Genomic DNA, 144,179 nt, shown 5'->3' with positions numbered 1-144,179 from the left:
GGTCATCTACCTTTAATCTAATTAAACAGAACAATATTCAGCCCAGAATTCTGTACCCTGCTAAGCTAAGCTTCAAAATTGATGGAGAAATCAAATCATTTACGGATATACAAACATTGGGGAAATTCGCCACAACAAGACCAGCTCTACAGGAAATACTTCAACCTGTTCTGCACACTGACCACCACAATGGATCAGCAGCAAAGTAAGAACTCAGAAATCAAAGGACAGAAACTAACCTCCACACTGATGCAAAAGATAAAACTAAGCAATGGACTCTCACCAAATAAGACAAATAGAATACTACCACACTTATCAATTATCTCCATAAATGTTAATGGCTTGAGTTCCCACTGAAGAGACATACATTGGCTGACAGGATTAAAAAACACAAGCCATCCATTTGCTGTCTGCAAGAAACACACCTGGCTTCAAAAGACAAATTAAAGCTCCGAGTCAAGGGTTGGAAGACAATTTTTCAGGAAAATGGAATTCAAAAGAAAAGAGGAGGTGCAATCTTATTTTCAGATACATGTGGATTTAAAGCAACTAAAGTCAAAAAAGACAAAGATGGTCACTTTATATTGGTCAAGGGAAAAATACAACAAGAAAACATTTCAATTCTAAATATTTATGCACCCAATTTAAATGCTCCCAGATTCTTGAAGCAGACCTTACTCAGTCTGAACAATATGATATCTGATAATACCATCATAACAGGGGACTTTAACACTCCTCTTACAGAGCTGGACAGATCCTCTAAACAGAAATTAAACAAAAATATAAGAGATTTAAATGAGACCCTAGAACAACTATGCTTGATAGACGCATATAGAACACTCCACCCCAAAGACAAAGAATATACATTCTTCTCATCACCCCATGGAACATTCTCCAAAATTGATCATATCCTGGGACACAAAACAAATATCAGCAGAATCAAAAGAATTGAAATTTTACCTTGTATCTTTTCAGACCATAAGGTACTAAAGGTGGAACTCAACTCTAACAAAAATGCTCGACCCCACCCAAAGGCATGGAAATTAAACAATCTTCTGTTGAATAACGGATGGGTGCAGGAAGAAATAAAACAGGAAATCATTAACTTCCTTGAGCATAACAACAATGAAGACACAAGCTACCAAAACCTGTGGGATAGTGCAAAAGCAGTTTTGAGAGGAAAATTCATCGCTTCAGATGCCTACATTCGAAAAACAGAAAGAGAACACATCAACAATCTCACAAGAGATCTTATGGAATTGGAAAAAGAAGAACAATCTAAGCCTAAACTCAGTAGAAGAAAAAAAATATCCAAAATCAAATCAGAGATCAATGAAATTGAAAACAAAAGAATCATTCAGAAAATTAATGAAACAAGGAGTTGGTTTTTTGAAAAAATAGATAAACCATTGGCCAGACTAACTAGAAATAGAAAAGTAAAATCTCTAGTAACCTCAATCAGAAACGATAAAGGGGAAATAACAACTGATCCCACAGAGATACAAGAGATCATCACTGAGTACTACCAGAAACTCTATGCACAGAAATTTGACAATGTGAAGGAAATAGATCAATATTTGGAATCACACCCTCTCCCTAGACTCAGCCAGGAAGAAATAGAGCTCCTGAACAGACCAATTTCAAGCACTGAGATAAAAGAAACAATAAAAAAGCTTCCAACTAAAAAATGCCCTGGTCCAGATGGCTTCACTCCAGAATTCTATCAAACCTTCAAGGAAGAGCTTATTCCTGTACTGCAGAAATTATTCCAAAAAACTGAGGAAGAAGAAATCTTCCCCAACACATTCCATGAAGCAAACATCACCCTGATACCAAAACCAGAAAAAGACCCAAACCAAAAGGAGAATTTCAGACCAATCTCACTCATGAATATAGATGGAAAAATTCTCAACAAAATCCCAGCCAGTAGATTACAGCTTATCATCAAAAAAGTCATTCATCATGATCAAGTAGGCTTCATCCCAGGGATGCAAGGCTGGTTTAACATACGCAAGTCTATAAACGTTATCCACCATATTAACAGAGGCAAAAATAAAGATCACATGATCCTCTCAATAGATGCAGAAAAAGCATTGGATAAAATCCAGCATCCTTTTCTAATTAGAACACTGAAGAGTATAGGCATAGGTGGCACATTTCTAAAACTGATTGAAGCTATCTATGACAAACCCACAGCCAATATTTTACTGAATGGAGTAAAACTGAAAGCTTTTCCTCTTAGAACTGGAACCAGACAAGGTTGTCCTCTGTCACCTTTACTATTCAACATAGTGCTGGAAGTTCTAGCCAATACAATTAGGCAAGACAAGGAAATAAAGGGAATCCAAATGGGAGCAGAGTAGGTCAAACTCTCCCTCTTTGCTGACGACATGATCTTCTACTTAGAGAACCCCAAAAACTCAACCACAAGACTCCTAGAAGTCATCAAAAAATACTGTAATGTTTCAGGATATAAAATCAATGTCCACAAGTCAGTAGCCTTTGTGAACACCAATAACAGTCAAGATGAGAAGCTAATTAAGGATACAACTCCCTTCACCATAGTTTCAAAAAAATGAAATACCTAGGAATATACCTAACGAAGGAGGTGAAGGACCTCATAAAGAAAACTATGAAATCCTCAGAAAGGAAATAGCAGAGGAGATTAACAAATGGAAGAACATACCATGCTCATGGATTTGAAGAATCAACATTGTTAAAATGTCTATACTTCCCAAAGCAATCTACCTATTCAATGCCATTCCCATCAAAGTACCTACATCGTACTTTCAAGATTTGGAAAAAATGATTCTGCGTTTTGTATTGAACCGAAAAAAACCCCGTATAGCTAAGGCAGTTCTTAGTAACAAAAATAAAGCTGGGGGCATCAGCATACCAGATTTTAGTCTGTACTACAAAGCCACAGTGGTCAAGACAACATGGTACTGGCACAAAAACAGAGACATAGACACTTGGAATCGAATTGAACACCAAGAAATGAAACTAACATCTTACAACCACCTAATCTTCGATAAACCAAACAAGAACTTACCTTGGGGGAAAAACTCCCTATTCAATAAATGGTGTTGGGAGAACTGGATGTCTACATGTAAAAGACTGAAACTGGACCCACACCTTTCCCCACTCACAAAAATTGACTCAAGATGGATAAAGGACTTAAATTTAAGGCATGAAACAAGAAAAATCCTCCAAGAAAGCATAGGAAAAACACTGGAAGATATTGGCCTAGGGGAAGACTTCATTAAGAAGACTGCCATGGCAATTGCAACAACAACAAAAATAAACAAATGGGACTTCATTAAACTGAAAAGCTTCTGTACAGCTAAGGAGACAATAACCAAAGCAGAGAGACAACCCACATAATGGGAAAGGATATTTGCATATTTTCAATCAGACAAAAGCTTGATAACCAGGATCTATAGAGAACTCAAATTAATCCACATGAAAAAAGCCAACAATCCCTTATATCAATGGGCAAGAGACATGAACAGAACTTTCTCTAAAGACGACAGACGAATGGCTAACAAACACATGAAAAAATGTTCATCATCTCTATATATTAGAGAAATTCAAATCAAAACATCCCTGAGATATCATCTAACCCCAGTGAGAATGGCCCACATCACAAAATCTCAAAACTGCAGATGCTGGCGTGGATGTGGAGAGAAGGGAACACTTTTACACTGCTGGTGGGACTGCAAACTAGTACAACCCTTCTGGAAGGAAGTATGGAGAAACCTCAAAGCACTCAACCTAGACCTCCCATTCGATCCTACAATCCCATTACTGGGCATCTACCCAGAAGGAAAAAAATCCTTTTATCATAAGGACACTTGTACTAGACTGTTTATTGCAGCTCAATTTACAATCGCCAAAATGTGGAAACAGCCTAAATGCCCACCAACCCAGGAATGGATTAACAAGCTGTGGTATATGTATACCATGGAATACTATTCAGCCATTAAAAAAAATGGAGACTTTACATCCTTCGTATTAACCTGGATGGACGTGGAAGACATTATTCTTAGTAAAGCATCACAAGAATGGAGAAGCATGAATCCTATGTACTCAATCTTGATATGAGGACAATTAATGACAATTAAGGTTATGGGGGGGAAGCTGAAAGAGGGATGGAGGGAGGGGGTGGGGCCTTGGTGTGTGTCACCCTTTATGGGGGCAAGACATGATTGCAAGAGGGACTTTGCCTAATAATTGTAATCAGTGTAACTGGCTTATTGTACCCTCAATGAATCCCCAACAATAAAAAAAAAAAAGAAAAAGAAAAAAAAACAAAGAGAAATTTCTTTTCTTTTCTTTTCTTTCTTTTTTTTCTGACACAGTCTTACTTTGTCACCCTCAGCAGAGTACCCTGGTATCACAGCTCACAGCAACCTCAAACTCTTGAGCTTAAGTGATTCTCTTGCCTCAGCCTCTCAAGTAGCTGTCACTACAGGCATCTTCCACACTGCATGGCTATTTTTTGGTTGCAGTTGTCATTGTTGTTTAGCAGGCCCAGCCCTGGCTGGGCTTGATCCATGAGACTTGGTTTATGTGGCCAGTGCCCTATGATTGTAATTTCTAATGAAAATGACAAATGATGGTGCCCAAGTCATTTACTTTTGTTTTCTTTCAAACAATACCCATTGATTTGTTTTGAAATTGCCAATCAAAGCCCATTAAATTCCCAGTAATAAAGATAAACCAAAGACTGAATATTAATTCCCTTATAACCTAGTCTTGCTCCTCTCACCACAAGAGTAGGCATGGACTCGCTACCATGTCCTTATTTAAGAAACAAAGCTTCTTCTTAAAATAAAAACAGTTGCTTTATATTATTTTCCTGTTACCTCTTTGTCTTCTGCAGTTAGGAAATTCAACTACTCTTGGAAAAAGGCTTTTTTTCTTCTTTTTTTGAGATAGGGCCTCAAGCTGTGGCCCTGGGTAGAGTGCTGTGGCATCACAGCTCACAGCAACCTCCAACTCCTGGGCTCAAGCAATTCTCCTGCCTCTGTTGTGCCCAGATCCCGAAATCCCCCACAAAGACCACCAGGGAGCCGAGTTCAATGCAAAAGCAAAAGAGCTGTTTTATTGCAAGCTCGAGCTTGGTCTCCCAGGGTCTCTGCTACAACGGATCTGAGTCAGGAGCCCTGAGCTCTGAAACAGGACTGTTTTTGTAGGATAGCACAGCAAAATAGGCGTATACAAGTTAAACAAAGGGATTGCTTGTGGATTGGCTGCCACTGTTCCTGCCATATGGCCCACTCCAGAAGGTAGTTTCTGATTGGGCGCCAATGACTCAAGGTACATAAAGTGGCAACTCATGGTGACTCATCAGTTTTGAACAGAATGGCTAACAGAAGCCAAAATGGCTGAACCCTTAAGATGGCATCGGTGTGGTTCTCTCATTCCCCTCTCCACTTGTAAATTGAAGGGCCCAGTCATGGGCCTTACCCCGACACCTGTGTTTCCACCATTTCTTGTTCTGCTAAGGGCCGGTACTGGCCTTTAAGAACTAACAATTGGGTTATGGGGGGGAGGAAAAGCAGAAAGAGGGATGGAGGGAGGGGTGGGGCCTTGGTGTGTGTCACACTTTGTGGGGGCAAGACATGATTGCAAGAGGGACTTTACCTAACAATTGCAATCAGTGTAACCTGGCTTATTGTACCCTCAATGAATCCCCAACAACAACAACAAAAAAAGAACTAACAATTGTACAGTCCCTACACGTTCTCTCACAAATGTATTGAGCCTGTTGATAATACAGATGGCTATAGTTAGGAGTAACGGTAATATTGCTAGAGGTCCAACCAATGCTGATATAAATATAAACCGGGGGGGACCAATTGAATAGGGACTCATACCAGCTCTGACCATTTTCTCTTTCTATTTTGCATTGGTGCAGGCTTTCTCGGACAAGTGTCATAGATTCTTTCACAACCCCGGAATGATCAGCGTAGAAACAACACTCCTCTCCTAGGGCGGTACATAGCCCACCTTGCTGGAGGAACAACAAGTCTAGTCCCCTCCGGTTCTGTAAGACTACTTCAGAAAGGGAAGTCAAATAGTCTTGGAGAAGAGTAATAGATTTCTCTAATTGCTGAATATTTAGATAAATTGCATCCCAGAGAGCACCATAGTTCTTATCCTGGAGGACTAGGGCCGACACTCCACTTCCAGCCCTTGCTATCCCTATCCCTGATAAAGTAGCAATAGTGAGAGCTGTGATTACCTCCCATTTCCTACGTGGGGATGGGCTCAAAGTACCTGAATATTTCTGAAGTATTTCACTTTCTTTATGATAGTTATCATTGGTATAAGCTGTCCAGGACACAATAATCATTATTCTGATCTAAAATCCACGCATGTATACACAGAGCCAAACCTTTTGAACAAACTCACCAGGTATCACTCGGGGGTATCAGATACCCAGTTCCATCCCATGGGCTAGTAGCATTACATAGATGCTGGTGAGAAATGGGTACCTTTCCAACACACAAGCCCTTTCCCACCACTGTCTGAACAGTGAATCTAGGGTGGTTTTGATGCCATCGGCAGGCTGTGGCATATCCAGAAGTGTATTGCCCTTGGATGGCAACAAGATGGCTGTCAGGAGGTCCAGTATTTCTTGCTTATTCTTTACTGTTTTCCCCTCTGCCATCAGTAATCCCCTCTCTCTGTATATGGCCCCACGGATATGGGCCATGGCAAATGTATAACGGCTGTCTGTATAGATGTTGACCTTCTTCCCGTCTCCAAGTACCAAGGCCTTAGTAAGGGCTATAAGTTCTGCTCGTTGGGCAGCAGTTCTGCTTGGAAAGAGCTCAGCCCACAATGTTTCAGTCTCTGAGAACACTGCCGTCCCTGCATACCTGTGTTTCACAAAGCTGCTGCCACTCATGTACCAGGTTTCCTCGGCATCCGGCAGTGGCTGATGGGTCAAATCTTGGCGGAGGCTGTGGACTTGCACCAGTATATCTTGGCAGTGATGTAGCGGTACCTCTGTATCTGGGTTGGGCAGAAGGGTGGCAGGATTCAAAGCTGTACTGGGCAAGAACTGAATCCTCAGTGGATTCAGAAGAAGACCTTGGTAATGAGTCAGTAGTGCATTGCTCATCCACCAATCTGGGGGCTTCTTCAAAACTCCCTCAATGGTGTGAGGGGTTGTTATTAACAGTTCCTGCCCCAAGGTGAGTTTACCAGCATCTTTCACTAAGAGGGCAGTAGCTGCTATAATACGTAGACAAGGGGGCCACCCCGAGGCAACTGAATCGAGTATTTTGGACAAGTAAGCTACTGGGCGGATCCAGGGTCCCAGAGTCTGGGTTAATACCCCCTTTGCCACTCCTTTATGTTCATCCACATATAGATGGAAAGGTTTGGTGATATCAGGAAGACTTAGAGCAGGGGAGGTTAACAAGGCAGTCTTAAGGTTTCTGAATGCCTGATCTCTTTCTTCTGTCCATTGGAAGGGCTGTCCTTCCTTAGTGGCCTCATAGAGGGGCTTAGCCCTTTCTGCAAACCACAGCACCCACAGTCTACAGAATCCAACCATCCCCCAAAATTCCTGTACTTGCCTGGGAGTAGTGGGAACAGGAATTCCAAGCACAGTGCACTTTCTGGCTTCACTTAGCCATCTCTGGCCATCTTTGAGCACATACCCTAAATAAGTCACATTTTGCTGACAAATTTGGGCTTTCTTCGCTGATGCATGGTATCCCATGTCTTCCAGAGTAGCAAGTAGATCTCGTGTCCCTCGCACACAATCGTGCTCTATGGCGGCTGCTATTCATATATCATCTACTTACTGGAGAAGGGTCAAGCCAGGATGAGATTTATGAAACTCACCTAAATCTGCATGAAAGGCCTCATCAAAGATGGTTGGACAATTCTTAAAGCCTTGGGGTTGGCAGGTCCAGGTCAATTGTCCACTGATGCCCTCCACTGAGTCGCTCCACTCAAAAGCAAATATAGCCTGGCTCTGTAGGGTAAGAGACAGACTAAAAAAAGGCATCCTTTAGATCTAATACTGTGTACCACTTTTGAGTCGGTGACAGAGCACTGAGAAGTGTATACGGGTTAGGTACCGTAGGGTGGATGTCCATTACTGCCGCACCCTCGGCATCAAGCCGCAGCGAGGTGGCGCTGTCCGCGTTGTAAAACGCATGGGTAGGTGGTCTGTGCTCCCCGGAGCGAAGCCCCCAGCACCCCTAGTATGCGACAGCAGCGCAGAAGTTGCCTAGCATACTTTTTGTTGAACGTAATGACTCACGAGGTGCGGCATAAAAGCCTAAGAAACCTTTGCTCTGAAACCTGTTTGTTGAGTTGAATGCCTGCTTGTCTTGAGAAACTAAGAATAAACATAATGACTTACTGATCCATAATTAAACAGAGAAAGAATGCCTGAAGAGACTCAATGTCTCCAGGGGAACGGTGCAATAGCACGTTCCTATCATCAAATGTCAGTGAATTGAGACAGTGCATTGAGACAATGCAGGCACAGCAAACAAGATGTTCCAACATGACATACACTATCACCACCTGCAGTAAAACTTTACTTAGAAAAACATCTTGCTTCACTAATTTTCATATGTAATACAAATCAATAGAGTAGTTTAATGTTTAACAAACAATTAATTTTAAATCAAAGTATAGTTACTGATAAGAGTAAAAATATATAGAAAATATATATAAAAGTAGTCAAGCATTATACGTAAAAGAATATGTTCAGCTATTTTTAAAAGAAATTATAAGAAACTGAGAACAATTACAGAGCTAAGAGAAGTCACAAGCCTTGACATTCCTAGATAAGAGGAAGTAACCAGGTGTTAAAAATAAACCACCTCTCTAGAGCAAAAACCTTGAAAAGATAAACCACCTCCCCAAAACAAAAACCTTGAAAACATGTAATGCATGATAAACCGCATATGCAGACACAAAGATAATTTACAAGCGTAAGCAAAATAACGATTACATTGTTTGAACCTTGGAAAGAAAATGTATAAATACCAACTTCTAAACTCAATAAAATTTACAACTGCTTACTTCACCAAGTGCTGTGTGCAGTCTGTCATTTTTTCCTGCGTCGACCTCTCAACCAACCTGTACCGTTCACCCTGAGCACCCTCGGACTGAGGCCCATCGACCGGCGGTCCGCGGCACATTACCCGCTTATTTACTTCTCGTAAATCTTGTACTGGATGATAGTCATTTGTAAGGGGTTTCTTAACAGGCAACAGGGGGGTATTCCAAGCAGACTGGCAGGGGATCAAAATACCTGCCTGAAGGAGGCGTCTAATGTGTGGGACTATGCCCCTCTTTGCCTCTACAGCCATGGTGTATTGCTTCACTTTCATGGGTTCTGCTCCTGGCTTAAGTTCCACTAAGACAGGAGGCAGATGAAGGGCTAATCCTATCCTTCCTGTCTCCACCCATACCAACGGGTAAGAGTGGAACCAGTCATTCATGTCAGCCAGGGCTCTATGTGGTGTTTGGTGGAGCACATACTCATCTTCTAACTGAACAGTCAGAACTTGTATTAGCCACCCTTGCCCATCTGTAACTTGGGGGCCATCCTGCTTGGAAGATATCTGAGCCCTGGTTTTGGTTAACAAGTCTCTTCCAATTAAGGGGTATGGGCAGTCTGGAATAACCATAAATGCATGGGATACCCAGCTCATGCCCAGGTCTATGGTTCTTCAGGTAGTCCATGAATATTGCTTCATCCCAGTCGCCCCTTGGACCCAAGATTTTCTTGTAGCTAGTTTTCCTTGATCTCTTAAAAGTACCGAATGCTGGGCACCAGTGTCCACAAGTAAATCAATCAGTGTCCCCTCCACTTTGAGGGTTACCCTGGCTTCAGGGAGGGGTGCTGAACCCTGACCACTCTAATCACTTAATTCCCCCATCTCTAAAATGCGGGCTTCACCATGGGGCGTGGGCTTACCGGCTCTCTGTTTAAGGCATTCTCTGGCCCAGTGTCCTATCTCCTTGCAGTAGGCACACTGGTCTCTCTGTAAGCATCTGCGTCCCCCCTCCCAGGGTTTCTCCTCAAATTCAGTGGTCAGTCACTTCAGTCGAGCCTGCTGATCTTTTGGCACAGCAGCTGTGGTGGCCAGCAGGATTTTAGCCAAATCATGAGTTTGTTTGGCCCGAGCATGAGTCTGTTTTTCCTCCGGTGTCTCTCTATTATTATAAACCTTCTTGACCACTGCAAGCAGATCCTGTAAAGTTTTCTCATCCAACCTATCTACTTTCTGAAGTTTCTTTCATATATCAGTGGCAGATTGGTTAACAAAAGCCATAATCACTGCAGCCTTGCTACTATCTTCCTCAGGATTCATGGGAGTATAAGTACAGAATGCTTCCATGATTCTCTCTAAGAAGGCAGGAGACTCATTCTTTTCCTGCTGCACATTCCCTACCTTAGCCAAATTGGTTGGCTTATGGGCCGCTTTCTGGAGACCCCTCATTAGAGTCTGGTGGTAGACTTGGAGACTCGTCTGACCATCCCCTGTATGAAAGTCCCAGTCAGGGTGGGTAAAGGGGAAGACAGCCTTAATCTCAGCAGGGTTAGTAGTCACAACTCCGTTTGCACCCATGACTGACTTCTGAGCCTCCGACAGAATTCTCTCTCTCTCTTCCGTGGTGAAGAGCACCTGTAAAAGCTGCTGACAATCATCCCAAGTAGGCTGATGAGTAAAGAGAATAGAATCTAAGAGATTAATTAGACACTAGGATTTTCAGAGAATGTAGGGTTTTGAATTTTCCAGTTATACAGATCAATTGTGGCAAAGGGCCAATAATAAAGGTCTTGCACCCCATACGCATCTGGGGAGCTTGTGGCCCTCAGAGGAAGGATGGTTGAGTCAGCATTCGCCTCTCATTGGGCCCGCTGCCTCATGTATGGCGGACTCCCATTACCAGGTCTAGCTGTAGTCTCTGCTTCAGCAGCCGGTTCCCCTGCTGCCACCTCTCCAGGAGGTGAGAGGCAACCTGTGGAGGTGCAAGAAGACAATACGGAGGAATATAAAAGAAATTCTGGTCCATACTGTCCTGTAACACAGGGTAAAGTGGTGCAGAGGGTTTGGGTTTGGTGGGTTTCTCAGTGAGGGGCTTCTTGTGTATGGCAAGAACCACCGTGCTATTCAGAGATTATCTGCTGGAGGCAAAACAACCTTTAGCCAAGGAGGGGGATCTTCCACCAGATCCATCCAGGTGGTAATGTACGGAACCTGGTAAGGGTGACCAGTCCATGAGCAGTAGACGATGTCCTTAACCTGGAAAATAATGGGAAGGTGAAAGGTTCCCTCAGGAGGCCATCCTATGTTAAAAGTTGGCCACTCACTGCTGCAAAAAGTAATAAGTTTAGCTTTTTTCACCATAAGTCCTAGGTCCTGTGCCCTGGACTTGAAATCTGAGAAATGGTAAAGGAAAAGGGAGAGGGGGGGTTGTTTGAGTCTGTCCCATGTTACAGTCTAAGTCATAGTCACCCCATCAAGCCCAGCCACAACCACACAAAGACACCGATGAAACACACAGCACACAAAAGGACAAACCAGATAGATGGTCCACAGAAACAAAACCGAAAGTAATCTGACGGTCTCTGATCATATAGCGGGAGTGACCTGCAAAATTGCCCAGGCACAAGAACCACTGCTTCCACACCATGCCCTAGGGTATCCACTTCCCAGTCTGGTGGGATTACCTCTACAACATACACTGAGTTTCGCACTTCAGAAGAGGCTGGGATGTCTCCACGGCTCTCCTGGTCAGCAGTCTCCAGTGCGTCCACCTTGACTTTATGCCGACCACACCATTCACAGACCTTTAATCCCAAAAATAAACACAATAGACAAGACAGACACTTACCACATATTGGCTCTTCAGGTCAGGAGTCCTCAGGGCTCTTGGGGGATTTTCCTGGCCAATGCACCAAAATGTTGTGCCCAGATCTTGAAATCCCCCACAAAGACCACCAGGGAGCCAAGTCTGATGCAAAAGCAAAAGAGCCGTTTTATTGCAAGCACGAGCATGGGCTCCCAGGGTCTCCACTACAATGTATCTGAGCCAGGAGCCCTGAGCTCTGAAACAGGACTGTTTTTATAGGATAACACAGCAAAGTAGGTGTATACAAGTTAAACAAAGGTATTGCTTCTGGATTGGCTGCCCACTGGTCCTGCATATGGCCCACTCCAGAAACTAGACACTGGGTTTCCAGTTTCTGATTAGACGCCAATGACTCAAGGTACAAAAACTGGCTACTCATGGTGACTCATCAGTTTTGAACAAAATGGCTGACAGAAGCCAAAATGGCTGAACCCTTAAGATGGCGTTGGTCTGGTTCTCTCACCTCCACCTCCCAAGTAGCTGGGACTACAGGCACCCACCACAACGACCTGCTCTTTTTTGGTTGCAGCCATCATTGTTGTTTGTCAGGTCAGGCTGTATTCAAACCCATCAGCTCAAGTGTATGTGGCTGGCGCCTTAGCCGCTTGAGCCACAGACGCCAGGCTGGAAAATGGCTTTTTTCTCTACATCATTTCTGCCTGTCAAGTTTATTCAGATCCCTAAAAGAATCATTTACAACATCATTTTATTTCTCCCTGTTCCATTCATTCTCTCTAATTATCTGGTTGTCATGTGTCTCTGTGCAAAGATAGTTCTTGATTTTTCACAGAAGTGTTTCTATGTTCAATTGTCTTTTTATCTGATGAAGCAGTGTATACTACACTTTATTCTTTGGCTGTGTATACTACACAACATGTCTATTTTCCAGATTGGTTTCACCAGGCACTCATATTAGCAGAAATAAAAATAAATTCAAGTTTCTTTATATGATCTAGATGTCGGAATAGCCAGCAATCAGACTGAGTAGTTAGTGTGGCAGGAGTTTGAAAGACTGTTGTAAAGGGGTGCCGGGTCTGTGCCTGAATTGCCGGAAAAACAGTAAGGGCTAGGAAAAGTAAGGCATCCTTTGAAAAAAGAGCTATAGTGGAAGATAAAAGGGAGAATGGAGTAGATTGATGCAATTTTCACTCAGCATCTAATGTGTTTTAATTCTAAAAGAGGGGTGTGCTTGAAGGAAGAAGTGATTAAACATGACTATTGTGGGTTTTAAAAGGTAAGGAATATGGATATAAACAAGGTTACTTTCCTTTTTATTTATTTATTTATTTTTTTCCTGAGACAGAGTCTCACTTTGTCGCTTTCATTAGAGTAGTGACATCACAGCTCACAGCACCTGCAATTAATGGGCTTGGGCAATTCTCTTGCCTCAACCTCCAGAGTAGCTGGGATTACAGGCGCCCGCCACAATGCCTCGCTTTTTTTTTTTTTTTTTTTTTTTTTTTGCAGTTGTCACTGTTTTAGCTGGCTGGGGCCAGGTTCAAACCTGCCACCCTCGGTATTTCAGGGCCAGTGTCCTACTCACTGAGCCACAGACACCGCCTGGTTCCTGAGTTTTTTGTGTGCATGTTTTTACCTAGACATCGCCAAGTGTATTGAAAATACATTCACAGCAGAGTCTAACTCCTATTTAAATAGTAGGTGTCCAAGCCTCGCACAAACTAAACACTCAGTAAACAGCTTCATTCCTTTTATGAAAATTTGTTAAACAGTTACTGTCTGGCAATCTTGATGACCCAGGAATATCAAGATAAATAAAGTCACGATCCCTGCCCTTAATTAAAAAGAAAGAAAAAACAGCTGTGGAGAAGAAACCATTCGCATAGTTTGATTCCTCTTCAAGCCTCTTGTTGGATGGCATTCCTGTCACTCACGGTCAGAGAGGTGGGGTCTTAGGCCCTATCCAATCAGGGATACTCCAGTATGAACTGTCCAATCAGATGCACAGCCAGAAAGAAGAAAGCAATGCCAAGGATTCTGAGAAGCGTTTGTCTCTGGAGTTGGGCTCTGAGCGGCGGCCTCCTCTTCAGCTGTTCCCTTTCCTGGCGATCCCAAGTATCTCTGCAGCAGCCTCCGTCACCCTGTGACCTGCAGGTACCGGAGATCTGTAGGGAGGACACCGGGACCTCCCCGAAGCTGGGAAATGATGAGTATAGGAGACTAGGTGTCCTGAGAGGGGGAGGTTTGTGGTTGGAGCCACAAGTGGCTGTATTGGGACCAGGCAATTTCGCTTCAGTTTTAGAATCTTCAGACTAAAGTTTGCCACTGGCACCCCTTGGCCCACGGACCCCACCTCCCAAAAGGTGGAGTGGGGCAGGGAGTTGGGACCCTGTTGTTCCAAGCGTTCCTGAACCTGTTGCTTCCACCAAAGCCCAGAGCTCTCTGAGCAGCTGTGTGCCTGCAGTGCCCGGCATCCTTCCCTCCTGGTGACAATGGAAAGGTCCTCAGGGAAAAATCCAAAGTGAGTGTGTGGGGTTTGTTCATGGGAGGGGCTGTAGTCTGTGGGGCCTTGAACCCCTCCATTCTTTTGTTAAAAAAACTGAGGTCCTGGGTGGCGCCTGCGGCTCAGTTGGTAAGGCGCCGGCCCCATATACCGAGGGTGGTGGCTTCAAACCCGGCCCCGGCTGAACTGCAACCAAAAAATAGCCAGGCGTTGCAGCAGGTGCCTGTAGTCCCAGCTACTTGGGAGGCTGAGGCAAGAGAATCGCTTAAGCCCAGGAGTTGGAGGTTGCTGTGAGCTGTGTGATGCCATGGCACTCTACCGAGGGCCATAAAGTGAGACTCTGTCTCTACAAAAAAAAACAAAAAAAAAAAACTGAGGTCCTGACCTGGTGGCTCACTCTGTTGTGGAACTGGAAGTGGCTTGCTTGCCTGTCCTTGTATTTAAAAACCAGGACAGGGAGTCGATGTGTAAAAAGTCTTTATTATGGGACAGGCTAGTAATTCCGAAGAACAGCGAGAGTAATTTTTTAAATGCTGTTTTTTCTATGTTACAAATTTTCATAATTTATATATAGAGAATAATTTCACAAGTATACCTGAAATATACTTATGTGTTAACAAAATATAGGCAAGTTGAATACATATAACAAAATCTAATCAAAAAATCATCATCAATAAAACATCATTAAACATGCTATTAACTTTTTCTATAGTGCCTCATTACTTCCTCATTTTTTTTCCCCCCCCAAGATTATTATCTTTATTCCCTATTTCTGGTTTGGCCTGTTTGACTGACTTACTCTTCGTATGTTTTAAAGTGAATTCTCACTTCAGAAGTAGCTAAGAAATGTTGTGGGGGGTGTTCGTGTCTACCACATTCTCTACTTTTATTTATTTTATTTTCACATCTCTGAAATTGATTTAAAATGAAAATAATTTTAAATAATTTTAAATTTGTTATGGTTAGCTAAATTGACATTCGGGCTGTGCTGGTTAATTTTGTTTTTGAAATTTATGAAACATGGCTGAGCCTGGTGGCTCAGGCCTGTAATACTAGCACTCTGGGAGCCCGAGGCAGGTGGATTGCCTGAGCTCATGACTTTGAGACCAGCCTGAGCCAGAGATACACCTCATGTGTTAAAAAGAAAAAAAAAAAAAAAGTCAGCCAGCACCTATTGTCCCAGCTACTTTGGAGTCTGAGGCAATAGAATCACTTAAGGCCAAAAGTTTGAGGTTGCTGTGTGACACCAGACACTGTACAGATGGTGACAAAGTGAGACTCTGTCTAAAATAAAATTAAAAAAACAGAAAAGAAATTTGTGAAACAGCGGGTACATATGAATGGTGTACATTGTATTTTGTAACATATTAAGAGGCTTATAATGTATAACATAAGAATAACTATAAGCTCGGTGCCTGTGGCTCAAGCGGTTAAGGCGTCAGCCACATATACCTGAGCTGGCGGGTGCTAATTCAGACCGGCCGACAAACAGCAATGATGGCAGCAACCAAAAAATAGCTGGGCGTTGTGGTGGGCATCTGTAGTCCCAGTTTCTTGGGAGGCGGAGTCAGGAGAATCACTTGAGCCTAGGAGTCAGAGGATGCTGTGAGCTCTATATCAAGGGCAACAGCTTGAGGCTCTCTCTCAAAAAAAAAGAAAAAAAGAATAACTATAAAGGTACAGGCAGGTAATGATGTTGGGTAATTATGACAATTCTTTAGACAGGAAGTATTGGATATTCTGAAAAATCTTGTTTGTTGTTTATGTGGACTATGTCTTTTATACATCTTTACTTGTTTTAAATGAGTTGGGAACTGTTAGATACATTGAAGTAGTATATAGATTTTAAACTTTTTACATCTATGATTGTGTTTTAATAATCAATATTGGCTGCTTGATGTTTTAGCATAACTTCTTGTACTTGTTTTATTTCAATGCTCAGTGTTTTTGGCTTGAGAAGTTGTATTAAGGACCTTGACATTGGCACAGACCAATGGACTGATATTCAGATTGAGTCCAATAGCTATTGTTGGTATGACAAAAATGACGAAAATGTATTTAGTGAAAAGTTCCAGACCCAAATCATTATGAGCAGTCGAGAAGAAAGGAAAAAGGATATCCAATTAATGCAGTTAACAGTGGCCTTTATTCCATCTCCAGTACAGGTGGGCTAAGATTCCGGACTCAGGAGAAATCCACACGTGGGCTATGCCGGAGGTAATCACAGCAGCTGCCATTTACTTCCCCAGTTAAAGCCACATTTGCCAGCATGATAAGCTGAGTTGTGGCCATCTCAGCTTTGGAGAGGTTGTGTGCATCATACTGGTCATTAAGCAATGCCATGCCAATGCTGCTGATGCCAGTGAACAGCCCTTTTCTTCCAGAAGCCTGCCCTATTACCTGCATGGCCGTAACTGTATTCCTCCTTCCTCAGCAGGCTGGGATGCGCTACCCCGCATCGCAACTCTTTCTCCCACTACTTTTCTTTGTTGCTGGAGTTGCAGGGAAAGGAAGGGGGATGGTGGACATGTTGGGCACAGGGGCCCTGGAGGCCCAGGAAGGCCCAGGAGTGGGACTGCTGCGGGTGCTCAGAACACTGGCCCTCGGCCCTCTCCCAGCTGGCAGAACAGCGGTGGCCAATGCCACAGCTGGTGTCTAGGCCCCAGAGCTTCGCTGGTGCTCAACTTTACCTCCTGGGAGCTGCACATGCCAGCACTTTGTTTTAAATAATATGTCACAACATGGTAACAGTTTATGACATTTTTAATTCAAAAGTTAAGATCCCCAATTATTCAAGATGGGCATCTTTAGGGTGGGATGAGAGACAGGTGGGAAGGTCACATGGGACCTAAAACCACCAGACTATGTCCTCTAGGCTCTAGCCCGGCTGACTCCATCTTCTTCTCACTACATGTGCTTTCAGGAGGTGTGAAAAAGCTCAGTTGCTGAGTGGGTCCTGCTTGTAGAATGACCGAAGAATTTCCTTAGGTCAACATTAGGATAAAAAAGTATAAGGTTATTTTATATTAGGGAGCAGGTGGAAGCCATTAGAAAGAGCAGAGAGCTGGTCGTGAGGACAAGATAAGAATGGAAAAAGAAAGCAAAAGACAAAGTGTAGTATACCAAAGAAAGCAAGGAAGAGAAAGGGGGTGTGGACCTTACCGTGTGTGGATTATTGGTGTGGACGGACAGCTGGAGATGCTCAGCGAATTGGCAAATTGCTATATATGAGGGGTAATTTAAAACCACAGACTCTGTTGCAGAGATTCTTCCCTGCTTGGCGGTGCTGGCCAGCAGGCTCCTCCCTTACAGAGGAAAGCAGCTTGCAAATGCTGACAAAACCCAATTGACGAATATTTATTCCTGAACTGAGGGATGCATCTGAAAGGAGAGCCACTCAAAACCATGGGGAGCTGGGCAGCCTGTTGGAAAATTGAAGGGAATGGATGCCGCCCGGGAAACAGACATTTTGAACTACCCAAAAGGGCAGATGCCTTCCCCCAGACCTGAATAGACCGGAGCATTCCTGGTGAAGAATGTTGCAGGGGGTTGGTGGTTCAGGCTGTGTGGGGAACTGGTGGGTCCTGATCCAAAAGGGAACTCTGAACCATAAAACTCAGAATAAGGTCCCCGAGCGCTCTAGCCAAGGGAACCGGCTATAGCCACGGGATGCTGCAGACCCACTGCAACCGCATGAACCCAGCCGCACCCTATCCCACAGCCAATTGTAGTCGTCATTCTGCAGGAGAACCTGGGAGCAGACTGGAAAGATTTGAGAGACTTGGACTTCTGCACTGAGTGGGAAGGTAGGTCGCGAGAGCTGTCTGGAGCAGAACAGCTGAGGTTACACAAAACTTAGGTGACAAACTTTTACAGAAACTCCAAAATGGCAATTGGCCATGGAAGGTGGTTACCATGGTAAGAGTATAAACTGTGAATCGGGTATGAGCCTGGAAACCACTCACAGCGACACCAGGTGTCCAGAAAGTATATTGCAGTATGAATATATTCCTACGAAAGTTGATTCCTACATCATACATATAGATGTATATTTCTACATACAAGAATAATATTTTTGTGGTTGGTGCCTTTTTTTCTTTTCTCTTTTTCTTTTGTTTTTTTTTTCTTTTGTACTGTTTTTTCCTCACAATTTTCTTGGAGAAGCTTTTGTTAATTTTTTATTATTACTTTTTATATAGATACGTTTTTATTTCTATTTTTAATTTCTCCATTCTTCTCTTTTACCTTTTCTATGAACACCACTTTTTTCTTTTTTTTTTATTTTAAGATTATCACTTTTTTTTTTTTTTTGTAGAGACAGAGTCTCACTTTATGGCCCTCGGTAGAGTGCCATGGCATCACACAGCTCACAGCAACCTCCAACTCCTGGGCTTAAGCGATTCTCTTGCCTCAGCCTCCCGAGTAGCTGGGACTACAGGCGCCCGCCACAACGCCCAGCTATTTTTTGGTTGCAGTTCAGCAGGGGCCGGGTTTGAAGCCGCCACCCTCGGTATATGGGGCTGGCGCCTTACCAATGAGCCACAGGCGCCGCCCGATTATCACTATTTTTATTGCAGTTGTTTTTATGTTGCTGTTGTCGAAGGTGTTGTCTGTAAGTCTATGTGTTTCCATCTTTTTCTATATCTATGGACTCGTGTGTTTGGTAGCCTTTGTTTCTGTTTATTTACTCATTTGCTCTCAATGAGCTTGGTGTTACGACCTGCAACTCTGAGCTCCCAGCACTCCCCTCCACTCTCACTCTGAGGTCTGGAGGCCTGCCCCCCAGGAGTCCAGATTCTTAGGTGATTTCTCAAGAGGTGTAGACAGGACCTGGACTGCAACTGGACAGTGCTGATTCTGCAGCACAAGAGTGAGGAGATGACGGTTGGCTAAGAGAGAATCATGCTGGAGTGGTGGTGCCCAAAAGTGCAGAGTAGCAGCCGTATTTAGCAATAACAAGGCCCACTCCCAGATATACCATAGCTACTCCTACAGTCTCCCTGGGCAACCAGATGAGGCCGGGCATCTTCTCAGATGACAACCACCACGGAATAGACCTGGGACTGAAACACAAGCCCTGTGATTAAAGGGTTTGCCTGAGGTGGCACTGGCCTGGGTGGAAGGCGGGGACTAAAAAAACGCACTCACAGAGCTGGGAAACGCACAGAGTGAGGCAGATCCAGAGAACCACTTTACTGAGCCTAAAATGTACCTGGCCCTCAGGGAATCATCAGCCTATAGACAAAGGAGACCAAGAGGCTACAGATGACAACTAATCGTGCTGCAAATACAAACCTGCAGGAGTAAAGACAGGGCCTGAGGCACAGGTTCTGGGGACTCAAATCAGCCTCTCCTCTGCAGAGGAATTTAGCAGGGTGAGAAACAAACTGCCACAGGGTTGTTCTGTTCAGCCAGTAACATAAACTAAGGGTGGGGCTGGAACTGAGTGAAAACCCCCAGCCTCCATCAAGTGCCTGAGGTTGACAGGCCTGCCCACCCCCTGCTGGATACAGGCACAGAGCTGCAGCCTGGATGAGCAGATACAGACTTCCCTGTGATTTAGGCAGGTACAAACCTCTGGAGTATCAGCTCACTGCAGACAACTGACGGGGTCACTACCCTGCGGGGCTAGCAGTGACTGGGTGTGACAGAGATGCAAGGTGTGGAAGGAGGCATCAACCTTCCCAAACTGAACTATTTGCTGGGTAGCTCCTCCTGACTCCACGCAGCACTGGAGCAAGCCATATCAGAGTAGTAACCAGACCCCTGTGATCCAGTTCACAGAGACCTCTTAAACTCTTCCACGTGAGACAATTGCTGACTGAGACAATTGATTTGGACCTTTTGAACTGAGCCAATCATCTGACGGCTATTAGGGTGGTGCCCTGGGTGTCTGGTTGTAGAAAGGTTTAATTTAACTTTTCCAATTGTTGCCTGTGGTGGGTGGGGTGACTTAATTGCTGGTATTTCTCCACAACTGAGACTTCAACCCAGAGTAACTGTTTCACTAGTGTCGAACAGAAACCAGCTGAAAACAAGACAGAATCACTTAGAACCACCACACCAAACAGGGCGCCAGTTTCTCAGGCCACAGCACTGTACAGGTCCTTGACAAAGCTCCAGGGGAAATATCAAAGGAAGTAAAACAATCATGGGGCAGAATCAGCAGAAAAACTCTGGTAACATGAATAACCAGAATAGATCAAACCCCCCAAGGAAAGATATGGCAGATGTTATTGAAGATCCCATTCACAAACTGGCTGAGATGTCAGAAATCAAATTCAGAATATGGATTGCAAACAAGATTAATAAAATGAAATTAGGAATTCGAGAAGAAATTCAAAAGTTGTCTCAAGAATTTAACGAATTTAAGACAAAACCACAAAAGACTTAGACACACTGAAGCAAGAATTTGCAGCCCTCAAAGATCTTAAAAATACAGTAGAATCCCTCAGTAACAGAGTGAGCAAGCAGAAGAAAGGAGTTCTGACATTGAAGACAAAGCCTTTGAACACTCCCAAACTCTCAAAGAGAAAGAAAAATGGAGAACAAAAATGGATCATTCTCTCAGAGAGCTCTAGGATAATTTGAAGAAGGTTAATATCTGACACATTGGAATCCCTGAAGCCGATGAAGTGTCCTCCTAGGCAGAGGCCCTTCTCCATGAAATTATGAAAGAGAATATTCCAGACATGCCTAGAGATTCCAAAATTCAGATAGCAGACAGCTTCAGAACCCCAGCACAACTCAACGCCAATAAGACATCCCCCAGGCATATCATAATTAACTTCACTAACGTTAATATGAAGGAGAAGATTATCAAAGCAGCCAGACGTAAGAAAGCCATTACCTACAAAGAGAATATTAGAATGACTGCAGATCTCTCTGCTGAAAATTTTCAAGTCAGAAGAGGGTGGTCATTGACTTTTAATCTCCTAAAGCAAAATAACTTTCAACCACAGATTCTGTATCCAGCTAAACTGAGTTTCATTTATGATGGAGAAATTAAATACTTTAATGACATTCATATGTTGAAGAAATTTGCCATAACCAAACCAGCTCTTCAGAATATTCTCAGACCTATCCTCCATAATGACCAACCCAATCCTCTACCACAAAAGAAAACTCACCCAGAAATTTTTGATCAAACTCCAACTTCCACACTGGCAAAAGTATTAAAAATGTCCACTGGACTTTTGAAAAACTCAATACCCAAAATTTTACTGGACTTATCAATATTCTCCATTAATGTGAATGACTTAAACTGTCCTCTAAAGAGGCACAGGTTAGCTGACTGGATACAAAAAATCAGGCCAGATATTTGTTGCATACAAGAATCACATCTTAACTTAAAAGATAAATATACACTTAGGGTCAAAGAATGGTCATCCATATTTCAGGCAAATGGTAATCAGAAAAAAGCAGGTGTTGCAATTTTATTTGCAGATACAATAGGCTTTAAACCAACAAAAGTAAGGAAGGATAAGAATGGTCACTTCATTTTCGTTAAGGGTAATAATCAATATGGTGAGATTTCAATTATTAATATCTGTGCACCCAACCAGAATGCACCTGAATTTATAAGAGAAAGTCTAACAGACATGAGGCACTTGATTTCCTCCAGCTCCATAATAGTCAGAGATTTCAATCCTCCTTTGGCAGTGTTGGATTGATCCTCCAATAAGAAGCTGAGCAAAGAAATTTTAGATTTAAACCTAAAGATCAAACATTTTGGTTTAACAGACATCTACAGAACATTAAATCCCAACAAAAGTGAATACACATACATCTCATCAGCACACGAAACTTACTCCAAAATTGATCACATCTTAGGTCACAAGTCTAACCTCAGTAAATTTAAAGGAATTGAAATTATTCCTTGCATCTTCTCGAACCACCATGGAATAAAAGTTGAGCTCAGTAACAAAAAGAATCTGCATACTCATACAAAAACATAGAAGTTAAGTAACCTTATACTTCTTACTGGGTCAAGAGATAGATCAATGATAGCTGGGTGAATGATAGCTGGGTCAGAGATGAGATCAAGAAGGAAATTGCCAAATTTTTGGAACAAAATGACAATGAAGACACGAATTATCAGAACCTCTGGGATACCGCAAATGCACTCCTAAGAGGGAAATTTACAGCACTGGAAGCCTTCCTCTAGAGAACGAAAAGAAAGGAAGTTAACAACTTAATGGGACATCTCAAGCAATTGGAAAAAGAAGAACATTCCAACCCCAAACCGAGTAGAAGAAAAGAAATAACCAAAATCAGAGCACAATTAAATGAAATCGAAAACTAAAGAATTATACAACAGATCAATACATCAAAAAGTTGGTTTTTTGAAAAGGTCAATAGAATAGATAAACCTTTGGCCAACCTAATCAGGAAAAAAAGAGTAAAATCTCTACTCCCTTCAATCAGAAACTACAAAGACGAAATAACAACAGACTCCTCAGAAATTCAAAAAACTTTTAATGAATATTACAAGAAACTTTATTATCAGAAACATGAAAATCTGAAGGAAATTGACCAATACTTGGAAGCATGCACCTTCTAAGAATTAACTAGAATCAAGTGGAAATGTTGAACAGGCCCATATCAAGTTCTGAAATAGCATCAACCATACAAAATCTCCCTAAAAAGAAAAGCCCGGGAAAAAATGATTTCACGTCAGAATTCTACAAAAACTGTCAAGAGAAATTAGTACCTCTATTACTCAACCTATTCCAAAAGGTAGAAAAAGAAGGAAGACTACCCAACACGTTTTATGAAGCCAACATCACCCTGATCCCCAAACGAGGAAAAGACCCAACAAGAAAAGAAAATTATACACCAATATCACTAATAAATATAGATGCAAAAATATTCAACAAGATATTAACAAACAGAATCTAGCAACACATCAAACAACTTATACATCATGACCAAGTTAGTTTTATCTCAGGGTCTCAAGGCTGGTTCAATATCCGTAAATCTATAAGTATAATTCAGCACATAAACAAATTAAAACACATAAACCATATGATTCTCTCAATCGATGCAGAAAAAGCTTTTGATAATATCCAGCATCCCTTCATGATCAGAACACTTAAGAAAATTGGTATAGAAGGGACATTTCATAAACTGATAGAGGCCATCTACAGCAAACCCACAGCCAATATCATATTGAATGGAGTTAAATTGAAATCATTTCCACTCAGATCAGGAACCAGACAAGGCTGCCCATTGTCTCCATTGCTCCTTAACATTGTAATGGAAGTTTTAGCCACTGCAATTTGGGAAGAAAAGGAGAACAAGGATATCCATATCAGGTCAGAAGACATCAAACTTTCGCTCTTCACAGATGATATGATTGTATACGTGGAAAACACCAGAGATTCTACTACAAAACTCTTAGAAGTGATCAAGGAATACAGCAGTGTCTCAGGTTACAAAATCAACATTCATAAATCGGTAGCCTTTATATATACCAACAACAGTCAAGTTGAAAAATCAGTTAAGGACTCTATTCCATTCACAGTAGTGTGAAAGAAAATGAAATATTTGGGAGTTTATCTAACAAAGGACGTGAAAGATCTCTATAAAGAGAACTATGAAACTCTAAGGAAAGAAATAGCTGAAAATGTTAAAAAATGGAAAAACATACCATGCTCATGCTGGGAAGAATCAACATTGTTAAAATGTCCATACTACCCAAAGCAATATATAATTATAACACAATCCCTATTAAAGCTCCACTGTCATACTTTAAAGATCTTGAAAAAACAATCCTTCGTTTTATATGGATACAGAAAAAACCTCGAATAGTCAAGACATTACTTAGAAATAAAAACAAAACAAGAGGAATCATGGTACCAGACCTCAGACCATACTACAAATTGATAGTGATCAAAACAGCATGGTACTGGCACAAAAACAGAGAAGTAGAAGTCTGGAACAGAATAGAGAACCAAGAGATGAACCCAGCTACTTACCGTTATTTGATCTTTGACAAGCCAATTAAAAACATTCTGTGGGGAAAAGGTTCCCTATTTAACAAATGGTGCTGGGTGAACTGGCTGGCAACCTGTAGAAGACTAAAACTGGACCCAAACCTTCCAGCATTAACTAAGATAGACTCTCACTGGATTAAAGATTTAAACTTAAGACATGAAACTATGAAAATACTAGAAGAAAGTGAAGAGAAAGCCCTTGAAGAAATCGGTCTGGGTGAGTATTTTATGAGGAGGACTCCCCGGGCAATTGAAGCAACTTAAAAAATACACTACTGGGACCTGATCAAACTAAAAAGCTTCTGCACAGCCAAGAACACAGTAAGTAAAGCAAGCAGACAGCCCTCAGAATGGGAGAAGATACTTGCAGGTTATGTTTCTGACAAAGGTTTAATAACAAGAATCCACAGAGAACTGAAACGTATAAGCAAGAAAAGAACAAGTGATTCCATTGCAAGCTGGGCAAGGGATTTGAAGAGAAACTTCTCTGAAGAAGACAGGCATGCGGCCTACAGACATATGAAAAAATGCTCACCATCTTTAATCATCAGAGAAATGCAAATCAAAACTACTTTGAGATATCATCTAACTCCATTAAGATTAGCCTATCTCACAAAATCCCAAGACCAGAGATGTTGGCATGGATGGGGAGAAAAGGGAACACTTCTACACTGCTGCTGGGAATGCAAATTAATACATTTTTCTTTAGAAATATATATGGAGAACACTGAGAGATCCAAAAATTGATCTGCCGTTCAATCCTATAATTCCTTACTAGGCATATACCCAGAAGACCAAAAATCACATCATAACAAAGATATCTGTACCAAAATGTTTATTGCAGCCCTATTCATAATTGCTAAATCATGGAAAAAGCCCAAGTGCCCATTGATCCACGAATGGGTTAATAAATTGTGGTATATGTACACCATGGAATATTATGCAGCCTTAAAGAAAGATGGAGACTTTACCTCTTTCATGTTTACGTAGACGGAACTGGAACATATTCTTCTTAGTAAAGTATCTCAAGAATGGAAGAAAAAGTATCCAATGTACTCAGCCCTACTATGAAACTAATTTATGGCTTTCATATGAAAGCTATAACCCAGATAGAACCTAAGAATAGGGGGAAGGGGGAAAGGTGGGGAGGGAGGGAGGAGGTGGACAGAGGGAGGGGGATTGGTGGGATTACACCTGCGGTGCATCTTACAAGGGTATATGTGAAACTTAGCGAATGTGTAATGTAAATGTCTTAGCACAATAAGTAAGAAAATGCCAGAAAGGCTATGTTAACCAGTGTGATGAAAATGTGTCAAACGGTCTATGAAACTAGTGTATGGTGCCGCATGATCACATTAATGTCCACAGCTATGATTTAATAAAAAAAAAAAAAAATGAAAAGAAAGCAAGGAAGAATGCCCAGGCTGAAGTCAGATGGGTGTCTGGATTTAAGCAGAGGGGGAAGTTAATGCAGCTGATTTCACAACGTGTTGTGAATGTGAATGGTGTTTCCATTTTTCCTCAGCAAAGGTTGAAGAATAACATTTTTCAAGGTATTTTCCATCTTTAGCGGTGATTATTTATAGTTCCACGTGGGACACTCAGGAATCACTGGAGGCATAAAGAAACAAATACTGAAAGACAAAACAGCTCAGTAAAAGTATAGAAAAAGAATTTCCATTTTTTTTTTTTTTGCTTGATTTGTTGGGTTTATTAATGGTTTGTGAAAACAGAAATCCATTTAGGTGAGAGAGCTGGAGGTAAGAGAAAGGAGGCAGGCTGAGAGATTTTACTCTTTCCTGAAAACCTATGAATTTGTGTGTTTGTGTTTCTGTGTACATATCTATATACAGATACGTGTATATACTTTTTGAGAAATGAAAATGATGTTTTTATATATTCAAAGAGGCCATGTGCCAAGGCTCAGGTCTACCATCCTGTCTCTCCTGAAGGATGAGGTGAGTGGATTGCTTTGGCTCAGGAGTTGGAGATCAGAATGAGCAAGAGCAACACTCTGTCTCTACTAAGAATATAAAAAGTAGCCAGTGTTGTTGGGGTGGGGCTGTAGTCCCAGCTACTTGGGAAACTGAGGCATGAGAATTGCTTGACCCAGGAGTTTGGGGTTGCTGTGAGCTATGACATTCCTGCATTCTAGTCTTGGGCAATAGAGTGAGACACTGGCTCCAAAATAGGTATTTAAACAATGAAAATACTTACCAGTTGTTTTAGTTTTGAATCTCCTCTCTCTTTGTAAATTTTAGATTAAAATGAGGGTAGAAATTATTAGGTTACACAGTTTGTGTTTGTGTGGTCAAGTCCGTGCTGTAGATGTGCCTCTCACCTTGAAGGTGTGCCATATACTTTTTTTTTTTTTGAGACAGAGCCTCAAGCTGTTGCCCTAGGTAGAGTGCCATGGCGTCACAACTCACAGCAACCTACAACTCCTGGGCTCAAGAGATTCTCCTGCCTCAGCCTCCCAAGTAGCTGGGACTACAGGTGCCCGCCACAATGCCTGGCTATTTTTTTTTCTTTTTTTGGTTGCAGCTGTCATTATTATTTCACAGGCCCAGGCTGGATTCGAACCCGCCAGCTCAGGTGTATGTGGCTGGTACCCAGCCACTTTAGCCACAGGCGCTGAGCCTTTTTTTTTTTTTTTTAAGACAGAGTCTCAATTGGCAGAGTGCTGTGGCGTCACAGCTGACACCAACCTCCAACTCTTGGGCTTAGGTGATTCTCTTACCTCAGCCTCACAAGTAGTTGGGACTACAGGTGCCCGCCACAATGCCCCTCTAGGTTTCGTTGCGGTTGTCTTTGCTGTTTTAGCTGGCAAAGGTCAGGTTCAAACCGACCACCCTCGGTATATGAGGCCGGCGCCCTACCTACTGAGCCACAAGCACTGCCCTGCTGTATACTTTTATACTGTGCCTCTTAGGTGAGAGCACACCAATCATCCTCCCACCTCCCCTCTAATTTTTGTATGATTTCACTCTAAAGACAAACGATTCTTGGAATTTATAAGAATAAATTGGAGTTGGATTTTGCTTTCGTAACCCAGGAATGCAAGACTCTGGATCCCTTTCAGCCTAATTCCCTCCCATATATTTTTTATTAAGTATTTTTCTTTCTTTTTTTTTGTTTTTTTTTGTGGTTTTTGGCCAGGGCTGGGTTTGGACCCATCACCTTGGGTATATGGGGCCGGCGCCCTACTCCTTGAGCCACTGGCGCCGCCCCCCTCCCATATATTTTAACATTCTACAGGAGCACTGGTTTTCTCCTGCATTTTCTAAAAGTACAGTAGGCTGAGTGTAAATGTTCCTCATTTGTTTCCTCAGCCTAACTCTTCTAGGTCTTGCAGTCAAATCTTAAATTTTCAATTGCTTTTTCATTTTTCCAAATGCTAACTTTCCATCCAATTTACATTATTGATAGACTCAAACTCCGCCCAAATAGGTTGGACCCACCTAAAACAACGAACACCTTGCCCTGTACCACTGGATGACCCACCTAAGAAAGGTGAATGGGTCAACCCCCTATCCTACTTCACTGAATGTCACACCTGGGAAAGTAAGTAGGCCAACCCCCACCCTTACAACAGATGTCCGACCCAGGGAAAGGAATATCCAGATCTCCACCTTCCTGACCTTTAAACACCTCCAACCTGCCACCTCCATTAGCCATTATCAAATTGTAGATTTATTCCCTGCAAGTTGGAAATCTTACCCCACCTGCACCCAAGTGGAATTAAGGCATTTTAATTGCACAAACCGGGCATCCTTTTTCCTTTTATCTTGTGCCTCGTAATAATCTTTCATCTTTGGCTCCGTAACCTTTCAATTATCAATTGTTTTTCTCTTTATTTCTCAGTTCAAACAGATGCAGTATTTTTGTTATTTATCGTTTCTTTACATAACAGTGGGTGATTGTTTTCTAAATTGTTGGTTTTTATAAGTTCTGTACATGACTCATAAGAAGAAAATAATCCTGTGACATTCTGGTCAAAATCTTTGTGCCTTTACTCCTTATATTTTGCCGAGGCACACACTTTTTTGCCAGAATGTCTTTGCATTGAGACTCCACATGGGTAACTGTACAGGATGATGTGTCCTCAGTCACCCTTCTGTCCTTTATCATTCCAGACCTTCACACTTGTCTGAGGATGACCCAAGGTACCCATATCATCCATGTTTACTGGCATGCTCCACAAATATTAATTACTGGGACATACCTGTCCAATGGATAGCTTGAAATATGGAGATAGAGCCTCTTAGGGGAGTAAATGAATGCCTTTCAGCTTGAGAGTAGTCTCTTAGTATACCCTTCCTGGAAACAGGTAACCCATTGGGACATTAACTGTTTTGTTTGTTTGTTTTGAGACAGTTTCAAGCTGTTGCACTGGGTAGAGTGCCTTGGTGTCACAGCTTACAGCAACCTCAAACTCTTCGGTTAGAGAAAAGTTTTAATTGTAACAGGTATGGGAAAGCCTCTAACTTCTGCTCACATGTTACAGAACATAAGATAACTCATATCAGGAAAAAACAGTTGAAATGCAAAGAAGGTAGCCAAATTTTTCAGTCCAGAAAAAGTAGCAGCAGCAATAGGGGAAATGGTTAAAGAAGCCACTTCCTAGACTCACTCAAAACCTGCAAATTTTTAACCAAAGCCAAGATTGACTTTTCCCTCCTGAAACATCAAAGTCCCACTGTAAAAGTTGGTGGAAAAACAAGCAGTTTATTCTAGAGCAATGTGAGGAGATGGCTGACTAATGTTGCAAATAGCACCTCATGTTCCTGGGGTGACCAGAAGGTGGTGAAAGGGGAAAGGAGCTTGGGAAAACATGTCTCATTGAAATGGTTTCTTGCCATCTGGCAGTCTAACTGACATCAGCTAGACCAAAACAGAAATGGGGGTTAACTGCTCACTATTTTCCTTCATGGGGAGTTGTGCAATGTTGATGCTATAATGATCTTTTATGAGGAAAAGTGAATGGCTCAAAACCCTTCACGCAATTTATTGTTTTATGAGGCAGAGTCTCACTTAGTCACACTCCATAGAGTAATGTGGCAGCACCGGTCACAGCAACCTCAAACTCCTGGGCTAAAGTTATCCTTTTGCCTCATCCTCCCAAGGAGCTGGGACTATAGGCACCTGCCTCAATGCCCAGCAATTATAGAGAAGGGGTCTCACTCTTGCTCAGGCTGATCTGGCATTCCTACCTCAGAGAAGCCACCTGCCTTAGGCACACAAGAGTGCTGGGACTACAGGCTTGAATCATCTGGCTTGCCTTTCTGAAATTCTTAAGAAAGGACATAAATACGCATTGTGAAATAAAACTGATTATTTGTTTGAAGATAGAGTAACTGCTGCTGTTATTGAATCAGATACTTAGAGGGGGCATACTGAGAAATACCTTGTATGCATACTAAAGTCTGAGAGGCAATGCTTAGCTAAGTGTTTCTCAGCCCAGGCTTCCAGGTAGGATTCCATGGACAGTTTGAAAAAGTACCATCATCTGTGATTCTGCCTGCCAATAGATTCTGTTAGTGTGGCTGGTGTCATCCTTGTGACCCCGCGGTGATGCTAAAGGAAGGCCAATGTCAAGCATGAGGTTTTCCAGATACATTTAAGACAGTCGAGTTTATTTATTTTTTTTCCAGAGGACCCATATTCCCATGTCCATAGCAGAAATTGCTAGCAGGGGAGGGCACTGGAGGCCAAGAAATTAGAAACTCACACTTTGGTCTTTATATGGAACCTCCTTCTTTCTGACTCTCTCCTGTCATAAAGAATAGGAAAGGGTAAAATTTTCTCTGTACTTCGAAGTCCCTGTGCCTGTCGATGTGGTGGTAGCAGGTGAAGAGTTTGTGCTGATGCCTTTAAAGACATATTATCAAGGTGCAGGAGTAATGTGTCCAGATGATCTCACCTGAGAAGGAAATCATGGGAAGGAGGACAAAGAGAAAGAAGTGATTGCTTTTCAGGTAACTGAGTCCAAGGCTGAGGGCCGTTCACACATTTTCTCCTGCAATATCATGTTCTTCGACTTTGCAAAAGTTTAAGTCTCTACTTGTGATGTTCCTACCTAATAAGTTTGTGTTAAATACTCTTTTTCCCTTGTCTTTTAATACTCATGAGGCTCCAAAACTCCTTCTCTTTTACATATGGCAGAGTCTTCTTTCCATTCTCTCTCCATTCTGGCTCCTCATATGCCCTAAAAAATTCTCACTTTAAGTTTGTTTCCTGAAATAGTGATAATGTTCCATTTCTCTCTGTTGAAAATCAGAAAATGTGGATGCCCAATATTCCCACTGTGGATGAGGTTGGGTCATTGGATAGTAACAAAGAAGGGGAATATGTACTATTTAGCTTCCATCTGGAAGCTCCACTGTTTCTATGTAAAATAGGATGATGTCCATGCACTTTTACAGAAGATGGCATTGACTGCCTACAGCGGGCATCCTCAAACTTGTTAAACAGGAGGCCAATTCACTGTCCCTTAGACCGTTGGAGGGCCGGACTATAGTTTAAAAAAAAAAAAAACTATGAACAAATTTCTATGCACACTGCACATATCTTATTTTGAAGTAAAAAACAAAATGGGAACAAATACAATCACACAGCTTCATGTAGCCTGTGGGCCGCAGTTTGAGGACGCCTGGTCGAGTAATTAAAAGCTCTCACAAACAGAATATTTAGAAAAGAGTTGCTTTCTGGGATGGTAAAGAAGGCTATTTAAAGACACGATTAGAGATTAGAAGATATGTCAGATATCCGTAACTGGAAATTTCCTGAAACCACGTTTTTCTCAACTAGTTTCTAATCATATTATGATTGACTTTTTCTGGCCAGTACGATCCCAGCAGTGATGTGCTTGCATTTGTGAATCAGCACCTGATACCAATTTGTCCTGTTACAGTTGATGTTAATTTTATTCACTCAGTTATGGTGCTCTTGGACACCTATTCCATTGTGGAGTTCAGTATATCTTCTGTATTGTTAATAAGTACTTGGGGAGAGTATGAACTAATGTGAGCAAATCAAAACATTTATTGAGGAAGCACCACTTTCTTCTTAGTTTCTCTTCCATGTACCTTTCTTGAGAAAGTAAAGATTGTCAACTTTGTTTACTGGTTCAAGAATCAACTAGGGTAAATCCAGTGTCTGCAGTTCACTGCATGTTTGACAAAATATCATCATGGGACTGAAGTACTCTCACTCCTGTTGAGCTGGTAGGAAATTTAGAAATGGAATCTTCACCCCATATCATCTGAATAATAATCTATATGTTTTTCAAGATCTCCAATTCTTGTACACATTCAAACTTTAAAGTTACCATTTATTTCACCATGACATTGTCATATAAAAAATATACAGAGATTATAACATATGATGTAAATAAGGCACAAAATTATACATGCCTGTATTGGTGGCCTTTTATTTCTACTGTGTCAACCAAAAATGTATGATGTGTACACTGGTTCTGTGGTTGCCATTCCAACCCCTTTCTTCAGTTTTTGACAACACATGAAGGAATATATCTCATCTATACCTATTAGGTAATTGAATTTACTCTTATAAGTCAGCAAGAGTTCTCTTCACTCATTTAACTAAAAGTGAAGTTTATGGCTTGGTGCCTATAGCACAGTGGTTATGGCACCAGCTACAAACAGCTAGGCTGGTGGGTTCAAACCCAGCCCAGGCCAGCTAAACAACAATACAACAAAACAATAGCCAGACATTGTGGTGGGCGCCTATACTGCCAGCTAGGAGACTGAGACAAGCGAATCGCTTAAGCCCAAGAGTTTGAGGTTGCAGTGAGCTGTGACACCATAGCATTTTACCCAGGGTGACAGCTTGAGACTCTGTCTAAAAAAAAAAAAAAAAAACAAAGTGAAATTCCATATCCCTATCTTTTCTTGGTAACTATGTTTGTTTTTCAGGAGTGTTGACATTCAAGGATGTGTCTATTGAATTCTCTATGGATGAGTGGGCCTGCCTGGACCCTGCTCAGCAGCATTTGTATCCGGATGTCATGTTAGAGACCTACAGAAACCTGGTCTTCCTGGGTGAGGACAAATTATATACATAGTTCTGGTTCTACACTAAACAATTCATATTCTCTCTGTGTAGAAGGTTTTTATTAAGTTTATTCATTGACTGAGTATCAGGTTCTTGTTTCTATGGAAAACTTAAAGATATCTTGGTATAGAAAAGAAAAAATTGGAGTTGTTTCATTTTGGCATTAATCTTACCCATTTTTTGAGCTGATTTATATCTTTCACTAGATTAATGAAAATTTCAGAAATTTCATATCCTAGATTGTTACTCACACCTTTAAGTCTGATTTCTAGCACCAAATTTTATTTCAGTAGTTTTGGTAGTAGAGAAGTTAGGAATGTTTCAACTTTAAATACTTTTTAAAAATTCTGAAGATTCGGTGGCACCTGTTGCTCAGTGTGTAGGACGCTGGCCCCATATACAGAGAGTGGCGGGTTCAAAACTGGCCCCTGTGAAACTGCAACAAAAAAATAGCCAGACGAGTGGCGGGCACCTTTAGTTCCAGCTACTCGGGAGGCTGAGGCAAGAGAATCACCTAAGCCCAGGAGTTGGATGTTCCTGTGAGCTGTCTGATGCACCCAGCACTCTATCGAGGGCAATAATGTGAGGCTCCGTCTTTACCCAAAAAAAAGATTCTGAAGTTTCTGCAAGGAAATTTGTTTGGAGCACTATTTCAGAATCTTCTAAAATGTCCTTTTCTCTACTTCACCAAGGCATTAGATTGTCAATTAAAGAATCCCAATTTTTTTTCTACTAAAACAGGTCTTGTTGTCTCTAAGCCAGAACTCATAACCTGCCTGGAGCAAAGCAAAGAACCCTGGAACATGAAGAAACACCAGACACTAGTAAAGCACCCAGGTAGGTTGGAGTGAGTAAATCAGGTAACACAGGTCAGAGATTCAAGTTCAATGAGGAAATCAAACAATGTAATTGGATTAGGGAAGTTCAGCTTCATTGGAAATTGTTTCTGAGAAGCCTGGGTTTCTTTTCCTTGTTCTTACATAAAGGCATCTCTGTTATCATTTTTATTTTTATTGTTTTCTTATTAATACAGAGTCTCACTCTCTTGCCTTACACTAGAGTGCCATGACATCAGTCTAGCTCAGAGCAACCTTAAACTACTGGTGTCAGTATTTTTTTTTATTATTAAATCTAGCTGTGTACATTAATGCGATCATGGGGCACCATACACTGGTTTAATAGACCGTTTGACACATTTTCATCACACTGGTTAACATAGCCTTCCTGGCATTTTCTTAGTTATTGTGCTAAGACATTTACATTCCACATTTACTAAGTTTCACATATATCCTTGTAAGATACACCGCAGGTGTAATCCCAACAATCACCCTCCCTCGGCCCATCTTCCCTCCCTCCCTACCCTCCCTCTCCCCCTTCCCCATATTCTTAGGTTATAACTGGGTTATAACTTTCATATGAAAGCCATAAATTAGTTTCGTAGTAGGGCTGAGAACATTGGATACTTTTTCTTCCATTCTTGAGATACTTTACTAAGAAGAATATGTTCCAGCTCCATCCCTGGTAAATATGAAATAGAATATGTTCCAGCTCCATCCATGTAAACATCTTTCTTTAAGGCTGCATAATATTTCATGATGTACATATACCACAATTTATTTTTTTTGTTTGTTTTTTTTTTCTTTTTTTTTCACAGTTTATTAATTCATTCATGGATCAATGGGCACTTTGGCTTTTTCCACGACTTAGCAATGAGAATTGGGCTGTAATAAACATTCTAAAAATATGGAACGCTTCACAAATTTGCATGTCATTCTTGAACAGGGGCCATGCTAATCTTCTCAGTATCATTCCAGTTTTAGTATATGTGCTGCCAAAGTTAACACATCAGTGATTTTTTTATATCAATCTCCCAATAGCCAGGACTACAGGTTTCTCCACATTGGCTGTCTTACGTTCTTTCTATTTTTTTGGTACAGGGGTGTTCTCTTCCTTACTCAGGCTAGTCTGGAACTTGTGAACTGAACTTGGCTCCCAGAGTGCTAGGCATGTAGTTGTGAGCCACTATGCCTGTTCATGTTTTTAACTTCCAGAAGGACCTTACTTTTCACTGATATTTCTTCTAGGGTACAGTGAGAATGAAAGAACTTTCTATGTCTTACATATGTGTGCAGGATCTGACTGTTCTTCTTTTGCTTTCAAGGACATGAAATATGTGTGTATTTTTTAGTAAACCTATGAAATTATTTTTAATATTCTTTAGGCTGTGTATGGTGCTCATACCTCTAATCCTAGCACTGTGGAACCCAGGTTGGGAGGATAGCTTGAGCTCAGGAGTGTGAGACCAACCTAAACAAGAGTGAGACCCTGTCTCTACTAAAATAGAAAATTATCCAGGTATTGTAGCGGTTGTATTTTGTCCCACCTACTGGAGGCTGGTGGTGGGGATAAGGCTAGAGAACTACTTGCACCCAGGAGTTTAAGGTTGCTATGAGTTAGGCTGATTTTATGACAGTGTAGCCTGAACAACAGAATGAGACTGTGTCTGAACAAAAGGTCTTTTTTTTTTTTTTTTTTGCAGTTGTTCACCTAGGCCAAGTTTGAACCCACCCCCTCCGGTATATGGGGCTGGCACCCCACTCCTTTGAGCCACAGGTGCTGACTTTTTCTTTTTATTTTAATTTGAGACAAAGTCTCAAGCTATCTCCCTGGTTAAAGTGCCGTGGAATCACAGCTCAGAGCAACCTCCACTCTTGGGCCTAAGCGATTCTCTTGCCTCAGCCTCCCAAGTAGCTGGGACTACAGGCTCCTGTCACAACACCCGGCTATTTTTTGGTTGTAGTTTTCATTGCTGTCTGGCAGGCCCGGGCTGGATTCAAACTCGACAGCTCTGGTGTATGTGGCTGGTGCCTGAGCCACTTGAGGTACAGGTGCCAATCCTCACCAACTCTTTTTGGATATGGAAGGTTCATGTTGATTAATCCACTAGTAATCTGACGGAGCATCCTTAGCGATAACACATCTATTTTCTCTTGCTGCTTTCAAGATTCTCTTCTTGTGTGTGACTTTCAAATTCTTGATCTTCATCTGTCTTTTTATGGGACTCTTTGTTTCTCCTAGCTGAAGTATGATGAGTTTTCTTCATTCTTTATACCTTTTTCCTTACATTTGAGACTGCTTGGTCATTTTCATTGTGTTTGATGCCCTCATTTTTCTGATTTTGCTCCGTTGTCTGTATCATTCCTATTTCATGCATTTAGCATTATTCAGTTAAAAGTGTAGGGTAATTTAGACATCTCTATTTTGGGGTGGCACCTGTGGCTCAAAGGAGTAGGGTGCCTGCCCCATATGCTGGAGGTGGCAGGTTCAAATGCAGCCCTGGCCAGTAACTGCCAAAAAAAAAAAAAAAAAAAAGACATCTCTATTTTTCATGGTTAATTCCAAATCTTTTTTTTTTTTTCTTTTTGAGTTCTTTGGGTTATATCTAACATTTTGTATGTTATAAGCTTTCATTAATTTTTGAGGATTAGAAAAGCCACCTTTAACAAACTTTGTGATATGGCTGTATCCTGCAGGACTCTGACACACATAGTACAAAAAAGGGAGAACTGTACATTTAGATAGTGTATTGCCTGTAGAAATGTGTGGTTATTTTTTTCATGGAAGCATTTTTCTGCATGTTCTCTTACATGTTTCTCATCACATGCTAGACCTCAATCTGTCTGTTACATTGGAGTCTCTCTGCAGCTATAATAATATTATTCCTTTGAATTCAGCACCTCCAGTCTGTCTTACAAACTATAGCACCATTCATTTCAGCACAACCACTGATGAGAGTCAGCAACCTTTCTTTGGAAACACCCTTAAAAGCAAGAAAGTTTAACACAGGTGTCAGTCTTTTCCTTTTGAGGACAAAGCTGGGATTTGAAAGTTTACTTCCATTTTCACCATTCTGTATTAAGAAGGCATAAATTCTGTGATGGGGTAAATATGAAAAACTTTACTTTTTGTTTTGGCTCTTTTATTATTATTATTATTGATGATTTTTTTCCTTCTTTATTTCCTATTATTATTGATGATATTTTTCTACATATTATATATATATACACACACACACACAAGTTTATGAATGTATGCATTTATTTATTTCAGGCTGAGTAATTGTCACCCTGGAATGAGTGGTCTGTTGTCAGGGCTCACAGGCTCAATCTTCTGGGTGCAAGAGATCTTCTTGCCTCAGGCTCATGAGTTGCTGGGACTAGAGGCATGTGCCACAGTGCTGAACTAATTTTCTATTTGTGGTAGAGATGGGGTCTCACTCTTGCCAGGTTGATCTCAAACACCTGTGTTCAAGTGATCCATTCACCTCAGTCTCCCAGAGTTCTAAGATTAAAAACATGAGCCAATGCTCAGCCTATACTTTACCTCTACACCTTCTGCTTACCTGTTGTGCTGCAAATTTGTACCTGATTTTGAGAATTCCCCAAAATGTAGTATATACATACAACATTTATTTACCTTTCAGATAATTAGTCCCTCTCTACTAAATTATGGCATGTCCTTAATATTCTTGACCTGATTTTGCAGATCAAATGTGAAATGTATATTTACTGGATTCTAGTAAAAAGCCAGTGCCTAAAATTGTTATTGCTTAACTTTCTTTCAGCTCTATATAATCATTCTACTGAAGACCATTTTCAAGAGTGGGGCACAAATATTTTATTTCCAGAGATGATCCTCAGCAGATATCAAAGCCATGGCTCGGAGAATTTATACTTAACAAAAAATTGGGAAAATGTGTGTAAGTGTGATGAACAGAAAGTATGTTACAGTGGACTTGACCAATGTTTAACAGCTACCTATGATAACGTGTTCCAATGTAGTAATTCTTTGAATACCTTCAGATAATTGCCAACTCTCAATAGACAAACAATGACATATACCTTAGAGAAAAGTTTTAATTGTAAAGGTATGGGAAAGCCTCTAACTTCTGCTCACATGTTACAGAACATAAGATAACTCATATTGGAAAAAAAAAAGTCGAAATGCAAAGAAGGTAGACAAATTTTTCAGTCCAGAAAAAGTAGCAGCAGCAATAGGGGAAATTGTTAAAGAAGCCACTTTCTAGACTCACCCAAAACCTGCAAATTTTTAACCAAAGCCAAGATCGACTATTCCCTCCTGAAACGTCAAAGTCCCAATGCAAGAATTGGTGGAAGAACAGTTTATTCAAGAGCAACATGAGGAGATGGCTGACTAATGTTGCAAAGAGCACCTCATGTTCCTGAGCTGACCAGTATGTGGTGAAAGGGGAAAGGAGGTTGTGAAACCATGTATCATCGAAATGGTTTCTTGCCATCTGGGTTTCTGGCTGACATCAGCTAGACCAACACAGAAATGGGGGTTAACTGTGTTAACTATTTTCCTTCATGGGGGGTTGTTCAGTGTTGATGCTTTAGTGAATGGCTCAAAACCCTTCCTGCAATTCTTTTATGAGGAAGACTTAGTCACCCTCCATAGAGTAACATGGCATTACCGCTCACAGCAAACTAAAACTCCTAAACTCAAGCCATTCTCTTGTCTTCCTCCCAAGGAGCTGGGACTATAGACACCTGCCTCAATGCCCAGCAATTATTGAGAAGGGGTCTCACTCTTGCTCAGGCTGATGTGGTACTCCTGAGCTCAGACAAGCTGCCTGCCTTGGGCCCACAAGAGTTCTGGGACTACAGGCTTGAATCATCTCCCTGGCCTTTCTGAAATTCTTAAGGAAGAACATAAATACGCATTGTGAAATGAAACTGATTATTTCTTTGACGATAGAGTAACTGCTGCTGTTATTGAATCAGATACTTAGAGGGGACATGCCAAGAAATACCTTGTATGCATACTAAAGCCTGAGAGGCAATACTTAGCTAAGTGTTTCTCAGCCCAGGCTTCCAGGTAGGATTCCATGGCCAGTTTGAAGAAGTACCATCATCTGTGATTCTGCCTGCCAACAGATTCTGTTAGTGTGGCTGATGTCATCCTTCTGGCCCCTGTGATGCTAACAAAAGGCCAATGTCAAGCATGAGGCTTTCCAGATACATTTAAGATAGTTGAATTTATTTATTTATTTTATTTTTTTGAGAAAAAGGTCAGAGGGCATACATTCCCATTTCCATAGCAGAAATTGCTGGCAACAGAGGGCACTGGAGGCCAAGAAATTAGAAACTCACACTTTGGTTCTTATGTGGAACCTCCTTCTTCCTGACTTTTGTGTTGAAGAGTGGGAAAGGGTCAAAATTTCTCTGTACTTCGAGGTCCCTTTACCTGTGGATGTGGTGGTAGCAGGTGAAGAGTTTGTGCTGATGCCTTTAAAGGCATATTGTCAAGGTGCAGAGTAGTAATGTGTCCAAATAATCTCACCTGAGAAGGAAATCAATTGAAGCAGGTAACCGAGTCCAAGGTCCAGGGCAGTGTGCACTTTTTCTCCTGCATTATCATGTTCTTAGACTTTGCAAACCTTTAAGTCTCTACTTGTGATGTCCCTAACTAATGAGTTTATTTCAAATACTCTTTCCCCCTTTTCTTTTAATAGTCAAGAGGCTCCAAAACTGCTTCTCCACTACATATGGCAGAGTTTTCTTTCCAGTCTCTCTCTATCCAGGCTCTCCATATGCCCTAAAAAATTCTTTCTTTAAGTTTGTTTCCTGAAATAGTGAAAATGTTCCATTACTCTCTGTTGAAATTTGGAAAATGTGGATGCCTAAGATACCCATTGTGGATGAGGTTTGGTCATTGCATGGTAGTAAAGATGAGGAATATGTACTGTTTAGCTTCCATCTGGAAACTCCATCGGTTCTACATAAAATAGGATGACGTCCCTTCACTTATACAGAAGATGGCATTAACTGCCTGGAGTAATTCAAAGTTCTCAAAAACAGAATAATTAGAAAAGACTTGCTTTCTGGCATGGTAAAGAAAGCTATTTAGAGACAGAATTAGAGATTAGAAGACATGCCAGGTATCTATAACTGGAACTTTGCCAAAACTGGGTTTTTCTCAACTAGTTTTTATCTTATTATGGTTGACTTTTTCTCCCCAGTACTACCCTGTTTCCCCCAAAATAAGACAGTGTCTTATTTTAAGGTGTGCTCCCAAAGATGCGCTAGGTCTTATTTTCAGGGGACATCTTATCTTTCCTGTAAGTAGGTCTTATTTTCGGAGGATGTCTTATTTTGGGGAAAACGGGTATCATAGCAGTGATGTTGGGGTTGCACGTGTGAATCAGCACCTGATGCTAAATCTTCCTGTTATGATTAATGTTAATTCTATTCACTCAGTTACGGTGCTCTTGGACACATATTCCATTGTGGGGTTCAGTATATCTTCTGTATTCTTAATAAGAACTTGGGGAGATTACCAACTAATTTGAGCAAATCAAAACATTTATTGAGGATGAACCCCTTTCTTCTTAGATTCTCTTCCATATACCTTTCTTTGGAAAGTAAAGGTTGTCATCTTTGTTGACTGATTCAAGAATCAACTGGGGTAAATTCAGTGTCTGCCATTCTTTGCATATTTGACAATATATCATTATGGGACTGAAGCATTCTCACTCCTTTTGAACTGGTTGGAAACTTAGAAATGGAATCTTCACCCCATATCGTCTGAATAATAATCTGCATTTTTCCAAGATCTCCAGTTTTTGTACACATACAAACTTTAAAGTTACCATTTATCTCACCATAATATTCTAATATAAAAAACATACATGGATTATAACATATGATGTAAATAAGGCACAAAATTATACATGCTTTCCTTTTATTTCTCCTGTGTCAATCAAAAGTGTCAGATGTGTACACTTCTTTTGTGGATGCCATTCCATCCCCTGTCTTCAGTGTTAGATAATACATGAGGGACTATATCTCATCTTTACCTATTAGGTAATCACATTTACTCTTATAAGTCAGCAAGAGTTCTCTTCACTCACTTAACTAAAAATAAAATTCATGGCTTGGTGCCTGTAGCACAGTGGTTAAGGTGCCGGCCACATACACCCAGGCTGGTGGGTTGAAACCCAGCCCTGGCCAGCTAAACAACAATGACAACTGCAAATACATATATGGAGAGAAAAAGTCAACCATAATAAGATAAAAACTAGTTGAGAAAAACCCAGTTTTGGCAAACTTCCAGTTATAGATACCTGGCATGTCTTCTAATCTCTAATTCTGTCTCTAAATAGCTTTCTTTACCATATTTATATATATATAGCTGGGCATTGTGGAGGGTGCCTGTAGTCCCAGCTAGGAGACTGAGGAAAGAAAATTGCTTAAGCCCAAGAGTTTAAGGTTGCTGTGAGCTGTGAAGCCACAGCACTTTACCCAGGGTGACAGCTTGAGACTCTGTCTCACAGAAAAAAAAAAAAAAAAAGGTGAAATTCTATATGCCCATATTTTCTTGGTAAATATGTTTGTTTTTCAGGGAGTGTTAACATTCAAGGACATGTCTATTGAATTCTCAATGGAGGAGTGGGCCTTCCTGGACACTGCTCAGACGCATTTTCATTGGGAATTTATGTTAGAGACCTACAGAATCCTGGTCTTCCTGGGTGAGGACAACTCATATACACAGTTGAAGGTCTACACTAAACAATTCATATTCTCTCTTTGTAGAAGGTTTTTATTCAGTTTATTCATTGACTGAGTATCAGGTTCTTGTTTTGATAGAAAAGTTTAGGATATTTTGGTATAGAAAAGTTAAAAATGGAGTTGTTTTATTTTGGCATTAATCTTGCCTTTTTTGAGCTGATTTATATCCTTCACTAGATTAATGGAAGTTTCATGGCCTTAAAGGTATGTTACTCATACCTTTAAGTCTGATTTGTAGCACCAAATTTTATTTCAGTAGTTTTGGTAATGGAGAAGTTAGGAATGTTCCAACTTTAAATACTTTTTGAAGATTATGAAGTTTCTTCAAGGAAATCTGCTTGGAATTGTTATTTCAGGATCTTCTAAAATGTCATTTTGTCTACTTCAGCAAGGCATTAGATTGCCAATTGAAGAATTCCAATTTTTTTTCTAATGAAACAGATCTTGCTGTCTCTAAGCCAGACCTCATCACCTGTCTGGAGCAAAGCAAAGAACCCTGGAAGGTGAAGACACAGTCAACACTAGTCAAGCACCAAGGTAGGTTGAAGTGAGTGTAGCAGGTAACACTGGTCAGAAATCCAAGTTCTAAGAGGAAACCACACACTACAGTGTGCTTAGGGAAGCTCAGCTTCATTGGAAATGATTTCTAAAAAGCCTGGGTTTCTTTCTCTTGTACTTACATCAAGGCATATCTCTTCTTGTTTTTATTATTTTTTAATTTTTATTTTCTTGTTGAGAAAGAGTCTCACTCTCTCGCCTCACACTAGAGTGCCATGACATCAGCCTAGCTCAGAGCAACCTTAAACTACTGGTGTCAAGTGATTTTTCTATCTCAGCTCCCAAATAGCCAGGACTACAGGTTTCTTCTGTACATTGCCTGGTTAATGTTGTTTTTACTTTTGTAGTACAGGGGAGTTCTCATACTTACTCAGGCTAGTCTCGAACTTGTGAGCTGAAGCATTCCTCCCTCCTTGGCTTCCAGAGTGCTAGGCATATAGTTGTGAGCCACTATGCCTATTCTTGGTTTTAATTTCCAGAAGAACCTTACGTTTCACTGCTATTTCTTCTAGGTTACAGTGAGAAGGAAAGAACTTCCTATGGCTTACATCCGAGTGTAGGATGTGACTGCTCTTCCATTGCTTTCATGAAATATGTGTGCATTTTTTAGTATACCTGTGAGATTTTTTTTTAATATTCTTTAGGTTGGGTGTGGTGGCTCACACCTCTAATCCTGGCTCTCTGGGACCCAAGGTGGGACTATTGCTTGAGCTCAGGAGTGTGAGACCAACCTAAACAAGGTTGACACCCCATCTCTAATAAAAAGAGAAAAAATATCCAGCCATTGTAGTGGTTGCATGTTGTCCCACCTACTGGGGGCTGGTGGTGGAGATGAGGCTGGAGAATTGCTTGAACCCAGGAGTTGGAGGTTGCTATGAGTTAGGCTGATTTTATAACATTGTAGCCCGAACAACAGAATGAGACTGTGTCTGAATAAAAGTTTTTCTTTTTTTTCTTTTTTTCGCAGTTTTTGGCCAGGGCTGAGTTTGAACCTGCCGCCTCTGACATATGTGACCGTTCCCCTACCCCTTTGAGCCACAGGCCCCACATTATTTTCTTTTTTTTGAGGCAGAGTCTCAAGTTGTATACCTGGATAAAGTGCATGTCATCACAGCTCACAGCAACATCACATCCTTAGGCTTAAGCGATTCTCTTGCCTCAGCCTCCCAAGTAGCTGGGACTATAGGCACCCACAATGCCTATTTCTTTGTTGCAGTTTGGCTGGGGCTGGGTTTGAACACGACACCCTTGGTACATGGGGCAGGCACCCTACTTACTGAGCCACAGACACCGCCCCAAAGTTTCCTTTTCTTTAGCATCATATCCAAAATATGTGAGTGAGGTAGTGATGTTTCAGAAATCCCAGGAACACCACAAATAGACTTTGTATGTTTTATGCTTTATATTTTTTTATGCTATGAAGATTTCAAATAAGTTTCTGAAGAAATTATAGTCATTTTAGCAGAACACTAAGAATCTCCCCAAGTGTAAGAAAGTCTAATTTTTTTTTTTTTTTTTTTAGACAGACCCTCAAGCTGTTCCCCCTGGGTAGAGGCCGATGGCAGTATACCTCACGGCAACCTCAAACTCCTGGGCTTAAAGAATTCTCTTCCCTCAGCCTCCCAAGTAGCAGGGACCACAGATGCCCCCCACAATGCTGGGCTATTTTTTGTGGCAGTTATCATTGTTATTGGCAGGCCTGGGATAGATTCAAACCCTCCAGCTCTGGTGTACGTTGCTGGTGCCTTAGCCCCTTGAGACACAGGCACTGAGCCAAGTCTAATGTTCTTAAGCTTGAAAATTCTGTTTTTATATGGACTGTGAAAAATAATTTAATTTCTATCAGCAGTAATTTGCCAACCATTTTATTGGAGACAGAGTCTCAAGCTTTCACCCTGGTTATAGTGCAGTGGCATCATATCTCACAGCAGGCTCCACCTCAGGCTCAAGCAATGCTCTTGCCTTAGTTTATCTATTTTTAGTAGAGACAGGATTTTGCTTTTGCTCAGGCTGGTCTCAAACTTGTGAGTTCAAGCAATCCACCCACCTCGACCTCCACAGTGCTAGGATTATAGGCCTGATCCACAGTGCCCAGCCTTTGCCAACCTTAGTATGTTTAAAGATATCTACACCCTACAATTCATTTTTGGGGTTTTCTTTCTGAGACAACATAATGTGTCATGGCATTATAGCTCACAACCTTAAACACTTCAGGTCAAGGGATCCCCTTAGCTCATCCTCCTGAATATCTGAGAACAGGCACCCTCCACCACATTTGGCTAGTTTTGCAATTTTTAGTTGGTGTCTCCCTCTTGCTCAGGGTGGTCCTGAGCTCTTGAGCTCAAGCAGTGTATTTGCCTTGGCCTCCCCAAATGTTAGTATTAGAGGTATGATTCCCCACATCTAACAGCTACACTTTTTTTTTTTTTTTTGAGACAGACTCTCAAGCTGTCACCCTTGGTAGAGTGCTGTGGAATCACAGCTTATACCAACCTCCAACTGCTAGGCTTAAGCAATTCACTTGCATCAGCCTCCCAAGAAGCTGGGACGACAGGCACCCATCATAATGCCTGAATATTTTTCAGTTGTAGTTGTCATTGTTGTTTGGCAGGCCCAGACTGGATTCAAACCCACCAGCTCTGGTGTATGTGCCTGGTGACTTAGCTGCTTGAGCTACAGGCACTGAGCCTACGTTTCTTAATAATATTATGTCATTCAGGAGTTTAGAGTATTCCTGAGGATATATTAGTGTCTCTATTGTTACAATATAATTCTTATTTTATAACTGTCTCTGGCTTAGGATATGCTTATTCATACACACACACAGACATGCAAGCAGCAGAACCTCTGCAAGTTGACCACCCAAGGGACTATAACAAACTTGTCAAGAGGTGATTAGCATAAGGAACCAGGCCTGCCGTACCAATACACACATGTGGTGCATGTCTGCTCTATGAAAATCAGGTCAAGTTGAGGAGATGGTCAATGTAGGGAGATGGCCCACTATGGAGTTTCTAATGTGTGTGTATGTATAAATATATACTATTTGTGTGTGTGTGTATATCTGCGTATATGTATACACACACAAATATTTTGTATATATACACACACAAATACATATGCACACAAAAAATAGTCCATACATAAATATGTACACACAAATAGTATGTATACACACACACATGCATGCATATGCACACATATATACATACACACAGATAGTACACATATATATACCTACACACAAATAATGCACATGTGTACACACACACAAATAATATAAACAAACATACACAAAACACCAAGTCTGCAGGCCTGTCTCCATGGTCATGAGTGAACATTTCCCTCCAGGTCTCTGGAAGGGTAGGACCACTCCCACATCATGGCTGGGAGAAGTTGGAGAGGCCCACATTGTCCCTTCAGAATTCTTAATGGGACAAAGGTGAGCAGGCCATTCTCCACTCTGTAACCCAGACCAGGGATCCTCTAGTTTGCTAAGTGAATGAGGGTCTGCCTTCTCTGAGTGACCTTTCTTAAGGGCATTAGGAGGCAATACAGTGAGTTGCCATCTCACAATAAGTAATGTTATGAGAGCTTTAGAATCCAGGGAGGAGGTTGATGATAAATCACACTATCATAAATACAATATGATTTATGATAGTATGATAGTATGATTTATCATATTTTATAATGATTTATGATAGTAAGATTTATCATATTTTACAAAGTTAATATTTTTATTTTATTTATAAATGTTTTCTGATTGTTTCTAAAGGGTGAGTTAAACATTTTCAGTTTTTGTAAAATAAGAATATATTAATAATATAATAAAAATTATCTTTACAGTTTTCAAATGTTTATTAATATTTCCTCATAAGTATCTCATATTAATAAATCATACATTTTCCATGAAATTTTATTGAAAGATGGTGCATAAAATATTCAATATACGTGCTCTCATCCAACAAAATGTTAACTAATATTAACAAATAATATCCGGGCTCAGTGCCTGTTGATGAATGGTTAGGGCAACAAAAAATACCCGGGCTCAGTGACTGTTGTTCAATGGTTAGCGCCCTGGGGAGTGGCGGGTTCGAACTTAGCCAGGGTCTGCTAAACAACAATGATAACTGCAAAGACAACAAGAAAAATAACAGCCTGGCGTTGTGACAGGCACCTGTAGTCCCAGCCACTTGGGAGGCTGAGGCAAAAAAATCGCTTAAGCCCATGAATTTGAGGTTGCTGTGAGCTGTGACATGGCATTCTACAGAGGGTGACAAAAGTGAAACTTTGTTTCAAAATAAAGGAAAAAGTACCTGCTTTGTTTCAGTGCACAGTCATAATGGAACATTGTAGTTATCTACAAAAGAGAACTTTTGTGTGAGATGGAGCCGAACTCTGTTGCCAGGGGTAGAATGCTACAACATCCATCATCTCAGCTTAGAACAACTTCCAACACGTGGGTTCAAGCAATCTTGCTTCAGCCTTCCAAAGTCCTGGGTATACTACCGTTCTTTTAGTAGAGATGGGGTCTCACTATTGCTTAGCCTGGTCTTGAACTCCTGTGGTCCAGCTATCCTCCAGTCTGATCCTCCTAAAATGCTAGGATTGGATGTGTGAGTGACTGCACCCAGCCACATCTTGGCTTTTATGAATAATGCTGTGATGAATGTGAGTGAGGACGTGTATCTTCCCTGATCTGCAGTGCAGAGTTAGGATATATACCCAGACGAGAGATTGCTGGCTGAAATCTTATTTATTAATTTTTGGGACAGTCTCTCACTATATCCCCCTCGGTAGAGTGCCGTGGAGTCACAGCTCATAGCAACCTCCAACTCTTGGGCTTAAGCAATTCTTTTGCCTCAGCCTCCCGAGTACAGGGTCCCACCATAATGCCAGGTTATTTTTTTGTTGTAGTTGTCATTGCTCTTTGCCAGTCCTGGTGCATGTGGCCAGTGTCCCAGCCACTGAAATAAAGGTGCAGCCCCAAATATTAACTTTGAATTTTAGTTTTCTGAGAACCTTCAAGCATTTTAATAGAGTCTATAACATTTTTCTTCATCAACTTTGCTAAAAGTTTCTAATTACTTTTCTTTTTTTTTTTTTTTTTTTGAGAAGAGCCTCAAGCTTTCACCCTGGGTAGAGTGCCATGGCATCACAGCTCACAACAACCTCCAACTCCTGGGCTTAAGCGATTCTCTTGCCTCAGCCTTCTAAGTAGCTGGGACTACAGGTACCCGCCACAACGCCTGGCCATTCTTTGGTTGTAGCTATCATTGTTGTTTGGTAGGCCCAGGCTGGATTTGAACCTGCCAGCTCTGGTGTATGTGGCTGTTGCCTTAGCCGCTTGAGCTACAGGTGCTGAGCCAAAATTTTCTAATTTCTACATATCCTTGACACACATATTTTAGGGTTCACTGTGAATATGATGTAACATTTCATTGTGATTCTGCTTCACATTTCCCTAAGAATTAGGACTTTAGGCATCCTTTGAAATGCTCATTGGCTATTTATAGTTCTTTGAAAAGTGTTAGTGGAAAAAAAAAGAAAAGTGTTAGTGAGCTCCTGCCATCTATCTTTTTCTGCCCCCTAGAATGTCAGGATTACAGACATGAGCCACTGGTCCAGGCCTCTTTTTAATTTTTCTTTTTTTTTTCTTTAGAGACAGAGTCTCACTCTATCACCCTCAATAGAGTGCCATGGTGTCACAGCTTACAACAACCTCCAACTCCTCGGCTAAGATGATTCTCTTGCCTCACCCTCCAGAGTAGCTGAGAATACAGCCCCCACCACAACACCCGGCTATTTCTTGTTGCACTTTGCCGGGGCCAGGTTTGAACCTGCCATCCTCAGTACATGGGGCCGGTGTAACTACTCACTGAGCCACACAAACCACCCTTCTTTTTAAATTTTTAAAGTCGGTCACTTTACCTTAGTCAGTTTTGTTTGTACCTTTTACCTATACATGGCATACCAAAATTTGCTAGACATACATGGATAAGGAATATGGCAATTTGTAGCTAAATTTACCATTATATATAAAACATTCATTACAAGATTTTCCATCATATTTTTCTGTGTGAAAATAAAGAGATTCATATTCTAAAATATAATATCACTTTTTTATCTCTGAGTCACGTTGGGACACTTTTAATTATAATTTTGCATGACATTATTCAACTCTGTATACTTTAAGACATTGAGAACACAAATTAAATATAAATCAACCACATGTCTAGTGGGAATTTCATTTTCTTTGTGTTCATTTGCCTATATGTTTCTTATATTTGGTTTAGGAATAGTACATTTTCTCTTGGTTGCTGGACAATGCTTATTTTATTCTGTAGGTGAATATGTATGATAACTCTTTATTGGGTGGAGGGAACAGAGTCTCACTTTTCCACCCTCGGTAGAGTGGTGTGGTATTATAGCTCACAGCAACCTCAAACTCTTGGGTTCAAATGATTCTTTTCCCTGCCTCCCCTGTCGCTAGGACTACAGGTATTCACCACAATGCCAATGTATTTTTTTTTTTTAAGATGAATCTTGCTCTGGCTTAGACTGGTCTTAAACTCCTGAGCTCAGGCAATGTACCTGCCTGGTCTCCCAGAGGTGCTAAGATTATAGCCATGAGCTACTGCCAACAGCCTACTAAAACTGTCTTCAGTTTAATTCATATTTACTGATGAATAGATATTATGTTTGTGTCAATTATTTGTGTAATTTAAAGATAATTTTTGAAAGGCCATTTTATTTACCATAAAGTTAACATTTATCTTTATTAGAGATGTTAGAAGATTTCCTGATTTTTAGAAGCTGAGTAATACTCTGTCATTTTTATATCCTAAATTATATTTCACCATTTGTTTCTTGAGGCTGATGTGGATTTCTTTCACCAAATGGATTATGTGAATAATGCTGCCATAAGTATGTGTGCAGATAGCTCTTTATTAGAGCATGTATGTGACGGTTGTATATGTGTCCTACATTTTTTTCAGTATATATTTTATATATTCAAGATAATAATAATGAAGTATAGTTTTCTAACAAATAAGCCAATATATTATTATTTCATACTCTTTACCTTTTGTAACCACTTTGACTTAAAGCATATTTCATGAAATAAGACATGTTTTGCCCCGAAATATACTGTCTCTGGGCACTCCCGCCGTATGTCTATAATGCTATCAATCTGGGAGGCTGAGACGAGAGGATGTCTTGAGCTCAGAAGTTGAAGACCAGCCAGCACCGTATGTCTACTAGAAATAGAAGACAAAATTACCTGAATATCATTGCAAGCACCTGTAGTGCCAGCTGGTCAGAAGGCTGATTCAGGAGGATTGCTTCTACCTAGAAGTTTCAGGATGCTGTGAGCTAGGCTTATGCCGCGGCCTGGAGTGAGGCTCTGTTTTAACACGTGTGTGTGTATATATATACAGACACACACGTACACACATTCATGTACATATCTCCTTATGATAATCTCCCTTGCTCTCATTTGATTAATGTTTGAATTAAATATCTTTCTTGTTGTTTTATTTTCTTTTTTTGAGACAGAGTGTGAAGCTGTCACTCTGGGGAGAGCGCCATGGCATCATACCTCATAGCGGCTTCCAAATTTGGGCTCAATTGATCCTCTTGCCTCAGTTTTTCTATTCTTAGTAGAGACAGGGTCTTTCTTTTTGCCAAAGCTGTTCTCGAACCAATGAGCTCAAGCTATCCACCTGCCGTGGCCTTTCAGAGTGCTGGGATTACAGCTTTGAGCCACTGCACCTGGCCAAATACCTTCCTTCCTGTCATTTTTTATTCCATGTTTGTCATTACATGTAAGATGAGTATCAAATATAAAGTTAGATTTTGATTTTTTGGTTTTTAAATCCCTGTCTTTATTCATTTTATTTTTTTCAGACAGAGTCTCACTTTATTGCCCCCATTATAGTGCTATGGCATCATAGCTCAAAGAAACCTCAACTTCTTGGGCTGAAGTGATCCTTTTGCCTCAACCTCTGGAATTGTTTTTACTAGAGGTGCTAGCCAGAACACCCACATATTTTCTTATAGAGAGAGTCTTTCTTACTTGTTCAGGCCAGCCTCAAACCCAGAAGCTCAATAAATCCACCCAACTTGGACCCCAAGAGTCCTGGGTTTGAAGGTGTGAGCCACCGTGCCTGCCCTCCCTATCTTTATTTAATGTCTGTCATTTCATTGTGAAGTCTAGTCCATAAATTTGTATGTAATTTTTTTTTTTTTGAGAAACAGAGTCTCAAGCTGTCACTCTGAGTAGAATGCCGTGGTATCATCATAGCTCATGGCAACCTTCAACTGTTAGTTTCAAGCAATCTTCTCACCTCGATTTTTCTATTTTTAGTAGAAGACAGGGTCTCAATTTTGCTCAGGCTGATTTGAAACTCAGAGGCTCAAGCAATCCACCCGCCTCAGCCTGTAAGAGTGGTAGAATGACATGCATGAGCCAGTTGTGTACATAGTTTTTCAAAGAGAAGAAATTACTGTGAATTATTTATAGAACTTTAGAAAAGAGAAGGACTTACTGTTGACAATTTCTTTTAACACGTATATTGGATTTTGTTATTGATGTCAACAATTACATCTTGCTATATTGTAAATATAGACACATTACCAGAGGTTTACTGCAAACTTTCTCTTTTTTATTTTTATTTATTTATTTATATTTTTGAGACAGAGTCTTACTATGTTGCCTTGTGTAGTGTGCTTTGATGTCATAGCTCACAGCAACCTCAAACTCTTGGGCTCAAGCAATCCTCTTGCCTCAGATTTTCTATTTTTTGTACTGATGGTGTCTTGCTCTTGCTCAGGCTGGTCTCAAACCTGTGACCTCAAGCAATCCACCCCCCTCAGCCTTCCTGGGTGCTAGGATTACAAATGTGAGGCACCTCACCCTGCCAGGATCTATATACCTGATAAATATTTCTTTTTTCTTTATTTAGAAAAACAGTTTTGGTGGATATTGTGTATGTGTTTCCAAGTTTTTCTTTTTTCAGCACTTTCACTACATCACCAACTCTTTTTTGATGTGGAAGGTTCATGTTGATTAATCCACTAGTAATCTTGACAAGAGCATCCTTAGCAATAACACATTTATTTTTTCTTGCTGCTTACAAGATTCTCTTCTTGTGTGTGACTTTCTTTTTTTTTATAAACAGAGTCTCACTTTATCACCCTCAGGGGAGTGCTGTGGCATCGTAAATCACAGCACCCTCCAACTCCTAGGCTTAGGAGATTCACTTGTCTCAGCCTCCCAAGTGGCTGGGACTACAGGTGCCCACCATAACGCCCGGCTATTTTTGTGTTGCAGTTTGACTGGGGCCAGGTTTGAACCTGCCACCCTTGGTATATGGAGCCAGCATTCTACTCACTGAGCCACAGGCGCCGCCCTTCATCTGTCTTTTTATGGGACTCTTTGTTCCTCCTAGCTGAAGTATGGTGAGATTTCTCCATACTTTATACCTTTTTTTACACCTTTTTTTCTTTTTTTGGTTCTTTGGATTATGTCCTCCTAATATTCTGTATATGTTATATAAGCTTTTCTTGATTTTTGAGGATTAGAAAAGCCACCTTTCACAAACTTTGTGATATGGCTGTATCCTGCAACACTTTGACACACATTGTACTAAGAAAGGGAGAAACTGTATATTTGGTCAGTGTTTTTCCTGCGGAATTGTATGGTTGTTTTTTAGTGGAAGCATTTTTTCACATGTCCTCCTAAGAGTTTCTCATCACTTGCTAGACCTTAATTTCTCTGTTATGTTGGAGTCTCTCTGCTACTATAATATTTTGCCTTTGGATTTGGCACCCCCGTCGGTCTTACAAACTAAAGCACAATTTCATTCAGCACTCTCACTTATGGGAGGCAACAACCTTTCTTTGCAAACACCTTCAAAAGCAAGAAGGTTTAACACAGGTGTCACTCTTTTCCTTTTGAGGACAAAGCTGGGATTTAGAAGATTGCTTCCATTTTCACCATTCTCTATTAAGATAGCATAAATTCTGTGGTGGGGGTAAATATGAGAAACTTTTCTTATTGTTCTCCTTGGCTCTTTTATTATTATTGTTATTGAAGATTCTTCCTTTTATTTTACAAATATATATGTCTATATGCACATACACACTGTGTCAATGTATCTATTTATTCATTCATTTATTTCAGCCTAAGTAATTGTCACCCTGGGAAGAGTGCTGTGTTCTCATAGCGCACAACATCCAGAATCTTGTGGCCACAAGATCTTCTTGCCTCAGCCTCATGAGTTCCTGGGACTAGAGGAACTAGTCCATGCGCCACTATGCCGGACTAATTTTTCTATTTGTGATAGAGTTGGGAGGGGGTGGTCTAACTATATTTTGTTGTTGTTGTTGTTGTTTGTTTGTTTGTTTTGAGACAGACTCTCAATCTGTCACCCTGGGTTTAGTACCTAGGCATCACAGGTTACAGCAACCTCTGACTCCTGGTTTAAACGATTCTCTTTCCATAGCCAGGAGTAGCTGGGTTTACATTCGTCCACCACAACGCCTGGCTATTTTTTGTTTGTCATTGTTGTTTGGCAGGCTGGGGCTGGATTCGAACCTTACATTTCCAGTGTATGTGGCAGGGACCTTAGTCGCTTGAGATACAGGCGCCGATCCAAATGGGGTCTCAGTATTGTTCAGGTTGATCTCAAATGCCTGTGTTCAAGTGATCCATTCACCTCAGTGTCCCTGAGTTCTAGGATTAAAAACATGATCCAGTGCCCTGCCTCTACATTATTTCTACAACTTTTGCTTACCTGTTTTTCTGCATATTCTTACCTGGTTTTCAGAATTCCCAAAATGCAGTGTATACATGCAACATTTATTTATCTTTAAGATAATTGGTGTCTCTCTACTGTATTATGGCATCTTCCTAATGTTCTTGACATGATTTTGCAGATAAAATGTATAATGTTTATTTACTGGATTCTGATAAGAAGTGAGTGGCTAAAATTGTTATTGTTTAAATTTCTTTCAGCTCTATGTAATCATTCAACTGAAGACTATTTGTAAGAGCTTGGCACAAATATTTTATTTCCAGAAATGGTCCTGAGCAGATATCAAAGCTGTGGCCCTGAGAATTTAAACTTGACAAAAGACTGGAAAGGTGTGCATGAGTGTAAGCAGCAGAAAGTATGTTACAGTGCACGTGACCAATGTTTAACAGCTACCCATGGCAAAGTCTTCCAATGTACTAAGTGTTTGAATGTCTTCCGACAGATGTCAAATTTAAATAGACATAAGATGATATATACCTTATGGAAAACTTTTAAGTGTAAAAAGTATGGGAAAGCCTCTAAGCTCTGCTCACACATCACATAACATAAGCTAACTCATACTGGAGAGAAACAATACAAATGCAAATAAGGTAGCCAAGTCTTCCAATCTTGTTCAAAACTCTATACTGGACAGAAACTCAACAAGTATGAAAATGATGGCAAATGTTTTAGCCATAGATCAAAGTATTGTAACCATAATATTTTAAATACTGGAGAAAAACCCTACAAATATGAGGAAAGTCGCAAACTTACCAAGCAGTACTCACACATTTATGGCCATAAAAGAATTCATTCTGGAGAGAAACGCTACAAATGTCAACACTGTGTCAAAGCCTTTAAACATTACTCAAGCCTTTCTGTACATAAAGTACTTCATTCTGGAGGGAAACCATACAAATGTCAAGAATGTGGCAAAACCTTTATTAGGCACTCACTCCTCTCTAGACATCAAAGAATTCATTCTGGAGAGAAACCTTACAAATATCAAGAGGGTGGCAAAGTCTTTAACCAGTACTCAAGCCTCTCTATACATCAAAGAATTCACTATGGAAAGAAACCTTACAAATATCAAGAATGTGGCAAAGCCTTTAACTATCACTCATACCTTTCTATACATCAAAGAATTCATTCTGAAGACACACCCTACAAATGTCAAGAATGTGGCAAAGCCTTTAACCAGTGCCCAGGCCTTTCTGCACATCAAATAATTTACTCCCAGGAGAAACCCTACAAATGTCAAAAATGTGGCAAAGCCTTTAACTACCAGTCATACCTTTCTGTACTTCAAAGAATGCATTCTGGAGAGAAACCCTACAAATGTCAAGAATGTGGCAAAGCCTTTAACCAGTACTCAATCCTCTCTGCACATCAAAAAATTCACTCTACAGAGAAACCCTACAAATGTGAAGAATGTGGCAAAGCCTTTAAACATTGCACAAGCTTTTCTACACATCAAATAATTTACTCTGGAGAGAAGCTCTACAAATGTCAAGAATGTGGCAAAGTCTTTAACTGGACCTCAAGCCTTTCTGTGCATCAAAGAATTCACTCTGGGGAGAAACCCTACAAATGTCAAGAATGTGGCAAAGCCTTTACATTCAGTTCATCTCTTAATAAACATAAAAGAATTCATGCTAGAGCAGTGGTTCTCAACCTACATGTTCAGAACCTCTGCCCTAGAGAGAAAACCTACAAATGTGAAGAATGTGGCAAAGCCTTTAACAGCTCTCACACCTTTCTGAACAGCAAAGAATTCACTATGGGGAGAAACCATACAAGTGTCAAGAATATGGCAATGCCTTTAATTAGTAGTCACACTTTCTGAACATCAAAGAATTTACTCTGGACATAAACCTTACAAGTTTAAAAAATTGCTTAAAGCCTTTTAACGTAGGTCAACTAGTAGTACCCATGAAAGAATTTGTTGTGGAGAGAAACTTCTAGAAAGATAAAAAATATGGCAAAGCCTTTAATTTGTTTGTGAACCTTTCTAGACATTTATAAATTTATTCTGAAAAGAAACCTTATAAATATGGATGTGGGCAAACTCTCACATTCAATCCTCAGTGTACATAGAAGAAATCACACAGGAGAGAAACCCTCCATATGGAGACTTTGGCACATCCTTTACCTGGTGTTCATAGCATGCTAAGCACAGCAGAATTCAAACTGGAGAGAAATCCTGCAAATGTGAACAGTGTCTTTACATATATCTCATGCTTTTCCAAGCATAATTCTTATAAAAGAAATATTCTACAGGGCAGCGCCTGTGGCTCAGTGAGCAGAGCGCCAGCCCCATATACCAAGGGTGGCGGGTTCAAACCTGGACCCGGCCAAACCGCAACAACAACAAAAAAAAATAGTCGGGCGTTGTGGCAGACGCCTGTAGTCCCAGCTACTCGGGAGGCTGAGGCAGGAGAATCGCCTAAACCCAGGAGTTGGAGGTTGCTGTGAGCTGTGTGACACCATGGCACTCTACCGAGGGCGATAAAGTGAAACTCTGTCTCTACAAAAAAAAAGAAATACTCTACAAATGTCAGTCATGTCTCAGAGCCTTAAAGTTGTATTTATCCTGTTAGGTAGGGCTAAGGAGAGACAGGGGCAGATATACTAGATCCTTTGTCCATAATGTAAGAAGAACAAATCAAGCAGAAGGGACTTCCAGGAAACAAAAGCTGACATTTCAAGAAGGCGTCCCAAAACTGAACTGATGTTTGTTCTACAAAAATGAGTCTCAGAGGTAGAGAGGCCACAATGTGGAGATAGAGCCAAGGCTACAAAAAAGGTGTCTTTGGAGTGGGCATACAAGTAAGATGACAGTAGACTCAAGTGACATATTTTCATTAACATAGTATAATTTAAACCAGTTCTATCATACTTTACAATTACAATGACAAATAGTGTTCGATGATGACAGGCATAGAAATGGGAGGACTCTGAATTCTGGAAGGTTTCCCCGTTACCAAGAAATATCACGAATATTTTAGCCCACAACATTTAACCTGGGATTGGAAAATCCATTTAAGGGGAAACATCTTGCTTATCCTAGGTTCTTCTTCACTTGAAAATGTAGATGTGCTCCTTCTCTGGAGTGTACTGTCCTTTATAAACTTTGCCCTTTTGCACATTTGTATCTGCTTATTCTGCTCATTTGTTTCACTGTCTTGGTTTTAATAACTGTTCTTTGGCAACCGGAACAAAAAAATGGAACACATACCCCACATTTGGTCCCCTAATATTTGACATTTTGGTATTACTATCTGGGAAAAAAATATACATCCTCAACAAGATAAGCTAATGGAACAATAGAGATTCTGAATTCCCTCTGCCTGTTGGATATTACCTATTACTCCTCCATCTCTCTGGCTGTCTTCACTTCCAGGTAATGTAGCTCCTTACATACCCCTGCTTCATCTGCTTTTTTCTTCCTCACCTTGACAATGAACTTCATCTCCTACTTAGTGCTCATATTCAAAAGCTTAAAAGGGGGTCTCAGGCCCCACATGCAGAATGTTAGACCAGATTTTAAAGTATTGATAACCAGAATGGGGATGAGTAGACAGTGAGAGAAAGCCAAGCCATGAGCAGATCTTTTGGGTTTTTGTTTTTGTTTGAGACAGAATGTCAAGCTGTTACCCTGGGTAGAGTGCTGTGGTATCACAGCTCACAGAACTCTTGGACTTAAGCTAATCTCTTGCCTTAGCATCCAAAGTAGCTGGAACTACTGGTGCCCCCAACAACACCCAGCTCTTTTTATTTTGTTTTTATTTTTGTTTTTTTAGGGAGAGGGGGTTGTAATTTTCCTTGTTGTTTGGCAGGCTGAGGCTGGATTCGAACTCTTCAGCTCTGGTCTATACCACTTGAGCTACATGCACTGAGCCCCATTAGCAGATCTTAAGAGCAGAAGGAAACTTTTGAAATGGTAACTATCACTAAGGGAGAAGGTTATCGGGCACTGAGTTCACCTAGAGGCAAAGATGACACCAGGCCTGAGCCCTTCCCTCTATGTCTTAGTTCCTGGAGTAAGAAATGGCTCAGGAAGAAGCCTATGCTGGGGCTATGCCCTCTCTATTAGAGCAGTGCAGTGGAAGTGACATTGCCCTCTCCTGGAGACAGGCAATCACATTCACCCTCCCAGTGGTTCTCAACCTCTGGGTTATGCCCCTTTGTAACAAAGAAAATACATCCCAGCATTAGGAAGGTTGAGAACAATTTACACCCTGTGAAATCCCTGAACCAGCACTGATCCTCTGAAACTCTCAGTCTGATGGACAAACTGCAACTTCAGAATAAGCTCAGCTAGGAAGGCTGAGTGTTGGCAAGCTGTCTCTCTCTGTCATAGTAAACAAATTGGTGTGCATAACATTAAAGACTCACGTCTGCTCCGCCTGGACATTCAGAGCCTCTGTTTTTCTCTCCTATATCTCTCTTCAAAATGGAAGGTAAAATGCAAACCCTTGTGATCACTAAAGTCCCTCTGCTCATTGGTTGATGAGGTCTTTGTTTAACCCTTTTGATGCTTTTCAGCTGCCCTAATGCATTGTTTGGATGAAGGCTCCTCTTCAGTCTAGAGATTTAAATCCTTTAAATCCACAGGCCTCCTTTCTCATATCTTTATGAAGAAAAGACTTAACTAGGATGCAATTTTATTTCAAAGTAGAAAAAAAAGAAGCAAGAAGGATCCAAAAGGTAGAAGTGAAATGTGAAGAAAGTCACTACTATGAAAAACAATGGGTCATAAGGAAGTTTAAAGGGTAAGGGAATAATTTTGTTTAGGACAAAAACTGATATAGCAATATTTGTCCTAAAATAAGTCGTGGTTTAATAGGAAAAATTTGGAATAAACACAGGGCTTCAGCATGTCAAAAATAGTCTATGTAAGGCATGATATTTGCAAATGTGGATTTATCAACATTTTGTATGTCAACATGTTGGTCTAATTGAAAAGGAATCTCTTATTAAAACAACAAAGTGGGCTGGAAGCCATGACTCAGGCCTGTAATTCTGCCACCCTGGGAGTCAAAGTTGGCTGGATTGCTTGAATTTATGAGTTCTAGATCAGCCTGAACACAGTCAAGACCCCATCTTTAACAAAAATAGAAACCCTGAAACAAGAGGGTCTATTGAGCTTAGGAGTTGGACGTGCTATGAACTATGATGCCACAGCACTCTACCCAGGATGATAGCTTGAGATTCTGTCTCAAAGAAATAAAAATAAAAAAATAAGACCAATAAGTATTCTTTTTGTTTTAAGACCTTGTTTAAAACCTCCTCGGATTTCTTTGTATATAATGAAACTGGCAAATAAATGCAATTATTTTTGCATTTTTGCAACCCACCTATTCTGGCTACACTGCACTGTTTCTGGTTGTGGGACAAACTGGGGACTCCATGCCCTTATTGCTGCCCTTTTTGAGTTGTGACATTCTCAATTACATGAGGTGTTTGGACTAAATTTTTCACCTACTGCATCACTGTGGTCTTTTATAAACCTACAGTCTTGTTTTCTCTTGGCTTTATGAAAGCTCTCATTTACCACCCCTCAACTGGAGGCAAATGGTCTGGGATAAACCTCTTCACAGACTCCCTGAAAAAGATCCAGGAAGAGAATCCAGACTCCTCTCAGGGTGAATCAATGGGCAGGTCTTTCACTGTAGTCACTAGTGAAAATCAGGGCAGACAGAGAAGTCATCTGAGCAAGAGAACTGGGCCAGGCAACAGCTAAAAAGAGGTGCCCAATCACGAGTACATATGAAACTCAGGTATTGAGGGTACAAATTATTCAGATAATTGGTAACAGATGCCTCCTTCACCTGGAATCTGATGTTGTGATTCCAGGTGGGAAAACACAGGGCCTAGAGAATGCTGGCCACCTGAGATGGGCACAGCATTGTCCACAGGTGTTACCTGGTCCATAACAATGATGCCTTCCTGTACAGTGACTGCCTAAATGTCTGTAGAGATGCCTTGTCTACCTATGGAAAGCTGTGGGTCAAGACATTCTAACAATGGTAGAGCTGCATGTTTAGTGCTTCATACTGCACTCTCTTCTATAAGTAAACAACCTGACTCTGTAGCAGGACTGACAGGACAGCTGGAACACAAATTCTTTCTTAAACTTCTTACATGCTGGATTGGAGAAAAAGATGCCTCACTGGTTCTTTCAGATGCTTGATATTCTTCCAGTCTTGCTGGGGAGAGTCTTGTCTAAATTATGTACTCAGATTACCTTTTGTCCAGAAAACAATAGCCTTTCAATGAAGGTACAGCATGAACATGTCTGGGAGGAGCTACTCCAGCTTCTAAAGGCTGAGGACAAATGGTCAGAAGAAATCAACATCCAGGTAAACTTCTCTAACTGGGAAGAGGATACCCCTAGGAAAGCCCTCAGGATCACCCCAGTTGAGGCCCACTTAAAATCAGAGGCTCAATCACCACAAAAACATCCATACATTTTGAAGCATGAAACATGATTGACAACTTCATGAGATGTGGACCTATCAGGCTCTGTTAATCTTTATATAAAGCCCCATTTTTTTATTTTTTGGGAAGGACAGAGTCTCACTTGGTAACCCTCAGTAGAGTGCCATGGCATCACAGCTCACATCAACATCAAACTATTGGGCTCAATCAATTTTCTTACCTCAGCCTCTCAAGTAGCTTGAACTACTGGTACTGGCCACAAGCCTGGCCATTTTTTAGAGATGATGTCTACTCTGGCTGCTGATCTTGAACCTATGAGTTCCGACAATCCACCTTGGCCTTCTAAGTGCTGGGATGACAGGTGTGAGCCACCACACCAGATGAACACCCCTATTCTTTCCATTGAAAAACCTGGAGGGTGGCGCCTGTATCAGTGGGTAGGGAGCTGGCCCCAAATACTGAGGGTGGCAGGTTCAAACCTGGCCCTGGCCAGCTGAAACATCACTGACAACAACAACAAGAAATAGTTGGGTATTGTGGTGGGTTCCTGTAGTCCCACCTACTCAGGAGGCTGAGGCAAGAGAAAGGCTTAAGCCCAGGAGTTTGAGGTTGCTGTGAGCTATGATGCTACGGCACTCTACTAAGGGTGACAAAGTGAGACTCTGTCCCAAAACAAAAATTAAAAATTTGCAGGGGCACATGACAACTGGATATGTGAAACTGCCAGTGAGAAGGAGAAGACACAGCAAACTGCATGATGGCAAAGCACAGGTTTTAACTTCACTCTGCCTATAAATACCACTGGTGTTTTTCATCTTCTGTAGTAGTAACATATACAAATGGTTTCCACCTGAATGGTCAGGACACTGTAGGCTTTGTTATCTGACCCCCTCTGTTACCAAGTACTCCACTATAAATACCAGTCCAATTACAAACTTGTCCTCTTTTTTTCTTAATGTGGTACTTTACAAGCATACAAAACATGACATTATAAGAAATCCCCTTGTATATGTAGTGGTCATGGCAAAACTATCCTTTTTCCCTTGGTTGCTTCATTAAAAGATTAACTCACAATTGTGGTAGTTTTTTGTTGTTTTTTAATTTTTCTTTTGTGTGTGTTTGTAATTGTGGTAGATTAATAAAAGGAAGGTTGGGCGGCGCCAATAGAACAGTGGGTGGAGCACCAGCCACATACACGGAGGCTGGCAAGTTTGAACCCAGACTGGGCCAGCTAAAACAATGGCAAAAAAAAAAAACTGGGCATTATGGGAGGTGCCTGTAGTCCCCACTACTTGGAAGGCTGAGGGAAGAGAATCGCTTCAGCCCAAGGGTTGGAGGTGACTGTGAGCTGTAACGTCATGGCACTCCACCCAGGGAGAAAGCTTGAGACTTTGTCTAAAAATAAGTCAATAAATAAATAAGAAAAAGGTTTAATTCTAAATACCATGTGTATGGGAGGAAGCACATGAATGATTACACATAGATTGGGTGATGATCAGAGACTTTTATAGATGCCTTTTGGAAGGGAGGGAGAATGTGGAAAGTGTAGGTGCAACAAGTAGTTGCTAGGGGAGAGTGTGTGTAGATGGGTGGAAACAAATTTATCTGTAGATTAAACTCAGAGACAGGTATCCTGCTTCAAATGACATTGGGGCTAGAACTATTAGCATGTAACAAAGAAGTCAAAAACCCCTTTTGATTCCCAATGAGGTTACTCAGGTTTTATGTAGATATTAAAAAGGCCTCTTCCAATGCTTCCTGATCATGACTGGCCTTTATTGTTTTTCTTTTTTGTTTGTTTGTTTGTTTTAGAGACAGAGTGTTACTTTATCACCCTTGGTAGAGTGCAGAAGCATCACAGCTCACAGAAACCTCCAACTCCTGGGCTTAGACAATTCTTTTGCCTCAGCCTCCTGAGGAGCTGGGACTGCAGGCGCCAGCCATCAGGCTCACCTATTTTTGATTGCAGTTTTGCTGGTGCAGGGTTTGAACCAGCCACCCTTGGTATATGGGGCTGGAGCCCTACCCACTGAGCTACAGGTGCCCCACACTTAACGGGCCTTTAATTAAAAATATTCTTTAAACCAAGTGTTAGGCCTAAGTGGGCCTAGGCTAAAGCAGATAAGTGTCAGGCATAGGCTATAATGGAAAAATACCAGTTAACTCCTGGCAAATTTCCAGACTGCAAGTTTTCAGAAAAGAAATGAAATAAGTCTAGTTCAGCCCCAAGATAAATGAGAAAGTACTAATTGTTTTCTTACTTGTAGTTCACTCCCATTTTTTTGCTTGGATAACTCCCTGGGAAACAAACCAACTGTCCTGGGAACGACCTTTAAACAATACCAGGTGGAGAAAATACTGAGACAGAGATGTATGAAACTGATATGTATACGTGGTGTATGAAGTATAACTAACTAACCCCCAAATTCTGCTTCTGTACAATGTTGTTTGCTATCCTACCCAGATGCACCTGGACAGCCTGCATACCAACCAGGATGCAGACCAAGCCTTAAAATCCCAACTCCTTAAACATTCAGGGCTGCTCTCAGAAACACCATGTTGGGACACTGAGGTAGTTGCCAAGAAGCTCTTCAATAAGGGACTCTGGTATGAGTTCAAGCTATTTGGCAGTGTGGTCTTTGTGGAACTCCTGGACACAACACAAGGAGTCATATTTTGGGGTGAAATTTTCTTAGCTCCTTCATTTCCCTCACCTGGAATTTCCCTAGAAGTTTCACATGTTAAGAGCTGAGTTGGCACCTAGGGAGAGAGCTAGTGGGTTAGTAATCTAGTCATAAGATGTTTGAGAAGAGATACAAGAACAGAATTTAGGATGAGAATAAATAAGCAGAAAAGAACAGATCTGAGCACATTTACCCACAGACCATTAAACTAGTCTCTCACTCCTGGGAATAGTTCAGTTCAATAGAATGGTTTCATTAATTTGGTGAAGAATATTTATCTTGTCTTTTAAGAGATGTAGATGAGTCTTTATTTGCCCTGACAGATTTAAGTAAACACAACATTTTTCTCCAATAACAGCATAAGCTCTTCCCTGTTGAGTAGTCAAAGCATTTAGGTCTCATTGGTTTTGAATTACAATAGGTGCTAGGCTATTAAGCTCTTGTTGAAGTGTTCCCAATGTTTGCATGGTGATGTTGAGCTCTTGTTCTATTACCATGTTGAGAGTCATGACTGCTCTTTCAATTTTGTAAGTTTCAAATGTTGGGAAAAGGATTTTGAGCATTCAAAAGAACTTTGAATTATTGTATACAAGGGGATTTCTCATAATGGTGTGTTTTGTATGTTTATACGTACTACCTTATGAACAAAAATAGCCCAAGTTTGTCATTTGACTGGCATTTAAAGTGGAGTACTTGGTAACAGAGGGTGTCAGATAACAAAATTTATAGATCTTGACCTTTGGAGTGGGAACCATTTGTTTATTACCTCACAAGATAAAAAGAGCAGAGTTATAGACAGAGTCAGGTTAGAACTTGTGACCTTCCAGCCTGGAGTTTGCTGTGTCCCCTCTTCACTGGCACTTTCACATATTTGGTTGTCATGTGTCTCTGAGCAAAGGTGGTTCTTGATTTTTCTTTTTTTTTTTTGCTGTTTTTGGCTGGGGCTGGGTTTGAATCCGCCACCTCCAGCATAGTGGGGCCGGTGCCTTACCCCTTTGAGCCACAGGCGCCTCCCCGGTTCTTGATTTTTCACAGAAGTTTTTCTATGTTCAGTTTTCTTTACATCTGGTGAAGGAGATGTTTTTTATTTTTTTGCTGTGGATAATACATGACACGTCTATTTTCCAGATTGGTTTCAACAGACACTCATATTAGCAGAAATAAAAATAAATTCAAGTTCCTTTATATGATATAGATGTTGGAATAACCAGCAATCAGACTGAGTAGTTAGTGTAGTCGGAGTTTGAAAGACTGGTGTAAAGGGTTGCCAGGTCGGGTGGCACCTGTGGCTCAGTGATTAGGGAGGGTGCCAGCCCCAGGTACCGAGGGTGGTGAGTTGAAACTCGGCCTGGTCACACTGCAAAAAAAAAAAAAAAAAAAACACACACACATATATATAGATATAGATATAGATATAGATAGATATAGATATAGATATAGATATAGATATCTCCATGTATTGTGATGAGTGAGTGCCTGTAGTCTGAGCTACTCAGGAGGCTGAGGCAAGAGAATCGCCTAAGCCCAAGAGCTGGAGGTTGCTGTGAGCTGTGATGCTATGGCATTCTACCAAGGGTGAGAAAATGAGACTCTGTCTCTAAAAAAAAAAAAAAAGAAAAAAGAGGGTGCCGGGTCTGTGCCTGAACTGCTGGAAAAAACAGTAAGGTCTAGTACGAGTAAGGTATCATTTGAATGAAGAGCTATGGAAGATAAAGGGGAGAATGGATGAGACTGAGGTAAAAATTGAGTGAAAATCACTTGGCATCTAATGTGTTTTATTTCTAAAAGTGGGGTGTGCTTAAATGAAGAAGTGAGTAAATGAGATTATTGTGTTTTTTTAAAGGTAAGGATTACAGATATAAATGAGGTAACTCTCTTTTCTTTTTCTTTTTTTTTTTTGAGACAGAGTCTCACTATGTTGCCCGTGGTAGTATGCTGTGTCATCGTAACTCACAGCAAACTTAAACTCTTGGGCTGAAGCAATTTTACGGCCTCAGACTCCCAAGTAGCTGGTACTACAGGCATCAGTCACAAAGCCTGGCTAATTTGTTCTTGTTGTCGCAGTTGTCATTGTTGTTTAATAGGCTCGGGCCAGGTTCAAACCCACCTGCCTTGGTGTATGTGGCTGGTGCCCTAACCACTGATCTACAGGCGCCAGGCCATATATTAGGTTTCTTGATCTGTGATCTTGACAAAAGCTGTCTACTTCATGCAGGGGCTACTTCAGGGGTCTGGGGTCTTTACTTTCAGTTCACCTCCTGTATGGGTCATCCTTTAATTCTCATTGTAGTTTGCCATGGCTGACAGGAATCCAGGATTTCTTTTTCATTTTCATGACAGCACAGATGATTGCTTAAGAATATTATATAAAGGCATTCTAAATGACATGGCAGCACATGACTTCTAAGATTGTTGATGTCCATGTGATCTCTTGATCAAACAGACTGACAAGACCTGTCAGTTGGTGGAGGCCATGTTCTAGTCACCTGCTGATAATATACTTCAAGCATATTTGTATCTCTATGTAGCTAGTCACCATGCAGAACTGTTCATTTAAATCCCCATGTTGTGGCTTGGCGCCTATAGCTCAAGCGGCGAAGGTGCCAGCCACGTATACCAGAGCTGGTTCGTTTGAATCCAGCCCAGGCCTGCCAAACAACAATGACAACTACAACCATAAAATAGCCAGGCATTGTGGTGGGCACCTGTAGTCTCAGCTACTTGGGGGGCCGAGGCAAGAGAATCGCTTAAGCCCAGGAGTTGGAGGTTTCTGTGAGCTGTGATGCCACATTACTCTACCCAGGGCAACAGCTTGAGGTTCTGTCTCAAAAAATAAAATAAAATAAATAAAAATAAATTCCCATGGTGGGCTCAGAACCTGTAGCTCAGCGGCTATGGCGCCAGCCACATACACCAGAGCTGGCAGTTTGCAACCCAGCCTGGGTCTGCCAAACAACGACAACTAAAACAAACAAACAAACAAAATAGCCGGGTGTTGTGGCAGGCGCCTGTAGTCCCAGCTACTTGAGAGGCTGAAGCAACAGAATCGCTTAAGCCCACAATTAAGAGGTTCGTATGAGCTGTGATGCCAGGGCATTCTACCGAGAGCTACATAGTGAAACTCCATCTCAAATAAATAAATAAAAAATAAATCCCCATGGTGTTCAGTAAGTACACAAATAGGTTTATATGTGCCAGGTAGGCATGGGATGACAGAACACTGTTTATAAAGGGGTTAATCTATGTCTTTTTATGTGTGTGACAGAGTTTCACTTTGTCACCCTGAGTAGAGTGCTGTGGTGTCATAGCTCACAGCAACCTCAGAGTCTTGGGTTCAAATGAGCCTCTAGTTTCAGGCTCCTGAGTAGCTGGGACTACCATGACACCCAGCTAATTATTTCTAGTTTTAGTAAAGATGGGGTCTGCTCTTGGCCATGCTGGTCTCAAACTCTTGAGCTCCAGCAATCCACCTGCCTCAGCCTCACTGAGTGCTAGGATTACCGGGGTGAGCCACCATGCCTGGCCCCTAAACTACGTCTTTTAATTGGAGTATTCCAGATTTCATAAGGGCCAAAGGTAATGCTTCTGGCTATTTAAGTCCAGTATTTTGACAGAATTTTTTCAAAATCCTTTTTATTTTTAGATTTTTACATTTTATTTGTCCTGAGAATTGGTGATGACATGGGGTATAAAATTTAAATAAATACCCTAGAGTCATGGTAAACAAGTGGTTTAAAATGAGTCCCCTGATTTGATTCAATGCATAAAAAAATATTGAAACATGAGATAATCTCAGTTACTAGTTTTTTTAACCACTCTTGTAGTATCAGGACATCTAATTAAACAACATTTAGTCTATTCATTGAACAATAAAGAGTAAGAAAAGGGCGGCCCTGTGGCCTAGTGGGTAGGACACCGGCTCCATATACTGAGGATGGCGGATTCAAACCTGGCCCCAGCCAAACTGCAACAAAAAAATAGCCAGGTGTGTGGCGGGCACCTGTAGACCCAGCCACTTGGGAGGCTGAGGCAAAAGTATCACATAAGTCCAGGAGTTGAAAGCTGCTGTGAGCTGTGGCACCACATCACTCTACTGAGGGTGACAGAAAGACTCTGTATCAAAAAAAAAAAATCCACAAAGAAAGGCATTACTAGTCATGAATAAGAGTTAAATTATAATTTTGTTCACTCATATTTTTTAGGGTCCCAGCTCGTCAATTAATCATTTATATATAAATATTTAAAAGTCTCATATATCTCTATAGAATATAGAAAAGTCAAACTTGTTCATAGAAGGGAAAAGAACTAATAAATATTGTAAGTTATAAAAATAATTTTTTTTTTTAGACAGAGTTTCAAAATTTACATGTCTTTTTAAATCCACTTTTGGTCATTAATCCCAATATTACATTTATTCCAAAAGCAACTCAATGTAATGCCTCTTTATAAGTGCCAATGTCTTTTCACAGAAAAGGCCATTTCTAAGATTCCTAAAAATTGACTTTCAGAAATAGACTTCTGATACAATAGACTATGAGAAAAGACTTAACTCTTCAGAGCTTAACATGTTTTTTACAAAGTATGCTGCTTAGAATTTTGTGTCCTGGACCCCCAGTCTTTCCAGATCAGCCCTGCGGATGTGTTACTGACAAAACACACCTCCCAGATGGAGAAGCCTGAGGAGAGAACTCCCTCTCAGTCACAAAGTGAAGCTCAGTGACATAAAACATGACTAGAGGAAAACCTCAAATGCCTTTGTTTTCTGGCACCTGAAACAAAGTTTGTCTTAAAAGACACTGGATTAGGCCCCACAACCATAGGTCAGCGGTTAGGGCACCAGCCACATACAGCGTGGCTGGCAGGTTTGAACCCGGCACAGGCATGCGGAAAGCAACAATGGCAACTACGATGACAGCAAAACAAATAGCCAGGCACTGTGATGGGTACCTGTAGTCCCAGCTTCTTGGGAGGCAGAGGCAAGAGAATCACTTGAGCCCAAGAGTTTGAGGTTGCTGTGAGCTCTAACACCATGGCCCTCACCCGAGGGCTACGTAAGACTCTGTCTCAAAAAAAACAAAACAAAACTGGGAGACCAAGATGGCCACTAGGCTCGCCGCCTTCCTGAAGAATGCTTGGGCCAACGAGCAAGTGCTGGTGGTGTCCTTCACTATTGGGGGGCCTCGCTGTAATTAAGCCGGTGCTCAGTCCCTACACCAAGTATTCTAGCATGATCAACAAGGCCACGCCCTACAACTATCCAGTGCCCGTCCGAGATGATGGGAACATGCCCGATGTGCCCAGCCATCCACAGGACCCCAGGGCCCAAGCTTGGAGTGGCTGAAGAAACTATGAGTATCTCCATCCACAGGGAAGAGTCTCCCCCTTCCTCATGGCCCCCAATAAAAATGTGAAAACCAAAAAAAAAAAAAACTGACTGGTTACCTGACTAGTCAGGACCATGTAACTGGCTAGTATGCAGTGTTGAACATCAGGCTAATAGGGAGGTAGGCCAGAGTTCCACTCAATGGAAACCCTCTTTAGACAAAATGACAAAGAAAGATAAGTGACAAAACAAAAACAAGCCAAAGTAATAACAGTGATTAGAATCTATTTCTGAGAGGAGAGGGAATCAAACTACCTGAATATTCATACACCACAAAGTACCTAAAAATATGCCAACACCAGAGTTGCTTACAAGAGTAGTTACCAACAAAAATGTTTATCTCATTAAACTTTAATATGAAAAGGACAAACATATTTTACCATCTGTTCAATGAGAGCCAACATAAAGAAAAAGGAATAGTCTGACTGGTAAGTAAACCATCTCACCACGTGCAGGCTGGACAGAGTTCAAATCTTCCTGCTTCAACTTTTGGCTTTCAGGAGAGCAGACTGGCTGTGAGAGGCTGCCAACTATGTGAAACTATAGGGATAATGGTGAAACCTGCCTTTTCCCCTTGGTTGGTTCACTGAAAGATCAACTCACAATTATGGAAGATTATTAAGAGAAAGGTTTATTTCTAAATATCTTGCCAATGGGGGAAACAGAAGAATGATTACCTGAAGTCTCAGTGATGGTCAGAGACTTTTACAGATGCTTTTCAGAAGGGAGGGGCAAGAATGTGGAAAGTATAGGTGCAGGAATTGGTTGCTAGTGGGGAGTGTGTGTACATGCACAGAAACAGATTGGTTTGTAGATTAACCTGAGAGACAGGTATCAGTGTTCCAAATGAACTTGAGGTCAGGTCTAATATCAGTAGCCCCTTTAGATTTCCAATCAGGTTACTCACATTTTATGTAGATAGAGGAAAGGAATTTTCCAGTACTTCCTGATCATGAATGCCTTTAATTCAAAATATCCTTTATATCAAGGAGTCATATTTTGGGGACAAATTACTTAGCTCCTTCATTCATCATATTTCAAAACTCTTTTCAATGTTCAGGATCCTTTCTCTAACATTTAGAATTTATTAAATTGAAAGAGAAATCATGAATTTCTCCAGGGTAATAGAACAAGATTTTGACATCACCATGCTGACATTGGGAACACTTCAAACAGAGGTTAATTATCTAACATCTGTCATAATTCAAAATCGCAGCATGCTGGGTGCTTCAATAGCTCAACAAGGAGAAGGTAATGCTGTTATTGGCAAGAAACATTGTTTTCATGTAACTCACTCAGCGCAAGTAGAGACTGAGCTACATCTTCTAGAAGACAAAATATTCATCAGATTAACAAAGTGAAACCATTCTATTACACTGATCAATTCCCAAGAATATACTGGTTTAATGGGGAGTGAGGAAATGAGATTATCTGTTCTTTTTGGCTTATTCATTCCTATCCTAATTGATGTTCTTGTATCTCTTTTCAAACATCATATTATTAGATTACAAACCCATGCTCTCTCTCTCCACAAGAGCCAATTCAGCTCTTAGTGTTTGAAACTTCTAAGGAAGTTCCAGAAGAAGGTAATGAAGGAGCTAAGCAAATGTCACCTCAAAATATGACTCCTTGGTATAAAGAATATTCTGAATTAAAGGCCATTCATAATGAGGAAGCATTGGAAGAGGCTTTGCTCTATCTACATAAAACCTGAATAACCTGATTGGGAATCAAAAGGGGGTACTCACTTTCTTTTCTGAATACTAACAGACCTGGGCCCAAATCATTTAGAACACAATACCTGGGCCAGGACTGGTGGCTCACGTGTGTATTCCTAGCACTCTAGGAGGCCAAAGCCGGTGTATTGGTTGAGCTCAGGAGTTTGACACTGAGCAAGAGCAAGAACCCTGTCTCTGCTAAAAATAGAAAAACTGAGGCAAGAGGATCACTTGAGCCCCAGTTGGAGGTTGCTATGAATTATGATGCCATGGCATTCTACTCCAACCAACAACGTCTCTGTCACAAAAAAAAAGTAACAATACCTGCCTCTCAGGTATTTAATAAATTCATAAATCAATCTGTTTCCCTCCCTCTACACATCCTTCCTAGCAACAGTGTGGTACACCTGTACTTTCCACATTCTCCCCCCTCCCTTCTAAAAAGCATCCATAAAAGTCTCTGACCATCACTTAGACATTGGGCAATCATTTTTCTGATTCCCAGGATGCTCATAGTAATCGGGTGAGTTTTGCCATGATCCCTATAATGAGTTAAGAGTTCCCATACTTGTGAAAAAATGTAGGGAGGAAACCAGTACTCCTGTAGAGTGTTAAAATATACAGGAGGGAATTAGGCTGAAAGGGATCTAAAGCCTTGCACTCCTAGGTTAGAAAAACAAAATCCAACTCCAATTTATTCTTAAAAGGTACCCATTGTGTTAGGGCTGAATGAAGGACAAACCCAAATACAACCATTCTATCCAGGAAGGAGTGAGTCCACCCAGGAAGGAATGAGTCTACCAATCCTCACCCTGCCAACTCATATTTCCACCCTTCCTTAGCCCACTTCTGACTTCCTTTTCAAACTCAGCCCGCTCACACCCCACTGATCAAAGGCTGCTTTGCCCACACAGAATCTGGACTCTGTATCCTTTCATTCATGCCTCAGAATAACCTTTAATTTCCAGTCCCAAACCTCTCAGAGTGTTAGAATGGTTGGTCTTATAGCAAAACAATACAAAATTAGAGGGGAAAAGGTAGAGAGATTGGTGTGCTCTCACTTAACGGACACAATGTAAGGGTGTATGGCAGATGTACCCTGGGTGAGGGGCACATCTCCAACAGGGACTTGACCACACAAACACAATGTCACCTAATCATTTCTACACTTTTATTATTCTGAAATTTACCCAAAGAGTGGAGATGCAAGAATAAAACCATTGACAAGTATGTGCATTGGTTAAATAACTATTTTGGGGACAGTGTCTCATTCTATTGCCCCAGACTACAGTGCAGGAACGTCATAGCTCACAGCAACCTCTAACTCCTAGCCTCAAGCAATCCTCCCACCTCAGTCTCCCAAGTAGCTGGGACTACAGACTCCCGCCACAACCCCCAGTTAATTTTTTAGAGGCGGTGCTCATCTTCTTTCTCAAGCTGATCTCTAATTCCTGAGCTCAAGCGATCCAACTGCCTCAGCCTCCTAGAGTGCTAGGATTGTGGGCATGAGGCCTGGTACTCGGCCTCTTTGAAAGTACTAAACTATCATTTTCACTGGGCTCCCATGGTTCAATGGTTACAGAGCTGGCGGGATCAAAACTGGCCTGGGTTTGCTAAGCAAAAAAAAGAAAGAAAGAAAAAAGAAACCAACAGTACCCGGCTGATTTTAGAGATGGGGTCTCGCTCTAGCTCAGGCTGATCTCAAACTCCTGAGCTCAGGTGATCCACCCACTATGGTTTCCCAAAGTGCTGGGATTGCAGGTGTGAGCCACCAGGCTTGGCTCCAAGAGAACTAACCTTTTAATTGGAAATGTTATAGTTTGTCCGAGTAGTGCTGTTTTTCCTCTTTTTTTTCTTTGCAGTTTTTGCCCGTGGCCGGGTTTGAGGCCATCACCTCTGGTATGTGGGGCCAGCGTCCTACTCCTTTGAGCCACAGGTGCCTCCCTGAGTAGTGCTGTTTTTTATTTAAAGTTAATGTGGTATTTGCTATGAACCATTAAATATAAAGGTGTGATTTTGGAAATGGAGGAACAGACAGTGTGGACAGGCTACTCTCACTATTCTCCAGAAATGCTGGCTTTCTGACAATGTTTGATGAACCTATCCCTGCACATTGGCTGATGGTGACAGGCAGCTGGACCCTCTCCATCAATAACACTCTCACTAATTCAGAGTACAAAAGAAAACCTCCCTCTTAATTTTTTTATTGTTCCCTGAATACCAACACACACATGGAAAATTTATAAGACTAAAGACATGCAAATTTATTAATGTACCACCTGTGGAGGAAATTTCTTAAAGATTACACCAACCTCCCACTAGGGTAAAGATGTTTAAACACTCTTCTTCATTAAAGAAGAAAGACGTGAGAATTTAGAACATTTTCTTGGAGAACAAAAACTGGTTAGAGAGAATGAATTGACCGCGGAGGAAAAAAAGGATCTTCTAAATGACTGCTTTAGAAATCTGAATGAATCCAAGAGGCAAAATGTAGGTTGAGGGAGAAAAACCATCCCCCAAGAGTGGCTGAATATTCTATGTGCTGCAGGTAAGGAGCTAAAAGGAAAGCAAGATAAAGCAATTGTTTTTGTTTTGGAAAGAAGCTTTGTTTGTTACATAGGACAATTTATTTTATTTTACTTATTTATTTACTTAATGTTTCTTTTTTTTTGAGACAGGGTCTTACTATGTCACCCGAGGTAGAGTGTCATGCCATTAGAGCTCACCTTATATATCCCTAATTATTGTTTTCATAACTGATGAATAAAAAGATGTTAATGAATTACTTTGGTTACATTTTGTTCCAATTCATCCTATGCATTAAGTGTAGAGCACAGCTTTCGATTCAGAACAGCATGTAGCCAGTTGCTGCCACATTTTTTTTTTGATACAAGAGTCTCACTTGTCACCTTTGGTAGAGTGCCATGGTGTCATACTGCACAGCAACCTCAGACTCCTGGACATAAGTGATTCTCTTGCCTCAGCCTCCCAAGTAGCTGGGACTACATGTTTCTACAGAATGCCCTGCTATTTTTAGAGATGAGTTCTCACTCTGGCTCAGGCTCGTCTGGAACCTGTGAGCATAGGCAATCCACCCACTTCAGCCTCCCAAGTGCAGTGATTACAGGTGTGAGCCACCACACTGGGCTCGCATCAGTTTTTCTTTTTTTATTATTTATTTATTTATTTAGAGACATAAATTCAATATGTCACCCTGGGTAGACTGCCACGGCGTTACAGTTCACAGCAACCTCAAATTAATGGGCTTACACAGTTCTCTTGCCTCAGCTTCCCAAGTAGCTGGGACTTTAGGAGCCCCTCGCAACACCCAACTATTTTTTTGTTTGAAGTTGTCATAGTTTGGCAGGCCTGGACTGGGTTTGAACCCGCCAACTCCAGTATATGTGGCTGGTGTCTTAGCTGCTGAGCTACAGGCACTGTGCCATATTTTTATTTTTATTTTATTATTATTATTTTCCTAGACTCTCGCTATGTCACCCTTGGTAGAGAGCTCACATCTCACAGAAAACTCAGCCTTTTGGGCCCAATTGATTCTATTGCCTCAGCCTCCCCAGTAGCCATCACAACACCCAGCCATATTTTTTTGCAGTTGTCAGTGTTGCTCAGCTGGCCAGGGCTGGGTTTGAACCAACCAGCAAGGTGTATGTGGCTGATGCCTTAACCACTGTGCTATGGGAGTTGAATCAGTTTTTCTATTATTAATGGAGACTGGGTCTCACTTTTGCTCAGGCTGGTCTCCAACCTGTGAGCTTAGGCAATCCACCTGCTTTGGCCTCCCAAGTGCTAGGATTACAGGTGTGATTCACCACGCCTGGCCCTAAGCTACAACTTCTTTCTTTCTTTTGCTTTCTTTTCTTTCCTTTTCTTTTTCTTTTTTTTGAGACAGAGCCTCAAGTTGTCACCCTGGGTAGAGTGCCCTGGCATCACACTTCATAGCAAACTCCAACTTCTGGGCTCAAGCGATTCTCCTGCTTCAACCTCCCAAGTAGCTGCGAATATAAGCACCCAGCACCATGTCTGGCTATTTTTTGGATGTAGTTGTCATTGTTGGTTGTCATGTCCGGATTGGAATAGAACCTGCCAGCCCTGGTGTATGTGGCTGACACCATAACTGGTGAGGGCCAGTTTTTCTTTTTCTTTGTGCAGGTTTTGTCCGGGGCTGGGTTTGAACCAACCACCTCCAGCGTATGGGGCCAGTGCCCTACTCCTTTGAGCCACATGTGCCGCCCAGTTTTTCTATTCTTAATAGCGACTGGGTCTTGTTCTTGCTCAGGCTGGTCTCTAATCTGTGAGCTCAGGCAATCCACCAGCTTTGGCCTCTCAAGTGCTAGGATTACAGGCACGATTCACCAAGCCTGGCCCTAAGCTACAATTTCTTTAAGAATTACTTTTTGAAAAAAAAAAAAAAGAATTACTTTTTGCTCCCCAGCACAAACTTAGCAGGAACCAATTTAAGTTTAAACAATCCAAAATAACAATTCTTCTCTGAGTACATGATGATTACTTGAGCCCGAGAGTGTGAAGTTGCTATGAGATATGACGCTAGGGCACTCTAAGTAGGGCATCTAAGTGAGACTATGTCTCAAAAAACGAACAAAAAGCTTGGGGTTGGGCAGATGTCTGTCATCCCAGCTACTCAGAAGGCTTTGACAAGAGAATTGCTGAGCCTAGGAGTCTGAAGTTTCCGTGAGCTATGGCACCATAGCACTTTGGGTGGGTGGAGGGGTTGTCAACAAAGTAAGACTCTGTTTTTAAAAAAAAAAAAAAGAGGAAGAAGTAGAACTAGCCCTGGGATGTGCCTGGCTCCTACCCAGGTGCTAAGGTCCTACCCTGGTGCAGGGCCAGCCCAGCCATTACCTGCCACTTCTCTCTCCCTTTTTTTTTAGACAGAGTCTCACTATGTTGCCCTCAGTAGATTGCCATAGCATCACAGCAACATCAAAATCCTGGGCTTAAGAAATTTTCTTGCCTCAGGCTCTCAAGTAGCTGGGACTAAAGGTGTCCGCCACAACAACCATCTATTTTTCATTGCATTTGTCATTGTTTTTTAGCTGGCTCGGGCCAGGCCTGAACATGCCAGCCTCAGTGTATATGGCCAATGCCCTACCCACTGAGGTATGGGCACCAGTGACATGCCACTTCTCCTGGCTCTACATCCCTGCTTACCCAGCTCAGCCCCAGGGTCTCTTCTCTTTGGTTCAGAACATAGGCAAAGGAGAAGAGCCTGATGTTGTGCTCACCTGTGTTCAATTTGGAGACTCAAAGCCTGGAAGGTTGGATTAATTAGTGGGGGTCACTAATCCCTGGAGGTGGTGGATGTACTTATCAGACTTCAGGTACTTCTCAGAAAACTAGATCTTACACCCACCTTGCCCTGTTCAGTCACAGTAATCACATTGCTTATGTGTAGATCCCATCCTCTGCAGAGTTATGTAACCAAAGTATTGAGGTTCCTTCCTGGAGGTCCATTAATTTTTGTTCAGTGTATGATTTCTGGAAGATAGATAGGCATCTACCAAGCAGTGTGTGAAGTGTGTGTCTACAGGTAGACCCTTTGTACACACTGTCCTGTGCTCCTATCTGGGGCACTGTCTTTCCCACCCTTGGACCTGAGGAGAGATAATGCTAGGGAGTAGAATGTTCCCTTGTGTGACAACAAAAAGATTGTGGTTTAGGCCAGTTACCTCGCTGAGGTTAGTAGAATCAGAGCCCTCAGAGCTGCAATTCAACGTGGCAGCAACTATGGCAGGGTGTAGTGGCTCATGCTTGTAATGCCTGCACTTGGGAGGCCCAGGAGGTGGGTGGATTGCCTGAGTTCACAGGGTCAAGAGCAGCCTGAGCCAGAGTGAGACCTCATCTCTAAAAATAGCCAGGCATTGTGTCAGGCACCTGTAGTCCCAGCTACTTGGGAGGCTGAGACAAAAGAATGGCTTAAGCCCAGAAATTTGAGGTTGCTGTGCAATATGACACAATGGCACTCTACCAAAGGTGACAAGTGGGTCTCTGTCTCAAAAAAAAAAAAAAAAGTGGCAGCAACTGGCCACATGCTGTTCTAAATCAAGAGCTGTGCCCTACACTTAATGCATAGGATGAATTATAACAATATGTAACCAAAGTAATTTATTAACATCTTTTTATTCATCAGTTATAAAAACAATATTTTGGGATACATAAGGTTAAATAAGCAATAACAATAAATTGAACCTATTTTGGTATCTTTTTAAATTTTATTTTAGTGATTATCTTGAAACACTAAAGTATCCTCAGCTGCCAAAAGAAGTGTCATTTTCATGTACTTGAATTACGAACAAAATATGTTGTAACAAGGGTTAAAATGTAAAAGTATTTTTGTTAAAACTCAATTTATCTTTTCATATTCCTATTGATATTATTATATCATTGTATTTGGAGTTGTTGGTATATTAATAATATATGTAATATGTATACAAACTCATAATTTACTTGTTCTATTTTTCTCTCAGAGAGATAATAGTAGTCTCTGTTGCCAGTAATTAGGGCATCTGGGGAAGCTCAGTCTCCTCAGAAACATTCTGAGGTGAGTATATTCTGAAAGTGAATATTTAAATCCAAGGCTTAATAGAGCAGAAATCTGCATTCATTTTAAATTGTAAGGGTTAAAGAGACAGAATGGCTTTCAGACTTATTCTCAAATGGCAGAAGAAAGTAGCATGTATTAGATTTGTGTGTGAGGTGATGAGGGCAACTTTTTAAAATGTATATAGACCTACCCTTTTCAAATTCTGATCCATGTCACTCTAGCTTCTATTTGGGGAAATCACTAACTAGAAGGGTGATGGAAGGGTGTCCTATTCTTCAAGTATGTGGGGGTAAAAGGGTTTAAAACATTTGATTGAATATATAGTACATAAAAAGAAAGAACATGTCAATCTGAAGAAGGTTTGGTCAGAATTAGGCCAAGAATTTAGGACTTAGTCCAGTAAAGTAGCATCACAGAGGTAGACTCTGATCTGTAGAGAAGTATATGGAGATGGGACAGAGAGGAATGATCATGTTTCACCAAGGTCACAGTAAACTCTCACTTAAGCTGTCTACCTTTGCTCCGATTTTATGCTTATCGTGCAACCTTCTGATTTCTAATCTGACTGGTATTCAGGTGTTGTGGGTAGTGGAGTAAAAGATATCTCATCACGGGTGGCGCCTGTGGCTCAGTGAGTAGGGCTCCGGCCCCATATACAGAGTGTGGCGGGTTCAAACCCAGCCCCGGCTGAACTGCAACCAAAAAATTGCCAGGCATTGTGGCAGGCGCCTGTAATCCCAGCTGCTCGGAAGGCTGAGGCAGGAGAATCGCGGAAGCCCAGGAGCTAGAGGTTGCTGTGAGTCCTGTGACATCATGTCACTCTACTGAAGGTGGTAAAGTGAGACTCTGTCTCTATAAAAAAAAAAAAAAAAGATTTCTCATCACTAGAAAGGAATATTACCCACTGTACATTAGCGTATTTCCAACTGAGTGAGTATGTGCAGTTTATGGTTATAGGTTTTTTATGTCAATCTCTCTGAGTCCAAGTCTAGGACAGTGACAAGGCTGAGGCCACTCCGAAAATAGTAGTAAGTTTACAAAGCTAATGTAAACTGAAACCTTTTAAAAGAGTGTCATCAAGCCTTCTCCTAAAGACTGCTTAACCTTATCAAATCTCTTTTTTCTCCCTTATGCCACTCTCCAAAAATCAAGGCTTTTTCAGGTACTTGGGGAATTCTACAAGTTCTGTAGTAGTGTAGTACTATATATCTAATAAATGCCACATTCAGACCTGTGTGGAAGAAGTAAATGTGAAATTGTTAACTATATCAGTCACATTTGCTATATAATAGCTTGGCAGTGTAGAGGTGTTTACAATTTTATATTGTTTCTTTTTGACCTTTTTGATCAGCAGAACTCCTCTGCTTATTTTCCCTTGGTCAGTGCCCCACACTATCTCCTACCCAGTCACCTAAGCTAGACACTGGGACCCTTCCTGTTTCTTAACTCTTTGCTAACTATTGTCACCGAGGCCTTTCTCGTGTCTAGTTTGAACCTTTTAATAGTCTCCTAACCATCTCTTTAAACACCCTACTCTGTTCTGCAGATTGTTACCAAGTAGTAGTAGTAGCTTTTAAAACCACAATTGTGAATTTGTTATTTTTATATGTAAAGCCACTGGGTGTGGCTTATTATATTTTAACAGTCCTTTAGCATGGCACACAAGCCTCTTCATGACCTGGCTGCATCCTCTTACCTGCCGACTGCCTCCTGTCTCCTGCCTCCAACACACACCCTCAAGTCATGGTGAACTGGCCTGCCAGGCTGCTTCACTCTTCAGGTGCGTGCATTTGCCATGCGTGTACTCAGCATGTGCGCATCTTACCTGATCTTTTATCATCATTTGACACATTGTACCCTTCCTGCATTCCCAGTGTCTGCCCTTGACTTCCATAACATCATTCTTTCTGGACTCTCCTCCTACCTCTCTGGTGTTTCCCTCAATATTTTTTACTTGCCACTGCTCTACTTACCCTTTGCATATAGGGCTTTCTTGGGGCCTCAGTTTAGGTTCTGTTTTCCCTTAAGCCTACTGAATTGACCTCTGATCAAAATGACCATAGCATTCATTTTGTATAAGAATTTTTACATTTTGCAAAAAAAAGTAAATATTAATTACAATACAGTTAATGTTTTTTTTTTTTAATTTATTTATTTATTTTTTTAATTTGGCCGGGGCTGGGTTTGAACCCGCCACCTCCGGCATATGGGACCGGCGCCCTACCCGCTGAGCCACAGGCACTGCCCTGTTTATTTTTCTTATAGCTATCTGTCACCATAGTAGATAGGTATCAATATGTACATTTTCAGTCAGTGAAAACTACCATAATATGCTAAATACACTAGTTTGTAGACAGTGGGAACTAGCTCCACAGTGTGCTTTCTTCATTTGGATTAATGGTGTTATTCCCTAGTGTCACCCTGCTCTCTCATCTGCCATTCAATAAAATTATTAGATTTTAGCAATCCCTCAAAAGGGTTGATTCTTATTGTTCATGAAAGAGCATTTGACCTGTCTATGTATTTTACTAAAGTAAATGGAACAACTAGGTAGAATAGGGGAGTTTTGATTCTTTGTTTAAAAGAAACCTTTTCACTGAGAAATAAATAGAAATTGGTAGATGAGACTCTCTGTAGTGTTTATTATAGTTCAGGTCCCTGCCAGGAAATTCTTCTTTTTTTTTTTTTGAGACAGTCTCACTTTGTCATCCTTGGTAGTGTCCTGGCATCACAGCTCACAACAAGCTCCAACTCTTGGGTTTAAGTGATTCTCCAGCCTCAGCCTCTTGAGTAGCTGGGACTACAGGTGCCTGCCACAATGCCTAGCTATTTTTATTGGAGTTGTCACTGCTGTTTTAGCTGGCCTGGGTCTGGTTCGAACCCACCACCCTCAGTATATGGTGCCGGCGCCCTACCCACTGAGCCACAGGCACCGTCTCCAGGAAATCATTCTGATCAAACTAAAGTCAGAAATATTTTCTTTTTTCTTTTTTTGTAGAGACAGAGTTTCACTTTATTGCCCTTGGTAGAGTGCTGTGGTGTCACACAGCTCACAGCAACCTCCAACTCCTGGGCTTAGGCGATTCTCCTGCCTCAGCCTCCCGAGTAGCTGGGACTACAGGCGCCCGCCACAACACCCGGCTATTTTTTTGTTGCAGTTTGGCTGGCGGGTGCTGGGTTTGAACCCGCCACCCTCGGTATATGGGGCCGGCACCCTGCTCACTGAGCCACAGGCGCCACCCGTCAGAAATATTTTCAAAAGCAACAATTTTGGGGTAATCATAATATTACCAGCTTAAGCTTTTCCCTGATGAAAAATTTGCCTAGTGTTTGTTGGAATTGTTTTACCTGAACATCTGGCTCTTCCTACTGTTCCCTGCTGTTCCATCTACACAAAGAGAATCCTTGGTGGTCAGTGCAAGAGTCTGAGGGGAGTGCTGCATCAGTATTAGGGAAGTGGCATGTAAAAAAGTAGAAATGACATTGCCAGAACCGAATAGAAAGTACTGGCAAAGAGAAGATAATTTAACCCTTAATCCAGTTTATTTGAAAAAGAAGATTAAAACAATATTGCAACAGGTGTTTCACATTAACAGAGCATAAGTAAGGCATCTTCATTTTCATTTTGTTGTTTCTAATCTGTGTGTAGAACAGTAAAAATTGAGAACTGTCCCTTTAAGAAAATGCTGTTTACCTGTCCTCCTCTTGTAGGAGTGGCTTAGAAACCTGTAGAGTGAAGTACGACTTCCAATTCTGGATTCCGACCTGCAACCTTGGGAAGAGTGCTGATACTACAGACCAGGAAGTGACAAATAATCTGCTGTAAACTACCTTAGAACTTGTCTTTTATAAGGTGCAAATTTTTCATAACAAAATTGAGAGACTGAAGCAGTGATTTTACATAGTTGTCATTACACATTTGGGGCTCTGCTTCAAATAAAGACTTTGAAGCATACTTGGAATACAAAGCTTTCTGGGACAGAAACTGATCTTCTGACTTTTGAGCCGTATCTGATTACCACTTGGTTCATCTTTATTTTGTTAAACTACTCTGTAGGCTGAAATGAGGACACTTTTTCTTCTCCGGTAGGTGTTTAGGTTTTGTTTTTAAAAAATAGGTTGTTTTTTAAATGTATTCAGACAGATTGGTTGTGGTGCTAATTATTGAAAGAATTATGAACCTCAGGCTGGGCATATGTTTTAATGTTTGAATATTCAGCATGGGTGTATATTTCATTATCTTTTTTGTGATGTGACCACTAGAAAAGTGGAAGTGATACATGTAGCTCTCATTTTATTTGTATTGAACAAGCTGACTCAGAGGACTGCTTCCCATTTTAAAGCTCAGGTTGACCCCTCAAATAAAAGTACGAAGTCCAGCTGGCTAATTGTAAATGTAGCGTGGATATAAAGTATGCTTGCAATAGAAATAGTAAAGTATTTTAATTAAAATAGAAATAATGAAGTTTCAGGTTTATTTATTTATTTATTGGAGACAGAGCCTCACTTTGTCACACTCAGTTCTGTGCTGTGGTGTCACAGTGATACCGGAATTTCCTTCTTTAGTAGGTCCTTGGTCTCAGGGATTCTAAGAATGAACCCACGGACCACAGATCAGTGGTAAGATATGACTTTTATTAGAAGTTAGAAAGGAATACAGAAAAGCACCTGAGCTTCTGGAAGGGCAAAAGAACTGAAGAACTCTCTCAGGAGTCTCCACGTGGGCTCTTTCATCTAGGAGTCTTAAGTCTAGAGGATTACATATACATGGCTGGCAGTTGGTCCTTTACTGTCTTTGTCCCTCAGAAGGGATTAGGGTGTGCTCTTACCCAAGGTGGAACCACCAAAAAACCATCACAGGCTGCTTTGTCCATAATCTTATCAGAGCCCAGAGTGTACATCCCAAAAAAGGCAGTCTGCTTGTGCATGGAAATAGGGGGTCTGACTTCTGAGCTCACCTGGGACTAGAGAATGGGGGGCTCTCTCTCTAGCCCTGACTGATGGAATCCTGTATCAACAGCTCACAGGAACATCAGTCTCTTGGGCTCAAGAGATTCTCTTGCCTCAGCCTAGTTAGTAGCTGGGATTATAGCCTCCCCCACCCTCCCAACCCTCCATCCTCCCACAACACTGGGCTATTTTTTTGTTTGCTTTGTTTAGCAGGCCCTGTTCCAGTTGGAACCCAGGAGCCTCAGTGCACGTGGCCGGCACCCTAACCACTGACCTATGGGTTCCCAGCCCACCCTGAAATTTTAAGTTTAAATAGAAAACTATAGTAAATTGTACACGAGCTTTACGTCTACCCTTTATATAACTTTTCACCATAATATATATGTAATTGTTAACATGTTATTTCCCTGAGTGGAAAACATGTATTTACTTTCTGTTTATACATAAACACATATGTATGCATCTATAACTGAGGTTAATAAAAGGATGTAATTTCTATTCAGCACTAAATACAAATATCCCTCAGGCAGAGCTGCATGCCAGGGAAGGCACCAAGCCCTGTGTTGAAAGAGCTACAGAGTTTATTAGGAAAAGTCCATGTTGTAACTTAGCCCTTCCCCCAGAGAGTTGTTCCACATAGTCCTATGTAGTTGCTGTTAGTTGGGAGCTTAAACATCACCTCCTGCATGCAGCTTCCTGCCATGCGAGCTCCCTGGAGATGGCAGGTAATTTCACCCTTCTCTGAACTGGCATAAACAGCCTTTGCTTTAATTCCCAATGGCGTTCATCTGTCTGTAAGGTTACTGAGTTCTTTTTTTTTTTTTTTTTTTGAGACAGAATCTCACTTTGTCACCCTCCATAGAGTGCAATAACGTCGCAGCTCACAGAACCCTCCAACTCTTGGCTTAGGCAAAACCCTGGGCCATTTTTTGTTGCAGTTGTCACTGCTGTTTTAGCTGGCCTCCGAATTCAAACCCACCACTTTAGGCATATGGGCCCCTACCCACTGAGCCACAGGCGCCACTGGGTTCCTGAGTTCTTTACCTGCATGTTTTTACCTAGACATCAGCATGTATACTGAAAACACCTTTACAGCAGTATCTAACTTCTCTTTAATAATAAGTTCCCAAGCCTTGCACAGAAAAAACACTCAGGAAATAGAGTTTCATTCCTTTTGTGGAAATTTGTTTGTTTTTCTTTTGGAGAGATAGAGTTTCACTCTATGGCCCTCGTAGAGTGCCGTGGCCTCACACAGCTCACAGCAACCTCCAACTCCTGGGCTTAAGTGATTCTCTTGCCTCAGCCTCCCGAGTGGCTGGGACTACAGGCCCCTGCCACAACGCCCGGCTATTTTTGGTTGCAGTTTGGCCGGGGCCGGCCGGGGTGGGTTTAAACCCGCCACCCTCGGTATATGGGGCCGGCGCCTTCCCGACTGAGCCACAGGCGCCGCCCTTGTCGAAATTTGTTAAACGGTTATTGTCTGGTAAGCACGGTGGCCCTGGAATATCAAGATAAAGTCATGATCTCTGCCCTTATATTAAAAAAAAAAGAAAAAGTACTGTGGGGAAGCAACTATTAGACTTCTGGCCTCTTACAGCCTCTTGTTGGATGGCATTCCTGTCACTCAAAGTCAGAGAGGTGGGCTCTTAGGCGTATCCAATCCGAGATTCTCCAACATGAACTGTCCAATCAGATGCACAGCCAGAAAGAAGAAGGCGGCACCCGGGTTTCTGCGCAGCTTTCATCTCTTGAGTTGGACTCTGATATGAGGCCTCCTCTTCAGCTGTGCCATTTCCTGGAGATCCCAAGTGTCTGTGCAGCAGCCTCTGTCACCCTATGACCTGCAGGTACTGGGAGATCTGTAGGGAGGACACCGGGACATCCCGGGAGCTGGGAAATGGTGAGTACAGGAGACTGGGTCTCCTGAGAGGGGGAGGGGCGTGATTGGAGCCAGAAGTGGCTGTGGCGGGACCGGCATTTTCCCTTCAGTTTTAGAGTCTTCATACTAAAGTTTGCCACCTGTACGCCTTGGCCCACGGAGCCCACTTGGCAAATAAAGGAGTGGGGCAGTGAGTTGGGACCCTGTTGTTCCAAGTGTTTGTGAAGCTATTACTTGCACCACAGCCCAGAGTGCTCTCTGAGTAGCTGTGTGTCTGCAGGGCCATGCAGCGTCCCTCCCTTGTGGTGACATTAGGAGGGTCCTCAGGGAAGAATCCCAACTGAGTGTGTGGTGTTTGTTCATGGGAGGGGCTGTAGTCTGTGGGGCCCTCCAATTTTTTGTTAAACAAACTGAGGTCCGGACGCGGTGGCACACGCTGTTGCGGAACTGCAAGTGGCTGGGTTGTTTGTCCTTGTAGTTAAACAACAGGGACAGGGAGTTGATGCACAAAAAGACTTCATTATAAGACAGGCTAGTAATTCTGGAGAACATAGAGAGTAATTTTTTAAATGCTGTTTTTTCTGTGTAACAGATTTTAATTTATATAGGGAATAATTTCACAGGTATAATAGAAATATAATTATGTGATTAACAACATGTAGGCAAGTTAAATACATTTGACAATTTAAAACTAATCAAAATCATCATCAGTAATACATCAGTAAACATGCTATTAACTTGTTCTATAGTGCCTCATTATTTTCTCAGGTTTTTTTTTTTTTCAAGATTATTATCTTTATTCCCTATTTCTGGTTTGGCCTGTTTGACTGACTTCCTCTTCCTATGTTTTAAAGTGAATTCTCACTTCAGAAATAGCTAAGAAAGGTTGTGAGGTTGTCTCTGTCACATTCTCTACTTTTATTTTATTTTCACATCTATAAAATTGATTTAAAATGAAAATAATTTTAAATAATTTTAAATTTATTATGGTTAGTTTAAATTGACATGCGGGCTGTGTGTGTTTCTGAAATTTGTGAAACATGGCTGAGCACCATGGCTGAGGCCTGTAATCCTAGCACTCTGGGAAGCCAAGGCAAGTGGACTGCCTGAGCTCATGAGTTTGAGACCAGCCTGAGTCAGAGGGACACCTAATCTCTAAAGAAAAAAAAAAAAAAAGAATGTGTTCTGGTGTTCTATCCAGCACCTGTAGTACCAAACCAACTGCTTGGGAGTCCTACTCAAGAGAATCGCATAAGCCCAAGAGTTTGAGATTGCTGTGAGCTGTGACATCAGACACTCTACAGATGATGACAAAGTGAGACTCTGTTTAAAAAAAAGAAAGAAAAACAAATTTGTGAAACAGCAGGTACATATGAATGGTATACATTGCATTTCGTAACATATTAAGAAGCTTATAATAAATAATATAAGAATAAGTATAAAGATACAGACTTAGGTAATGTTGAGTAATTATGGCAATTCTTTAGATAGGAAGTATTGGATATTCTGAAAAATCTTGTTTGCTATTTATTTTGACTATGACTTTTATACAACTTTACTTGCTTTTAATGAGTTGGGAACTGTTAGATAAATTGAAGCAGTATATAGATTTTAAAGTTTTTACATCTATGATTGTGTTTTAATAATTAATAATGGCTGCTTGATTTTTTATTATAGCTTCTCATACTTGTTTTAATTCAATGCTCAGAGTGTTTTTGCCTGGAGAAGTTGTATTAAGGGCCTTGAGATGGCACATGCCAATGGACTAATTTTCAGATTGAGTCCAATAGCTATTGTTGGTATGACAAAAAATGGCTAAAGTGGTGTGTTTAGCGAAAGGTTCCAGACCCAAGAATAAAATCACTTTGAGACGGGAGACGAAAGGAAAAGGGAGATCCAATTTTTCCAGTTAATGTAGCCTTCATTCCACCTGAGTACAGGTGGCCTAAGATTCCTGACTGGGGAGAATCCACACCTGCGCTATGGCGGACCAGGATTTAAAGGGTTAGGGCAGTCAAGATTGATGGCATTCCTATTTCCTGGGAAGGACATGAGTTTGACCTTCTCTGGGTGAGCCGTGAACCTGAGCCTGTCTGGGTGGGGCAAATTTATTTGGGCAGTTGATCTATCAGACTAGCCTCTTTAGTTTATTATAAGGAGGTAGGGTGATGGCTTTGGCTTATTTTTGACTGCTTCTTGCGGTGGGGAGGGGCTGTGTGGGCCGCCTGTAAAAAAGAATTGGAGGGGGAGAGGAATGGTGTTTACAGAAATTTGTTTGGTTTTCTTCAGTTTCAAGTGTTTGGTATTTAGTAGGGTTATGCAATGACAGTTTTCAGATGATTGTTCAATAAATCGAGAGATGAAGCAAGGAATTGCAGATCTGTAACTGAGAATGAGAAGGATTATAATTAGTGATTTTATCATCAGTTGAGATTGATGGGTAGGGGAGAAAAACCAGAATTGGTAGGAGGGGTAGCCAGAATTAGAAAAAGAAAGAATAAGAAAATTGTGTTTAGCCGGGCGTTGTGGCGGACGCCTGTAGTCCCAGCTGCTCGGGAGGCTGAGGCAAGAGAATCGCGTAAGCAAAAGAGTTAGAGGTTGCTGTGAGCCGTGTGACGCCACGGTACTCTACCCGAGGGGGGTACAGTGAGACTCTGTCTGTACAAAAACAAAAAAAAGAAAGAAAAAAAGAAAATTGTGTTTCTTGAGAGCTGGCGGGTTTGAATCCAGCTGGGACCCACAAACAACAATGACGGCTGGAACCAAAAAATAGCCAGACGTTATGGTGGGCGCCTGTGGTCCCAGCTACTTGGGAGGCATAGGCAGAAGAATCCCTTGAGCCCAGGTGTTGGAGGTTGCTGTGAGCTGTGATGCCCCGGAACTCTACCCAGGGTGACAGCTTGAGGCTCTGTCTCAAAAACAAAACAAAACAAAACAAAAAACCCAGGTGTCTTCAGGATTCTTTAAGGGAAAAAGAAATTTGGAAAAGGGTGTAGTGTTACAATAGGATCTACAGGGAGGTCAGATCGAGAGAATGGAGGGGTTGTTGGGAAGGGGTTGGAGAGGAGCAGGATGGGTAGTGAGAGGTGGGAACCAGTGAAAATCATCAAGGTTGCTTGCAATTTTGAGATAGTATCTCTACCTGGTAGGGGAACATTACATGAGGGAATAATAAGTAATGAATGCGAGAAAGTGTCCAGGGTGACTCCTGTGGATCAAAGGAGTAGGGCACTGGCACCATATGTGGGAGGTGACGGGTTCAAACCCAGCCCGGGCCAAAAACTGCAAAAAAGAAAAAAAAAGTGTCTAGAAAGTGTGCACCATAAATGTGGAGTAACATGGGGGTAGATTATGTTACCATCAATACCCATCATCAAGATCTCGGTTCTAAAGGACCTTTATAACATGCCGCATGGCACATGGAAGAGGTTGCTCCCATGTCTATTAAAAAAGAAATTGGCTTATCTTCCACTAGTAAATTCCTCTGGAGTTTAGACTTTGTAATTATTCAGGGGATACTATGATGCTCCGAGAACTGTGAATCTTTAACAGCTGGGTCCAGAAGTTTTGGAAATCTTTTTGGGTGCATCCGCCAACCAGGTCCCTAGGACTTGGGCAGAATTTTGCCTTATTCTGGGAATGACTGCAAACCACATTTTCAGAAGAACTTGGTTTGTTAAACTTCCAGTGAGGCCTTTTGCAGGTTGGACACAGTTTGAGGACAGAGTTTTGCTTTGGGCATAGTTTTGTGCCTGGCCTGCTGCATTTAAAACACAGTCCTGGGGAAAATCTCATTTTTTTAGAGTACCCTTGGGGAATTCTGAGAAACTGTTGGGTTTTGCTCAGAATTAAGTCTTTTCTGGTGTCCTGGGCAGTGCATGACTGGCACCTTGCCAGAAGACAATATAGCTTCTGATAGTTTTGAAACTTCTAAATTTTTTTTTTTTGGTGTTTGTTTGTTTTGTGACAGCATATTCCTATGCTTCCCTCAGTAGAGTTCTATTGAGTCACAGCTCACAGCTACCTCAAACTGTTGGGCTTAAGCAATTCTCTTGCCTCAGCCTCCCAGGAAGCTGGGACTAGGCGCCCAGCACAACGCCCAGCTATTTTTTTTTTTTTTGTTATAGTTATCATTGCTGTTTGGCAGACATGGGCCAGGTTCAAACCCCACAGCCCATTGATTATTCAACTTTTTTTTTTTTTTTCAGAAAGAGTTTCATTATGTACCCTGCAGTAGAGTGCCAATGTGTCATAGTTGACAGAAAACTCAAACACTAGGGCTTCAGTGATTTGCTTGCCTCAGCCTTCCAGGTCCCAGGAATTTAAGTCTACAAATTCCTAAGAGCTTAGTCACCATAGAGAGGACCCTGAAGGTGTATCCTTGAGGTCTCCTTGAGAAGATCTCTGTTCTCTTAGACCTCATCCATCCTGGGTATCCTCTCTCACTCTTCCCTCAGTCTCTCAAGTGTCTGGGAATATAGTTGCTCGCCACAACACCCAGCTATTTTTAGAAATAGAGGTCTTGTGCCTCAGGCTGGTCTTGAAGCTGTGAGCTCAGGCAATTCCACCTACCTTGGCCTTCCAAGTGCTGGGATTATAGGCATGAGCCTAGCTCACTAAAAAGTCTTGAGATCTTCCCATCCTACCTGCAGGAACTAGAAGTTTCTTTTTTTGCTGAAGTAGGAACAAAATTTGATGAGGGACATGAACCTAGTCGCTTGTCCCAAGGTGAATTTTTTGTATCAGTATTGGAAGGCTAAACCCCAGTTCTCTGTCTTTCATACACATGTAGAAAGAAAAATTTTGTTAACTTACGCAGACCAAGAGGAGAGGATTTAGAGAGACTTAAGTTTCTGCAAGGCTTTGTCACACTCTTTAGTTTAATACAAGGGTGTGTTTCTTGTCTTTTCAAATCCTCATACAAGAGTTTAAGAATTAAGCCATAGTTAGGAATCCATACCTGGCAGAACCTTGTAATAGGTAGAAATCCCCAAAGCTGTTTCAGGGGTTGGAATATATAATATTAAATTATTTCACAAGCTGCCTTATCAAGGTCGTGAGTGAGAATCAATAAATTTCACTTTCTGCCTTCACCTTTGAGGTTTTTACTTTGATATCCAGTAGCCCCATTCAGCTCACTGGTTCAGTGTTAATGTTGTGTTGTTTAGGCATTCCTGAAAGTTCTGAGCAGTGATTAGCAATTCATTTATATGTTTTCAAGTGCATTCTAAGTTCACAAATAGGTAAAAAAGATTGTGGGGGTGTCTGTCTCTCCCACAATGCCTGTAATCCTAGCACTCAGAGGCCATGGTGGGTGGGTTGCTTAAGCTCAGAAATTCCAGACCAGCCAGAGCAAGAGGGAAACCTATTCTAGTTAAAAAAAAAAAAAGAAAAATAGTTTGAGGTGATGGTGGGCACCTGTAATCCCAGCTACTTTGGAGGCTAAAAGAGAAGAACTGCTTAAACTCAGGAGTTTGAAATTTTGGGGGGCTATGACACCATGGCACTCTAGCCTGGGGTAACAGAGTGAGACTCTGTTTGTAAACAAATAAACAAACAATATTAGGTAGTATTAAAATGCTAAAGTTTTTGATTTGCTGGGAATAATTGTAAAAATTAATAATTCTAAAACAATTTAATCGGGTGCTGACCATATGCACCGAGGCTGGCGGGTTTGAACCCAGCCTGGGTCAGCTAAACAACAATGACAACTGCAAGAAAAAAATAGCAGGGCATTGTGGGAGGCGCCTGAAATCTCAGCTACTTGGGAGGCTAAGGCAAGAGAATACTTAAGCCTGAGAGTTTGAGGTTGTGGTGAGCTGTGACATCATGGCACTCTAACGAGGGTGACATAGTGAGACTGTCTCTAAAAAAAAAAAAACAAAAATCGGACAAACAAAAATCAAATTATAAATTAGGCATGCTGAGAACTTTTGAAAATAGAAAGCTTTTTGGAAATAATAGTGCAGAAGAAACTGCAATTAAACCAGAAATCTTTTTTTTTGTTTGTTTTTTGAGACAAGAGTCTCATTTTGTCATTTTGTCACCCATAGTAGAGTGCCTCAGGGACATAGCTCACAGCAACCTCAAACTCTTGGCCTTAAGGGATCCTCTTGCCTCAGCTGGCCAAGGAGGTGGGACTACATGCACCCACCACAACACCCAACTACTTTTTGTTGCAGTTCTCATTGTTGTCTTAGCTGGCCAGGGCAGGGTTCGAACCCACCAGCCTCAGTGCTTGTGGCTAGCACCTTAACCGCTGTGCTATGGGCTCCAAGCCCAGAAATCTTTTCAGAGCTCTCAGAATGTGCTGATGAAAATCATGATTTCTTTTCTCGTAGTAGATTTTTATGTATTATGGGAAATGTTGAAGACACAAATGATTATGATTGAAATTTTTTTTTCTTTTTTCTTTTTTTTTTTTGTGACAGAGTTTCACATTGTCACCCTCAGCAGAGTGGGATTAAGCAATTCTCTTTTCTCAGCCTCCCAAGTAGCTGCCACTACAGGCATCAGCTACAGTGCCTGGCTATTTTTTGGTTGCAGTTGTCATTGTCGTTTAGCAGGCCCGGGCTGGGCTTGATCCACAAGCCTTGGTTTATGTGGCCGGTTCCCAATGATTGTAATTTCTAATGAAAATGAGAAATGATGGTGCCCAAGTCTTTTACTTTTCTTTTCTTTCAAACAGTACTCATTGACTTGTTTTGAAATTGCCATTCAAAGTCCATCCAATTCTGGGCAATAAAGATGAACTAAAGAATGAATATTAAGTCCCTTATAACTTTGTCTTGCTCCCCTCACCACAAGAGTGGCATGGACTCTACAATGTCCTTATGTAAGAAACAAAGCTTCTCCTCAAAAGAAAATCAGTTGCCTTCAATTGTTTTCCTGTTACCTCTTTGTCTTCTGCAGTTAGGAAATTCAACTACTCTTTGAGAATGCCTTTTCCTCTACGTCATTTCTGCCTGTCAGGTTTATTCAGATCCCTAAAAGAATCACTTACAACATCATTTTATTTCTCCCTGTTCCAGTCATTCTCTCTAATTATTTTCTGTCTTAGAAGAGAATGGTCTAAGGGTGGTGCCTGTGGTTCAGAGAGTAGGGCGCCAGCCCCATATAACGAGGGTGGTGGGTTCAAACCCAGCCCCGGCCAAACTGCAACAAAAAAATAGCCGGGCGTTGTGGTGGCGCCTGTAGTCCCAGCTGCTCCGGAGGCTGAGGCAGGAGAATCGCGGAAGCCTAAGAGCTAGAGGTTGCTGTGAGTCCTGTGACTTCATGGCACTCTACCGAGGGCGGGAAAGTGAGACTCTGTCTCTACAAAAAAAAAAAAAAAGAGAATGGTCTACATTTCCATGTCATTGCTCTTTAGCTTCTTTACCCAAGTGGGAGTTTGGGATAATTGCTCTATGATTTCCCCACATATGTAGTACATTAATAGGTTTCTATGCCTTTTCTCTTATGAATTTTTCAGGTGTGAGTTTGTATCCACTTGGTAATCCCCTTCAAAGAATTAAGGGGAAGGATTTCCCGTGGCCTGTGCATTAGTCAGAGTTTTACTAGAGTAAGAAGATCTGGCTGCCTGTCACTGTCAGGCAGTATGCAGACACAGGAATAGGATCCTTAAACTTTGTCACAAGAAGGCCAGCGATACTGGAGAACAGTGAGAGTAGCCTCACCAAGACTGTTGTGTTCTTCCATTTCTAAAATCACAGTTTTACACATAATGGTTCACAGCGAAGACCACATTAACTTTAAATAATAAACAACAGAATTTAGTAGCTAGGACTACAGGCACCCACAACAACACCCAGCTATTTTCGAGATGAGGACTCGCTATAGCTCAGGCTGGTCTCAAACCTTTGAGCTCAATTGCTGTGCTGCTCAACCTGCCTCGACCAACCAAATGGTGGGATTGCAGGCTGAGCCACCAAACCAGCCCCCATCCATGCATCATTAACCCCTTTTCTAATCTTTCTTATTCTACCTACGTCAAAGGAATCACCAGATTGAAAAAAAACAGTAAGTAAAACATAAAGTGGTTATGTTTCTATGGTTATATCTACATAGAAAACGGGATGTCAGAATTCAAGATTCCCTATTGGGATTATACTTAATTTTACTGCAGTGATTATCTACTAACTAACTGCAATAAATAACTATCATTGGTAAGAAAAATCCTGGGTTGGATTCTTTCATACTCTGTGGCAACTCACCAAAGAATGTAGAAACAAAGTTTTGGAGTACACCCCGTTTTTCATACAAAGTAGTACCCCATAGAGCACCAGAATAGCTAGAATTCATTAGAGGCCTCACCTGTAGAAAGAGGCTATCACAAGGACAGCCATGACACCCAGAAGTTTGTGCAGATCCCTGAGAAAGTATTTTTATTTTTTTTAAATCCGGACTGTACTTCAGTTTCACCTGCCTTTTGTTTTTTTTTTTTTGTTTTTTTTTGAGACAAAGTCTCCCTATGTCGCCCCCGGTGGAGTGCTTTGGCATCACAGCTCACAGCAACCTCAAACTCTTGGGCTTAAGTGATTATCTTGTCTCAGCCTCCCAAGTAGCAGAGACTACAGGTGCCCGACACAACACTAGGCTATTTGTTGTTGTTGCAGTTGTTTAGCTGGCCTGGGCTAGGTTTCAACCAGCCACCCTCGGTATATGTGGCTGGCAGTGTAACTACTGTTCTATAGGCACTGTGCCATTTCACCAGCCTTTTCACTGTACTTACAGGAAGCTGCTGCTTGTCTGCCAGTGCTCTTACTACCTATAGGTTTCCTGTATAATAGTAATAATCTCTCCAGGGATAGTCTGTAAAAACTTGAAGGAATAATTATGTATCCTGATTCCAGGTTTGCAATTTTCACTACTTAACTCTTCCTTATTCAGTTTAAGAAGCTGTAATGGACACCACCAAGTATGAGAAAAGGTTTTCTTCCAAGATGTGATCTAACACTCTACAGTTGGTGTTTGAGATAAACATTTGGTCAATATGGAGCCTCGTGGTTAATTTGCTACAAAATCAAAACTGAGAGCTATACATTTACTACATCCATTCAAAATAAATAACTTATATGAAATAAAGATTCTGAAATCAAAATCAAAGGATTGAAGCTGCATGTTACTTGTTTCATTTGCTCACAAACTTGCACATTATTGTTCTGCAAAAAAGACACATGCAGAGAAGAAAAAAAAACTGCCCATTTGCAAACAAGCCTAAAAGCATCCCTCCACTGAGGCCAAAATAAACATGTAGCATGCATAAAGTGTTACTGTTCAACACAAATTCTATTTCTAGAAAATATTTAACTCCTTAGGTTAAAAAAAAAAGCAACATGCAACATCTTAAGCCATTAAACCACCCCAAAAAGAAAAAACACACACACACACCAAAATGACTGTTTTTTTTATATTATTTATTTATTTTTTTATTGTTGGGGATTCATTGAGGGTATAATAAGCCAGGTTACACTGATTGCAATTGTTAGGTAAAGTCCCTCTTGCAATCATGTCTTGCCCCCATAAAGGGTGACACACACCAAGGCCCGACCCCCCTCCCTCCTTCCCTTTTTCTGTTTTCCCCCCCATAACCATAATTGTCATTAATTGTCCTCATATCAAAATTGAGTACATAGGATTCATGCTTCTCCATTCTTGTGATGCTTTACTAAGAATAATGTCCTCCACGTCCATCCAGGTTAATACGAAGGATGTAAAGTCTCCATTTTCTTTAATGGCTGAATAGTATTTCATGGTATACATATACCACAGCTTGTTAATCCATTCCTGGGTTGGTAGGCATTTAGGCTGTTTCCACATTTTGGCGATTGTAAATTGAGCTGCAGTAAACAGTCTAGTACAAGTGTCCTTATGATAAAAGGATTTCTTTCCTTCTGGGTAGATGCCCAGTAATGGGATTGCAGGATCAAATGGGAGGTCTAGCTTGAGTGCTTTGAGGTTTCTCCATACTTCCTTCCAGAAAGGTTGTACTAGTTTGCAGTCCCACCAGCAGTGTAAAAGTGTTCCCTTCTCTCCACATCCACGCCAGCATCTGCAGTTTTGAGATTTTGTGATGTGGGCCATTCTCACTGGGGTTAGATGATATCTCAGGGATGTTTTGATTTGCATTTCTCTAATATATAGAGATGATGAACATTTTTTCATGTGTTTGTTAGCCATTCGTCTGTCATCTTTAGAGAAAGTTCTATTCATGTCTCTTGCCCATTGATATATGGGATTCTTGGCTTTTTTCATGTGGATTAATTTGAGTTCTCTACGGATCCTAGATATCAAGGTTTTGTCTGATTGAAAATATGCAAATATCCTTTCCCATTGTGTAGGTTGTCTCTTTGCTTTGGTTATTATCTCCTTAGCTGTACAGAAGCTTTTCAGTTTAATGAAGTCCCATTTGTTTATTTTTGTTGTTGTTGCAATTGCCATGGCAGTCTTCTTCATGAAGTCTTCCCCTAGGCCAATATCTTCCAGTGTTTTTCCTATGCTTTCTTTGAGGATTTTTATTGTTTCATGCCTTAAATTTAAGTCCTTTATCCATCTTGAGTCAATTTTTGTGAGTGGGGAAAGGTGTGGGTCCAGTTTCAGTCTTTTACATGTAGACATCCAGTTCTCCCAACACCATTTATTGAATAGGGAGTCTTTCCCCCAAGGTATGTTCTTGTTTGGTTTATCGAAGATTAGGTGGTTGTAAGATGTTAGTTTCATTTCTTGGTTTTCAATTCGATTCCAAGTGTCTATGTCTCTGTTTTTGTGCCAGTACCATGCTGTCTTGAGCACTATGGCTTTGTAGTACAGACTAAAATCTGGTATGCTGATGCCCCCAGCTTTATTTTTGTTACTAAGAACTGCCTTAGCTATACGGGGTTTTTTCCGGTTCCATACAAAACGCAGAATCATTTTTTCCAAATCTTGAAAGTACGATGTTGGTATTTTTATAGGAATGGCATTGAATAGGTAGATTGCTTTGGGAAGTATAGACATTTTAACAATGTTGATTCTTCCCATCCATGAGCATGGTATGTTCTTCCATTTGTTAATATCATCTGCTATTTCCTTTCTGAGAATTTCATAGTTTTCTTTATAGATGTCCTTCACCTCCTTCGTTAGGTATATTCCTAGGTATTTCATTTTCTGTGAGACTATGGTGAAGGGAGTTGTGTCCTTAATTAGCTTCTCATCTTGACTGTTATTGGTGTACACAAAGGCTACTGACTTGTGGACATTGATTTTATATCCTGAAGCATGACTGTATTTTTTGATGACTTCTAGGAGTCTTGTGGTTGAGTCTTTGGGGTTCTCTAAGTATAAGATCATGTCGTCAGCAAAGAGGGAGATTTTGACCTCCTCTGCTCCCATTTGGATTCCCTTTATTTCCTTGTCTTGCCTAATTGTATTGGCTAGAACTTCCAGCACTACGTTGAATAGTAAAGGTGACAGAGGACAACCTTGTCTGGTTCCAGTTCTAAGAGGAAAAGCTTTCGGTTTTACTCCATTCAGTAAAATATTGGCTGTGGGTTTGTCATAAATACCTTCAATCAGTTTTAGAAATGTGCCACCTATGCCTATACTCTTCAGTGTTCTAATTAGAAAAGGATGCTGGATTTTATCAAATGCTTTTTCTGCATCTTTTGAGAGGATCATGTGATCTTTATTTTTGCCTCTGTTAATATGGTGGATAACGTTTATGGACTTGCGTATGTTAAACTAGGCTTGCATCCCTGGGATGAATCCTGCTTGATCATGATGAATGACTTTTTTGATGATAAGCTGTAATCTATTGGCTAGGATTTCGTTGAGAATTTTTGCATCTATATTCATGAGTGAGATTGGTCTGAAATTCTCATTTTTGTTTGGGTCTTTTCCTGGTTTTGGTATCAGGTTGATGCTTGCTTCATAGAATGTGTTGAGGAAGATTCCTTCTTCCTCAATTTTTTGGAATAATTTCTGCAGTACAGGAATAAGCTCTTCCTTGAAGGTTTGATAGAATTCTGCTGTGAAGCCATCTGGACCAGGGCATTTTTTGGTTGGAAGATTTTTTATTGTTTCTTTGATCTCAGTGCTTGAAATTGGTCTGTTCAGGAGCTGTATTTCTTGCTGGCTAAGTCTAGGGAGAGGGTGTGATTCCAAATATTGATCCATTTCTTTCACATTGTCAAATTTCTGGGCATAGACTTTCTGGTAGTATTCAGAGATGATCTCTTGTATCTCTGTGGGATCAGTTGTTTTTTCCCCTTTATAATTTCTGATTGAGGTTACTAGAGATTTTACTTTTCTATTCCTCGTTACTCTGGCCAATGGCTTATCTATTTTATTTATTTTTTCAAAAAATGAACTCCTTGTTTCATTAATTTTCTGAATGATTCTTTTGTTTTCAATTTCATTGATCTCTGATTTGATTTTGGATATTTCTTTTCTTCTACTGAGTTTAGGCTTAGATTGTTCTTCTTTTTCCAATTCCATAAGATCTCTTGTGAGATTGTTGATGTGCTCTCTTTCTGTTTTTCGAATGTAGGCATCTAAAGCGATGAATTTTCCTCTCAAAACTGCTTTTGCACTATCCCACAGGTTTTGGTAGCTTGTGTCTTCATTGTTGTTATGCTCAAGGAAGTTAATGATTTCCTGTTTTATTCCTTCCTGCACCCATCTGTTATTCAACAGAAGATTGTTTAATTTCCATGCCTTTGTTTGGGGTTGAACATTTTTGTTAGAGTTGAGTTCCACCTTTAGTGCATTATGGTCTGAGAAGATACAAGGTAAAATTTCAATTCTTTGATTCTGTTGAGATTTGTTTTGTGTCCCAGGATATGATCAATTTTGGAGAATGTTCCATGGGGTGATGAGACGAATGTATATTCTTTACCTTTGGGGTGGAGTGTTCTATATGCGTCTATCAAGCACAGTTGTTCTAGGGTCTCATTTAAATCTCTTATATCCTTGTTTAATTTCTGTTTAGAGGATCTGTCCAGCTCTGTAAGAGGAGTGTTAAGGTCCCCTGTTATTATGGTATTATCAGATATCATATTGCTCATACTGAGTAAGGTGTGTTTCAAGAATCTGGGAGCATTTAAATTGGGTGCATAAATATTTAGAATTGAAATGTCTTCTTGTTGTATTTTTCCCTTGACCAATATAAAGTGACCATCTTTTTCTTTTTTTACTTTAGTTGCTTTAAATCCACATGTATCTGAAAATAAGATTGCAACTCCTCTTTTCTTCTGAATTACATTTGCCTGAAAAAATGTCTTCCAACCCTTGACTTGGAGCTTTAATCTGTCTTTTGAAGCCAGGTGTGTTTCTTGCAGACAGCAAATGGATGGCTTGTGTTTTTTAACCCAGTCAACCAATCTATGTCTCTTCAGAGGGGAATTCAAGCCATTAACATTTATTGAGATAATTGATAAGTGTGGTAATATTCTATTTGTCTTATTTTGTGAGAGTCCATTGCTTAGTTTTATCTTTTGCATCAGTGTGGAGGTTAGGTTCTGTCCTTTAATTTCTGAGTTCTTACATTGCTGCTGATCCATTGTGGTGGTCAGTGTGCAGAACAAGTTGAAGTATTTCCTGTAGAGCTGGTCTTGTTGTGGCGAATTTCCTCACTGTTTGTATATGCGTAAATGATTTGATTTCTCCGTCAATTTTGAAGCTTAGCTTAGCAGGGTACAGAATTCTGGGCTGGAAATTGTTCTGTTTAAGTAGATTAAAGGTAGATGACCATTGTCTTCTTGCTTGGAAAGTTTCATTAGAGAAGTCTGCCGTCACTCTGATGGATTTGCCCCTGTAGGTCAACTGGCGCTTACTCCTGGAAGCTTCCAGAATCTTTTCCTTTGTCTTGACTTTGGACATTGGTTCATCACAATGTGTCTTGGAGAAGCTCGGTTAGAGTTGAGGCGACCTGGGGTCCGATAGCCCTCTGAAAGCAGTGTGTCAGAATCTTTGGTGATATTTGGGAAATTTTCTTTTATAATCTTCTCTAGTATGGCTTCCATTCCTCTGGGGCATTCTTCCTCCCCTTCTGGAATTCCTATAACTCGTATGTTGGAACGCTTCATAAAGTCCCAAAATTCTGACAGTGAACGTTCTGCTTTCTCTCTCTTCTTTTCTGCCTCTTTTACTATCTGAGTTGTCTCAAAGACTTTGTCTTCTACCTCTGAAATTCTATCTTCTGCATTGTCTAACCTGTTGCTGATACTTTCCATTGCATCTTTAAGTTCCCTGATTGACTGTTTCATTTCCTTCAGCTCTGCTATATCCTTTTTATATTCTTCATATCGTTCATCTCTTATTTGATTCTGTTTTTGAAATTCTTTTTGCTTCTTTTCCACTTTATTAGCAGTTTCCTTCATTGTTTCCATCATTTATTTCATTGTTTTCAACATGTGTATTCTAAATTCCCTTTCTGTCATTCCTAACATTTTTTTGTAGGTGGAATCCTCTGCAGTAGCTACCTCATGGTCCTTTGGCGGGGTTTTTCTGGACTTGTTCTTCATGTTGCCTGGAGTTTTCTGCTGATTCTTCCTCATGAGTGATTTCTTTTATCTGTTTTCTTGCCCTAATTTTCCTTTCACTTCCTCTTGCTCTTTAAGTTCTCGTGCCTGTGGACTAAGGGTTACAGGACCAGAAGTGTGAGAAGGTTGAAGAACAAAAAAGGGATGAAAGAAAGGAGGACCGAGTGATAATAAAAACAAAGAAAAACAGAGGAAGGAGAGAGGGTGGGTGAAAGGAATATTGACAAAAAGAAGAGAGGCACAGAAAGAGGGGGACAGAGCAATATAGGTGTACAGTAAGGTACTATGATACAACCTTAAAAAGAAACCACCTTCTGGGGGTGCCCAGTTGGGTGGTTCCCTTCAGGTCAGCAGCTCTTTACTAACCTGATCAGACACAGTACCCCACCTCAACCAAGTAGAGAGGAAAGACAAAAATGCTATAAATCAAACCAAAACAAGAAAACAGAAAACTTTACGGGATAAAATTGGGTGAAAAACCAAATAATAGAGGTAGAAACACTAACAAATATGAAGTTCTAATTATTGAAATAGGCAGCAATGGGAAATTATAATTAAACTAGAAAAATTGAGAAAGAAAAAGGATCTGTATGGAAAAGGTTGAACTTAAAAAAACAAAACAACAATCAACAACATCAAAATAAACAAAAACAACCAAACCACAAAAAAAAAAAAACACAACCAAAAACAAAGCAGTATGTATATGTTATTGAATATTGTCTGGGCAACACCTGGTCTTCTGGGGTATGAGATGTTAATCACAGTTCTGATACAACTGGAGGCTGCTAGTTTCTCAAACCCCAGCAGGTACACACCCTAAATCTCTCTTCAGCCCACTTAAAAGGCACTTTGAACTTGTTCACTTACTGAGCAGAAGCTTTCTCAGGGAAGTGCTTGTCACTGCTGAAGTGGCTATCCATTTTCCCTGTCTGTCAAAACTGGTCTCCCTCTGCCCCCGAGGGTTAGGGCTGCAACGCGACTCAGACCCCGCCCTTAGGCTACTTGGTCCCTGGGTTATCAGCTTCCACCCAATTCCAGCTCTGCGACCCTGAGGGCAGAGCTTGCCAGGGCAGATCGCTCACAGTGTCTGCCTGTGACCCAGAGCCAAACACTATTAGCTCCGTCTGGCTCAGCGGCTCAGACTGGGGCCCTAGACAAAGGCCAAAGTTCTCCGCACTCCCGCTCAGGCTCTCCCCAAGGCAGTTCAGCTGAGTGCCAAGTCCAAAGGCACCAAAACAGTTCACAGGTAAGGCCTTTCTGGTTTGCAGTCTCACTGCTACTGAACTTACAGTTGCGGGCGGGTTTAGATGGATTGAACACACGCGACCACTTGCCAGTTTTCCACTGTTTTTGTCCTCTTGGGGTCCAGAAGTCTCTCCCTGACTCCCTGTATCGTCCCAGGTGTGATGATAGGCAGATCCCACCAGCCAGAGATGCCTGGAGTCCTATCTCCCCAGACTCAGGGTGCCCAGACGCAAAGAAGCTGTTACTCAGCTGCCATCTTTCTCCGCCTCCTCCAAAATTACTGTTTTTTATAACAATAAACATACGCAAATTAGAAATATTGATCAAAAGTCAATAAGTAAATAACCTGATGGATAGAGTGTCCATTGTTGGGAGAATTTCTCTTTAATTTAAATGTCCTCTTAAAAAAAAGTTTAAAATGCTAACTTTATATAAAGCAGACAAATCCTTTAAGTATTTTGCTGTTAAGTAAGCCAATTTTTTTTTTTTTTTTTTGTAGAGACAGAGTCTCACTTTATCACCCTTGGTAGAGTGCCGTGGCATCACACAGCTCACAGCAACCTCCAACTCCTAGGCTTAGGTGATTCTCCTGCCTCAGCCTCCCAAGCAGCTGGGACTACTGGCGCCCGCCACAACTCCCGGCTATTTTTTTGTTGCAGTTTGGCCGGGGCCAGGTTTGAACCCACCACCCTCGGCATGTGGGGCCAGCGCCCTACCCGCTGAGCCACAGGCGCCACCCAGTAAGCCAATTTTTATAGAGTTAAACTAGGTACTAAAAGTAAAATTGGAAGGTAGACATTGAGAAAAAACTGACAAGCTGTAGCTGGATGAAGCAACATAATGCTATTAGACCAGGTTGGCCATTTTGTATCAATTAAACACATAAGCTAACAGCTTTAGGCATCTGCTGGTTTAGTACCCTAACTCCCTTGGATTTACTTAAATGTATACAGCAATCAACAGGTATACATAAAGTCCTAAGGGAAAGAATGCCATGTAAAAATCAACATTGGAGGCTCAGCTCCTACTTGTAGTTCAAGTGACTAGGGCGCCAGCCACATACACCAGAGCTACCAGGATCGAATCCAGCCCAGGCCTGCTAAACAATGACAAGTACAACTTAAAAATGTCCAGGCATTGTGACAGATACCTGTAGTTCCAGCTATTTGGGAGACGAAGACAAGAGAACTGCTTAAGACCAAGAGTTTGAGGTTGCTCTGACCTTTGATGCCACATCACTCTACCCAGGGTGACAGCTTGAAACTCTGTCTGAGAAAAAGAAAAAAAATGAATATTGGAGGCTCGGCGCCTGTAGCTCAGCAGCTAGGGTGCCAGCCACAAACACCGGAGCTTGTGGGTTTGAATCTAGCCTGGGCAAACTACAATTAAAATAAATCCAGGCATCGTGGCAGGTGCCTGTAATCCAAGCAACAGTTTGAGATTGCTGTGAGCTGTGATGACATGTCACTGTACCAATTGTAACAAAGTGTGACTGTCTCAAAAATAAAAAATATCAACATTGTATACTAATTAAAACAATCTTAAAAGGCTATCTGATATTATAAATGGACATAAAAAATGTAATAGGCCTTCCAAATGGTCATTACTCCTGTCCTTGAGCTGCTTTTTCCAGATAGTGCACATTAACCAAAATGGCTGTGAGGTGCTTTCTGAAATCTTTGTCCTGTCTCAAACAATGATCTTAGAAGATACAAACAAAATCTACCTTTGATGCTTCAACTGCCAAAGCTTCCTTTGCATTTTTTCTACTACTTTCTTATGGAGCTGGCTGAGTCCCATGCAATCTTGAATCATCACTACCCTCTAACATGTTGTTACTTAGGTGGCTTCCATCATGACTGTGTATGCCTTCATCTTTATCAACTTCCTGAGACTCATTTACTGCTGTGGTAATAGGAGGTGATGTAAGAGTAGTTTTGGACACTGCTTCACTTTCTTTCATTGGTGGGGCAGGGAGAAATGTTGAAACTGGGTCTTCAACTGCTGAGTGTTTGTCAGGGAGATTCTCTGTTGTGTTCTGATCAGTGTCTGTTTCCATTTCACAAGGAATATCGTCAGTCTGATATTTATCATCTAAAGTTTCACCCTCTATTATATTCAGGTTTTGTCCAGAGGATGAAATTGTGGTGGATTCCATGGTATAAGCGCCAAGAACAGCTGGGCTGACATCTACCTCTTCTGCTCCTGTTCTCTGAAGAGAGGCTTCTCCCTTAACCTTCAGAGAGTGATTTTTGGTCTTTTGATGCCTCTTTTTTTAGTGTGTGTGTGTGTTTTTGAGGCAGAGTCTCACTATATTCCCCGCGGTAGAGTATGGTGGCATCCCAGCTCACAGCAACCTCAAACTATTAAGCTCAAGCGATTCTGCCTCAGCCTCCTGAGCAGCTGGGATTGCAAGCACCCACCACAATGCCCATCTACTTTTCTTTCTTTCTGTTATAGTAGTCATTGTTCTTTAGCAGGCCCAGTCAGGACTCAAACTCTCCAGCTTCGGTGTATGTGGCTGATACCCCACTCACTGAGCTATGGACACTGAGCCAAATTACTTTTTTTTCTTTTGAGACAGAATCTCACTATGTCCCCCTGGGTAGAGTGCTGTGACATCACAGCTCACAACAACCTCAAACTCTTGGGCTTAAGTGATTCTCTTGCCTCAGTCCCCCAAGTAGCTAGAACTACAGGAACCCACCACAAAGCCCAGCTACTTTTTTGTTGTAGTTGCCATTGTTGTTTGGCAGACCCAGGCTGGGTTCAAACCTCACAGCCCAGGTGTATGTGGCCAACACTCTAGCCACTAAGCTGCAGTCGCTGAGTCTACTTTTATTCATGGTTTTCTTTTGTTTTGTTTTTTTGAGACAAAGTCTCACTATATAGCTCTCGGTAGAGTACCATGGTGTCGCATCTCACAGTAACCTCCAACTCTTTGGCTTAAGGGATTCTTCTGCCTCAGCCTCCAATTAACTAGGACTACAGGCGCCCACCAGAACACCTGGCTATGGTTTTTTAAAAATTATCGCAGTTGTCATTGTTTAGCTGGCCGGGACTGGGTTCAAACCCACCAGCCTAGGTGTATGTGGCTGGCAGCATAACCACTGTCCTAGGGGCGCTGAGCCTGCTGCGTCTTCTTTTAAGCTTTTTTTTAGCAGTGCTGGTGATGATGGTATGTCATCCTCCTTTCCTTTAGAAGTTGGCTGTCTTTTACTGGCACTAAGTCAACTTCAATAAGGACTTGCTGCTTCGGTGCCATTTTACTGTGTACATTAAACTTTTCCTTTGTATCTTTTCGGAGAGGACATTTTTGGGGAATTGGTTTCATGTGAAAGTGGGTTCTATGGTTGGAGGCAGTTCCATCTGAGTCCTCTTCGGAACCACTTCCATGGGAGGAGGCACCAGCTCAGCAGACTCCTAAACAGCCTCCATGGGATGACACAGCTTCACTTGAGCACAGTCCTCAACAACCTCCAGGAAAAGCAGGCCCCTTCTGAGCAGACCCCATATAAGCAGACTCCATATGATCAGAATTATTCTAACCCGACTCCATCTGACCAGGCCCCTTCTGAGCAGGTTTCATCTGAGCAGACCCCTTCTGAACAAATTCCATAGGAGCAGGCCTTTCTAAACAGGCTCCTTCTGAGCAGGCTTGCTGCTTCTATTACTTGACTTATATTTGAGGGATCTTCTTGTACTTTTTTTCATGCAGGCATTTTGTGTCCTACTCTCCTCCACTTTGTTGTCACCCTTTGGCACTTCCTGACTACTGGATTCTCTTTCTATTTTTTTTTTTCATCTTTCTCACAAACTCCTCATCATTCACAGAGTCACGTAAAGATTGGGCTTCAGCTTCCACCTCCTTTTGCTTTTCTTGGTTTTACAGAACTTTTCTGAATTACTTCCTGTAGATTCATCCATCTCTTTACTTTCTCTTGTTAATTTGTGAGTTCTGGTAGTCACTTGGGTCATTGAGACGCTACTGAAGGCTCTTTCTTTCTTTCTTTCTTTCTTTCTTTCTTTCTTTCTTTCTTTCTTTCTTTCTTTCTTTCTTTCTTTCTTTCTTTCTTTCTTTTTAGACAGAGTTTCACTTTATCACCCTAGGTAGAGAGCCGTGGTATCACAGCTCACAGCAACCTCCAAGTTCTGCACTTAAGCAATTCTCTTGCCTCAGCCTCCCGAGTAGCTGGGACTACAGGTGCCCACCTCTACACTTGGCTATATTTGGTTACAGTTTGCCGAGGGCTGGGTTTGAAACCACCACCCTTGGTATATAGGGTTGGTACCCTACTTACTGCGCCACAGGCCCAGCCCTGCTTTTTCTCTTTTGAAACATTTTTTTCTCTACTTCTACAGACTTCTCATTTTTCTTTCCAGCCACATCTCCCTTTATTTTTCTCTGCTCTGTTTCTGTTTTTTCATTGGTAGTATTCTTATCAGGCAATTCAGCCTCTCGTTTTTTGGTTTTCTTTAGTTTCACTTCTGAGTGCTCAGAAGGGGCCTGCTCCTCTGGAAGTTGTTAGTGAGGACTGTGCTCAAGTGTAGCTGTGTCCTCCCATGGAGGCTGTTCAGGAGTCTGCTGAGCTGGTGCCTCCTCCCATAGAAGTGGTTCAGAAGAGGACTTGGATGGAACTGCCTCCAACCATAGAACCCACTTTTCACATGAAACCAATTCCCCAAAAATCTCCTCTCTGAAAAGATAAAAAGGAAAAGTCTAATGTACATAGTAAAATGTTTTTTTTTTAGGACAAGTATGGATGCTTAGATTTGAAGTGATATTGTAGATTACATTTCTTGGAAGCCATGTATTCACAAACAGGGCAATTGAACTGTGGGCTAATAAGGAGTTCCACGTGTTTTTTGAAGTTGCTTCTGTCTTCTGTTTTGTAGTTACAGTTTGGGCAGTTAAGAGTTTTAGGCCCATTGTGAAACTGTCTTGAATGGCAAGTTACTTCACTTTGATTAGAGGCCGCATAACTGTACATCTAAATGGCTTCTCATGTGAATGAGTATGCAAATGTCTAGCTACATAAGTCTTCTGAGAACTCGAATAAGGACAAAGTTCACATTTATATAGGGTTTCTCCTGTATGAGTTTTAAGATGCTGAACATAATTGTTTTTTTCTGTCTGAAAAATAGTAGCATTTCCCACACTTATAGTTTCCTTGGAAAATGGTTTCTCCAGTGTTTCCTCCGTGATACTCAATAACTGTTGTATATGTACAAATAATGCACGTGTAGACTCGCTTGATATCCCCAGCTCTAGTGTGGTGTTTCAGATGTGCAGTAGATTGATCGTATCGATTGGAATTGTAGCCACCTTGGTCACAGTTAATGGGCCCCTTGGAGGAACCTCCTACTTCTGAAGTGGAAGAGCCAGAGTCCCTGGCTTTTGCTTGCTTCTCTGCACTTTCTTCAACAAAAAATTTTTTGGCACTGTGTACTCTGATGTGATATACAAACTGTTCTTCAGGTTCTGCTTCATACTGGCGTGCCTTACAATGAAAGGGTTTGGTCTTCAAGTTCTTGCATTTGTCCTCTGCTACTGGTGTTTCTAAAGGAAGATTTTATTTGAGCTGTAAACTTCTGGGGCAGGTGATGCCTCAAATACAGGCTGAGATTGTACAACACTGAGTTCTGAATTTCTCAGTTCCATGTTCATCAGTCCATCGCATTCACCTTTTATTTGAGGAGACTCCTCAATTCCTTCTCCATCACTGTCTGAAATGTTTATCTCCAACTGTCATTAGTTCTGCCATCTGTTTTCCTTCACACACCAGGTAATTGCAGCAGCTGCCATTTACTTCCCTAGTTAAAGCCACATTTGCCAGCATGGTAAGCTGAGGTGTGGCTATCTCAGGTTTGGAGAGGTCATGTGCATCATACAGGTCATTAGGCAATGCCATGCCAATCCTGCTGCTTCCAGTCAACAGCCATTCTCTTCCAAAAGACTGCCCCATTACCTGGATGGACATAAGTGTATTCCTTCTTCTTCAGTGAGGTGGGGCGGGCCACCCAGGGTCGCAGCTTTTTCTCCCCACTACTTTTCTTTGTTTCTGTAGTTGCAGGGGATAGAAGGGGGATGGCGGACCTGTTGGGCACAGGATCCCTGAAGGCCCAGGAAGGCTCTGAAGTGCAACTGCAGAGGGTACTCAGTCCACTGGCCCTTGGTCATCACCCAGCCGGCCAAGCAGCGATCGCCACAACCACTGTCTGGGGCCCAGGGCCTTGGTGGGGCTCGACTTTACCTCGTGGGAACTGCACATGCTAGTACCTTGTTTTTAATAATATGTCACAACGTGGTGACAGTTTATGACATTTTTAATTCAAAAGATAAGATCCCCAGCTATTCAAAATGGGCATCTTTAGGGTGGGAGCTAAATTTAAAAAACAATAAGGATGAGAGACAGGTGGGAAGGCCCACATGGGACCTAAAACGACCAGACTGTCTGTGTCCTCTAGGCTCTAGCCCAGCTGACTTCACCTTCTTCTCACTACATGTGTTTTCAAGAGGTGTGAAAAAGCTTTGTTGCTCAGTGGGTCCTACACATAGAGTGACAGAAGAATTTCTTTAGGTCAAGATTAGGATACAAAAGTGTAGGGTTATTTTATATTAGAGAATGGGTAGAAGCCATTAGAAAGAGCAGAAAGCTGGTCCTGAGTGAGGAGAAGATAGGAGTGGAAAGAGACAAAGCAAAAGACAAAGCATAGTATCCCAAAGAAAGCAAGGAAGAACGTCCAGGCTGAGGTCAGATGGGCGTTTGTATTTAAGCGGAGGGGGAAGTTAATGCAGCCAATTTCACAACATGTTGTGACTGAACGGTGTGTCCATTTTTCCTCAGGAAATGTTGAAGACACATTTTTCTAGGTATTTTCCATCCTTAGCGGTGATTGTTCATAGTTCCACATGAGATACTCAGGAATCACTGTAGGCATAAAGGAACAAATATTGAAAGACAAAATAGCTCAGAAAATGTAAAGAAAAAGAATTTCCATTTTCTTTTGCTTGATTTGTTGAGTTTATTAATGGTTTGTAAAAACAGAAATCCATGAAGGTGAGCGAGCTGGAGGCAAGAGAAAGGAGGCCGGTTGAGAGATTTTAGTCCTTCCTGAAAACCTATGAATTTACGTGTGTGTGTGTTTCTGTGTACATATCTACATATAGATATGTATATATACTTTTTGAGAAATGAAAATGATATTTTCATATATTGAAAGAGGCCAAGTGCCAAGGCTGAGGTCTACCATTCTATCTCTCTTGGAGGCTGAAGTGAGTAGATTGCTCTAGCTCAGGAGTTGGAGATCAGAATGAGCAAGAGCAACACTCTACCTCTACTAAGAATATAAAAATTAGGCAGTGTTGTTGGGGGTATGGGGGAGCTGTAGTCCCAGCTACTTGGGAGGATGAGGCTTGAGGATTGCTTGAGCCCAGGTGTTTGAAATTGCTGTGAGTTATGACATTCCTGTACTTTATTCTGGGGCAATAGAGTGAGACACTGGCTCCAAAATAGGTATTTAAACAATGAAAATACTTATCAGTTAATATCTGTTTTATTTTTACACCTCCTCTCTCTTTGTAAATTTTCGATTAAAATGAGGGTGGAAATGATTAGGTTACATGGTTTGTGTTTGCATGGTCAAGTCCATGTGGTAGATGTACCCATAGGAGGTGGTACCCATTGGAGGTGTGCCATATACTTTTTTTTTTTTTTTGAGACAGAGCCTCAAGCCATGGACCTGGGTAGAGTACCCCAGAATCACAGCTCACAGAAATCTCCAACTCCTAGGCTTAAGCGATTCTTCTACCTCCTCCAACCAAGTAGTTGGAACTACAGGCACCTGCCACAACACCCAGCTATTTTTTTTGCAGCCATCATTGTTGTTTGGCTTGCCCAGGCTGGATTCAAGCCTGCCAACTCAGGTGTATGTGACTGGTGCCTTCGCCGATTGAGCCACAGGTGCCGAGCCTTTTTAAAAAATTTTTTTAAGACATAGTCTCACTTTGTCTCAATCAGTAGAGTGCTGTAGCGTCACAGCTGACAGCAACCTCCAACTCTTGGTCTTAGGTGAACTCTCTTGCCTTGGCCTCACAAGTAGTTGAAACTACAAGTGCCCGACACAAGGCCCGACTAGTTTTTGTTGCAGTTGTCACTGCTGTTTTAGCTGGCCAGGACCTGTTTCAAACCCTACCCACTGAGCCCAGGCACCGCCCTGTCATATACCTTTACATTGTGCCTCTTAGGTGAGAGGACAGCAATCTCCCTCCCACTTCCCATCTAATTTTTGTATGATTTCACTCTAAAGACCAAAGATTCTTGAAATTTATAAGAATGAATTAGAGTTGGATTTTGTTTTTGTAACTGAGGAATGCAAGGCTCTGGATCCCTTTCAGCCTAATTCCCTCCTGTATATTTTAACTCTCTACAGGAGGACTGGTTTCCCCCTGCATTTTCCAAAAGTATGGAAGGCTGAGTGTAAATATACCTCATTTGTTTCCTCAGCCTAACTCTTTTAGGTCTTGCAATAAAATCCTCAATTTTCAGTTTCTTTCTCATTTTTCCAAATCCTAACTTTCCATCCAATTTACATTATTGATAGAGTCAAACTCTGCTCAAATAAGGTGGACTCCACCAAAAAAAGAATCAAACCCTTATCCTCTCCCACCAGATGGCCAACCTAAGATAGGAGAATGAGTCAACCCCCTATACTACTTCACTGGATGTCACATTTGGGAAATGTAAATAGGCCACCCCCCCACCCTTACAACAGATGTCCAACCCAGGAAAGGAAATGTCCAGATCGCCACATCCCTGACCATTAAATACCCCCCACCTTCCACTCCCATTTGCCATTACCCGAGTGTAGATTTATTTTCTGCAGGTTGGAAGTCTTACCCCACCTGCACCCAAGTGGAATAAAGCTATTTTAATTGCACAAACTGGGCATCCTTTTTCCTTTTATCTTGTGCCTCATAATAATCTTTCATCTTTGGCTCTGTAACTTTCAATTATCAATTGTTTTTCTCTTTATTTCTCAGTTCAAACGGATGCAGTATTTTTGTTATTTGTCATTTTTTTATGTAACAGTGGGTGATTATTTTCTAAATTGTTGGTTTTTATAAGTTTCTGAACATGAATCATAAGAAGAAAGAAGAAAATAATCCTGTGACACTCTGATCAAAATCTTTTTGCCCATGCCAACATGTTAGCTTTCTAATTAAAGTTCTAGCAGTTTACTTTTAGGCCAAAGGTATTTAATTTCCAAAGACATCGTAAATTTGAGTTTGAGAGAATTTATCAGCCCCTCCTAATACTTCTTTTGAAGGACAAAGTTTGTACTCAGGCAGTTATAAAAAATATTGTCTGTGGGCAACACCTGTGGCTCAGTGGGTAGGACACCGGCCCCATATGCCAAGGGTTGCAGGTTTGGGCTGGTCCCAGCCAAACTGCAACAAAAATATAGCCAGGTGTTGTGGTGGGCATCTAAAGTCTCAGCTACTCAGGAGGCTAGTGCAAGAGAATCACCTAAGCCCAGGAGTTGTAGGTTGCTGTGAGCTATAACGTGATAGCACTCTACCCAGAGCAATAAAGTGAGACTCTGTCTCTCAAAAAAAGGGGGGGGGTACTTTTTAAGTTGAATTCCAACCATTATTGACCATATACACTAAAACAGACAAATATTTTATAATATTGGAAGATACATATGAACGTAATCCTCACAAAATTAACCACCATTTCAGATTTGACTTTTTTTTTATATATTTTCAACAAACCACTTAAGCCTAATATGTTTTTCTCAGATTTTCAGTGGTCTTGAAATATCAAAAAGACCAAATTTAGAGTTTTTATTTTGGAAGGTTTCTCACATATCAAAGGCTGAAAACATTTATTTCTTCAAGCAAGATTATAAGCCAAAAGATTCTAAAGGAAATACATAGTCAACTGGATCAAATGTAAATTCCTTCACAAATGTCCTTTTATGAGCTTTATTTAACCTGCACAGACAATTTACAAACAGAAACCTTCTGGATTGCCCTGCCTATCACTTTCTGATATAACTTTTCTGTTTCGGGACAAAATTTACCACTCAATATCCATTTCTTACCCACTGTCCTTTTCCTTTCTCTCTAATGTCTCTCACTTTCAAAAACCAACTTTTCACAAAACAGGATCACAATTTTCTATGAAGTTAATTATTCACTTGGCTAGACTGATAATTAGAAGGTTTAAAAGGCAAAAATCTTATACTTTGACAAAGACTCGGTTTCCCAAACAATTTAAACAACCAAATTATTAAATTTTACAAATGAGAGACGTTTTGTGAAACATAGCATTGGTATAGGGTTTTTCCACTCAGGGCTGGACAGGGAACCCCCATTTTTCTGACTCAGGTGAGTTCAGAAGTCAGACTCCCAACTAGGCACAAACATGCCACACACTGCACAACACACCATATGAGTTCTAACAAGGTCATGAACAAGACAGCCCATAAAGTTTTAGATGACTCCACCCTGAGTAGGGAGCACATACCCTGACCCCCTCCTTCAACAAAAACTGCAAAGACCTAATAACTTTGCCCAAGGGTAGGGACTGCATTCATTTATTTGCTAAAATGCTCATTCACCTCATAAAGGTATTTTTCCCATCTACCAGGCACTGGCCAAATATCTCTTAGGGCCATGCAGGAGACCTCTGACTTGTGCCTACTCCCTCTGGTGCTCTCCACTTCATCTGCATGCCCCTTTATCCAACAAAATCCTATTTTGTTACTGATCTGCAGCGTGTGGGCTCAATTCTCAAAACCCTGAGATAAGGGACTGACTAAATAAAGAAATTCCAGTAACAAAACCACAACAAAGTCATCCTTTCTGATGTCTTTTCATTTACCCCTAAGTCTCACATGGCCATGTGGCTGCCAAGGACTAGGCCTGTCTGAGATGGAAAGCAGAAATCCTGAAACTTGTAGTTTGTCCCAGAATAGCCAGGGGATGATGTTGGAACAAGGGGAAAGAGGCCACTAACACAATATTTTTGCCCTGTGAAGGGGGTTGCTAAACCCCAACCATTGTTACCCATCTCTGCCAGTCTCTAAGTACTCATATGCACACAATTACCATCCTTTTCCTAATCTGGGCATCCTTGATTTCCCACTCAAACTGCCACTTAGTGATAGGAGGTGGAATCAAGACTTCTCTAGTGAGGGTAGGTCCAATCCCACCCTCAGAGTTTATGCCAGTCACACCACATACACACACTCTCATACACCTCTCACCAGACCTGCTGGCAATCTATTGCCCCAAGGGTTGATCGGACCCTAGTTTCTACCCAAATGGTGGGTGTCCGGTATCTATCCTACCTTGTCTTAGATGTCTCCCAGTGCAGGTACCAGTTCCTCCATGCCAGTTCTTCCCTGTTTTTTAATTGGTCCTATTTCCACCCAGTTGAGACATCCACACAGGGAGGCCCAATGGGGAGAAAGAGCACCCAAACACCACGTTTGTAAGAGGAAAGGCTTTATTTCACCTGGCAAAGAGAAAGTCAGAAGAATTCAAAATGGTCATACTTCCCAAGTTGCTCTGTCTTCTTCTGTTTATCCCCAGTCAAAAACTTCCTGCCCATGGGTTTCTTTCTCATTGGTCAGTTTAAATCAAGTTAGAGAAGCTTTTCCTGCCCTGACAGGACTACAGGATTTCCCAGTAGTAGATATTTCCAGTTTCAGAAAAGTTAAGTTTTTATAAATTCCTAACACCTGAGTCACCATGGGGAAGACCCTGTAGGTGTATCCTTGGGGTCTCCTTGAAATGATCTCTGTTCTCTTAGACCTCACCCTTTCTGGTATCTTCTCTCAGCGCAGCACATTGCATGCTGTCCCAAATAATGAAGGTACAAAGGGCCAGCTGCCAATTTTCAATCGTCCTTCTTGAGTAGTTATGATTTGTGGTGTGCCAAAATTTTCCACTACAGTCACTTTACATAGGGAAAAAGGAAAGTTGTAGCTAAATGTACTCTTTATTTTTTCCAATTAAATTGACTTTATTCTATTTGGGTGTGGGTTGGGTAGGATTTTCAACCAGGAAGAAATCTACATGTGGGTAATGGTGAAGGGAGGGGGTTAAAGGTCAGGAATTTGGGGGTTGGGACATTCCCTTTCCTGAGTTAGACACCTGTCATAAAGGTGGGAGTTGGCTCATTTACCTTTCCCAGGTGGGATATCCCTAGGGTAGGGTAGGAGGTTGACCCATTCACCTTTTGGGTTTTTTCTGCAGTTTTTTGCTGGGGCTGGGTTTGAACCCGCCACCTCCAGCATATTGGGACCTGTTAGGTAATTGCCCCAGAGAAAGCTCCTCCCCCAGAAAGCCCCTTCCTGACTGACCAAGACTAGCTGTCTCACTCTTAAAGTTACAGCTACCTGCTGAAAATTTAAAACTTATGGCCTGCCCCTAATGACTTTTCCCACCAGAGCAGTAACTCCTTATTGGCTATTCTACCATCCCATCACCATTCTGAGACTTCCCTTAACCAAACTTATATAAAGGTGCACTGCTTCCTGTAGTCTCTCTTGCTCTCTCACTCTCTCACTCTCATTCTCTGTCTCTTTTCTCTCCTCCTTGGTGCTGCTCTGCAGCATCCTTCCCTCACCAATAAAGACCTTTTGTACAAGCCTTGGTGGTCTGTGAGATCTCTCTTTGTCAAGTGCCACTCCTTTGAGCCACAGGTGCCACCCCCCCCTTTTTTTTTTGAGACCAAGTCTCACTTTGTTACCTGGTAGACTGCCATGGCTTCACATCTCACAGCAATACAGCAATTTCAAAGTCTTGGGCTCAAGTGATTCTTTGCCTCAGCCTCCAAGCAGCTAGGACATGAGTCGTATGCCACACACCCAACTATTGTTCAGCGACAAGGTCTCACCCACTCTGGCTCAGGCTGGTCTCCAACCTGTGAGCTCAGTTAATCTACCTGCCTCAGCCTCTGAAGTGTTGGGATTACAGTCGTGATCCACTGGACCCGGTTACACATACTTTTATTTATAACAAAATTTACAAAATATTTACAGATTATTCTCTGTGTCTTTCCATCTCTTTCTAAAATTTTTTAATCAATATTTTGTAAAGGTATATTTAGCTACAATTTTCAATGTTCATTATGTATAGTGACTTTTGGGGACAACCTGTAAATTTTTATAAACTACCTTTATAGGGCAGCAATCAGGCATTGTGTCTCTGTCTTTCAATTATCCTGATATCTTCAGACTTAAAACCAATCCCGAGACTAGAAGGCCAGAAGCTGATCCTGGATGATAAATATGTGTTGAGTATACCTGAGAATGTCCTCATTCTCATTTTTCTGTTTCTCTAATTCTCATGAATGTACATAGGGCACTAGCTGCATCCCGCCAGTGCAAGACCCAAATCAGCAGGTCCAAATTCTGAGTCCAGGTCCTTCCACAGACACTGCCACCTTCTTCGAACGCTGGAGACTTTAAAGTGTCAGTAAACTCCGTCCTGTTTCAAGATTGTGATTGTGGTCTTCCTTGAACCAAAGTTATTTGTTTTGTTAGAAAGTGTTGGGCAGAAGGGACTCTGTACAGTGTTTGCTTTCTCTAGCTGAGTGCTGCTTCAGTCCAGAAAAAGTAACAGCAGCAATAGGGAGAATTGTTTAAGCCACTTGCTAGATTCATTCAAAATGTGCAAATTTTTAATCAAAGCCAAGATTGACTATTCCCTCCTGAAACGTCAAAGTTCGAATGCAAGAGTTGGTGGAAGAACAAACAGTTTATTCAAGAGCAACGTGAGGAGATGGATGACTACTGTTGCAAAGAACACCTCATGTTCCTGAGCTGACCACAAGGTGTTGAGAGGGGAAAGGAGCTTGGGAAACCATGTCTCATTGAAATGGTTTCTTGCCATCTGGCAGTCTGGTTGACATCAGCTAGACCAAAATAGAAATGGGGGTTAACTGCACTATTTTCCTTCATGGGGAGTTGTGCAATGTTGATGCTATAGTGAATGGCTCAAAACCCTTCTTGCAATTTATTCTTTCATGAGGCAGAGTCTCACTTAGTCACCCTCCATAGGGTGTTATGACATCACCACTCACAGCAAACTAAAACTCCTAGGCTCAAACCATCCCTTGCCTCGTCCTTCCAAGTAGCTGGGACTACAGGTGCCTGCGTCAATGCCTAGCAGTTATAGAGACAGGCTCTTAATCTTGTTCAGGCTGGTCTGGTACTCCTGAGCTTGGACAAGCCACCTGCCTTTGTCTTCCAAGAGTGCTGAGATTACAGACTTGAATCATCTGGCTGGCCTTTCTGAAATTCTTAAGGAAGGACATAAATAAACATTGTGAAATAAAACTGATTATTTGTTTGAAAATAGAGTAACTGCTTCAGGGGTCCTCAAACTTTTTAAAGAGGGGGTCAGTTCACTGTTCCTCAGACCGTTGGAGGGCCTGACTATAGTTAAAAAAAAAAAACTATGAACAAATTCCTATGCACACTGCACATATCTTGTTTTGAAGTAAAAAGAAACAAAACAGGAACAAATACAATCACACCACTGCATGTGGCCCCCAGGCCGTAGTTTGAGGACCCCTGATAGAGGGGCATACTGAGAAATATCTTCTATGCATACTAAAGCCTGAGAGGAAATGCTTAGCTAGGTGTTTCTCAGCCCAGGCTTCCAGGTAGGATTCCATAGCCAGTTCAAAGAAGTATCATCATCTGTGATTCTGCCTGCCAATAGATTCTATTAGTGTGGCTGGTGTCATCATGTGGCCCCCTGTGATGCCTAAAGGAAGGCCAATGTCAAGCATGATGGTTTCCAGATACATTTGAGACAGTCAAGTTTATATTTTTCTAGGAAAAGGTCAGAGGGCCCATATTCCCATTTATAAAGCAGAAATTGCTGGCAGGGAGGGCTGGAGGCCAAGAAATGAGAAGCTTACACTTTGGTCTTTATATGGATCCTCCTTCTTTCTGACTCTGTCCCCTGATAAAGATTAGGAAAGGGTAAAAATTTTTCTGTACTTCGAGGTCCCTGTGCCTGCGGATGTGGTGGTAGCAGGTGAAGAGTTTGTACTGATGCCTTTAAAGGCATATTGTAAAGGTGCAGAAGTAATGTGTCCAGATGATCTCACCTGAGAAGGAATTCAGACTCGGCACCTGTGGCTCAAGCAGCTAAGGCTCCAGGCACATACACCTGAACTGGCAAGTTTGAAACCTGCCCAGGCCCACCAGACAACAATAACGGCTGCAACCAAAAAATAGCCAGGCGTTGTGGCGGGTGCCTGTAGTCCCAGCTACTTGGGAGGTGGAGGCAAGAGAATTACTTGAGCCCAGGTTGAAGATTGCTTTGAGCTGTGATGCCACGACACTCTACTCAGGGTGACAGCTTGAGACTGTCTCCACAAAAAGAAAAAAAAAGAAAGAAGTAAGTGATTGCTTCTCGGGTAACTGAGTCCAAGGACCAGTGCTGTGTCCATGTTTCTCCTGCAATGTTCTCAGACTTTTCAAACCTTTAGGTTTCTACTTGTGATGTTTCTGGTGAATGAGGTTTGTTTAAATACTCTTTTCCTCTTTTTTTTTAATAGTCACGAGGCTCCAAACTCCTTCTCTACATATGGCCGAGTCTTCTTTCCAGTCTGTCTCCATCCGGGCTCCTCATATGCCCTAAAAAATTCTGACTTTCAATTTGTTCCCAAAATAGTGAAAATGTTCCATTTCTGTTGAAAATGAAAAAATGTGGATGCCCAAGATTTTCATTGTGGATGAGATTCACTGGATAGTAACAAAGAAGGGGAGGCTGACAGGTTCTATGTAACATAGGATGATGTCCATGCACTTTTACAGAAGATGGCATTAACTACCTAGAGTAATTCAAAGTTCTCAAACCCAGAATAATTAGAAAATAGTTGCTTTCTAGGTTGATAAAGAAGGCTATCTAAAGACACGATTAGAGATTAGAAGATATGTCAGATATCTGTAACTGGAACTTTGCCAAAACTAGGTTTTTCTCAAACTAGTTTTTATCAGATTATGATTCAGTTTTTTTGGCCAGTATAGTCACAGCAGTGATGTTGGGCTTGCACTTGTGAATCAGCACCTGATACTAATTTGTCCTATTACAGTTAATGTTAATTTTATTCACTCAGTTATGGTGCTCTTGGACATATATTCCATTGTGGAGTTCAGTATATCTTCTGTATTCTTAATAAGAACTTGGAGAGATTATTAAGTAATATGAGCAAATCAAAACAGTTATTGAGGGTGTACCCCTTTCTTCTTAGTTTCTCTTCCATATACCTTTCTTTGGAAAGTAAAAGTTGTCAACTTTGTTTACTGCTTCAAGAATCAACTGGGGTAAATCCAGTGTCTGCAGTTCACTGCATGTTTGACAAAATATCATCATGGGACTGAAGTATTGTCACTCCTTTTGAGCTAGTTGGAAATTTAGAAATGGAATCTTCACCCCATATCATCCTAATAATAATCTGCATTTTTTCAAGATCTCCAATTCTTGTACACATTCAAACTTTAAAGTTACCATTTATTTCACCATGACATTGTCATATAAAAAACATACACAGTTTATGACATATGAAGTGAATAAGGCACAAAATTATACATGCCTGTATTGGTGGCCTTTTATTTCTACTGTGTCAACCAAAAATGTCTGATGTGTACACTGGTTTTGTGGATGCCATTCCAACCCCTTTCTTCAGTTTTTGACAACACATGAAGGAATATATCTCATCTATACCTATTAGGTAATTGTATTTACTCCTATAAGTCAGCAAGAGTTTTCTTCATTCATTTAACTAAAAGTGAAGTTTATGGCTTAGTGCCTATAGCACAGTGGTTATGGCACCAGCCACGAACACCCTGGCTGGTGTGTTCGAACCTGGCCCAGGCCAGCTAAACAACAATACAACAAAACAATAGCCAGGCATTGTGGTGGGTGCCTGTACTGCCAGCTAGGAGGCTGAGGCAAGAGAATCAATTAAGCCCAAGAGTTTGAGGTTGCTGTGAGCTGTAACGCTACAGCACTCTACTCAGGGTGACAGCTTGAGACTCTGTGTAAAAAAAATAAAAAGTGAAATTCCATATCCCCATGTTTTCTTGGTTTTTTTTCAGGGAGTGTTGACATTCGAGGACGTGTCTATTGAATTCTCTATGGAAGAGTGGGTCTGCCTGGACCCTGCTGAGCAGCATTTGTATCAGGAAGTCATGTTAGAAACCTACAGAAACCTGGTCTTGCTGGGTGAGGACAAGTTATATACATAGTTCTGGTTCTACACTAAACAATTGGTATTCTCTCTTTGTAGAAGGATTTTATTCAGTTTATTCATTGAGTATCAGGTTCTTGTTTCTATGGAAAACTTTAGGATATCTTGGTATAGAAAAGAAAAAATTGGAGTTGTTTCATTTGGGCATTAATCTTACCAATTTTTGAGCTGATTTATATTCTTCCTTAGATTAATGGAAATTTCAAAAATTTCATGGCCTAGATTGTTACTCATACCTTTAAGTCTGATTTCTAGCACCAAATTTGATTGCAGTAGTTTTGGTAGTGGATGAGATATGAATGTTCTAACTTTAAATACTTTTTTAAAAAGATTCTGAAGATCCGGCGGCACCTGTGGCTAAGTGTGTAGGGCGCCCACCCCGTATACCGAGGGTGGCGGGTTTAAAACCGGCTCTTGACAAAACTGCAACAAAAAATGAGTGGAGGGTGCCTTTAGTCCCAGCTACTCGTAAGGCTGAGGCAAGAGAATCACCTAAGCCCAGGAGTTGGAGGTTGCTGTGAGCTGTGAGACGCCACAGCACTCTACGGAGGGCAATAAAGTGAGACTCCGTCCTTACAAAAACAAAGTTTCTAAAGTTTCTGCAAGGAAATCTGTTTGGGGCACTATTTCAGGATCTTCTAAAATGTCCTTTTCTCTACTTCACCAAGGCATTCGATTGCCAATTAAAGAATCCCAATTTTTTTTTTCCCCCTAATAAAACAGGTCTTGCTGTCTCTAAGCCAGAACTCATAACCTGTCTGGAGCAAAGCAAAGAACCCTGGAACATGAAGACACACCAGACACCAGTCAAGCACCCAGGTAGGTTAGAGTGAGTGAAGCAGGTAACACAGGTCAGAGGTCCAAGTTCAATGAGTAAAACACACAATAGGGTTAGGGAAGCTCAGCTTCCTTGGAAATTATTTCTGAGAAGCCTGGGTTTCTTTACCTTGTTTTACATAAAAGCATCTCTGTTCTTTTTTTTTTTTTCTTTTTAGCATCTCTGTTCTTGTTTATATTATTTTTTATTTTTATTGTTTTCTTATTAACACAGAGTCTCACTCTCTTGCCTCACACTATAGTGCCAAGACATCAGCCTAGCTCACAGCAACCTTAAATTACTGGTGTCAAGTGATTTTTTTATCTCAGCCCCCACAGTAGACAGGACTATAGGTTTCTCCACATTGGCCGGCTTATGGTTTTTCTATTTTTTTGGTACAGGGGCATTCTCATTTTTACACAGGCTAGTCTGGAACTTGTGAGCTGAACTTGGCTCCCAGAGTGCTAGGCATTATAGTTGTGAGCCACTATGCCTGTTCTTGGTTTTAATTTCCAGAAGGACCTTACTTTTCACTGATATTCCTTCTAGGGTACAGTGAGAATGAAAGAACTTTCTATGTCTTACATATGAGTGCAGGTTGTGACTGCTCTTCCATTGCTTTTAAGGACACTAAATATGTGTGTATTTTTTAGTATACCTGTGAAATTATTTTTAATATTCTTTAGGCTGGGTGTGGTGGCTTACACCTGCAATCCTAGCACTGTGGGACCCAGTTTGGGGTGATAGCTTGAGCTCAGGTGTGTGAGACCAACCTAAACAAGAGTGATACCCTGTCTCTACTAAAAATAGAAAAATTATCCAGGCACTGTAGTGGTTGTGTGTTGTCCCACCTACTGGGGGCTAGTGGTGGGGATGAGGTTGGATAATTTCTTGCACCCAGGAGTTTGAGGTTACTGTGAGTTAGGCTGATTTTATGACAGTGTAGCCTGAACAACAGAATGAGACTGTGTCTGAACAAAAGGATTTTTTTTTTTTTTTTTTTTTTGCAATTTTTCGCCGGGGCCAAGTTTGAACCTGCCTGCTCCAGTATATGGGGCTGGCACCACACTCCTTTGAGCCACAGGTGCTGCCCTTTTTCTTCTATTTTCATTTGAGATAGTCTCAAGCTGTCTTCCTGAGTGGAGTTTCGTAGCATCACAGCTCACAGCAACCTCCACTCTTGGGCTTAAGCGATTCTGTTGCCTCAGCCTCCCAAGTAGCTGGGACTACAGCCTCCTGCCACAACACCCGGCTATTTTTTGGTTGTAGTTGTCATTGCTATCTGGCAGGCCCGGGATGGATTCGAATCTCCAGCTCTGGTATATGTGGCTGACACATGATCCACTTGAGGTACATGCGCAAAGCCTCACCAACTCTTTTTTTGATGTGGAAGGTTCATGTTGAGTAATCCACTAGTAATCTAAGGGAGCATTCTTAGCGATAACACATGTATTTTTTTTTTTGCTGCCTTCAAGATTCTCTTTTTGTGTGTGACTTTCAAATCATTGATTTTCACCTGTCTTTTTATGGGAGTCTTTGTTTCTCCTAGCTGAAGTATGATGAGCTTTCTTCATTCTTCATATCTTTTTCCTTACATTTAAGACTGGTCAGTTGGGTGGCGCCTGTGGCTCAGTGAGTAGGGTGCTGGCCCCATATGCCGAGGGTGGCGGGTTCAAACCCAGCCCCCGCCAAACTGCAACAAAAAATAGCTGGGCGTTGTGGCGGGCACCTGTAGTCCCAGCTGCTCGGGAGGCTGAGGCAAGAGAATCGCGTAAGCCTAAGAGTTAGAGGTTGCTGTGAGCCGTGTGATGCCACGGCACTCTACCCGAGGGCGGTACAGTGAGACTCTGTCTCTACAACAAAAAAAAAAGACTGGTCAGTCATTTTCATTGTGTTCAATACCCTAATTTTTCTGTTTTTACTTGGTTGTCTGTATCATTCCTATTTTATGCATTTAGCATTATTCATTTAAAAGTGTAGGGTAATTTGGACATCTCTAGTTTTTATGGTTAATTCCAGATCATTTTTTTAGTTTTTTGGGTTATGTCCCCCCCTAACATTTTGTATGTTTTAAGCTTTCATTGATTTTTGAAGACTAGAAACGCCACCTTTCACAAACTTTGTGATATGGCTGTATCCTGCAGGACTCTGACACACATTGTACAAAAAACAGAGAGCTGTACATTTAGACAGTGTTTTTTCTGTAGAAATGTGTGGCTATTTTTTCAAGGAAGCATTTTTCTACGTGTCCTCTTTAGAGTTTCTCATCACTTCCTAGACCTGAATCTGTCTGTTACATCGGAGTCTCTCTGCTGCTATAATAATGTTATCCCTTTGTTATCCCCCCAGTCTGTCTTACACACTATTGCACCGTTCCTTCCAGCACACTCACTGATGGGAGTCAGCAACCTTTCTTTGGAGACACCCTCAAAAGCAAGAAGGTTTAACACAGGTGTCATGCTTTTCCTTTTGAGGACTAAGCTGTGATTTGGAAGTTTACCTCCATTTTCACTCTTTTGTATTAAGATGGCATAAATTCTGTGATGGGGTAAATATGAAAAACTTTTCTTTTTATTCTATTTGGCTCCTTTGTTATTATTATTGTTTTTTTTATTATTTCCTATTATTATTGATGATATTTCACGTTATATACACACACACAAAAATTTATGTATGTAGGTATTTATTTATTTCAGCCTGAGTAATTGTCATTCTTGAATGAGTGCTCTGTTGTCAGGGCTCACAGGCTCAGTCTTCTGGGTGCAGGAGATCTTCTTGCCTCAGCCTCACGTGTTGCTGGGACTAGAGGCATGTGCCACTGTGCTGGACTAATTTTTCTATTTGTGGTAGAAATGGGGTCTCACTCTTGCCTAGGTTGATCTCAAACACCTGTGCTCAAGAGAGTCATTCACCTCAGTCTCCCAGAGTTCTAGGATTAAAAACATGAGCCAACACCCAGCCTATACTTTACCTCTACACCTTCTGCTTACCTGTTGTGCTGCAAATTCCTACCTGGTTTTCAGAATTCCCCAAAATGGAGTGTATACATGCAACATTTATTTATCTTTAATATAATTATCACCTACCTATTATATTATGGCATGTTCTTTATGTTCTTTACCTGATTTTGCAGATCAAATGTGCAATGTATATTTACTGGATTCTGCTAAAAAGCCAGTGGCTAAAATTGTTATTCTTTAAATTTCTTTCAGCTCTATATAATCATTCTACTGAAGATCATTTGCAAGAGAGGGGCACAAATATTTTATTTCCAGATATGATCCTGAGCAGATATCAAAGCTGTGACTCTGAGAATTTAAACTTAACAAAAAATTGGGAAAGTGTGTATGAGTGTGATGAGCAGAAAGTATGTTACAGTGGACTTGACCAATGTTTAACAGGTACCTATGGCAAAGTCTTCCAATGTAGAAACTCTTTGAACACCTTCAGACAATTGTCAAATCTCAATAGACAAACATTGATATATACCTTAGAGAAAACTTTTAATTGTAAAAGGTATGGGAAAGCCTCTAACTTCTGCTCACATGTTACAGAACATAAGATAACTCATGTTGGAAAAAAACAGGCCAAATGCAAAGAAGGTAGCCATGTTTTTCAGTGCTGCTCAAGATTTCATACTGGAGAGAAACTGGACAAGTATGAAAATGATGGCAAATGTCTTAGCCATAGTTCAAAATATTGTAACCATGAGAATTTTTATACTGGTGAAAAAACCAGCAACTACAAGGAATGTGACAATCTTACCAAGCAGTACTCACATGTTTCTGGACAAAAAAGAATTGATTCTGGAGAGAAACCCTTCAAACGTGAAGAATGTGAGAAAACCTTTAACCAGCACTCTCTCCTCTTTACACATCAAAGAATTCATTCTGGAGATAAACCCTATAAATCTCAGGAATGTGGCAAAGCCTTTAATAATTACTCAAAACTTTCTGTACATCAAAGAATTCACTCTGGAGACAAACCCTACAAATGTCAAGAATGTGGCAAAACTTTTAACCGGCACTCAAACCTTTCTGTACATCAAATAATTCACTCTGAAGAGAAACCCTACAAATGTCAAGAATGTGGCAAAGCCTTTAAGCACTACTCAACCCTTTCTGTACATAAAAGAATTCACTCTGGAGAGAAACCCTACAAATGTCAAGAATGTGGCAAAACTTTTAACCGGTACTCAAACCTTTCTGTACATCAAAGAATTCACTCTGGAGACAAACCCTACAAATGTCAAGAATGTGGCAAAACTTTTAACCGGCACTCAAACCTTTCTGTACATCAAATAATTCACTCTGGAGAGAAACCCTACAAATGTCAAGAATGTGGCAAAGCCTTTAAACACTACTCAACCCTTTCTGTACATAAAAGAATTCACTCTGGAGACAAACCCTACAAATGTCAAGAATGCAGCAAAGCCTTTTATGTGTACTCATGCCTCTCTAAACATCAAAGAATTCATTCTGAAGAGAAATCCTACAAATGTCAAGAATGTGGTAAAGCCTTTAAGCAGCACCCAGGCCTTTTTATACATCAAAAAATTCACTCTGGAGAGAAACCCTACAAATGTCAAGAATGTGGCAAAGCCTTTAAGCAGCACTCAGGCCTTTCTGTACATCAAAGAGTTCACTCTGGAGAGAAACCCTACAAATGTCAAGAATGTGGCAAAGCCTTTAACCATTACTCAAGCTTTTCAGTACATCAAAGAATTCACTCTGGAGACAAACCCTACAAATGTCAAGAATGTGGCAAAGCCTTTAACAATCACACAAGCTTTTCAGTACATCAAAGAATTCACTCTGGAGAGAAACTCTACAAATGTGAAGAATGTGGCAAAGCCTTTAAACAACACTCACACCTTTCTAGACATCGAAGAATTCATTCTGGAGAGAAGCCCTACAAATGTCAAGAATGTGGCAAAGCATTTAACCATCACACAAGCTTTTCTAGACATCTAAGAGTTCACTCTGGAGAGAAACCCTACAAATGTCAAGAATGTGGCAAAGCCTTTTCCCAGCACTCAGGCCTTTCTGTACATCAAAGAATTCATTCTGGAGAGAAACCCTACAAATGTCAAGAATGTGGAAAATCCTTTAAGTACCACACAAGCTTTTCTAGACATCAAAGAATTCACTCTGGAGAGAAACCCTACAAATGTGAAGAGTGTGGCAAAGCCTTTATCTGTGTCTCAAACCTTTCTGTACATCAAAGAATTCACTCTGGGCATAAAACTGACAAATTTAAATAATGTACTAAAGCCTTTTACCTTAGTTAAACTCGTGGTGAACATCACAGAATTACTTTTGGAGAGAAACTCTACAAATGTGAAGAATGCGGCAAAGCATTTACACTGTACTCAACCCTTTCTGTACATCAAAGTATTCATTCTTGAAAGAAACTCCACAGGGGTCAAAATGTGGCATAGACTTTCATTAGTTTGTAAACATTTCTAGACATTTAAGAATTTATTGTGGAGAGAAACCTTATAAATATGGACAACATGGCAAACTAACTCACATTCAATCCTCACTGTACATAGATGAAATCATACAGGAGAGAAACCTTCCATTTGAAGACTGGCAGTGCCTTGACCTGGTATTCATAGCATGCTAAGCATAGAAGAATTCCAACTGGAGAGTAATCCTACAAATGTGAGCAGTGTGGCAATGACTTAAACAGAGCTCAACCCTTACTACACATAAAAACAGTCATATTGGAGAGAAATCTTCCAAATGCCAATAATGTGGCAAATGTTTTCAGTAGTCCTCAGTCTTTGTAAACATAAGAGAAACCATAGGAGGAAAAATGGAAACAATGTGAAGATGTGGCAAAGCCTCATGCCAGTATGCACTGTTTTCTGTACACAATAAAATTCATGTTGAAGAGAAAGTCTACAAATGTGAAAAGCTTCACAACTGTTTAGTGCTTAAATCATTGTATAAATAAAAAAAATTATAAAATAGAAATCACCTACAAATGAAAGTATCAAATCCTATAACCACTACTCATTTCAGTACATAAAAGAATTCATAGAGAAATTCTACTTATATGAAGAGTATGACAATATCTTTAAATATATCTCATGCTTTTCCAATCCTAATTCAAATGGAAGAAATACTCTACAAATGTCAGTCACATCTCACAGCCTTAAAGTTGTGTTTATCCTGTTAGATAGGGCTAAGGAGAGACGGGGCAGATGACAGTAGGAGATTTTTTGTCCATACTTAGAGGAACAAATTGAGCAGAGGGGGCTTCCAAGAAAAAAAAGCTGACATTTCAAGGCTTCCCAAAACTGAACTGATGTTTGTTCTACAAAAACGAGTCTCAGAGTTAGAGAGGCCACAATGTGGAGATATGGCCAAGGCCACAAAAAAGGCACTTTGCAGTGGGCATACAAGTAAGAGGACCGTAAGCTCAAGTGATCTATTTTCATTAACATAATACAATTTACACCAGTTCTATCATACTCTACAATTACAATGACAAATAGTGTCCATTGATAACAATGATAGAAATGGGAGGACTCTCCATTCTGGAAGGTTTTCCATTTTCCAAAAAAAAAAAAAAAATCATGAATATTTTATCACCACACCACTTAACATAGAATTGGAAAATCCATGTAAGGGGCAACATCTTACTAATCCCAGGGTCTTCTCTGCTTGAGAATGTAGATGTGTTCCTTCCCTGGAGTGCACAGTTCTTTACTAACTTTGTCCTTTTAAACAATTGTATCTGCTTGTTCTGCTCATTTGTTTCACTGTCTTAGTTGTAATAGCCACTCTTTGACACTTGGAACAAAAAAATGGAAAACACACCTCACCTCTGGTCCCCTAATATCTGAAATTTTGGTGCCACCATCTTCATTAAAAGATTTGTCAAAAGGGCAGTGTCTGTCACTCAAAGGAGAAGGGCGCCATACCCATATGCTGGAGGTGGTGGGTTCAAGCCCAGCCCTGGCCAAAAACTGCAAACAAACAAACAAAAAAGATTTGTCAAAGTTTTCCAGAGACATACATCATTTACTCCTGAAGTGTCAGAGCATAGAAATCTTTAAACGTCTGCCCTACTTGGAAATTTTCTTCCACTAATTAAAAAAAAAAAAAAAAAACAGATTCAAAGCAGTAGACTTGCTCTTTCTGGACCTGACCAAGCACCAGTCGCCATCATGTAAATTGATACAGCACAAGAACCAAAAGTTTCGACACAAGGAGCTCAAAATCTGGGTATTTAACTAATGCTGCTGGTCAAGCTGTCCAGGTTTCTGGGCAGAAAGACCAACTCTACCCTCAACCAGGTGGTCCTGAAGATGTTTTTTATGAGTTGCACCAATTGGCCACCACTCTCTCTTTCGTGGATGATATAAAAGATGAAACTTCCTGGCCAGGAAAACAAAACAGCTGTGTTTGTGGGGATCATAACTGATGTTGTGTTGGTTCAGAAGTGCCCAAACTGAGGGAATGTTCCTTGTGCATGTGCAGCTGGACCTGCATCCTCATCCTCAAGGCTGGGGAAAGAGCCTCACCTTCAACAAGCTTGCCCTGGACTCCAGCGAGGGCTGTGGCACTGTTCTGCTTTCCGGTTTTCACAAGGGCCAGGAGCAGTACCAGCATTTTGGCAAAGACGCATGAATCCCACACAGCAACACCAAATACTGTTTCCACTGGAAGGGCTGAAAGTTCAAGTGTACCAGCGGCCAATGGGACAGCACAGGCTACAAAAACTAACCCTGGAAACTACTATCTTATTAAAAATATTTTGGATGCAAAAATAAACAAAAAACAACAAGCAACAGTGTACTTGACTGAACTGCTCAACCTCTAAATGTTATAGTAGAAGCGGCTACACAGTTTTTTGAAAATGACTTACAAGAGAACAAGAAAAAGATTTAAAATTTGCAGTCCTTGCTTTACAAATTGGATCATTGCAGAAGCAATAGCGGTCCTCTGAAAATAAATTAACGTTATCTTGTTTTATTCCTCGTATGTATGCAGATACTACAGAAAATCTGAACATTGGAAAGTTTATTGTCTGGTGTTAAAAAAAAAAAAAAAAAGAAAAGAAAAGGAAAACAAAAGCCTCCCCATGCCTCAGAAAGGTAAATTTTCTCCTGTTGGACAGTATTCAGTTGATGGATGGCTACAGCTGATCCTCAATCCCACCCCACCATTAAACTTAAAGTAGAGGATCAGGAACTGGAATTTTTGATTGACACTGGTGCGACATTTTCTCATTTGATCAGAAGAATTATCTCTACCTCTCACCTCTGATTCTATTCAAGCTAATGGAGTCTCTCCACAACCTACTTCATTATCTCTCAGAGTTCTACTATATCTCTAGGTTCTGTTAACACTCACCATGCCTTTCTAATATCTGATTCTCAGCAGCAAACATTTTTGATAGAGACCTGTTATGTAAATTGAAGGCTACATTGTAATGTAATGAAAATAGTATTTTTATGTTTCTGCTCTCAGATGAAACTCCAAACTTCCTACTGTCTTTAATGGAAACCCACTCTGATTTAATTCAATAGTCTCTTAATGAGACTATTGTAGGGGGTGTCCCACATAGACTTTGGGCAAAACATGTAAATGAAATCTGACTACTACTATGTCCAGAGACTTTAAGCATCTCCTGAAAAAAAAAAAACAACCTTTTCCCTCAGTAGCTGAATGCCCCCTCTCATGAGATGCAAAACAGGAAATACACCTATAATAGACTCCCTTTTACAGCAGAGAGGACTCATTTTTAACACCTCACCCTGTAACATCCCAATTCTACCAGTGAAAAAGGAAGGAAAAATTGATTCAGATGGGAATCAAATCTACCGATTTGTACAAGATCTGAGAGCCATAAACTCCTCTGTAATCCCTGTACACTCTGCTGTACCAAATCCAGCTATAATCCTTAATCTTGATTCCTGCTAATGCAGCCTGGTTTACAATGGCTCATCTCTGCCCAGCTTTCTTTTCAATTCTCTTGCACCCTGATTCACAGTTTCTCTTTGCATTTACCTTCAGAGAGAGACAATAAAGACCTGAATTCTCCAAGGATAATCTGAATCTCCTTCAATATTCTCTGAAAGTATCAAGGCTGATTTAGACTCTTATATCTTTACCTGTGGATCTGCTCTGGTTCAGTACATTCATGATGTTCTACTCTGTAATCACACTAAACAAGGTGCCCTCTTAGACTCTCTCATTCTATTAAAATCTCTAGCTAAAAAAGGCCATAAAGCCTCTCAGTTCAAACTCCACTGCGTACAGAACACTTACTTAGTTAGGACCCAAAATATCTCAAGGCACTCAAAAACTCACCCCAAAACACCTTGAGTCAATTTTGTCTATTCCCTTTCCCAAAACTAAAAAATAAGTAGGTATAATTCTAGGGACAGCTGGCTACTGTCCCCGATGGATTGCCAACTTTGCTGCCCTCACTAAGTCATTATATTCCCTTCTTCCTGACAGTATCCAAGAGCATATCCTCTGACCTAGCAGGCATTAGACTTCTTTAAAATTCTCAAATTAGTATTATCCACATCTCTTTCTCTGGGCTTACCCAGTTTTGATAAACTTTTCCATTTATACTGCCATAAAAATAATGGAATTGCTGCTGGTATTTTAGGACAGCCTTTTCCCTTTCAGATCTATCCTATAGAGTATATTTCATTTCAATCAGATCCCTTGGCTGCAGGCATGTCCCCATGCTTATGTGCGGTAGTGGCAGCTGCCACCCTAATTAACAAAGCCAGCACCCTCATATTAGGTTCCCCTATTCATCTACATGTTCCCCACACTCTCTTACAAGTTCACAAACAGCATCTCTCTACTAGATGATGGACCACCTATGAACAATCCTCACTAACCAACCCCTCCACTATTTTACACCATTGCAACATTTTAAATCCAGCTACATTCCTACCTCCCCCTGATGAAGACCTCCTACTACATTTCACATGACTGCCTCTCAGCTGTTGATGTGATTTTAAAACAATGAGAAAATTCCTCAGGAATTCCTTTAGACATACCAGACTTAATTTTCTTTTGTGAAGGCGATTTCAAAGATAGTGTAGGGATTATGGTGAAAATTGCCCCTTTCCCTTGGTTGATTCACTGGAAGATCTACTCACAATACTGGTAGATTTATAAAAGAAAGATTTATTTCTAAATATGTGCACGAGGGGAACCACAGAAATGATAATGCAAATGATAAGTTCAGAGACTTTTATAGATGTCTTTTGGAAAGGATGGGGAAGAATATGGAAAGTATAGGTGCAGCAAGTGATTGCTAGGGGGCAGTGTGTGTAGATGGGTGGAAAGAGATTTATCTGTAGATTAACCTCAGAGACAGGTATCCTGCTTCAAATAACTCTGGGATCAGATCTATTAGCATGGAAAAAGAAAGTCAGCAGCCCCTTCTGATAATCAGGTTGCTCAGGTTTTATGTAGAAAGACAAAATGCCTCCTTTAATGCTTCCTGATCATGAATGACCTTTAAGTCAAAATATTCTTTATATCAATGAGTCACATATTGGGGCAAAATTTCCTTAGCTCCTTCAATAGTATAATAGCTGGCTATACTATAGTTTCTCCACATGAAATCCTGGAGGCATACTCCCTGCCTACTATAAAATCAGCACAATCTGCTGAACTTATAGCTCTCACTAGAGCTTGCACATTGGCACAAGGAAAAACTGTCACTACACAGACTCTAAACATGCCTTTGAAGTCTGCCATGCAGTTGTCATGATTTGGAAATCTGAGGTTTCTTAACGTCAGCTGGAACCCCTATTGCCAATGGGCCTATAATTGCTTCCCTTTCAGGTTACTGTTATTCATTGTCCAGCCCATACTAAAGAAACAGATGCTGTATTTCTAGGAAATGATACAGCTGGCAGAGCTGCAAAACATGTTGCTGAAATGGTCCCCCCCCATCCTTTTTTCATTCAACTTATTACCTTCCCCTTATCCTTATTTGGTATCAATAATCATCAGATTAATATCCCACAGACTGTAAATGATAAATGGATACACAATTGTGCTAAACAGTTATCAAATGAATTATATATTGGACCAAATGGACCCACTGTGGCCCTCTTTTCTTTAACTTTTTGGCTTGCACTTATCCCTCACCAAATGGGACCTATGTGCAAGTGGGAGATAATTAAGGAACTAAAATATAGTCGTTACTTCCCTGGGATCTACAGAATCTCTGACCAAATTATTTTTCAGTATACTATTTGTAAATTTCACCAAATCTCTGGAGGAGACCAATAATCTCTAGGGAGTCCCCAGTGACATGTTGCCATTTATGGCACTCCAAATCGATTTTATAGATTTACCTCCAGCTTTAGGGTTTTCTTACTGCTTAGTTATTATCTGTTTACTGGGTGGACTGAATGTTACAAAGCCAGATGTGCAGATGCTCTGACAGTAGTAAAGAAATTGATACTTGAAATTATTCCTTCATTTGGTATACCCTTATGGATTAAATCAGAACAAGGAGCACATTTCTTTTCTTTTTTTCTTTCTTTCCTTTTGTTTTTTAAGACAGAGTCTCACTTTGTTTTTTCTGGAGAGTGCTGTGGTCTTATAGCTCACATCAACCTCAAAAGCTTGGGCTCAAGCAATTCTCTTGCCTCAGCCTCCCTAGTAGCTGGTACTACAGTCAGCTGCCACAACACCTGCCTGGGTTTTTTGTTTGTGTCTTTCTTTGTTTATCACTCCTGTGCTGGGTTCTAACCGAAAAGCCCCTTTGCACGTAGCCAGTGCCCTAAAGCTATGGACACCACCCAAGGAACACTTCACAGCAGAAATAAACCGTCTGCTTGCAAAGGCTCTGGGGTACTCATTAAAATTTTGTATCCCATGTCATCCTCAATCCTCAGGACAGGTAAAATGTAAAAACCTAGACATAAACAGAAGTTTGGCAAAAACATGTCAAGACATTGGACTTAAATGCCCAGAAGCACTACCTTTGCCCATTATAAACATCCATAACATCTCAAATACAACACATGGATTAACACCCTTTGTAATAGTGTTTGATCACCCTATGTCTGTTGGTACCCCTAAACTTCCTGGGCTGACTGGAAAGTATAGCCATCTGAGTGAACAATTTGATACCATGACTAGCTATATACGGGGACAGATTAATGTACTTGGAACATGTTGTCAACAGTGAGAAAAGCACGGACTCCAACAACTGATAAGCCTTGCCATCCCTTTCAACCAGGAAGTCATGTATACATCAAAATTTTTAGAAGAAAACATGCACTGTCACCTTGCTCAGAAGGCCCTGATGAAGTACTCTTAACCACCAGCACTGTCAAAAAACAAAAAGAAAAACACTCCTGGATTCACTTGAGACACTCCAGAATACACCGAAACCGTTATAGATTGACCCCTACAGGTAACCTGAAAGTAAGGATTTCCCGGGTCTGTCCCCAGGCTTCTAAAGTAGATGACTCCCGGAAGTAGACAGCTATATCCCAAAGTCACGGATCAAGAAACCTCATTTAATCTATATTCCTTGCCTTTTAATCTTCCCAATGGTCATTTTTAAACAATTTTTACTTTAGGTATCCCACACTTTCAGACATAACACAGTTGAAGCTGAGTAGAAGTTACCTCAATTATTGCATTCTCTCTTATCTTCCACTATTGCTCTTCTTTCAAACTATGCCTTACTCTTACTACTAACACTTACTGTTTTTCCAGCAGGTGAAGCGCAGACATGGCACCCTTTTGTACCAGTCTTTCAAACCCAGGCCACACTAACTCATCAGTCTGATTGCTGGTTATGCCAACATGTAGATCATGCAAAGAAAACAGAATTTGTTTTTATTTCTGCCAATATGAGTGTCTGGTGGAGCCAATCTGGAAAACAGAAGTATGAAAGGATGTGGCATCGACAGCCAGAGAAGAAGCAACATAGTCTTCACCTAATGGTGAGACAACTAGATATAGAAAAAGTTCTGGGGCGGCACCCATGGCTCAAAGGAGCAGGGCGCTGGCCCCATATACCGGAGGTGGGGGGTTCAAACATGGCCCCAGCCAAAAGCTGCAAAAAAAATAGAAAAAAGTTCCGGAGGGGTGGCACCTATGACTCAAAGGCGTAGGGCGCTGGCCCCATATGCCAGAGGTGGCAGGTTCAAACCCAGCCTTGGCCAAAAAAAAAAAAAAAACAAAGTTCTGGGGAAACTCAAGAGCTATCTTTTGTTCAGGTAAAGTCACTAGAAAAGAATTTTCCCCTGTAAATTGAAAATCAAAATGATGCTGGATCTTTGCTAGGTAATATCCTGGAAGTATATTATGATTAACCCATATGGTTTGATTCCACAAATGATATTCTTAGACCTATCACAGAGATGGTTGATGGTGCTGACACTAACCTTCATAAGGACAAAACTTGCCAAATTACTATATGTTGTGGACAGCCCACAGGCCAGGCCTATGCAACTTGGGATAGTTGACTATCTCTCCTTTTAAAACTGCCAAGCATTAACAATTACATTGGGATAGACCAAACGTCTGGACAAAGCCTGGTTAGGTGACAGCATCAAGCCATATAACTGCCAAAACCACACAAAATGCCTTTTATATCAAATATTTCCTAACCTGTTCTGTTCCTACAAATTGACAGGGACCACTGTGTGCAGTGGTTCACACCTATAATCCCAGCACTTGGGAGGCCGAGGTTGGTGGATTTCCTGAGCTCATAGGTTTGAAACCAGCCTGAGCAAGAGTGAGGCCTCATCTCTAAGAGTAGCCAGGTGTTGGCAACGCCTGTAGGTCATTCAGTAGACCACCAGTCACATACACCCAGGATGGCAGGTTTGAACCAGGTCTGGGAATGCTTAAACAATGACAACTGCAAAAAAAAATAGCCGGACATTGTGGCAGGCACCTGTAGTCCCAGCTACTTGGGAGGCTGTCAAGAAAATCAATTAAGCCCAAGAGTTTGAGGTTGCTGTGAGTTCAGAATACATGGCACTCTACCCAGGGTGACAGCTTGAGACTCTTGTCTCACAAATAAATGAATAACCAAATATTTAAAATAAATAAATAAAAACACCAGGCATTGTTGCGGGCACCTCTAGTCCCAGCTGATTGGAAGGCTAAGGCAAGAGAATCGCTTAAGCCCAGGAGTTTGAGGTTCCTATGAGCTATGTTGCCATGGTACTCTACCAAGGATGACAATGTGAGATTGTGTATCAAAAAAAAAAAAAAATTTCTCAGGGGCACATGACAACTGGATATGTGAAAGTGCCAGTGAGAAGGAGAAGACACAGCAAACTCCACAATGAAAAGTCACAGGTTTTAACTTCACTCTGTCTATAAATACCACTGGTGTTTTTCATCTTCTGTAGTAGTAACATATACAAATGGTTTCCACCTGAATGGTCAGGACGCTGTAGTCTTAGTTATCTGACACCAGCTGTTACTAAGTACTCCACTGTAAATGCCAGTCGAATTAAAAACTTGGCTTCTTTTGTTCATAAGGTGGTACTTTATAGACATACGAAATGTGACATTGTAAAAAATCCCCTTGTATATGTAGGAATCATGGCAAAACCTGCCTTTTTCCCTTGGTTGCTTCATTCAAAGATTAACTCACAATTGTGGTAGTTTCTTTTTAAATTTTTTTGTGTGTGTCTGTTTACAATTGTGGTAGATTAATAAGAGAAAGGTTGAGCAGTGCCTGTATCTCAGTGGGTGGGGCACCAGCCACATACACCAAGGCTGGCGGGTTTGAACCCAGCCTGGGCCAGGTAAAACAATGGAAAAATATATATATATTATATTTTATACAAATATTATATATATATATATATGGGCATTATGGGGGGTGCCTACAGTCCCCGCTACTTGGGAGGCTGAGGTAAGAGAATTATTTGAGCCCAAGAGTTGAAGGTGGCTATGAGCTATGACGCCATAGCACTACCCAGGGAGACAGCTTGAGACCCTGTCTCAAAAAATAAATAAATAAATAAATGAGAAAAAGATTTAATTCTAAATACCATGTGTATGGGTGGAAGCACATTAATGATTACCCATAGTTTCGGTGATGGTCAGAGACCTTTACAGACGCCTTTTGGAAGGGAGGGTAGAGAACGTGGGAAAGTATAGGTGCAGCAAGTGGTTGCTGGGGGAGTGTATGTAGATGAGTGGAAACAGATTTATCTGTAAATTAACATCAGAGACAGGTATCCTGCTTCAGATGACCTTGGGGCCAGATCTATTAGCATAAGAATAAGGTAATAAGGAAGTTACCCAGCCCCTTTTGATTCCCAATAAGGTTACTCAGGTTTTATGTAGATATTAAAAAGGCCTCTTCCAATGCTTCCTGATCATGACTAGTCTTTAATTGAAAATATTCTTTATACCAAGTTTAGGCCTAAGTGAGCCTAGACTAAAGCAGATAAGTGTTAAGCCGAGGCTAGAATGGAAAAATACTAGTTAACTCCTGGCAATTTCCAGACTGAAAGTTTTCAAAAAAGAAATGAAGTTAAGTCCAGTTCACCCCCAAGATAAATGAGAAAGTACTAATTTTTTTTTAGTTCTAGTTCACTCCCAGTTTCTTGCTTGGATAACTCCCTGGGAAACAAACCAACTCTGAACAACCTTTAAACAATACCAGGGGGAGAAAATACTGAGACAAAGATGTATAAACTAATATGTACACGTGGTGTATGACATATAACTAAGTCAAAAAAATTCTACTTCTGTACAATGCTTGCTTGCTATCCTGCCCAGATGCACCTGGACAGCCTGTGGCAACCAGGATGCAGACCAAGCCTTAAAAATCCAACCCCTTCAATACTCAGGGCTGCTCTCAGTGTTGAGACACTGAGGCAGTCGCCAAGCAGCTCTTAAATAAAGGGACTCTGTTATGAAGTCAACTTGTTTGGCAGTGTGGTCTTTGTGAAACTCCCAGGCACAACACAAGGAGTCTTATTTGGGGGTGAAATTTCCTTAGCTCCTTCATTTCCTTCAACTTGAATTTCCCTAGAAGTTTCACACATTAAGAGCTGAGTTGGAACCTGGGGAGAGAGAGCGTGGGTTAGTAATTTAGTCATAAGATGTTTGAAAAGAGATACAAGAACATAAATTAGTATGAGAATAAATAAACAGAAAAGAACAGGTCTGAGCACATTTCCCCATAGCCCATTAAACTAGTCTCTCATTCCTGGGAATAGGTCAGTCCAATGGAATGGTTTCATTAATTTGGTGAAGAATATTTATCTTCTCTTTTAAGAGATGTAGATGAGTCTTTATTTGCCCTGACTGATTAAAGTACACAAAACACTTTCCTCCAATAACAGTATAAAAAGAAAGAAAAAAATAATCCTGTGACGCTCCAATCAAAATCTTTGTGCCTTTACTCCTTACATCTTGCTGAGGCACACACTCCCTGCTGGAATGTCTTTGCATTGAGACTCCCCATTGGTAACTGTACAGGATGATGTGTCCTGAGTCACCGTTCTGTTGCTTCTCATTCTAGGGCTTCACACTTGTCTGAAGATGACCCAGGATGCCCAAAACATCCAGTTTACTGGAGTGTTCCACGAATATCAATTCCTGGCACATACCTATCCAGTGGATAGCCTGAAATATGGGGATGGAGCCTCTCAGAGAGTAAATGAATGGCTTTCACCTTGAGAGTAGTCTCTTATTATACCCTTCATGTAAATAGCTAAACAATTGGGACTTTACTTGGTTTTTTTTTGGAGACACTGTCAAGCTGTCACCCTAGGTGACGTCACAGCTCACATCAAACTCAAACTCTTCGGTTTAAGCAATTCTCTTGTCTCAGCCACCCAAGTTAGTTGGGATTACAGGCACCCACTACAATGCCTGGCTATTTTTTTGGCAGTTGTCATTGTTGTTTAACTGGCAAAGGCTGGGTTTGAACCCACCACCCTTGGTATATGTGGCCAGTGACCTGATGATTCAGCTCAGCCACCACCCAGGATTTTAATTGTTTTTAATACCAGCCTCTATATTCATTTCTGTTCTATATTTCCTTTCCCAGTTTCTCCTGCTATAGCACTCTCGTTGGAGGTTTCAGGCAATAACCTTCAAAGTCACCTGGCAGGGCTTTTCTATTTCTCTGGTCAGGACCAGCATTCAGATTTCCGGGAACTGTGACTCCTCTGGGGTTCTCTACCCCGGCCTTAATTGTAGATGGTGGTAGGTCAATATAAGTACGAGTTTTGACCTTTCCCTGTGTTAAACATAGAGTAGTGTATCTGGTGAGGAGCTCAAGCTCCCTCCTGGTGACTTTGCATTCATAGAAGCTATAAAGGAGTCATTCTTTGTCCTAACTCAATGATGTGGTTACCCAGATTACATCCCTCCTCCCCTTTTCCCAAAGTCCAATTAAGACAAGTCCCGCAAGAAGCTTCCTCAGGCTTCAGCAGTGTGCCAACTATCTGGCTGCTAGTGTGTGGCTGGAACAAGGCACATTGACCATCTTAAAAGTTACTTTTGCTTCCCACAGGGCATTAAAGCTCTCTTCAGCCACTGTGATGAATCCAGGCAAGGATTCCTTTCGTCTTTGTTGCCATGCATGTGGTCAAGTTGATGGTATAAATGCCCTTCTACCTTGGTTTCAGGGAGATCAGGTTCTGATCTTTGACCTAGATGTGATCTCCTTGATCCCCCAGAGAGAAAGAATGTACCAACACAAAAGACTAAGCAAAACATGGTTAATTACCCAAGAGTAGATCTTTCTTGTTACTCTTCCTAGGTCTTCTGCCTGTTGAATTCAGTCTCTTCCCCCTTAGTAATGTCATACAGTGGTTTGGAAGTCTGTATGTTTCACAGTTTTTCTCAGAAATTCTCAGGGCTTTCATCTGGCTTCTGCATCACCTCACCCACTTTGCATATGTGTGTGGCCTTCTGGTTCCCTGAAACTGACAGGGATGAAGTCAAGGTTGGGTTCAGTGTAAGAGAATGAAACCACTTAGGAGTTACCTACAAATATCTACAAGTTCTGTATTTCGAGGCTAAGGTTTACACAATGAGAGCATTAGTATACCTACTTAAACACTTAGCACAGTTCTTAAGTTAATACCTAGTTTTAAGAGGCCCTACAGAACTACTCCAAATTTCTGGAAACTTCGAGTGAATATTTGTGAACATCAGTTGGGTGTGGGGCCCTTTATGTGGTTGTCACACTCACATCATATACTGGGAAATTCTCATTCAAATTCTAATTTTCCTGAGGTATCTACTGTGTACAACATTTAATACTGCACAGATTTTTCCAGTGTAGCCAACAGGAGACCTTTGTTGAGCCTTAAAGTTTCAGAGCAAATATAAATATTAGATATTGTTCTATACTCGTTGCCCAAGAATTGCCTAAGCCCAAGAGTTTGAGGTTGCTGTGAGTTGTCACAGCAGGGTACGCTAACAAGGGTGACAGACAGATTCTGTATTAAAAAGAAAAATTTTTTTTCATTCTTTTTGCCCTTTTAAATTCATTGAACAAATCAGTTTAGTAAAACAGCTATGTCTCAGTTTATGAGATGATGTTTATAAGGCTGGAATCTAATACAGTTTTTTTTCCCCTTTTGAATCATTTCTCTCTCTTTAATTTTTTCTTTAATAAAGGCAAATTATAGCACAACTAACTTAGTTGCCAAAATAAACCGTACCTTATGTATACTAGGTCTGTATTTGCATAAAGTGCAGCAAGAATAATTATTAGCCACATAGACTTTTCTTGTCTTTAAAATTGGCTTTTCTGAAACCTTTAATAAAAATCTCAGGTTAGACTTGAAAGCCTTCCACAAGCCCAGGTTTCATCTCTGCCATTAGATACCTCTATGCATTGGGTAAATTCCTCTTCTCTTGAGGTCCCCAAGCCAATTCAGACTTTGGAACATGTCAGAAAGCAACCTTCTTTACTTATCACAGATCAGGAAACGTTATTGATGAGTATCTGGCCAGTTTTTCCAAAGGGCTTTTTTTATTGGTCTTGTAAAGTCACCCTTAATTCCTTAGCAATTTGGAATCCTCTGAGTCACAGTCTTGGTAAAATAACCAGTGCCTTCATAACATCCTATAGAAGAAAACGGATTCTTATTGAAGTTATGCAAATAACTGTACTGTTAGAAATTAAGAATACTTACAAATGGCTTTCAAATTCTGGAGAAATCAAGGAGAGAGAAAAAAATAAATGTTTCAAATTCTACCTATAAGTACATACATCATTGAAATCTACAAATAGCTGAAGATACAGAAAATGGCTTTTATTACTTCTGTAAAACAGAATACAGACTGGATCACCAGTGTTGCAAACCAAAAAAGCCCTAACAAATCAGCCCCATTCCATGTAAATGATTTCTTTTCTGTTAAAAGTTAGATTAGCAGGGCAGCCGAGTGACAGCTTCCTTGCATCTGGGCACCGTGAGTCTGGGAGATAGGACTCCAGGCATCTCTGGCTGGTGGGATCTGCCTATCATCACCCCTAAGAGGATACAGGGAGTCAGCGAGAGACTTCTGGACCCCAAGAGGAGGACTAAAACAGTTGAAAACCGGAAGTGGTCACGTGTGTTCAATCCGTCTAAACCCGACCGCAACTGTAAATTCAGTAGCAGTGAGACTGCAAACCAGAAAGGCCTTACCTGTGAACTGTTTTGGTGTCTTTGGACTTGGCACTCAGCTGAACTGCCTTGGGGAGAGCCTGAGCGGGAGTGCAGAGAACTTTGGCCTTTGTCTAGGGTCACAGTCTGAGCCGCTGAGCCAGACGGAGCTAATAGTGTTTGGCTCTGGGTCAGAGGCAGCCATTTTGAGCGATCTGCCCCAGCAAGCTCCACCCTCAGGGTCGCAGAGCTAGAATTGGGTGGGAGCAGGTAACCCAGGAACCAAGTAGCCTAAGGGCAGGGTCTGAGCCGCCTTGAAGCCCTAACCCTCAGAGGCAGAGGGAGAACAGTTTTGGCACACAGGGTAAGTGGATAGCCACTTCAGCAGTGATTCCAGCGACAAGAACTTCCCTGGGAAAGCTTCTGCTCAGCAAGTGAATAAGTTCAAAGAGCCTTTTAAGTGGGCCGAAGAGAGATTTAGGGTGTCTACCTGCTGGGGTTTGAGAAACTAGCAGCCTCCAGTAGTATCAGAACTGTGATTAACATCTCATACTCCAGAAGACCACGTGTTGCCCAGACAATATTCAATAAAATATACATACTGCTTTGTTTTTGGTTGTTTTTTTTTTTTTTTTTTGGTTTGGTTGTTTTATTTGTTTATTTTGATGTTGTTGATTGTTGTTTTGTTTTTTAAGTTCAACCTTTTCCACACAGATCCTTTATCTTTCTCAAATTTTCAAGTTTAATTATAATTTCCCATTGCTGCCTATTTCAATAATTAGAACTTGATATTTGTTAGTGTTTCTACAGCTTTTATTTGGTTTTTCACCCAATTTTATCCCATAAAGTTTTCTGCTTGCTTGTTTTGGTTTGATTTATAACATTTTCGTCTTTCCTCTCTACTTGGTGGAGGTGGGGTACTGTGTCTGATCAGGTTAGCAAAGAGCTGCTGACCGCAAGGGAACCACCCAACTGGGCACTCCCAGAAGGTGGTTTTTTTTTAAGGTTGTATCAAAGTACCCTACTGTACACCTATATTGCTCTGTCTCCCTCTTTCTGTGCCTCTCTTCTTTTTGTCAATATTCCTTTTACCCATCCTTTCTCTATTTTTCTTTTTTTTTTTCTTATCACTCAGTCCTCCTTTCTTTCATCCATTTTTTGCTCCTCAACCTTCTCAAACTTCTGGTCCTGTAACCCTTAGTACAGGCATGAGAACTTAAAGAGCAAGAGGAAGTGAAAGGGAAATTAGGGCAAAGAAGCAGATAAAAGAAATCACCCATGAGGAAGAATCAGCAGAAAACTCCAGGCAACATGAAGAACCAGTCCAGAACAACCCCGCCAAGGGACCATGAGGTAGCTACTGCAGAGGATTCCACCTATAAAGAAATGTTAGGAATGACAGAAAGGGAATTTAGAATACACATGTTGAAAACAATGAAAGAAATGATGGAAACAATGAAGGAAACTGCTAATAAAGTAGAAAATAACCAAAAGGAAATCCAAAAACAGAATCAAATCAGAGATGAACGATATGAAGAATATAAAAAGGATATAGCAGAGCTGAAGGAAATGAAACAGTCAATTAGGGAACTTAAAGATGCAATGGAAAGTATCAGCAACAGGTTAGACCATGCAGAAGAAAGAATTTCAGAGGTAGAAGATAAAGTTCTTGAGATAACTCAGATAGTAAAAGAGGCAGAAAAGAAGAGAGAGAAAGCAGAACATTCACTGTCAGAATTATGGGACTCTAAGAAGCGTTCCAACATACAAGTTATAGGAATTCCAGAAGGGGAAGAAGAATGCCCCTGAGGAATGGAAGCCATACTAGAGAATATTATAAAAGAAAATTTCCCAAATATCACCAAAGTTCTGACACACTGCTTTCAGAGGGATATTGGACCCCAGGTCGCCTCAACTCTAACCGAGCTTCTCCAAGACACATTGTGATGAACCTGTCCAAAGTCAAGACACAGGAAATGATTCTGCAAGCTGCCAGGAGTAAGTGCCAGTTGACTTACAGCGGCAAATCCATCAGAGTGAATGCAGACTTCTCTAATGAAACTTTCCAAGCAAGAAGACAACGGTCATCTACCTTTAACCTACTTAAACAGAACAATATTCAGCCCAGAATTCTGTACCCTGCTAAGCTAAGCTTCAAAATTGACGGAGAAATCAAATCATTTACGGATGTACAAACATTGAGGAAATTCGCCACAACAAGACCAGCTCTACAGGAAATACTTCAACCTGTTCTGCACACTGACCACCACAATGGAACAGCAGCAAAGTAAGAACTCAGAAATTAAAGGACAGAACCTAAAGTCCACACTGTTGCAAAAGATAAAACTAAGCAATGGACTCTCACAAAATAAGACGAATAGAATACTGCCACACTTATCAATTATCTCAATAAATGTTAATGGCTTGAATTCCCCTCTGAAGAGACATAGATTGGCTGACTGGATTAAAAAACACAAGCCATCCATTTGCTGTCTGCAAGAAACACACCTGGCTTCAAAAGACAGATTAAAGCTCCAAGTCAAGGGTTGGAAGACAATTTTTCAGGCAAATGGAATTCAGAAGAAAAGAGGAGTTGCAATCTTATTTTCAGATACATGTGGATTTAAAACAACTAAATTCAAAAAAGACAAAGATGGTCACTTTATATTATTCAAGGGAAAAATACAACAAGAAGACATTTCAATTCTAAATATTTATGCACCCAATTTAAATGCTCCCATATTCTTGAAACAGACCTTACTCAGTCTGAGCAATATGATATCTGATAATACCGTAATATCAGGGGACCTTAGCACTCCTCTTACAGAGCTGGTCAGATCCTCTAAACAGAAATTAAACAAAGATATAAGAGATTTAAATGAGACCCTAGAACAACTGTGCTTGATAGAGCATATAGAACACTCCATCCCAAAGATAAAGAATATACATTCTTCTCATCACAACATGGAACATTCTCCAAAATTGATCATATCCTGGGACACAAAACAAATATCAACAGAATCAAAAGAATTGAAATTTTACCTTGTATCTTCTCAGACCATAAGGCACTAAAGGTGGAACCCAACTCTAACAAAAATGCTCGACCCCACCCAAAGGCATGGAAACTAATCAATCTTCTATTGAATAACAGCTGGGTGCAGGAAGAAATAAAACAGGAAATCGTTAACTTCCTTGAGCATAACAACAATGAAGACACAAGCTACCAAAACCTGTGGGATACTGCAAAAGCAGTTTTGAGAGGAAAATTCATCGCTTTAGATGCCTACATTCGAAAAACAGAAAGAGAGCACATCAACAATCTCACAAGAGATCTTATGGAATTTTAAAAAGAAGAACAATCTAAGCCTAAACTCAATAGAAGAAAAGAAATATCCAAAATCAAATCAGAGATCAATGAAATTGAAAACAAAAAATCATTCAGAAAATTAATGAAACAAGGAGTTGGTTTTTTGAAAAAATAAATAAAATAGATAAACCATTGGCCAGACTAACGAGGAATAGAAAAGTAAAATCTCTAGTAACCTCAATCAGAAATGATAAAGGAGAAATAACAACTGATCCCACAGAGATACAAGAGATCATCTCTGAATACTACCAGAAACTCTATGCCCAGAAATTTGACAATGTGAAAGAAATGGATCAATATTTGGAATCACAAATTCTCCCTAGACTCAGCCAGGAAGAAATAGAGCTCCTGAACAGACCAATTTCAAGCACTGAGATCAAAGAAACAATAAAAAATCTTCCAACTAAAAAATGCCCTGGTCCAGATGGCTTCACTCCAGAATTCTATCAAACCTTCAAGGAAGAGATTATTCCTGTACTGCAGAAATTATTCCAAAAAATTGAGGAAGAAGGAATCTTCCCCAACACATTCTATGAAGCAAACATCACCCTGATACCAAAACCAGGAAAAGACCCAAACAAAAAGGAGAATTTCAGACCAATCTCACTCATGAATATAGATGCAAAAATTCTCAACAAAATCCTAGCCAATAGATTACAGTTTATCATCAAAAAAGTCATTCATCATGATCAGGTAGGCTTCATCCCATGGATGCAAGGCTAGTTTAACATACGCAAGTCTATAAACGTTATCCACCATATTAATAGAGGCAAAAATAAAGACCACATGATCCTCTCAATAGATGCAGAGAAAGCATTTGATAAAATCCAGCGTCCTTTTCTATTTACAACACTGAAGAGTATAGGCATAGGTGGCACATTTCTAAAACTGATTGAAGCTATCTATGACAAACCCACAGCCAATATTTTACTGAATGGAGTAAAAGTGAAAGCTTTTCCTCTTAGAACTGGAAGCAGACAAGGTTGTCCTCTGTCACCTTTACTATTCAACATAGTGCTGGAAGTTTTAGCCAATACAATTAGGCAAGACAAGGAAATAAAGGGAATCCAAATGGGAGCAGAGGAGGTCAAACTCTCCCTCTTTGCTGACGACATGATCTTATACTTAGAGAACCCCAAAGACTCAACCACAAGACTCCTAGAAGTCATCAAAAAATACAGTAATGTTTCAGGATATAAAATCAATGTCCACAAGTCAGTAGCCTTTGTGTACACCAATAACAGTCAAGATGAGAAGCTAATTAAGGACACAACTCCCTTCACCATAGTTTCAAAGAAAATGTAATACCTAGGAATATACCTTACGAAGGAGGTGAAGGACATCTATAAAGAAAACTATGAAATCCTCAGAAAGGAAATAGCAGAGGATATTAACAAATGGAAGAACATACCATGCTCATGGATGGGAAGAATCAACATTGTTAAAATGTCTATACTTCCCAAAGCAATCTACCTATTCAATGCCATTCCTATCAAAATACCAACATCGTACTTTCAAGATTTAAAAAAAATGATTCTGCATTTTGTATGGAACTGGAAAAAACCCCATATAGTTAAGGCATTTCTCTGTAACAAATATAAAGCTGGGTCATCAGCATACCAGATTTTAGTCTGTACTACAAAGCCATAGTGCTCAAGACAGCATGGTACTGGCACAAAAACAGAGACATAGACACTTGGAATCGAATTGAAAACCAAGAAATGAAACTAACATTTTACAACCACCTAATCTTTGATAAACCAAACAAGAACATACCTTGGCGGAAAGACTCACTATTCAATAAATGGTGTTGGGAGAACTGGATTTCTACATGTAAAAGACTGAAACTGGGTCCACACCTTTCCCCACTCAAAAAAATTATTCAAAATGGATAAAGGACTTAAATTTGAGGCATGAAACAATAAAAATCCTCCAAGAAAGCATAGGAAGAACACTGGAAGATATTGGCCTGGGGAAAGACTTCATGAAGACTGCCATGGCAATTGCAACAACAACAAAAATAAACAAATGTGACTTCATTAAACTGAAAAGCTTCTGTACAGCTAAGGAGACAATAACCAAAGCAAAGAGACAGCCTACACAATGGGAAAGGATATTTGCATATTTTCAATCAGACAAAAGCTTGATAACTAGGATCTATAGAGAACTCAAATTAATCCACATGAAAAAAGCCAACAATCCCATATATCAATGGGCAAGATACATGAATAGAACTTTCTCTAAAGACGACAGACGAATGGCTAACAAACACATGAAAAAATGTTCATCATCTCTACATATTAGAGAAATGCAAATCAAAACAACACTTAGATATCATCTAACCCCAGTGAGAATGGCCCACATCACAAAATCACAAAACTGCAGATGCTGGCGTGGATGTGGAGAGAAGGGAACACTTTTACACTGCTGGTGGGACTGCAAACTAGTACAACCTTTCTGGAAGGAAGTATGGAGAAACCTCAAAGCACTCAAGCTAGACCTCCCATTTGATCCTGCAATCCCATTACTAGGCATCTACCCAGAAGGAAAGAAATCCTTTTATCATAAGGACACTTATACTAGACTGTTTATTGCAGCTCAATTTACAATCGCCAAAATGTGGAAACAGCCTAAATGCCCACCAACCCAGGAATGGATTAACAAGCTGTGTTATGTGTATACCATGGAATAGTATTCAGCCATTAAAAGAAATGGAGACTTTACATCCTTCGTATTAACCTGGATGGATGTAGAAGACATTATTCTTAGTAAAGCATCACAAGAATGGAGAAGCATGAATCCTATGTACTCAATTTTGATATGAGGACAATTAATGACAATTATGGTTATGGGGGGGAAACAGAAAGAGGGAAGGAGGGAGGGGGGTGGGGCCCTGGTGTGTGTCAGCCTTTATGGGGGCAAGACATGATTGTAAGAGGGACTTTACCTAACAACTGCAATCAGTTTAACCTGACTTATTGTACCCTCAATGAATCCCAACAATAAAAAAAAATAAAGAAGTTAGATTAGCAATAGTCATGGATATGTTAGCTTTCTGTTTTTTTTTTTTTTTTTTTTAGAGAGAGCATCTCACTTTTCGGTAGAGTAACGTGGTATCACAGCTCACAGCAAACTCCAGCTATTGGGCTTATGCGATTGATTCTCCTGCCTCAGCCTCCTGAGTAGCTGGGACTACAGGCACCTGCCCCAGTGCCCAGCTATTGTTTTGTTGCAGTTTGCCTGGGGCTGGGTTTGAACCCACCATCCTCTGTGTAAGGGGCCCAGCTTCCTACTCACTGTGCCACAGGTGGCAACTCAACATGTTACCTTTCTAATTAAAGTTCTAGCAGTTTTATTTTAAGCCGAAGGTATTTAACTTCCAAACACATCAGAAATTTGCGTTTGAGAGAATTTATCAGACTCTTTCAATATTTCTTTTGAAGGACAAAGTTTGGACTCAGGCAGTTATAAAAAATACTTTCTGTGGGCAACGCCTGTGGCTCAGTGGGTAGGGTGCCAGCCCCCTATGCCAAGGGAGACGGGTTTGGGCTGGAACTGGCCAAACTGCAACAAAAAAATAGCCCGGTGTTGTAGTGGCCTCCTATCGTTTCACCTATTCTGGAGGCTGAGGCAAGAGAAACACCGAAGCCCAGGAGTTGGAAGTTTCTGTGAGCTGTAACTCCATGGCACTCTACCCAGGGCAATAAAGTGAGAGACTCTGTTTCTAAAAAACAATAAAAGAGTAATTTCTGAGTTGAATTCAAACTATTATTGGCCATATACACTAACACAGACCAATATTTTAAAATATTGGAAAATAAATATACGCATAATCTGTACAAAATTAACCACCATTTCAGATTTGACAATGTTTCTTATACATTTTCAATAAACCAGTTAAGCCTAATATGTCTTTATTAGATTTTCAGTGGTCTTGATATATCAAAAAGACTGAATTTAGAGTTTTTATTTTGGAAGGTTTGTCAAATACAAAAGGCTTGAAACATTTATTTCTTCAAGCAATATTACAAGCCAAAAGATTCTAAAGGGAATACATAGTCCACTCAATCACATGTAAGTTCCTTCACAATTGCCCTTTTATGAGCTTCATTTAACGTGCAGAGATATTCTACAAACAGGAAACTTCTGGATTGCCCTGTCCATCTCTTTCTGATATAACTATTCTGTTTCAGGACAAAATTTACTGCACAATATCCTTTTCTTACACTATGCCATTTTTCTATCCATGTAATGCCTCTCACTCTCAAAAATTCACTTTTCACAAAACAGGATCATAGTTTTCTATGAAGTTAATTATTCATTTGGCTAGACTGATAATTAGAAGGTTTAGAGGTGGTGCCTGTGGCTCAACGAAGTAGGGTGCCAGACCCATATGCCAGAGGTGGCGGGTTCAAACCCAGCCCCAGCCAAAAAAAAAAAAAGAAAATGAAAGGATAATTAGAATGTTTAAAAGGCAATAGCCGGGTATTGTGGTGGGCGCCTGTAGTCCCACCTACTAAGGAGGCTGAGGCAAGAGAATCACTTAAGCCCAGGAGTTGGAGGTTGCTGTGAGCTGTGTGAGGCCATGGCACTCTACCGAGGACCATAAAGTGAGATTCTGTCTCTACAAAAAAGAAGGTTTAAAAGGCAAGAATCTTATACTTTGACAAAGACTCGGTTTCCCAAATGATTTAAACAACCAAATTATTAGATTTTACAAATGAGAGACATTTTGTGAAACATAGCATTGGTATAGGGTTTTCCCACTCAGGGCTGGACAGGGAACCCCCATTTTTCTGGCTAAGGTGAGTTCAGAAATCAGACTCTCAGCTAGGCACAAACACGCCACACACTGCAGAGCACACCCTATGAGCTCTAGCAAAATCATGAACAAAGCAGCCCAGGAAGTTTTAGATTACTCCATCCTGAGTAGGGAGCACACACCCTGATCCCCTCCATAGACAAAAACTACAAAGACCTAATAACTTTGCCCAAGGAGAGGGAATACATTCTTTTATTTGTTAAAATGCTCATTCAGGTCATATGGGCATTTTTTCCATCTACCAGGCACTGGCCAAATATCTGTTAGGGCCAGTTATTTACCCCTAGACAAAGGATCCATGCAGGAGACCTCTGACTTGGGCCTACCCTCTTTGGTGCTCTCCACGTCCTCTGCATGCCCATTCATCCAAAAAATCCTATTTGGTCACTGATCTCTCGCCTGTGGGCTCAATTCTCAAATCCCTGAGATCAAGGACTGACTGAATAAAGAAATTCCAGTAAAAAAACCACAACACAGTCATCCTTTC

General features: G+C 40.9%; 1 protein-coding gene, 1 non-coding gene and 2 pseudogenes across 5 annotated transcripts; 2 read left to right on the top strand and 2 right to left on the bottom strand.

Moving 5' to 3' along the window:
• Nucleotides 1-34,179: 34,179 nt before the first annotated feature.
• Nucleotides 34,180-34,286, bottom strand: LOC128573165 (U6 spliceosomal RNA). The gene has a single exon (XR_008376334.1). It is a non-coding gene; the product is annotated as a U6 spliceosomal RNA (small nuclear RNA).
• Nucleotides 34,287-66,615: 32,329 nt separating this feature from the next.
• Nucleotides 66,616-66,870, top strand: LOC128572883 (NADH dehydrogenase [ubiquinone] 1 alpha subcomplex subunit 3-like; annotated as a pseudogene).
• Nucleotides 66,871-78,989: 12,119 nt separating this feature from the next.
• LOC128572870 (zinc finger protein 85-like) lies at nucleotides 78,990-136,083 on the top strand. Of its 4 annotated transcripts, none has more exons than XR_008376267.1 (6): nucleotides 78,990-79,285; nucleotides 81,843-82,049; nucleotides 114,929-115,055; nucleotides 115,804-115,899; nucleotides 119,110-128,858; nucleotides 132,416-136,083. XR_008376267.1 is itself a non-coding variant. In XM_053573000.1 (5 exons), the coding sequence occupies exons 2-5, from the start codon at nucleotides 82,047-82,049 to the stop codon at nucleotides 121,158-121,160; spliced, it is 2,277 nt and encodes a 758-aa protein (XP_053428975.1). In that variant the 5' UTR covers nucleotides 78,990-79,285; nucleotides 81,843-82,046; the 3' UTR covers nucleotides 121,161-132,408. The 4 variants fall into 4 exon arrangements, 2 of the variants coding, with proteins under 2 accessions (XP_053428975.1, XP_053428976.1); XR_008376266.1 differs by lacking the exon at nucleotides 132,416-136,083 and adding an exon at nucleotides 130,150-132,408; XM_053573000.1 differs by lacking the exon at nucleotides 132,416-136,083 and having other exon boundaries at nucleotides 119,110-132,408.
• LOC128572879 (RE1-silencing transcription factor-like) lies at nucleotides 102,742-103,773 on the bottom strand (annotated as a pseudogene).
• Nucleotides 136,084-144,179: the final 8,096 nt, after the last annotated feature.

Source organism: Nycticebus coucang, chromosome 20 (assembly GCF_027406575.1).
Source record: "Nycticebus coucang isolate mNycCou1 chromosome 20, mNycCou1.pri, whole genome shotgun sequence".
NCBI lineage: Eukaryota > Metazoa > Chordata > Mammalia > Primates > Lorisidae > Nycticebus > Nycticebus coucang.
This window is presented reverse-complemented; position numbering and strand designations above follow the sequence as displayed.

Excerpts from the sequence above, each read along its gene's own strand:
- LOC128572870 (XM_053573000.1), top strand. Across the intron at positions 115,056-115,803 it reads CAGAAACCTGGTCTTGCTGG|GTCTTGCTGTCTCTAAGCCA; the intron begins GTGAGGACAAGT and ends CTAATAAAACAG. Across the intron at positions 115,900-119,109 it reads GACACCAGTCAAGCACCCAG|CTCTATATAATCATTCTACT; the intron begins GTAGGTTAGAGT and ends AATTTCTTTCAG.